Here is a 144,179-nt window from a genome sequence, read left to right on the forward strand (position 1 = left end):
TATGGATTGTATTATAAAAGTGTTCTAATGCAACCAATTCTCCTCTTTCACAATCTGGCTTACACCTCCGTCAGCCTTCAACTGACATCTGTGCATTGCTCCTTCAAATAGCTCAGCTGAAGTTGAGTCAACTGTGATGCTGACCACCCAACTTCCTTTTTTGGCTCCCATGTCATCATCATAGGCGGTCCCTCAAATGAGGATGACTTGCTTCCAGACCAAAAGGGATGAGTTTATAGATGTTTCAATGGAGGACCCGATATTCCAGTCCTGAATTCCAGGGGTGGAAGATGCCTGTGTGTGGATTTTTTTAAATGTGTGGTGACCGTTGCACATCAGCCACCACACGGGCTTGACAGGGCTAGGCCTTTATCCAGTGGCAAGGATTAACCAGAATGACTGGAGGCCTGCTCTGCTGCACGGACTGAGTGCGCACACATATTGCAGTTTCGCCACAAAACATTCGCTGCACTTTCGCCACGATCTCCCACCACACCTCCACACCAAGCATTTGCCGCATCTCCGCCACGATCTCTCCCGCTCATCTCTTATCACATCTCAGCCACGATCTCTTACTGCTCCTCCGCCTCAATCATTCACCACACCTCCGCCACGATCCGTTGCCGCTCAGCCCTCCCGACCTTCCCTGCCGATGTTCCTGTCCATGCTCTAACCGGTGACCTAGGCCTTGATGACGTCACCCAGTTGCCCACTTCAAAGTTGCCGCACGCTTGGGACGACTTGCTCTGGAAGTTGTAGTGGCATGCTCCAGCTCCTATACTCCCGACCTGCGGTGGTGTCCTCTTGCAGGTCGGGGTGGCCCATGATGTTGCAGGGCCTGCGCTCCAGCTTTGGCTCCCATGTTAGCTGACATTGTTAACGGTTCTCTCTCCTCAGGTACTGACTCCTGTCCCTCAAATCTGCCGTCATCATCTCATTCCTCAAAATACCAACCCTCGACCCCTCCGACCTTGCAAACTACCTCCCCATCTCCAACCTCCCTTTCCTCTCCAAAGTCCTTAAGAACCATACCCAAATCTTTCACCTCTACACAGATTAACTTTATGGTCTTGAATAGGCCCTACTCTTTCTATAGTTATCCTCTTGCTCTTAATGTATTCATAAAACATCTTTGGGTTTTCCTTGATTTTACTTGCCAAAATGTTTTCATGCTCTCTATTCGCTTTCCTAATTTCCTTTTTAATTTCACCCTGCATTTTCTACACTCTCTAGAGTTTCTGCAGTATTTAGCCCCCGGTATCTGTGATAAGCCTCCCTTTTTTTCTTTATCCTACCCTATGTCCCTTGACATTCAGGGGGCTCCAGATTTGTTAGTCCCACTATTTTCTTTAAGGGAACATACTTGCTCTGAACCCTTCGGATCTCCTCCTGGAATGCCTCCCACTGCTCTGACACTGATTTACCTTCAAGTTGCTGTTTGCAGTCCACTATGGATACATCACCTATGGCTTATCAAAATAGGCTTTTCCCCAATGAAGAACTTTTCATCCTGGTCTATCTTTGTCCTTTTCCGTAACTACCCGAAATCGAATTGAATTATGATCACTGGCACCAAAATGATGTCCCACTAACACCTGTTCCACCGGCCCAGTTTAATTCCCTAGAACTAAGTCCAGAATCACCCCCTCCCTTCTTGGGCTTGCTACATACTGGCTAAAAATGTTCTCCTGACTGCATTTTAGGAATTCAGCACCCTCTATACCTTTCACACTCATTTTATCCCAGTTAAATCAAAAAAATCAATCCAAAAGCTAAAATGCAAACTTACCTGAAAGCTGTGTGTGTTCCTTTAAGAGGCGCTGACTGCGCCCCTGTCAGTCTGCTGCACCCCGGGTTACTTGGCATGCTTAGGACTCAGCACTGAACTCTGCGCTCGGGTTGAAGTTCGCCGTGGTGACATTAATCGGCGTGCACCACTCCACCATTTCTTTTGTTACTACTTACCGGCAGCGCGACTGGGATGTCAAAAATTGAGGATGCTGCTGGACATGCCACCAGCTGGCAGAGGAGTGGAAGCCATCGCTTTCTTGACATTACGCCACACTAACGGGTGGCACTAAGTTTGGGAATTTCTCCCCCTTAGATTACAAAAGCAAGTAAGTTATGCAAAACTTTATAAAACACTGGTTAGGCCTCAGCTGGAGTCTCTTCTTCTTCTTAGGCAGTCACTCGGAGTTGAGGATGAATTGCTTCCACAGTAAAAATGAGTTCTAAGGTAACTGATGAGTCCGATGCAGGACCTACAGTCTCTGTCACAGACGGTGGTTGAAGGAACGTTGGTTGAAGTGACAGATGTGTGGGGTGCTTGGGTTGTCGTGCGCTCCTTCCGCTGTCTATGCTTGGCTTCAGCTTGCTTTCGGCGAAGAGACTCAAGGTGTTCGGCGCCTTCCCAGCAGCTTCTGCTCCACTTTGAACGGCTTGGGCCAAGGATTCCCAGGTGTCGGGGGGATGTTGCACTTTTTCAAGGAGGCTTTACGGGTGTCATTGAAGTGTTTCCACTGCCCACCTGGGGCTCATTTGCCGTGTCGGAGCTCCGAGTAGAGTGCTTGTTTTGGGAGTTTAATATCGGGCATGCAGACAATGTGGCCCGTTCATCGGAGCTGATGAAGCGTGGTCAATGCTTTGATGCTGTGGATATTGGCTTGAGCGTGAACACTGAAGTTGGTGCTCCTATCCTGCCAATGGATTTGCAGGATCTTGTGGAGACAGCGTTGGTGGTACTTCTCCAGTGCTTTGAGGTGCTTGCTGCACGTAGTCCATGTCTCTGAACCATATAGGAGGATGGGTATCACTACTGCTCTGTAGACCATGAGCTTGATGCCGGGTTTGAGGTCCTGGTCTTCAAATACTCTCTTCCTCAGGCGACTGAAGGCTACAATGGCCTACTGAAGGCAGTGTTGGTCTTCATCATCGACATCTGCCCTTGCTGATAGTAGGCTCCCGAGGTATGGAAAATGATCCACGTTGTCCAAGGCCTCGTCGTGGATTTTGATAATCGGGGGGGGCAGTGCTGTGTGGCGGGGGCAAGTTGGTAGAGGACCTTTGTCTTACAGATGTTTAGTGTAAGGCCCATGTTCTTGTACGCTTCGGTGAAGGTGTTGACGATGGTTTGGATTTCGGCCTCCGAGTGTGTGCAGACGCAAGCATCGTCTGCATACTGTAATTCAATGACAAAAGGATGGGACGACCTTGGATCTGGACTAAAGGGAACAGAGGTTGAACAGTTTCCCGTTTGTTCTGTAGATTAGCTCCACTCCAGCGGGGAGCTTACTGAGGGTGAGATGAGCATTGCAGCAAGGAAGATCGAGAAGAGCGTTAGTGCGATCACACAGCCTTGCTTGACCCTGGTCCGTATGTGAATTGGGTCTGTGGTGGATCCGTTGGTAAAGATCACGGTTTGCATGTCATCGTGAAGCAGGCGGAGAATAGTGACAAACTTTTGAGAGCAGCCGAATTTGAGGAGGACGCTCCATAATCCTTCCCAGTTGATAGTGTCGAAGGCCAAAGATGGCCATGTACAGAGGTTGATGTTGTTCCCTGCATTTCTCTTGTAGTTGTCGCGCAGTGAAGATCATGTCCATTGTGCCCCTTAGTGGGTGGAATCTGCATTGCGATTCTGGGAGGAGCTCTTCAGCTACAGGGAGAAGGCGATTGAGGAGGATTCTTGCGATGACTTTCCCTGTGGCAGACAGCAGGGAAACTCCTCTGTAATTACCGCAATCGGACTTGTCCTCTTTCTTGAAGATGGTCACAATTACGGAGTCTCTGAGATCCCCTGGCATGCTCCCCTCCTTCCAAATAAGAGAAATTAGTTCGCGCCAATAGTGCTTCTCCGCCATGTTTAGTGCTTCGGCGGGGATTCCATCTGCTCCTGAGGCCTTGTTATTCTTCAGTTGTCAGATGGCCTTTTCAACCTCGTGCCAGGCTGGGCTTGTGCTGAGGTGCTGGCAGGTAGCATGCTGTGGGGTGGAGTCGATGACACCCATGTCGAAGACAGAGTCTCGGTTAAGGAGATCTTTGAAGTGCTCCTTCCAGCGGGCACTGACTGCCTCTCTGTCCTTGATGAGTACCTCTCCGTTCTTGGCCCTCAGTGGGGTAGGACCTTGGATGCTTGGGATGTAGGTGGTCTTGACTGCGCTAGTTGCTGGAACTCCAGCGCTTTCTCCACCCACCATCTGTTCTTTAGGTCATGAGTTTTTTGTTGGACCTCAGCCTTCAGATGTCTGTAGAGCTGCTTTCTTGCTCTTGAGTTGTGTTGCTGCTTCCATTCTAAGTATGCCTTGCGCTTGCGGTTTATTAGCCCCTGAATCTCCTCGTCGAACCAATCTTCGTGTTTCCTCGTCGAGTGACCGAGCGTCTCTTCACGGGTGATAATTATGGAGGCCTTGAGGGCAGACCAGACACTGTGGACACGCTGCATCTCTGGATCACTGGGAATCGGCAGGTTGGTAGTGAGGTGCTGGCTGAATAGGGCTTTCTGAGCATGGTCTCTGTTATGTATGGAGAAAGAGTCAGACTGAACACTGTGAGCTCAAAGTAAAGTGTGACCTTAGTCTTTTATTGAAGGTCTCCAGAGTGCCTCTCCAACCTGTGAGGCCTCCTTAAATACTTGTGCTCCCAAGGGATTATGGGGTCCCTTGGGACTCCAGGGGATGAGCCCTCTGGTGGCTGTACAGAGTAAAAACAAGTTTACATATATAACAACACTTTCCCGCCCCCCACCCAAAAGTCAATAGTGTAACTATTTACAATGTGAGTCGATCTGGGGCCCTTCTTGCCTTGGTTGATCGTCTCGGTGTGAAAGCTGGTATTGTAGAATCATTTGTTGGGTCCTCACTGGACTGCTGTGCAGCTGGCCTTGCTGGGCTGCCTGGTGTGTTGGGTCTTGCTGGGCTGCTGTGGATAATGGGTTCTGCTTCGTGGTCAACCGTGGTGCCGGTTGCCACTGGTGTGTATGTTGGGGGATCAAAAAAAGTAGGGTCCAAGGTGGGTTGCTCAGGATAGTCTGTGAATCTGAGTTTGATTTGGTCCAAGTGTTTCCGGTGAATGAGTCCATTTGAAAGTTTGACCCGAAACACCCTGCTCCCCTCTTTGGCCACAACTGTGCCGGGAAGCCACTTGGGACCTTGTCCATAATTCAATACGAGTCTGCAGTGAGCCTTCAGTTACCCTCTTCAAGCCTTGCCTGACAGTTTGCATGGCTCTCTGCCTGACCATTGGACACTGGTTTAAACGGGGCAGATGTGACATGTTTGATCCCGTTACGGGTCATGAATTCTTTGAACTCAGCACTGGTAAAACATGGCCCATTGTCGCTCACCAGGACATTGGATCGACTGTGTGTGGCAAACATGGCCCGCAGGCTTTCAGTAGTGGCAGCGGATGTGCTAGCCGACATTATCTCACATTCAATCCACTTGAATACGCATCTACAACCACAAGGAACATTTTACCCAAGAACGGGCCTGCATAGTCGCCGTGTACCCTAGACCATGGAGGGCCAAGATCATAAACTTAGCAGTGCCTCCCTGAGTACATTGCTTAACTGCGAGCATGTATCACATCTGTGAACGCAGGACTCTAAGTCCGCATCGATACTGGGCCACCACACGTGGGATCTGGCTAGTGCTTTCATCATTAGGATGCCTGGGTAGGTACTATGGAGATCATTGATGAAGGTGTCTCTGCCCTTCTTGGGAACCACTACACGATTGCCCCAAAGAAGGCAGTCTGCCTGTATAGACATTTCATCTTTGCGCAGCTGGAACGGCTTTATCTCTTCCTGCATTTCCACTGGGACACTGGACCAGCTCCCGTGAAGCACACAGCTTTTGACTAGAGATAATAAGGGGTCCTGGCTCGTGCAGGTTTTGATCTGCCGGGCAGTGACGGGTGATTGCTCACTCTCAAATGCTTCCATAACCATGGCTAAATCTGCGGGCTGCGTCATTTCCACCCCCCGCCTGTGGTGGGCAATGGCACCCTACTGAGGGCATCGGCGCAGTTTTCTGTGCCTGGCGGATGGCGTATGGTGTAGTTGTATGCGGACAACGTGAGCGCCCATCTCTGGATGCAGGCTGATGCGTTGATATTTATCCCTTTACTCTCGGAAAACAGGGATATGAGTGGCTTATGGTCAGTTTCCAATTCGAATTTTAACCCAAACAAGTATCGATGCATTTTCTTTACCCCATAGACACACGCTAACGCTTCTTTCTCAATCATGCTGTAGGGTCTCTCATCCTTAGACAGACTTGTGGATGTATAAGCAACCAGTTGCAGTTTCCCGAAATCATTAGCTTGTTGCAATACACACCCGACGCCATATGATGATGCATCATATGCTAGTACCAAACGCTTACATGAATCATACAACACAAGCAATTTGTTTGAGCATAACAATTTTCTTGCTTTTACTTGGCTTTTGCTCCAAACCCATTCGTCCCCTTTTCGTAGTAAGACATGCAGTGGTTCTAACAGTGTGCTGAGACCAGGTAAGAAGTTACCAAAGTAGTTCAGGAGTCCCAGAAACGACCGCAGCTCCATCACGTTCTGTGGCCTTGGTGCGTTCTCGATTGCCTCCGTCTTCGCGTTGGTGGGCCTGATGCCGTCCGCCGCAATCCTCCTTCCCAAGAACTCCACTTCAGGTGCCAGGAAAAAGCACTTTGAGCATTTTAACCTGAGCCCCACACAGTTGAGTCGACTAAGAACCTCCTCCAGGTTCTGCAGATGCTCGGCTGTGTCCCGACCTGTAACTAAGATGTCGTCCTGGAAGACCACGGTGTGCGGGACCAATTTCAGTAAGCTTTCCATGTTTCTTTGGAATATCGCCGTGGCTGATCGAATTCCAAACGGGCATCTGCTTTAAATAAAAAGACCTTTGTGCGTGTTGATGCAGGTGAGGCCCTTCGAGGATTCCTCTAGTTCCTGTGTCATGTAGGCTGAAGTCAAATCCAGCTTCGTGAACGTCTTTCCTCCCACCAGCATTGCAAAGAGATCGCCGGCCTTTGGTAGTGGGTATTGATCCTGCAGGGAGAAACGATTGATAGTTACTTTTCTGACGGTGCCGTCTCCCTTGAGGACTGGGACAATAGGACTGGCCCACTCGTTGAACTCGATCAGTGAAATGATGCGCTCTCGTTGCAGTCGGTCTAGCTCAATCTCTCCCTTTCTCTCATCATGTACGGTACTGCTCTCACCTTGTGATGGATTGGTCGCGCCCCCGAAATTAGATGGATCTTCACTTTTGCTCCTTGGAATTTCCTGATGCCTGGTTCGAACAGCGAAGGGAACTTGTTTAAGACCTGGGCACACTAAGTGTTGTCAGCGGGCGACAGCACTCAGACGTCGCCCCAGTTCCAGCGTATCTTTCCCAGCCAGCTCCTGCTGAGCAGTGTGGGACCATCGGCCAGTACCACCCAGAGTGGTAGCTTGTGCATCGCTCCATCGTAAGAGACTTTTACGGTAGCACTGCCAATTACGGGAATCAGTTCTTTCATATAAGTTCTTAGTTTCGTACGAATTGGAGTTAAGACTGACCTTATTGCCTTGTTGCACCACAGTCTTTCGAAAGTCTTTTTGCCCATGATGGACTGGCTCGCGCCCGTGTCTAGTACCATTGACACCGGGAGTCCATTTAGTTCAACATTCAGCATTATCGGGGGACAATTCGTGGTGAATGTGTGCACCCCATCTACCTCTGCCTCCTCGGTCTGAGGCTCTGGTTCGTCGTGATCCTCCGCGGATCTGTCCTCCTCTGCAACATGGTGGTTTGCAGGTTTAACAGGATTAGCAGTTCGCCTGAACATATGTTGGAGGTGTCCCATTGTTCCACAGCCCTTGCAAACATACCCTTTGAATCAGCATGAATGGAAACGATGATCACCCCTGCAGCGCCAACAACGTGTTAATGGCCTTGTATTCATCACCCTTGATGATGGACTCTGAGACATCCGCAGATGTGCAGCTGCAGGCATGTGTGACCTGCCCTGTATGTTGCGATTCGAAAACAACATCACTTTGTTCACAGTACTTGTAGCAGCACTTGTGTGCTGAGAGATTTGCTTTGTATTGTCACTGGTGGCAATGAACGCCTAGGCTATCGCTATAGTCTTACTCAAGGTTGGGGTCTCTACAGTCAAAAGTTTGTGAAGTATGGTTTCGTGGCCAATGCCAAGTACGAAAAAGTGTCTGAGCATTTGCTCCAAATGTCTTTCAAATTCGCAATGTCCTGCAAGGCGTCTTAGCTCGGTGACATAACTCGCCACTTCCTGGCCTTCATACGTCTTGTAGGTGTAGAACCGGTACCTCGCCATCAGAACACTTTCCTTTGGGTTCAAATGCTCTTGGACCAGTGTGCACAAATCATCATATGATTTCTCTGTTTCGCTGGAGTGAGCAGATTCTTCATGAGGCCATACGTTGGTGCCCCACAGATGGTGAGGAGGATCGCCCTGCATTTGGCAGCGTTCTCTTCCCCATCTAGCTCGTTGGCCACAAAGTATTGGTCTCGTCGCTCCACAAAAGTTTCCCAATCAGCTCCGTCTGAGAATTTCTCCAGGATGCCCACTGTTCTCTGCATCTTTGGGTTCGCTATCTGTATCTCGTCGCCAGGTGTTATGTATGGAAAAAGAGTCAGACTAAACACTGTGAGCTCAAAGTAATGTGTGACTTTAGTCTTTTATTGCAGGTCTCCAGAGTGCCTCTCCAACCTGTGAGGCCTCCTTAAATACCTGTGCTTCCAAGGGATTATGGGATCCCTTGGGACTCCAGGAGATGCGCCTTCTGGTGGCTGTACAGAGTAAATACAAGTTGATTTTCCTGCGGCATTGTTTCTGTTGCCGCTGCTGTTTTGGGGCTACATTGATGGAGATGACAGTGTGGATTAGATGGTGGTCCATGCACAGTCGGCAGCTCCTGTCATGGCACGGGTGATGCGCACGTCCTTGCGGTCCCTCACTTGGACGATGATGTAGACTAGCAGATGCCAGTGCTTGGAGCGAGGGTGTTGCAGTGAAGACTTGTACTTGTCTCTCTGATGGTGTTAGTTATGACAAGACCATGTTCTAAGCATTTCTTCAGAAGGAGGCTACCATTGGAATTGGTTTCCTCTACCCCCTCTCTGCCGATCACACTTCCCCAGAGGTCTGTGTCCTTTCCCAGGCCGTTAAAGTCGCCAAGGAGGATCGGCTTGTCGCCCATTGGGAATCGGGACAGGGATTGTTCAAAGCTGGAGTAGAATTCCTCTTTGGTCTTGCCTGTAGCTTCCAGTTTTTGGGCGTATGCACTGATGACCATAGCACACTGGTTCCAGGCTAGGGTGAGCCGAAGGTTCGTGAGACGTTCGTTTATCCTGCAAGGGAAGTCTCTGGTTCGCCCAACTAGTTCATTTTTTTTGGTGAAGCCTACCCCATGGAAACGGCATTCTTCTTCTGAAGGTGTAACCACCACCTTGTTCCTTGAGTTGGCCTTCCCCTGCCCGCCGGGTCTCGCTTAGGACAGCGATATTTACATCAAAACGTCTGAGTTCCCGGGCAACAATAACCGTGCGGCGTTGGGATTGTCCATGAGGGTCCTAACTTTCCAGGTCCCGAACTTAATTTTGAAGGGTGGAAGATGCCTGTGTGTAGATTCTTTTAATGTGGGGTGGCCGTTGCACACCAGCTACCACACGGGCTTGACAGAGTAAGGTCTTGGTCCAGTGGACTGGAGACCAAGCTTCGCTGCATTAGCCTAGTACATACACACAAACATACTCCTACTGTCCTCCTTCTTCCTTCCTACACGTCCTCTCTCCCTGGGATTCAGAGGACACAGTGTAGGCCTCGTGACCTCGCTGTTGGCCCGTGCTGCTCCTTCCTTTGCCCTCTATCCCACTGCTGATCCGCGCTGCGCCACTCCTGGGCCTCGACCTAGCCGATCCTCCGGATGTCGCTGGTCCCGACTTCCGTCTTTCACCGCTTCTGACCTCTGCTCCTCACCGCTTCCGACCTCTGCTGCTCTCCGCTTCTGACCTCTGCTGCTCTTCGCTTCCTCGCCGGTCCCGACCTCCGCTTCCGACCTCTGCTACTTTTCGCTTCTGACCACCGCTCTTCGCCGCTTTCGACCTCCGCCTCTAGCTGCTTCCGACCTCCGCTCCTTTCCGCTTCTGACCTCTGCTGCTCTTCGCTTTCGACCTCCGCTCCTCTGCTTCCGATCACTGCTCCTCGCCGGCCCCGACCTCCGCTTCCAACCTCCGCTCCTCGTCGCTTCCGACCTCTGCTGCTCTCCGCTTCCGACCCCCGCTCCTCGCCGCTTCCGACCTCCGCTCCTCTCCACTTCCGATCTCTACCCCTCGCCAGTCCTGACCTCCGCTTCCAAACTTGGTTCCTCTCTGCTGCTGATCTCCGCTGCTCGCCGGTCCCGATCTCCGCTTCCAACCTCCGCTCCTCTCCACTTCCGTTCTCTGCCCATCATCGCTTCGTCCCCGCGCTCCTCACCGGTCCTCTCACTCCTGGGTCCCAACCCCTCTGCTGGGCTCGACCTCACTCCAAGATACCCCACCAATCAGCTACCTGGATTCTGGTGATGTCAGTTTTGTCTCCCTCTTTCTTGACATTACGCCAAACTAACGGGTGGCACTGAGTTCGGGAATTTCTCCCCTTTAGACTACAAAAGAAATAAAGTTATGCTGAAGCTTTATAAAATACTGGTTAGGCCTCAGCTGGAGTATTGTGTTCAATTCTGGGCACCACACTTTAGGAAGGATATTAAGGCCTTCGAGAGGGTGCAGAAGTGATGGTAACTAGAATGATGCCAGGGATGAGAGACTTTAACTATGTGGAGAGACTCGAGAAACTGGGGTTTTTCTGTTAACCTTCTCTGCTCTAAGGAGGAGTTTTAATAGAGGCGTCAAAATTATATGGTGTTTTGATAGAGTAAATACGGAGAAACTGCAGAAGGGTCGGTAATCAGAGAGCACATGCTTAATATGATAGGCAAAAGAACATAAGAAATAAGAGCAGGAGCAGGCCATTCGGCCCCTCAACCCTGCTCTGCCATTCAATAAGATCATGGCTGACCTGATCATGGATTCAGCTCCACTTTCCTGCCCGCTGCCCATAGCCCTTCCTCCCTTATCGGTCAAAAATCTGTCTATCTCCGCCTTAAATATATTCAATGACCCAGCCTCCAAAGCTCTCTGGGGCAGAGAATTCCAGATTTACAACCCTCTGAGAGAAGGAATTTCTCCTCATCTCAGTTTTAAATGGGCGGCCTTTTATTCTGAGACATTGGGCTAGAACCCCCACTTTTGTGCTTATCACCCAAAAATGGGCATTATATCTGGCGTGGGTGGTAAAAAAGGGTTTTCAGATTGCCAGCTTCTCGCCCATTCTCAAAACACCAAGTTTACATTTTTGAAAATGGGCGTTACTGCAAGCAATATAAAATGGGCGGTAGTGTTAAATTTTGCTGACCTTCTGCCGTAAAGTGTCGCCGTCTTTAGCAACGGCATGGCAACGCTCGATTCCCGTGATTCAGGAGGTGAAGGGTCATCATGACATGCGCAGAAGAGGAGACAGAAAGAGAGGGAGCTCAGAGGCACTGAAAGCATGTGTGGCTGTGGTGTGCGCTTGTCTGACTGTTGTGGGAGGCCGACGGAGATTCACCAGCAGCAAAAAGCCCACTAAGCACCAAGAACATAGCTGACACCGAGTTTTTGTCCAACAAATAACATATAAAATGAAAGGGATGGAGGAGACCCTGGAGCTGGTAGCCAGGAACACTGGTGGCAGAGGGCTCCCAGTGCTCCCGGATCGCCGTAATGCACCCCAAGGTGATGCACCCCCATTGCCAACCACACGAGAGCAAGCAGCACCATCTTATTTATGGCTCGGAGCACGTTCCCACCTCGGGACCGTCCTCTCCCGTATCCGTCCAAGCAGCGCTTTGACTGTTACCCCCTCCCCCCCAACGAAGCGTCGCCTGGAGTCAGGAGGGTAAGGGAAAGGGGTAGAGGTGGGAAGGAGAAGGGCGGGGGGGTGGAAGGGCTGGTTTGCACAGAAATACTTATGATTTCAGACTAATGTTCAGTTTAAATGTTTTTTATTTTACAAAACCTTGCAGCTCTTTGGCTCACATAGCTGCACCATTACACGCTGGTGATTCCTTAACATCAAAGGGTATAATCACACTTAACTTCAATCACTGTAAACTTTCACTGTCACCAAGGTGATGCCCACCATTGATGTATGACCTGCACACCCAGCAGTGTGTCAGCCTTGTAAATAACACCAACGTTCTTTCAGACAAAGCAATCATTGATGAGTTCCTGACGCAAGGCTCTTGCAGCTATCATGCCACCATAGACCCTTTCATGCGGTCTACAGGGGGGTGGGGGGGTGGGGGCACGCTTCAGCGTCAGCCTGATTGTCTGGGCCGATATCAGTGTCCGCCTCCTCATCCTCCTCGTCCTCTCTCTGGTGAGGTAGACTGTGAGACTCATCAGGCAATTCTTGTCCCCTCCTGATAGTCAAGTTGTGTATCATGGAGCACACCACCACGAATTAAGCTACTTGCTCAGGGTGGTATTGGAGCTCGCCTCCTGAGTGGTCCAGGTATCTGAAGTGCTGCTTCAACACACCAGTGGTTTTCTCCGCGATATTGCGAGTTGCTCTGTGGCTCTCATTGTATTGCCTCTCAGTCTCGGTGTGGGTGTCATGCAGCGGGGTCATCAGCCAGGTGGTGAGGCCATATCCTTTGTCCCCAAGCATCCAGCATTGAGCTTGTGGCTCATTGTTAAACAAGTCAGATACTGTGCTCTCACGCAGGATGTGCGCATCATGGATGCTGCCCAGAAATTGAGCATTCACAGCCAGTATTATTTGCTGGTGGTTGACAACCAGCTGGACATTCAGGGAGTGGAATCCCTTGCAGTTCCTGAAAACCTCAGCATCCTGAAAAAGTGCCCGCATCGCTCCCTGCACCTTGGGGAAGTTTGCAATTCTGGACAAACCTAGAGCCCTCTCACCCTATGCCTCCCTGGTCAGAGGGAAGCTGATTAAGTCCCTCCTGTGTGCGAACAGGGCTTCAGTGACCTGTCTAATGCAGCGATGTGTGGCATGCTGAGAAAGTCCGCAAATGTCGCCAGCTGTGGCCTGAAAAGAACCCGAGGCATAGAGTGACAGTGCCGCAGTGACTTTGACCTCGACGGACAGTGCAGTTCTGATGGTGCTGGCAGGCTGCAGGTCTGCCCTTATCAGCTGGCATACCTCAGTGATAACCTCTTTGTGGCAGCGCAGTCTCCGAAGGCAGGTGGTGTCGGGCAAGTCGAGGTAAGAATGCTTCTCCTTGTACTTGCGGGGAGTGTAACATCTGGTCCTCCTCATCTGTCTGTCACTTCGTTCATTGGGCACATAATGCAGTGCAGTGTTCCGTCGGCGATGTTGACTCTGCTGCATGTATTTGATCACCAATAGAGGGTGAGAAAGGACAGGCCCCATTGCAGTAGCTCTCTATTTGCTGCCGATTGCACACAAACAAGGAATGTCCCGATGAGCAAACCTCTTCAATTCCAATCGGTCACAGTGTGGTCAAGATGTTTTTACAGATGTTCACATCATTATCTTATATGTTTCAATAAGATCACCTCTCATTCTTCTGAACTCCAGTGTGTAAAGGCCCAACTTACTCAACCTATCTTCATACGTCAACCCCCTCATCTCCGAAATCAACCTCGTGAACCAGCCTCCAAGGTGACAAAAAATGAAGCAGCGAGCTGGTGTGCTCTGGAACGCATTACCTGAAACATAGAAATATAGAAACATAGAAAATAGGTGCAGGAGTAGGCCATTTGGCCCTTTGGGCCTGCACCACCATTCGATAAGATCATGGCTGATCATTCCCTCAGTACCCCTTTCCTGCTTTCTCTCCATACCCCTTGATCCTCTTAGCCGTAAGGGCCACATCTAACTCCCTCTTGAATATATCCAATGAACTGGCATCAACAACTCTCTGCGGTAGGGAATTCCACAGGTTAACAACTCTCTGAGTGAAGAAGTTTCTCCTCATCTCAGTCCTAAATGGCCTATCCCTTATCCGAAGACTGTGTCCCCTGGTTCTGGACTTCCACAACATCGGGAACAATCTACCCGCATCTAACCAGTCCCGTCAGAATCTTGTATGTTTGTATGAGATCCCCTCTCATTCTTCTAAACTCCAATGTATAAAGGCCCAGTTGATCCAGTCTCTCCTCATATGTCAGTCCAACCATCCCGGGAATCAGTCTGGTGAACCTTCGCTGCACTCCCTCAATAGCAAGAATGTCCTTCCTCAGATTAGGAGACCAAAACTGAACACAATATCCCAGGTGAGGCCTCACCAAGGCCCTGTACAATTGCAGTAAGACCTCCCTGCTCCTATACTCAAATCCCCTAGCTATGAAGACCAACATACCATTTGCCTTCTGTACTGCCTGCTGTACCTGTATGCCAACTTTCAATGACTGATGAACCATGACACCCAGGTCTCGTTGCACCTTCCCTTTTCCTAATCTGCCACCATTCAGATAATATTCTGTCTTTGTGTTTTTGCTCCCAAACTGGATAATATCACATTTATCCACATTATACTGCATCTGCCATGCATTTGCCCACTCACCTAACCTGTCTAAGTCACCCTGCAGCCTCTTAGCGTCCCCCTCACAGCTCACACCGCCACTCAGTTTAGTGTCATCTGCAAACTTGGAGATATTACACTCAATTCCTTCATCCAAATCATTGATGCATATTGTAAAGAGCTGGGGTCCCAGCACTGAGCCCTGCGGCACTCCACTAGTCACTGCCTGCCATTCTGAAAAGGACCCGTTTATCCCGACTCTCTGCTTCCTGTCTGCCAACCAGTTCTCTATTCACCCCCAATACCATGCACTTTGATTTTGCACACCAATCTCTTGTGTGGGACCTTGGTGTATTTGAAAGTCCAAATACACCTCATCCACTGGTTCTCCCTTGTCCACTCTATTAGTTAAATCCTCAAAAAATTCCAGAAGATTTGTCAAGCATGATTTCCCCTTCATAAATCCAAGCAGACTTGGACTGAACCTATCACTGCTTTCCAAATGCGCTGCTATTTCATCCTTTAATAATTGATTCCAACATTTTCGCCGCCACTGATGTCAGGCTAACCAGTCTATAATTACTCGCTTTCTTTCTCCCTCCCTTTTTAAAAAGTGGTGTTATATTAACTACCCTCCAGTCCATAGGAACTGATCCCAAGTCGATAGACTTTTGGAAAATGATCACCAATGCATCCACTATTTCCAGGGTCACTTCCTTAAGTACTCTGGGATGCAGACTATCAGACCCCGGGGATTTATTTGCCTTCAATCCCATCAATTTCCCTAACTCAATTTCCCGCCTAATAAGGATATCCTTCAGTTCCTCCTTCTCACTAGACCCTCGGTCCCCTAGTACTTCCAGAAGGTTATTTGTGTCTTCTTTCGTGAAGATAGAACCAAAGTATTTGTTCAATTGGTCTGCCATTTCTTTGCTCCCCATTATAAATTCACCTGACAGAATTTGCAGAAAGGCTGGCAGAATTGGATAAATACTTAAAGGGAAATGCATGGGAGTGATCTGTAAAGCATGCACTCCCATGTTCCGCCACCAGGGAGCGCATCCCCTGAAGTCCCAAGGGATCCCAGCATCCCTTGGGAGGACTGTATATAAGCCGGCCCCTAAGACCTGTTACTCACTCTGGGGTGTCTTAATAAAGACTGAGGTCACTGTTACTTGAACCTCCCTGTGTGCAGTTGTGTACAGACCTCCAAACAGTAGTAGTGATGTTGGGGAGGGCATCGAACAGGAAATTAGGGGTGCATGCAATAAAGGTGCAGCAGTTATCATGGGTGACTTTAATATGCATATAGATTGGTCTAACCAAACTGGAAGCAATACGGTGGAGGAGGATTTCCTGGAGTGCATAAGGGATGGTTTTCTAGACCAATATGTCGAGGAACCAACTAGGGGGGAGGCCATCTTAGACTGGGTGTTGTGTAATGAGAGAGGATTAATTAGCAATCTCGTTGTGCGAGGCCTCTTGGGGAAGAGTGGCCATAATATGGTGGAATTCTACATTAGGATGGAGAATGAAACCGTTAATTCAGAGACCATGGTCCAGAACTTAAAGAAGGATAACTTTGAAGGTATAAGGTGTGAATTGGCTAGGATAGATTGGCGAATGATACTTAAGGGGTTGACTGTGGATGGGCAATGGCAGACATTTAGAGACCGCATGGATGAACTACAATAATTGTACATCCCTGTCTGGCATAAAAATAAAAAAGGGAAGGTGGCTCAACCGTGGCTATCAAGGGAAATTAGGGATAGTATTAAAGCCAAGGAAATGGCATACAAATTGGCCAGAAATAGCAGTGAACCTGGGGACTGGGATAAATTTAGAACTCAGCAGAGGAGGACAAAGGGTTTGATTAGGGCAGAGAAAATAGAGTACGAGAGGAAGCTTGCAGGGAACATTAAGACGGACTGCAAAAGTTTCTATAGATATGTAAAGATAAAAAGGTTAGTAAAGACAAACGTAGGTCCCCTGCAGTCAGAATCAGGGGAAGTCATAACGGGGAACAAAGAAATGGCAGATCAATTGAACACGTACTTTGGTTCGGTATTCACTATGGAGGACACAAACAACCTTCCAGATATAAAAGGGGCCAGAGAGTCTAGAAAGAAGGAGGAACTGAGGGAAATCCTTATTAGTCGGGAAATTGTGTTGGGGAAATTGATGGGATTGAAAGCCGATAAATCCCCAGGGCCCGATGGACTGCATCCCAGAGTACTTAAGGAAGTGGCCTTGGAAATAGTGGATGCATTGATAGTCTTATTCCAACATTCCATAGACTCTGGATCAGTTCCTATCGAGTGGAGGGTAGCCAATGTAACCGCACTTTTTAAAAAAGGAGGGAGAGAGAAAACAGGGAATTATAGACCGGTCAGCCTGACATCAGTAGTGGGTAAAATGATGGAATCAATTATTAAGGATGTCATAGCAGCGCATTTGGAAAGAGGTGACATGATAGGTCCAGGTCAGCATGGATTTGTGAAAGGGAAATCATGCTTGACAAATCTTCTGGAATTTTTTGAGGATGTTTCCAGTAGAGTGGACAAGGGAGAACCAGTTGATGTGGTATATTTGGACTTTCACAAGGCTTTCGACAAGGTCCCACACAAGAGATTAATGTGCAAAGTTAAAGCACATGGGATTGGGGGTAGTGTGCTGACATGGATTGAGAACTGGTTGTCAGACAGGAAGCAAAGAGTAGGAGTAAATGGGTACTTTTCAGAATGGCAGGCAGTGACAAGTGGGATACCGCAAGGTTCTGTGCTGGGGCCCCAGCTGTTTACATTGTACATTAATGATTTAGACGAGGGGATTAAATGTAGTATCTCCAAATTTGCGGATGACACTAAGTTGGGTGGCAGTGTGAGCTGCGAGGAGGATGATATGAGGCTGCAGAGTGACTTGGATAGGTTAGGTGAGTGGGCAAATGCATGGCAGATGAAGTATAATGTGGATAAATGTGAGGTTATCCACTTTGGTGGTAAAAACAGAGAGACAGACTATTATCTGAATGGTGACAGATTAGGAAAAGGGAAGGTGCAACGAGACCTGGGTGTCATGGTACATCAGTCATTGAAGGTTGGCATGCAGGTACAGCAGGCGGTTAAGAAAGCAAATGGCATGTTGGCCTTCATAGCAAGGGGATTTGAGTACAGGGGCAGGGAGGCTACAGTTGTACAGGGCCTTGGTGAGGCCACACCTGGAGTATTGTGTACAGTTTTGGTCTCCTAACTTGAGGAAGGACATTCTTGCTATTGAGGGAGTGCAGCGAAGGTTCACCAGACTGATTCCCGGGATGGCGGGACTGACATATCAAGAAAGACTAGATCAACTGGGCTTGTATTCACTGGAGTTCAGAAGAATGAGAGGGGATCTCATAGAAACATTTAAAATTCTGACGGATTTCGACAGGTTAGATGCAGGAAGAATGTTCCCAATGTTGGGGAAGTCCAGAACCAGGGGTCATAGTCTAAGGATAAGGGGTAAGCCATTTAGGACCGAGATGAGGAGAAACTTCTTCACCCAGAGAGTGGTGAACCTGTGGAATTCTCTACCACAGAAAGTTGTTGAGGCCAATTCACTAAATATATTCAAAAAGGAGTTAGATGTAGTCCTTACTACTGGGAGGATCAAGGGGTATGGCGAGAAAGCAGGAATGGGGTACTGAAGTTGCATGTTCAGCCATGAACTCATTGAATGGTGGTGCAGGCTTGAAGGGCTGAATGGCCTATTCTTGCACCTATTTTCTATGTTTCTATCTGTGTTAGGAACACAACAACTGGTGACGCGTATATGAATCCAACGCAAAGATGCAGCAAACTGTGGGCATCCTGGAGAAGTTCCCGGAGGGTGAGGACTGGGAAGCCTATGTCGAACGGTTAGACCAGTACTTTGTAGCCAACAAGCTGGATGGAGAAGGAAGTGCTGCAAAAAGGAGATTGGTCCTCATGGTCTGCGGGGCACCGACCTACAGCCTCATGAAGAATCTTCTGGCTCTGGTGAAACCCACAGATAAGTCATATGAGGAGCTGTGTACACTGGTTCGGGAGCATCTAAACCTGAGGGAGAGCGTGTTGATGGCGATGTATCGGTTCTATATGTACCAGCGATCTGAAGGTCAGGAAGTGCCGAGCTAAGGCAACTTGCAGGACAATGTGACTTTGATGGCTACCTGGAGCAAATGCTCAGAGACTTTTTTGTACTAGGCATTGGCCACGAGACCATCCTACGAAAACGTTTGACTGTAGAGACACCAACCCTCAGCAAGGCCATTGCGATAGCACAGGCATTTATGTCCACCAGTGATAACACCAAACAAATTTCTCAGCACACAAGTGCTAGCAATGTTCATAAATTAACTGGAACTGTATTTGCGAGCAGAAATGTACAGGGGAGAAACCACGAGTTTGCAACTGCCAGCAGGCATCAGGTGACCCAGATGACTCAGAGTCCCCAACAAAGGATGAATGCAAGGCAATTCACACCTTATTGGCGTTGTGGAGGCTTCCATTCAGCTTATTCATGCTGCTTCAAAGGGTATGTTTGCAAGAGCTGTGGAACAATGGGGCACCTCCAACGAGCTTGCAGACGAGCTACAAGCTCTACAAAACCTGCTAACCACCACGTGGCAGAGGAAGATCGGTCCATGGTGGATCAAAGCAATTCTGAGCCTCAGAGAGAGGAGGCAGATGCTGAAGTACATGGGGTGCACACATTTTCGACGAAATGTCGACCTATAATGCTAAACGTAAAATTGAATAGCTTACCCATAGCAATGGAACTCGACACTCACACTAGCCAATCCATCATGAGTAAAAAGATGTTTGAGAGACTGTGATGCAATCAAGCACTCAGACCAGTCCTGAGCCCCATCCACACGAAACTGAGAACGTACACCAAAGAGCTTATCATTGTCCTGTGCAGTGCCATGGTCAAGGTCACCTACGAGGGCATGGTACACGAACTGCCACTCTGGATTGTCCCAGGCGATGGCCCCACACTGCTTGGAAGGAGCTGGCTGTGCAAAATCCGCTGGAACTGGGATGACATCTGAGCGCTATCACATGTCGATGAGACCTCATGTACCCAGATTCTTAACAAATTTCCTTCCCTTTTTGAGCCAGGCATTGGAAACTTTTCCGGGGCGAAGGTCCCAGAGGCATGACCCATTCACCACAAGGCGCGAGCAGTACCTCACATGATGAGGGAGAGAGTGGAAATCGAGCTGGACAGGCTGCAACGTAAGGGCATCATCTCCCCAGTGGAATTCAGTGAGTGGGCCAGCCCAATTGTTCCAGTTCTCAAAAGTGATGGCACGGTCAGGATTTGCAGCGATTATAAAATAACTATTAATCATTTCTCGCTACAGAACCAATACCCGCTACCTAAGGTAGACAACCTATTTGCGATGCTGGCAGGAGGCAAGACGTTCACCAAGCTCGACCTGACTTCGGCCTACATGACGCAGGAGCTGGAGGAGTCTTCGAAGGGCCTCACTTGCATCAACACGCACAAGGGACTGTTCATCTACAACAGATGCCCATTTGGAATTCGGTCGGCTGCAGCGATGTTCCAGAGAAACATGGAGAGCCTACTCAAGTCGGTACCACGCATGGTGGTTTTTCAGGACGGCATATTGGTCATGGGTGAAGACACAGTCAAGCACCTACAAAACCTGGAGGAGGTCCTCCAGCGACTGGATTGCATAGGGCTGCGGTTGAAGAGGTTGAAATGCGTCTTCATGGCAGCAGAAGTGGAGTTTTTGGGGAGAAAGATCACAGCGGACGGCATTTGGCCCACAGACGCCAAGACAGAGGCTATCAGGAACGCGCCCAGGCCACAGAATGTCACAGAGCTGCGGTCATTCCTGGGATTCCTCAACTGTTTTGGTAACTTCCTACCGGGGTTAAGCACCCTCTTAGAACCCCTACATGTGTTATTGCATAAAGGTGAGAACTGGGTATGGGAAAAAAACTAGTAATTGCTTTTGAGAAAGCCAGAAACATTTTATGCTCCAACAAGCGGCTTGTATTGTATAACCCATGTAAAAGACTCGTGGTAGCATGTGATTCGTCATCGTACGGAGTCGGGTGTGTATTACAACAAGCTAACGTTGCGGGGAAGTTGCAACTTGTCGCCTATGCTTCCAGGAGCTTGTCTAAGGCCGAGAGGGCCTACAGCATGATTGAGAAAGAGGCATTAGCGTGTGTGTTCGGGGTAAAGAAAATGCATCAGTACCTGTTTGGACTCAAATTTGAGCTGGAAACCGATCACAAGCCCTCATATCCCTGTTCGCTGAAAACAAGGGAATAAATACTAATGCCTCAGCCCGCATACAAAGGTGGGCACTCACGCTATCAGCTTATAACTATACCATCCGCCACAGGCCAGACACCGAGAACTGTGCGGATGCTCTCAGTCGGCTACCACGGGGGTGGAAATGGCACAGCCTGCAAACTTGTTGATGGTGGCGCAGCCCGCAGACTTGTTGATGGTCATGGAAGTTTTTGAAAATGATTAATCCCCTGTCACTGCCCGCCAGATTAGGACTTAGACCAGCCAAGATCCTCTGCTGTCCCTAGTAAAAAACTGTGTACTGCATGGGAGCTGGGCCAGCATCCCCGTTGAAATGCAAGAGCTAATCAAGCTGTTCCCGCGGCGAAAGGACGAGGTGTCCATTCAGGCAGACTGCCTGTTGTGGGGTAACCACGTAGTGCTACCAAAAAAGGGCAGGGATCATCTCGAATCTCCACAGCACACACCCGGGTATAATAATGATGAAAGCAATAGCCAGATCCCACGTGTGGTGGCCCGGTCTCGACTCTGACTTAAGAGTTCTGTGTGCGGCAATGCAGCGTGTGTGCTCAGTTGAGCAACGCGCCCAGAGAGGCACCACTAAGTTTGTGGTCCTGGCCCTCCAGACCATGGTTGAGGACCCATGTCGACTATGCGGGCCCGTTTCTCTCGGTAAAATGTTCCTGGTGGTGGTGGATGCTTTTTCAAAATGGATTGAATGTGACATAATGTCGGGAAGCACTGCCACCGCCACCATTGAAAGCCTGAGGGCCATGTTTGCCACCCACGGCCTGCCTGACAAACTGGTCAGTGACAATAGGCCATGTTTTACCAGTGTCGAATGTAAAGAATTCATGACCCGTAATGGGATCAAACATGTCATCTTGGCCCCGTTTCAACCAGCCTCCAATGGGCAGGTGGAGCGGGCAGTACAAACCATCAAACAGAGCCTTAAACGAGTCACAGAAAGCTCACTCCAAACCCGCCTGTCCCGAGTACTGCTCAGCTACCGCACGAGACCCCACTCACTCACAGGGGTGCCCCCGGCTGAGCTACTCATGAAAAATACACTTCAAACCAGACTCTTGCTGGTTCACCCCAACCTGCATGATCAGGTAGAGAGCAGGCGGCAGCATCAAAATGTAAACGATGGTCGCGCCACTGTGTCACGGGAAATTGATCTGAATGACCCTGTGTATATGCTAAACTATGGACATGGTCCCAAGTGGATCGCGGGCACGGTGATAGCTAAAGAAGGGAGTAGGGTGTTTGTAGTCAAACTAGACAATGGACAAATTTGCAGAAAGCACCTGGACCAAACGAGGCTCCGGTTCACAGACTGCCCTGAACAACACACAGCAGACACCACCTTTTTCGAGCCCACAACACACACCCAAAGGATCAATGACACCACCCTGGACCAGGAAATCGAACCCATCATGCCCAACAGCCCAGCAAGGCCAGGTTCACCCAGCAGCCCTGCAAGGCCAACAACACGCCGGCCCAGCGAGGGCACAGCCAACACACCAGAACAGACATTTGTAGAGTGGCGGTCCACAAGGGAAAGAAAGGCTCCCGACCGCCTCACCTTGTAAATCGTTTTCACTTTTGACATTGGGGGAGGGGAGGGGCAGTGATGTTGTGTATCTGTAAAGCATGCACTCCCATGTTCTGCCACCAGGGAGCGCATCTCCTGAAGTCCCAAAGGATCCCAGCATCCTTTGGGAGCACTGTATATAAGCCGGCCCCTAAGGCCTGTTCCTCACTCTGGAATGAATTCATAAAGACTGAGGTCACTGTTACTTTAACCTTCCTGTGTGCAGTCTCGTCTGTGTTTGGAACATGACAGGAACAATGTACAGGGCTATGAGGACAGACTTGGGGAATGGCATTAATTGGATAGCTCTTGCAAGGAGGCGATGGGCTGGATGGCCTCCTTCTGCGCTGTATTCTATGATTCTATATAGGCAAGTTGTTGTTGTATGGTCACAGTTTTGTCCCACCCTATCTCTTCAACCCTCTGCAGACATGTCCTCTCTTATACTGCAAAGTTCTCGGATTCTGGCCTTTTATGTACCCCTCGCTCCCACTACCTAAAACCATTGAATCCAGAGCCTTCAGTACCTCTTCTCTACTCTCTGGAATTCTTCCCTGAAACCATCCTCTCTTCTCTCCAACTGCACAAACCTTCTTTAACCCCATCTTTTCGATCAAGCTTTAGGTCCCACTCCCATTTCTGGCTCGGCTCTGTGCCTTCACCCTAATTTAGTTTTTTTTTGTGTTGAAGGCTTGTTAATAAATGCAGGTTGGCGTTCAGATTTGTGATGAGGCACAAAACAACTGAAACAGATGAATGCCATTAATAAAGAGTAAACCGTGATAATCTTTTATTATCCCGTTCAGTCAAAGACATCAGGATCGTTTTTAAATAGTAAAATCCGCTTTCCAGCCGCAAGACGTACACATTGTGGCTTTGAGCAGCTGCAGGAGCTCCGCCCCACGCTGCCTCCGGGCTGTCTCCAGTCGGTGGATGTGCAGACTCGCACGCAGCCAATGGAAGCCGCACTCTGCCAGGCGATTGGATGAAGGTGAACCCACGCCACTTCTGATTGGTCGAGAACCTGGTCTCTTATTGTCTCAGAGGCGAATCACACGCCACTTGTTGGTTGGTAAATATCGGACACCGTTCATTGATTGGGCGCGGGCGAACTGACCGAATTCCCATTGGTCTGTTGATGGCGAAGAAGCTAATTGGTTGAAAATAAAATGTCGCCGCTTATGGCGATCGGTGTGTTTGTTTGCCTTTTAAGGATATCGGTCATGGAAGCCGAATGGTTGCTGATCGACTTCGTACTCAAGAAGAAACAGAAAATCTTGTCAGATTTCATATCAATGTAATATGGTAATCGAGGAATATTTCTACAAACGTACTCATTGGTTACTACCGGAGAAAATAGTTATTGATTGGTTGGTGACAATGTAACTTGTTTATTGTTGAGCGGTGCTCTAGGATGACGCTGATTGGTCAGCTGGGGGAGACTAACTCTCCAATTGGACAAACAACGAATCGATGGGGCGAGACGAGGTGATGATTGGCTGATAGTGGATGGTATGGTGCTGATTGGCTAGTAGTGGAGGCATGATGCTGATTGGCTGGTATTGGGATATGAAGCGCTGATTGGCTGGTGGTGGTTGGAAGAAAAGAAGGGTGGAAGTGTCAGATTTTTTTTAAACAGATGCGGCCTGGAGCACGATCGAGAAACGGGCGACGCTAGGTCTTCACGGACGTAAGTTTCCACCGATGTCATATGAAGGAATTAATTTTCTTTTTTTCTAAAAAAAACTTATGAAGCTCGATTCCCCGCGACCATCCAAATGTTTTTTTCCTGAAAATATTAATACTAATTTCCGGTTGTCACCGCTCAACTGGCTGAACAATGGCGTGAGTGACAGGAGGAACGGCCAATCGGATGGAGGCCGGGCGCCGAGCTCGCGCTGTTACTGATGCGAACGGCATCGGACGGTCCAATCAGCGCAGGGCTGAGGGGGCGGGACGGGTTGCCTGGCAGGGCAGAGAAGAAACGGCCGCTGTGTGTGTGTGTGTGTGTGTGAGAGGAGGGCCTGCATCTCACCCGTAACCAGCTCGCCCCAACTGTCGTGGCGGCTTCAGCCTCGGCAGTCAGAGCGGCTGAGCGAGGTGACGGCTTGTGAACAACAGAAGAAAAGGGAGGCCCGGCCCTCGGTGGCTCAGCACCGCAGCCACAAAGGAGGAGACATTTGAAGAGCGCAGGCGGCCGCTCCGAGAGGAGGAGGAGGAGGAGAAGAAGGAGGAGGGGGGGGAGAGCGCTGATGGTGTGTTTGGGGCCGTCAGGCGGTGGGTGGGCAAGAAAAGGGAGATGTGAGGGGTGGGTAATCCGGACCCAGCCAAAAGTGAAAGTGAAAGCGGGGCCTGCGTTCACGGAAGGGACGGGCGGCTCACCCCGCAGCGGACAAAGGGAGAAGCCGAGTCCCCCCCCCCCCCCCCCGGACAGGGCTCCTCTCTCCCTCCCTCTCGGGTTGCATCAATCTCTAGGCCCGCTTTGCCCTCCGCAGGCCACCAACAGCCTCCTTTGTTGACAGCGGCCGCGGCCCGCCTCCTCAGCCCTGAAACCGAAACTTGCCCCTCGCGGCTTAACAACCTGCGTTTGCTTTTAATTGTTTATGTTTGTGCTTTACAAATCGGTGCAAAGATTCATTTCCCTAAATTGGGACTATTGGGTCATAACGGCCCTTTTGTACAGTGCAGTGAATATACTTTGACTCCAATCTCTGGCCTATTGATCGTCACCGAAGGGTTCCCGAGCGCTATATTCATCCATTATTTATTTTGTAAATTTAATCTGATATATTTTTCATGCGGGTATGTGTGTGTTATTTATGGCTTCCCTCCTGGAGAACGATCAGTAATCCAATCATATAAGATCTACTTATCTTATTTCTAGCTTTATAATGGTGCTGGAAAATTTGAATATTGTACTGTGTTTCGCCATCTATTTGATATCAGAATTACACAATAGATTTTGTTTTTGGAGTTTCAGTGTTGTAAATCCAGTGTCTTGATATAATTCTATATTTCTGGATATACTAGAGCAATTTCTGGTCATGTGTTTTAATATTTGTAAAAATACATTTTATTACCTTGGGTTGCAAAATCTCAACTTGGGTACATTTTTGCATTGCAGGTGATTGAATTTAACAACCATGGCGTCGGAGTGTGGACTACCCAATCCAAGCTCTCGGATAATGACCTTTTATCCTACGATGGAGGAATTCAAAAATTTCAACCGTTACATTGTATATATAGAGTCACAAGGAGCCCACCGTGCTGGACTTGCAAAGGTAGCCTGACAAATGTACATAATTATGTTGTATTTTCCTTTTTAGCGAATGACTTGTACTGAATTTCCAATTCCTAAAGATGATTATGTCAAGTTGAAGTAGAGGTTGCGATTGTGCCACTGTGGAGGCAGATTTAAATCTTGACACTTGCTGGCTGCAAGGGCTGTGTAATCCGTGCAATTACACAAGGCCCCGAGCCAGTCAGGGGTTTCTTGGCATAACTTTGTTATTCTAGGAACTCGAATTGTTTCCAATTTGCTGATATCAAAACAGCCAGATTGACAAAAAAAAAATGTCCAAAGCAGAAATTGATCTGAATGACAATGTCTGTCCCAATACTCCATCTCCTTTTGCCAAAGCACTGTCACTTTTATTGAGAGTAAAAGTGATAATCAGCTGGGTGTGAGGAGAAGATCCGTTGACATTTTATTACATCGGCAGCTCAAACATCCAATTCATTGTAGCAATGTGCTGACTTGCTCTGATTGAACACAGAACTTGTCAATCATGAGTCGGTGACTGTGTGGTAACATTTCAGAAAGAAACCTCGAGAGCAGAGAAAGGACAGAGGGTCCGTGGGGGACAGGGCCTGGGCAGGGTTTGCAGGATTTGTGTGGAAGGCTGTACAGGTCTTTTACAAAAAACTGATGGGATCTCCCCATGCAGTGGCTGAGTCTTCAGTGGTTGCAATCTGACACTAAATGCTTCAATTTATTCAGAAAACAAAATGGAGGTTAGAATAAAGGTGTTCCAAATTTGATAATCCTGATCTAGGCATAAAACCCATCACTATTTCCTACTATTAATGAAAATACGCAACCCATATATTCGGTCAACATTTGACCTAACACAGTGAAGACCAAGTGCTGAAATGCACTCGCTGTTCAAAACTCTTCAACATCCCTCTTTTTCCATAAAGTACAGTTTTTGTTAGTAAATCTCTCTCATTCTCACTTTCAAGACCTTTATAATCATTCAATCCCATTTATCTTGTGTTTTATATTGTTTATTATTTTGTCAACTATTTTTATATTACAGCTTGCAAACAATTGTACATGTGCAGATTTGGCACCAGAGTAAATGGTAGTATTGTTGTCCAGTAAAATGTAGGGGCCCCAAAGCGAACCTCGGTGTGGGGCCCCTGCAAGGCAAACACCTGGTGGCACTTGTTACAACTGCATCTTGGATGTTTTGTATCACTGTTACCATTACCCCCTGTTCAATGGGTCTTTAAATGGTGTAGTTTTGTAATGCACACTCAAATGAATGGTAGTTTTACTTAGCAACACCAACAAACCTACAATGCAAAACTATTTTTAAATGAAATGTTAACATTTTCCATTTTGCAACAGCAAGGCCTCCTCTTCCATTTTCTCAAATCATGTACCAAGATAGATTTTCAAAATGGGTACCATCACTATAATATTGCAGTAATCTTATTGTTTGATATTTTAAAGACTGAAATATTTGGTGAATTAAGGATTTGTGAAAATTGAACTCAAAACGTTCATCAGATGCTGATGACCTCAATTAGCTTAGATTGAAGTTGTAATTTCAACTACTATGATAATGCATAAAAAGGGTATAAAAGACTAAATTGCTGCCATTAAACCAGATATTTAGTGATGAGCTCTTGGTATTAGTTGTGTTTTTTGAATGTCTTGTCTTTAGTGTTCTCTCTTGTTTATTCGCCTTGTCTCTTTGTAAGGTGATGACTAGTGCTAATCATTGACCAGAAAATTAACTGGACCAGCCATATAAATATAGTGGCTACAAGAGCAGGTCATGAGGCTGGCTATTCTGTGGCAAGTGACTTATCTCCTCCTAACTCCTAAAAACCTTTCCACCGCCTACAAGGAACAAGTCAGGAGTGATGGAATACTGTTCGCTTGTCTGGATGACTACAACTCCCAACAACACTCAAAGCCCGACACCATCCCGGATAAAGTAATTACGGATAAAGTAGTTACAACTGCCCCCTGGCTGATCTCGGCAGTTTATAAGTAGCTACAGTTACCTGGAGTTGCCTATTTGGACTTTAAAGACACAGGTGAAGTTAGTTAGCAGCTCCACACCATAACCATCTTTGGTCACGGGTACAGTAAACAAAGCCACAGGAGATCTGCTAGAATATTGCAATACTGTTGACGCACATGACCTAGTTGTTTTTTTTGTTTCGAACACACATTTAGAAATTTGGAACTTCAAGTTGAGTCGACCCAGCTAATTATTCTTGTCTCCAACAGGTGGTCCCTCCAAAAGAATGGAAGCCTTGTAGCAGCTATGATAACATTGATGATCTGGTGATTCCAGCCCCTATTCAGCAAGTGGTGACAGGCCAGTCAGGCCTCTTCACACAGTACAACATCCAGAAGAAGCCAATCACTGTGCGCGAATTCCGAAAAATTGCGAACAGTGACAAGTAAGAAAGCTTCTCTCGGTTATCCTTTTTTATAGTGGATTGTTAGTAAAACCAATTTGTTAGCCAAATGGTATGGTATTAAACCAGAAGCCAACAAATACGTTTTCTTAAAAGTTTACAAAATGTGTTCTTGAAGTTTGCTCAAGTATCATAACATAAGAAATAGGAACAGTAGTAGGACATACGGTCCCTCGAGCCTGTTCCGCCATTCAATAAAATCATGGCTGATCTGATCATGGACTCGGCTCCACTTCCCTGTCCACTCCCCATATCCCCTTATCGTTTAAGAAACCGTCTATTTCTGTCTTAAATTTATTTAATGTCCCAGCTTCCATAGCTTTCTGAGGCAGCAGTGAATTCCACAGATTTGCAACCCACTCAGAAGAAATTTCTTCTCATCTCTGTTTTAAATGGGCGGCCCCTTCTAAGATCATGCCCTCTAGTTCTAGTCTCCCCCCATCAGTGGAAACATTCTCTCTGCATCCACCTTGTTAAACCCCCTCATAATCTTATACGTTTCTATAAGATCACCTCTCATTCTTCTGAATTCCAACGAGTAGAGGCCCAACCTACTCAACCTTTCCTCATAAGTCAACTCCCTCATCTCCGGAATCAACCTAGTGAACCTTCTTTGAACTGCCTCCAAAGCAAGTATATCCTTTCGTAAATATGGAAACCAAAACTGCATGCAGTATCCCAGGTGTGGCCTTGCCAGTACTCTGTATAGCTGTAGCAAGGCTTCCCTGCTTTTATATGCCATCCCCTTTGCAATAAAGGCCAAGATTCCATTGGCCTTCCTGATCACTTGCTGTACCTGCATACTATCCTTTTGTGTTTCATGCACAAGTACCCCTAGGTCCTGCTGTACTGCGGCACTTTGTAATCTTTCTCCATTTAAATAATAACTTGCTCTTTGATTTTTTTTCTGCCAAAGTGCATGACCTCACGCTTTCCAAGATTATACTCCATCTGCCAAATGGCGTATAACAGTCTTAACAATTTTTCCAGTAAATCATACTTCCATCCTGACATATTCCATTCAGTTTCTGGCTTAGAGCTGAAGTTGGAATTGTGGGGCTTCAGCATCCAGCAGACCCATAGTGTTTGCTTAACATTTGAGTGCTCTGGCATTTCAGTAGTGGACATAAAAAATAGGAGCAGGCCTCTCGAGTCTGCTTTGCCATTCAGTAAGATCATGGCTGATCTTCTACCTCAACACTTTCCTGCATGATCCCCATATCCCTTAATAGCCAAACTTCTATCAATCTCTGCCTTGAGTACACTCAACGACTGAGCCTCCACAGCCCTCTGGGATAGAGAATTCCAAAGATTCACCACTCTGAGTGAAGAAATTTCTCCTCATCTCAGTCCTAAATGGCCAATCCCTTATTCTGAGTTGGTGACCCCTGGTTCTAGACTCCTCAGCCAGAGGAAACATCCTCCCTGCATCTACCCTGTCAAGCCCTGTAAGAATTTTGTATGTTTCAATGAGATCACCTCTCATTCTTCTAAACGGCAGAGAATATAGGCCTAGTCTATTCAATCTCTTATGTGACAATTCTGAGGCCTTATTGTGAGGTGTAATGTGACCATGTAAAAATACATGTGGAGAACAGGTCTATGACATGTTTTATGGAAGGGATGAAAGATGTATGATGCATTATTTTACCTAATAATGTAAAAGTAAAGTTTAAAAACAAAGGAAAAAGAGAATTGGGAATGAAAAACATGACAAACAGAAGTGTTTCAATTTTACTTTAATATTTAAATGTAGTTGTATTGGGTTGCTAATATTAAAGCTATTATTGACATTCTCTGGTTTTATTGCTCCTAATGCAAATTTCTTGTAATATTGGTATGTGAGCTGAAAACGTGGGAGGGGAGAGTTTATCTGGACTTGCTAGCGCAGTAAGGATTGAAGGTACATTTTTGAAATGTGCTATCCCTGCACTACAATCTAGCTGATGAACTCTAGAAGCCAAGCTTATTGCATTTCAGATCTGAACTGGTTAAAATTATTCACTTTTTTTGGGGGGGCTGTTAAATGTTTATGTACTTTTTTCAGATACTGCACCCCTCGCTACACAGACTTTGATGATCTGGAGCGCAAGTATTGGAAAAATCTCACGTTTAATGCACCAATCTATGGTGCAGATGTCAATGGTACATTGTACAATCAGGTGAGGCATAAATAAGTTCCAAGTTTTTGATTACCATTGTGGTTCCCAGATACAGTCAATTCAGTTCCCCCCCCACCCCCCCCCCCCTTCCTGCTCCTGAAAATGCTTTTCTAAACTGAATTCTGAACACTACATACTGTGTATTTTTGTAATATAACCAAAGCTGATGAGAACTGTCGTCTCCTAAGTCAGACTTGGTGATTGAGGATGAGGGGCTTTGAGTTTGTGCCTGTACCAACTCTCTAAAAGAACTACTAATTAATCCCACTCCACTGCTCTTTCCCCATAGCCCTGAAAATGTTTCCGTTTTTAAGTAGAGTTCCAATTCCTTTTTGATAGCTACTATTGGATCTGCTTCCACCACCCTTTCAGCCAATGCATTCCAGATCATAACAACTTGCTGAGTAAAATGATTTCTCCTCATCTACACCCTGACTTTATTGCCAATTTATTTTAAATGAGTATTCTCTGGTTACTGACCCTCCTGCCACTGGAAACTGCTTCTCCCTATCTACTCTATCAAAAACCGTCATAATTTTGAATACCTCTATTAAATCTCCCCTTAACTGTCTCTGCTCGAAGAAGAACAATTGCAGTTACTCTGAGCTCTTCAGATAACTGAAATCCCTCATCCCTAGCACCAGTCTAGTAAATCTAGCTGGAACCAGTTTTACTCCTGGTACAGGTTGAATGTCCGAAATCCAGAGTTCTGAAACTCTGAATGTTCCGGAATCTGGACCCTCTGCCGCCACCAGGACTTGTCCCGCTCTCGGCAATTTCATCACAATGAATACAAAGTTAATATGGGAACGGAGAGATTTTCCACTGGGGGAGGGGGTGGAATTCAGTGTCAGTTACCTGTACAGATCCTTCCATCCCCCAGTACGTCCAGCCCTACACACACATTGGAAAGAGCCGGGGCAGTTGAAACAGGCGTTTCTGGATTCAGGACGTCGGAAAGACGTTCCGAAATCTGGAACGGCCTCGGTCCCGACGTTTCCAGATTTTGGATGCTCTACTTGTACCATTCTGTTAAATCTAGTGGGAGACGGTTTGACTGCTGAGCCCTGCCTTGTTACTTTACAAATCTACAGGAGAAAATTGCAGAATGTATTTTCATGATTCAAGTTAAATCAACATAAAAATGCTGGATGGGTTGCAGTATTTGAATATTCCCACTTCTTTAATTCTTCAAGGAGAGCATGTACATAGTTCAAATTGACAATGTCATTCTTTGCTATCTACGCTCAATGCCTTTTATTCTCTTCTTCCCCCTGCTAATTGAGATCTGAAGCTCTCTATGTGTGGAGTGTTGCTGGTACCTAGTTTCAGAAATATTATCTCGAGAGAGAGAGAGAGAGAGAGAGAGAGAGAGAGAGCAAGGTGGTGTGGGTGCTATCTCAATGTGAATTAGCATAAGTGCATGGCTTGTAGAGTAGAAGTAGCATTTGTGAGGGTATTGTAAATAAAAACACTGCTTAGGACTCTGTCCTTTGACAAAAAGTTACTATTTAACTAGTTTGGTTTTTTTCTCATGGTGAACCTACTCTTCCAGGGCATTTTGTGGTGGTGGGGAGTGAATGGGGTATAATAATCTCTTTTTTTGTATAGGAAGGAAAAGTTGGATTGTCTCTGGACTCTTTCATATTCCCACAGGATTCAAACAGTGTGCACCTTTAGTTAATTTCTTTGTAGTTAAAACCATTTTAGTTTTGCGCATTTTCCAAGTTTATTTTATTTTTTTCCCCAACAAAATATTTTGCTTACAGATATAATTTCCTGTTTGTTCAGGGTGTGAATGAATGGAACATAGGGCACTTGAACACCATCTTGGATGTGGTAGAAAAAGAAGGTGGCATCACAATTGAAGGAGTCAATACTCCGTACCTCTATTTTGGAATGTGGAAAACGACCTTTGCGTGGCACACTGAGGACATGGATCTCTACAGCATTAACTACCTGCACTTTGGCGAACCCAAGTCCTGGTAACCAGCTCAGATTTAGCTTGCACTCCATATTTGTTTCTAAACACTGGCTGAAAAATTGCAGTCGGAGGTGTACCTCCGGAGCACGTCTGACCTGCGAAACATTTACGAAATGACCTTCTGGCGCCCAGGCTGCAAAGAGTTGCGGTCTTGGGCCTTGAGGCAGAGGGCAGCGTAGTGGTTTGTGGATCCCAGGGACGCAGGTTGTTTAGATGCGTCTCTGGGATCAAGTGGGCCCAATCTACCGACAAAGGAGAATTCCATTGCAATCATTTAGAAAGGGAATCTCCTAATATGCAACGGAATGCCGAAATGTAAAAATTATACAATTAACAGAATTTTAATTTTAATCATAAGTTCCTTCATTCCACCAAACTCGATAACAAATGTTAATTTCACACATTAACATTATTAATCTGGGGCAATATTTGCATAAACTCATTTAATAAAGTGTAAAAACATAAGTTTGGATTTTAAATGTTTTACTTGAGCCTTATGTATACCCTCATGCTGATGCAAGCAGGCCCTATGCCTGCTTTTATCAGCTGTAAGAGTTGCGTGCAAATAGCCCAATTCTATGCCAGCAACACTCAGTTTACAGGTGGTTCAGATGATCTGTCAAGGCGTAACTTGACCGATAGCAAGTTCTGGATTTCGCGCATGCACAAATCCGGAACTTGCGGGGTATTTCAAAGGGAGTACGACGGTGTACTTTTGAAAGTACGGCGTCGCAGACACCATAATTTCAAAGCTTGTATCTTGGATTTAAAATGTGCTTTTATAGTGACATAGCTCAATCAGTTTAATGCTTTACTTCAAATACTAAAATGATTTGTCAACAACTCCATTATTGTAGCAAGGAGGGAGAAGGAATTGACTGATACACAGTCACTGTTGCTGATTAATTATACGATGTTCATACAGATGTGGAAAAGATTGTGATCAGACCTAGTACTAGGGCTTGCAGCACTATTAAAAGTTTTTTAAAAAATGCGTTTTTTAACTCCGATCACATCATCATGTTCCAAAGTGCTTCAGTCAGTTAACTACATTTGAAGCGTCGTCACTGTTATGTAGCCAAACGCAGCAGTCAAATTGTGTGCAGCAATGAGCTAAATAACCAGTTCATCTGTTTTTGGTGGTGTTGGTTAAGGGATAAATGTTGACCAACACTGTGACCACTTCTACTAGCAAAACTGTCCCTGACCCAGATGTTGTCTGCAGCCTGCCTTGTGAAATGGAGTAGTAAAGCCATGTCTCCTCTGACATATTCAGCTACATGTGGAGGGTCCCATGGGTCTTGAAATTTGAATAGAATACTTTGCATTTGGCCTATCACAAATTGACCTTCATAATCTAAAGCATCCAACCTATTAGAATAGGCAAGGAATGCCCATGCAAACCACTTCTACAGTACCATTTAAATGCTCACAGCAACTAAGATTATTGAAGAAAAGCATTGTTTTTTTTTTAAGCAGCAAAATGCATAAATCACAAGAGTTTCCAGTAAAAATAATACACATGGAAATTGCAGCAATGTTTACTGGAAATTGCAGCAATGTTTACTGAAAAATTGCCGGGATATGGAGAAAGAGTGGGACTTACTGGATTGCTCTTTGAAAGAACAGACGCAGACTCGGTGGGCCAAATGGCCTCCTGTGCAGTACTATTTTCTAATTCTATGTGGTGGCAAAGGGAGCATTTCTGTAGATGATCACAACACCTACCTACCTTTTTTAAGTGGTCTGCTTGAGCAGGGCAGTCCCCATTATCCCTGGTGCCCCCATTTCAACTGGGTGAGGAGCACACTGGGCACTCCCTTGGTGACTTGAAATTCAGGTGACAGATCTATATAGTTAACACGAGACTTGCACATACGGTTAACATGGGCTCCTTTTCAGCACCAAAATCACCTGTTGGGACATTTGGCAACCACGGGTCTGATTTCCCATGGCCTGCCTGCAAAGCTCCATTCCCTGTCCAGATCATGAATCGTTTACCTGTGTGTTGAGCCTGGTTTGAGAAGTGCACAAAGTTCAAAGATGGAGTTGTCAGAGTGGAAATGAGAAGTGAAGTTAAAGGAGCTTGGGGTCACTGTTGTAGCGAGAACAGAGATTTTTGGCAAAGCAGTCACCGGTTATGTTAATGTTCTGCCCAATGTAGAGGAGAATGTACCATGATGGTTGAAGGTTACATATTGACTGTACTATAACCCGCTTGCGACTACTTGATACTGACATGGGATACAAAGTGAAACTACTTTATTTCCTAGCACTGACATCACTTATGTTGTGCTGACTTTCATACAAAAAACATAGCTGTACAAATAATAATTAAAACAAATCAGTTATTCCAACAGAATATATCTGGTTTGCCAATTTAAAATGCATGCTGAATCGATCATTATTTGAGGGCATGTTTTATTGCTCTTTCACCTGGAATAAGGCAGCATAATTTGATGGTGATCTATATTATAGACAACTTGTGCTCTGGTGTGTTCCATGGAAAGTCAGGACAAAGAGAATTTCCCCCAGTGTTTTAGTAATGGTATAGATATGCCTGTCCTTACCGCACAGCACTATCCCCCGGTCATCAAGATCCACGGCGCGGCCCTGGATAATGTGGACCACTTCCCATATTTCTGGAGCCTCCTATCAACAAGAGCAGGCATTGACGATGAGATCCAACACTGCCTCCAGTGTGCCGGTGCAGCCTTCGGCTGCCTGAGGAAGTGTTTGAAGACCAGGCCCTCAAAACTTCCACCAAGCTCATGGTCTACAGGGCTGTAATAATACCCGCCCTCCTGTATGGCTCAGAAACGTGGACCATGTACAGTAGACACCAAGTCGCTGGAGAAATACCACCAACGATGTCTCCAAGATCCTACAAATCCCCATGGAGGATAGACGCACTAACATTAGGGTCCTCGACCAGGCCAACATCCCTAGCATCGAAGCACTGACCACACTTGATCAGCTCCGCTGGGCAGACCACATAGTTTGCATGCCAGACATGAGACTCCCAAAGCAAGCGCTCTATTCGGAAGTCCTTCGGCAAATGAGCCAAAGGTGGGCAGTGGAAACGTTCCAAGGATCCTAACACAGACTCCCCGATAAAGTGCATCATCCCTACTGACACCTGGGAGACCCTGGCCAAAGACCACCCTAAGTGGAGGAAGCGCATCCGGGAGGTCGTTGAGCACCTCTAGTTTCGTCGCCGAGAACATGCAGAAATCAAGCGCAGGCAGCGGAAAGAGTGTGCGGCAAACCAGTCCCACCCATCCCTTCCGCCAACGACTATCTGCCCCACCTGTGACAGAGACTGGTTCTCGTATTGGACTGTACAGCCACCTAAGAACTCATGTTAAGAGTGGAAGCAAGTCTTCCTAGATTCCGAGGGACTGCCTATGATGATGATGCATGGGGATCTGCAGCTTCTTGAACTTGAAGCTCCAACTAGTGGTAGAATTGTGCAGCTGCAGGTGTGCTTGGTGTGCACAATATGGTGGCGCCAAAATAAGGAATTTGCAACATGCACAGCAAGTTTAAAATATATATAGCTAACTATATTATATTCTTGTAGGTACACTATTCCTCCAGAGCATGGAAAGCGACTGGAACGCCTGGCTAAAGGTAAAAATGTTTACTGAAATCTGTTTTGTGTTGGTCTGAATTTTTGCTTTGAAATAACTTAATTTGGAAGGTTAAGTCTAGGAGAAAATTTTCTATTGAATGTATGCCCCTATTTTATAATTGGTTGGGAGGATGGTGAAGGGTGGATATATTACAGGTTTTGTTTGATTTTTTTTTTAAGGAACTATCAACTTTCTCACTGTTACAAACATTTCCGTCTTTGCTGGACACTTTGTGACATCACTCTGGAATGTCCTCCTTGGATACAATAGTGGTTGTGACCTGCAACAATTCTGAGATCTATATCAAGCTGCATGGCCCCAAGAAACCACTGTTTGGATTATGGTTACAGATTGGAATTGTCCTTCTCACTCGCCTTTCTCCAACCATCATCCCCACACCCCACCATTGTCATCTAATACAGTCACTCCAATATCCTTCCTGTTCGTGATCTCCTGGTAAAGGCTTGTGGTTTTAAAGAAATCAAATCAAATTCTCTCTTCAGTATATAAAATGGAGGGTGGGTGGTGGTGCCTTGTTGAATTAAAAAAAAATGTACTCTTTCTTTACCGCTCCTCTTCCCCCGCCCCCCCCCCACCCCGGCCCTGATTTTCCTTCTCCTTAAAGCGACAACTTTTTGGGACCTTACCAAAAAAGTATTTTCAAGGGTGTAGAAACCTGCCATTTGGAGTTCTTGTATTCCTGGATGAGTATCCCTGGTTGCAAAAGCTATAGGGACATGTTCTGGAGTGGTTCCAGTGTGAGTGCTTCCTATTGGCCTGGAGTCTGTCTAGCTGCCCAATGTTTTTTGAGGGAGGCACAGGGAAGGAGCATTAAAGCCCAGACTTTTGAAATGTGATTGAAGGTTTTAAAAACATAAAAATTCTTAACATACTATTGTGAAATATGTAATTCACACCTTATTTTGAACATTATAATTTCTGTTACTGAGGAAAGGGGTGTGGAAATTTTTTTATAAAGTATTTTGATTCGATTTATTTCTCTCTTGCGTATTCGTATGTTCTTCTCGCCAGTCATTCAGGATTAGTTGTTTCCTCTTGGACTCTATAGATTCTGCCATAGTTTTATGGCAGTTTTTCTTACTTTTGCTTCCTCTTCTGTTCCCTGCCTCTTCAGTTCTTATTTTCTACTGTTTTACTTTGAGACACAAACGTATGATTGACTACAAACACCTAATAGGAAATGCAAACAACTCAGACTTTCAATATTTGAAAAAGTCAATTTAATTTCATTACACTTTACTGATGCTCATCTAAGTCATTTTAATTCTTGTTCACTGAAGTGCAACAAAAACACTTTATTTATATAACTGCATTATGTGGAAATACAACTACCAATAATGAGGGTCAACATTTATTGTGTGTTTTAAACAATTTTATCCTTGAGCAATGCCACTGGAGAACAATTTCAAATTATGATTGCACTTTACTACCCAACACCATTGTGGGAGCACTATTACCACAAGGCAGGAGCAGCTCATGAAAAACACCAGCATTTTGGTTCAAGTTAATGCAACATTGCCAACATCATCCATGTCCCATAAACAATTGTTACTCTAACTTATTAAAATTTTACTGCTTCATTGTTGAAAAACTGCATTCATATAAAACGGTGACGAATCTCAACTGAATCCACAGATGCTGTACCAGTCAAGTAGCAAGCCACCAAAGAATAGCCGCAAATCAAAAATGAGTGAACCTTTAGTTCATTTTTTTCCCCTCCACAACCTCAAATATCCAATATTTAAAATATCAAATTATGTGCTACATAATAACACAATTAAACTTGCCCATAATGTTCGCTTTGTTTGCCATTATAAACATTGGGCTAGAAATTGCGGTCGGAGGTGTACCAAGCGCATGCGGACATCCTGAACTTGCGGTGCATTTCAAAGGGAATACAACGTCGTACTCGGAGTTCGCCTTCATACACACCGCAATTTCAGGGCCTTATTACTTGGAGGTCTGAGCCTCTCAAAGACCTGCGGCAATAAGTTTTCCTTTAAGCTTGGGCTCCAATTCCTTTCCAGGGTTTTCTTTTCATCAGTGGTTCGGACTTTTAACAGCCAGAGTAGACATTAAACAGTTTTTAAAAAAAAATGTTTAAAATGTGAACAGCAGCATTGCCATACTATCTGATTTATAGTTGTGTTTAAACACACTTATTTCCTTGAGTAAGTAGAAAAGAACAAGGTATAAGTGCCACGTAAAACAACACTATATTCTTGCATAAGAATCCTCCTCCCACCCCCACCCCACACTGTTCATGGGAACATTAAAGTTTAAAATTATTGAAAAGCAATTTTGATACCAGCAGTAGAAAATGTTTCTTTTGGAGGATAATAAATCATTCCAAAACATTTATCAGGTGAAGTATTTGAATCAGGTGATGGGGAGTTCAAGGTACAATTGGATACTAGGCTGGGAAAAACTGGAAAGATGAGCCAAATAGCCTTTCCTTCTTGACTTTGTCTTGTTTTGTGGATTGGTTTATAATTTTTTTTTCACTGTTCTCTTTAAATAGGCTTTTTCCCAGGTAGCGCTCAGAGCTGTGAAGCTTTTCTGCGCCATAAGATGACCCTGATATCGCCTTCTATTCTCAAGAAATATGGAATCCCGTTTGACAGGGTATGTACATGATATTGGGCTGTTGTACATTATACTGCAGTAATGAGAGTTAAATAGTCTTGACTAAATGATTCATTGGGTGATAGGTTTGTTTTTGTTAGCGGGCGGGCGGTGTGGGGGGGTGGGTGGTGGGGTGTCTGTGCTACTGTTGCATTCTATTTCATGGCTGACTTCATTTCAACTAGTTTGCTGTTGGAGCTTGTTGATCAAAATACACTAGTGAAGTATGTTTAAAACCAATGCTGAATATGATGACTATAATAAGTTACAATGCCATAAACCTGCATTTTATTGATTTCTTAAGGCATTAAAAACTATTGAATGTATAAAACAGACAGCTGTGTCCAGTGCAGCAAAATCATCAACATAAACATATGATTCTGTACAAAATGGCACTTGGGGGAATTGCAAGGCTGTGGTCGAAATGTCAAACAGTTGAGGTTTGACAACTTCAGAGCAGTTCAAATGAAACTAACATTATAGAATTGTTCCCCGAGATATGTTATCTACTCCTTCCAGTTGTTGGATAGTGAAACTTAGTTACAAAATAATTATGCTCTAATGATATTCATTCCTAAAGTGCTTGTCTCAGGCCACCAGCAATTTCTGTGTTATATTGAATAAGGAAATAATTGTTCTTTTAAAATAAGCTGCTCTGTTTTGAACAAGAAACTAATATTGGGAAGATGCATTTATTACCCTCTTGGTGCTCTGTTGTCTAGATTCCACTTTTTAAAAAAAAAAAATTAAATTTTAAAAATTCTTAACTCCATACTGAATTACTGATGCAGCTTTCTCCTTTAATTCTTCAAGCCAGCTATTTGCCTGAAGTGCTTATAGGTTACTTGTATTTTATGTGCCTGCTTCACCAGCAGAGCAGTGAAATGCTTGCACATCAGTATTGTTCACAAGTAGAATATATCTGGAATATTTAATGTTTCTGCTTGCATTGACTTCAACTGTATTTATACTGCGTTCGTAATCTGAGGATGATAGCTGCAGAATTGATGCAACAGTTTGGCATTATAGGCCCCTAATTTATGCTGCCCAGTTGTTATTGCACTCCAGGATAGGAAAGAGCATGGTTATATGCTTGTGCAAGGTGCTGTTCCTCTCAGTACATTTTAAATGTTTTGAGAGCAGGAGTGACCGTTTTATTAGAACACCTTACAAAAGAAAAACTCTGCTTAAGTTTATAAAGTGCTCAAAGTCCAACAGACCCACTGAGCTTCTTTAACTAGTCTTGCCGCAACACTGGCTACTGTGGTCTTGTCGCTACTGTAGCTCAAGCGACCAATCAATATAGAAGTATTTCTGAAATGCCTGTTCATCTATTTTAATTCTTTCTGACCGGGTACTCTGTTATCAGAAACTGTATTTAAAGATTGTGCGCTGTGCACTCCAGATTGGTCACACCTTAATCATTACTAATCTCTATGCTTTGATAGGGGGAGAGCAGTGGACAAAGATTTCCCCTAGCAGTTAATTCTCAAACTTATCCATTTGTGTCCAATTGATTGCTTAATATTTTAACTTTTTTGTTTTTGCTGTGATAATTAATTGATGGAATTTGTCTTGTAGTTGTTTGTATTAGAGATATATTAATTCTAAGAAAATATTCACCTTTTCACCCAGCATTTTCATTAATTCCTAGGTAACCCAAGAGGCAGGGGAGTTTATGATCACATTCCCCTATGGTTATCATGCTGGCTTTAACCATGGCTTTAACTGTGCTGAATCAACAAACTTTGCCACACTTAGATGGGTAGAGTATGGGAAACATGCTGTTCTGGTATGTACTGTTTCTTGTATTTTATTATTAACCTCTGGAGGTGACCATTAAAGGTTTTTATGATACCTATTGAGTTATGTGAGCCATTTGAAACAGATTTAACATTATATGTCATGACTGTTTTAGAATTATTATTAATATGCACAGTTTTCCACATTTTAATTTAAAAAATCTGTAGCAGAGTTTGAAAGTAATCACTTTTATCTGACGAATTGAACATTTTTTGATAGAAGAGCAGTATCTCATTTAGCATTTGAATTGGAAAGAAAAACTCCCCTAATTTTTAATTGACTTAACATTGCCAGTGTTATTGCTCGTGGGTAGTCTTTTATTTGTGACGTTTAGCTGCTAACCTGGCCTATGCCTTTAAGGCCGCAATGATCAAAATCCTGGTAACGCAACTAATTACAAACTGTTGAAATAAGAGAGGTAGTTGTAACTGCTTCTAAATTTCCTGGGCTAGAGGTTATTTTAAAATATATATTTTTTTGCATCAGTAACAAAGTGTGGCTGTTGGTGTGAAGCAGACATGTGCATGTTTAGAAAAAAAACCGTTGCAAAGGCATAAGAGGAGGTAGGTGTTAGTCAAATGGTGTAACCAATTGGTATGGGAAGTGTACTGTTTATAGCTAAGGTAGGACAATGTATCAAAGAAAATAAGAGCAAGAAAAAAGGCAAAAAATTGATTACAGTATCTGGACTATTGGATGGATTTACATGGAGCAGCATTGATGGGAAGTGAATTTGTAGAATGGAACAAATTCACTCTGGAAATGAATTGTGTTTTTTTCACTGTCTGCTTTTGTACTGTTGTTAAATATTATATTTCCAAAAGTGGGTGTACAATATAAAACTCTTCAAAGCTGGTGATATTCTGACTTTTTGTGGGGGATTTTGATGAAAGTGAACAAGTTCTCCAGAGGCTACCTAAATCTCATGTTGCCAATTTTGATCTGCATTTTTGAACCCAGTACTTCAGCCATTTACAAATCTGTATGCTGACTTGTGGGCAGTGCAACATTTTCCTGCTGCATTTGACAAGAAAACTTAGGTTATTACCAGTTTTGGTATAGAACTAATTACAGTAGAAACTCCATTATAAGCAGATCTATCTACCAGAAATGTTTTTGTATTGTACTTGCTTTTGTTCCCATTTATAGTGTATTGTTGAACCATGAATACAAGACTAAAATTTGTGGACTTTATTTACTTGCCAATTTTTGTTATCTACGTGATTTTTACTACATTATGGTAATCATTACAACTTCAGTGAAACCACCATTAATAAGTCCAGTTCCAGAAATATACAATATATGCAAATGTATATTTTTAATCCATACATTGTACTGAAATATAGTGCCTTCTACCGTGAAGACCGATATAAAATATTTATTCAGCGTCCCTGCCATTTCCCTGTTCTCCATTATTAATTCCCCAGTCTCATCCTCCAGAGGACCAACGTTTACTTTAGCTACTCTTTTTTCCTTTTTTATGACCTATAAAAACAGATAGTCAGAGTTTCTATATTTCGTGCTAGTTTACTCTCCCAATAAACTGTCTCGCCCCCCTCCCAACAATCTCTCTCGTCCCCCTCCCCCCAATAATTTCTCTTGCCCCCCTCATTATCATTTTTTTTTTAGTCGTTCTTTGCTGGCTTTTAAAAGTTTCCCAATCCTCTGGCCTCGCACTAGTCTTGGCTGCATTGTATGCCCTTGTTTTCAATTTGATACCCTCCCTTATTTCCTTAGTTAGCCACGGATGGTTATCTCTTCTCTTCCAGTCTTCTCATTGGGATATATTTTTGTTGCGAGTTATGGAATAGCTCCTTAAATATCTGCCACTGCTCTTCAACCGTCCCATACTTTAATCTATTTTCCCAGTCCACTTTAGTCTCCTTTATTTAAGGATCCTGGTTTGAGAACCAATTTTCTCACCCTCCAACTGAATTTGAAATTCAACCATGTTATGGTCACTCATTCCTACGAGATAATTTATTCATCCTGTCTCATTACACAGTACCAGATCTAAGATAGCCTGCTCCCTGGTTAGTTCTGCAACGTACTGCTTAAGGAAACAATCCCGGATACACTCTATGAACTCTTCCTCAAGGCTGCTCTGGCCTATTTGCTTTGTCCAATCAATAATGGATAATCCCAATAGTGGATAATCAAGGGGCTATCGGGAGGGAGGAATTTAATACAATCACTATCACTAATGAAGTAATACTTGGTAAAATAATGGGACTAAAGGCAGACAAGTCCCCTGGACCTGATGGCTTACATCCTAGGGTCTTAAAAGAAGTGGCTGCAGAGATAATGGATCCATTGGTTGTAATCTATCGAAATTCCCTGGATTCTGGGGCGGTCCCAGCGGATTGGAAAACCGCAAATGTAACGCCCCTATTTAAAGGCAGACAAAAGCAGGAAACTATAGACCAGTTAGCTGAACATCTGTCATTGGGAAAATGCTGGAGTCTATTAAAGAAGCAGTAGTGGGACATTTGGAAAAGCATAATTCAATCAAGCAGAGCCAGCATGGTTTTATGAAAGGGAAATCATCTTTGACAAATTTGTTGGGAGTTCTTTAAGGATGTAACGAGCAGGATGGATAAGGGAGAACCAGTGGATAATGGTGTATTTGGATTTCCAGAAGGCATTCGATAAGGTGCCACAAAATAAAAGTTCACGGGGTTGGGGATAATATATTGGCATGGATAGAGGATTAGCTAACTAACAGAAAACCGAGAGTCTGGATAAATGGGTCATTTTCCAGTTGGCAAAAACAGTGACTAGTGGGGTGCCGCAGGGATCTGTGCTGGGTCCTCAACTATTTACAATCTATATTAGCCACTTGGATGAAGGGACCGAGTGTAATGTTGCCAAGTTTACTGATGATACAAAGATGGGTGGGAAAGCAAACTGAGGAGGACACACAAAATCTGCAGACGTATATAGACAGGTTAAGTGAATGGGCAAAAATTTGGCAGATTGAGTATAATGTGGGAAAATGTGAGGTTATCCACTTTGGCAGAAAAAATAGAAAAGAACATTTACAAATTAAATGGAGAAAAATTGCAAAGTGTTGCAGTACAGAGGGACCTGGGTGTCCTTGTGCATGAAACACAAAAAGTGAGTATGCAGGTACAGCAAGTAATCAGGAAGGCAAATGGAATGTTGGCCTTTATTGCAAGGGGGATAGAGTATAAAAGCAGAGCAGTCCTGCTACAACTGTACAAGGTATTGGTGAGGCCACATTCTGTATTTAAGGAATGATATATTTGCACTGGAGGCTGCTCAGAGAAGGTTCACTCGGTTAATTCTGGAGATGAAGGGGTTGACTTATGAAGATAGGTTGAGTAGGTTGGGCCTATACTCTTTGGAGTTCAGAAGAATGAGATGTGATCTTATTGAAACATAAGATAATGAGGGAGCTTGACAAGGTGGATGCAGAGAGGATATTTGCACTCAAAGGGGAAACTAAAATTCTGGGACATGGTCTCAGAATAAGGGGCTGCCCATTTAAAACTGAGATGAGGAGGAATTTCTTCTGAGGGTGGTAAATCTATGGAATTCTCTGCCCCAGTGCGCTGTGCAGGCTGGGTCATTGAATATATTTAAGATGGAGACAGATTTTTGAGCGATAAGGGAGTAAAGGGTTATGGGGAGTGGGCAGGGAAGTGGAACGGAGTCCATGATCAGATCAGCCATGATCTTATTGAATGGCGGAGCGGGCTCGAGGGGCCAGTGGCTTAATCCTGCTCCTATTATGTTCTTATGAAACATTAAGAACCATGCTGAAAGTTTTGATATTGCTGCACAACTCCATCTATCTGTTTATTCACCCCATCTTTTCTCTCCTTTCCAGTGCTCATGCAGGAAGGATATGGTAAAAATTTCAATGGATGTTTTTGTGCGCAAGTTTCAGCCTGATCGTTACAAATTGTGGAAAGTAGGGAAAGATACAACTGTTATTGACCACATACGAACCACTCCACAAGCAGTTGAATTTCTTGGTGAAGGATTAAACTCTGCAAAGCAATTGGTGGACCAGGATAGTGATGCAGTTGAAATGGAATTAGACAACAAAGCTGAGAATAACGTGTCCATTGAACAGGAAGACACTGGTGAAATAAAAAGGTAGAATTCTTCCACTGCATCTACCTTTTTTAAATGCTGAACTGGTTAAATCTAGTATTATGATGAGAAATGTTACTTATTTAAAAAAAAATACAAGGCACATTGGGGCAGTAACTATATATGATCCTGCCTATTCTTGAAGGAAGAAAAGTTGGATGAGAATTGGTCTGTAGCATATAGACAATGTTAGTTTGTAACTTTATGCCCATAAAGATGGTAGCCGGATGTACATATGAGACCTCTTCTCTGCAGCGATAATATTTGGTGCAAAATTGGTAACGTTTTATCACTGCAGCCTAGAACCATTGCAGAAATATGCTAGGTAGTGTGTCAAGTAAGAAATTCCATTTTCATTTAGATTCCTGAATACTTGAAGTACGTCAACATTTTATGTATTTTAAAAACTTAATTTGGAGTGATTTCATGTGGCTGCTTGTACAGCTGCTAAGTGATACTTCCCCCAAGGTAGTATTTTTCTTTAAAGTAATGCATGTTAAAAATGTATTTAAATATGGTACTACTTTTCCTGTTTTTAATAAATTATCATAGGGAAAATCTCACTGATGGTCTACAAATTATCTGTCCACTCCATTGGATCTGTCAGTGCAGACAAGGAAATGCAGACTTGGCAATAACCATAAATTGTCAATTCAGAATTTTTGGCGTTGGGCTTGCTGGTAGGTAAAGTCACTGATTTGTACAGCACTGAACCATACAGACCATAAAGTCTCTGGCTCTGCTGTATTACACTCTACAGAGGTAGAGCCTGGCAACACATAAAGATAGGCTACCAGAATCCAGAAAGAATGAGCAGCTTGTGGAAAGTAGGGGAGAAAATTGGGTGAACTGACTTTTGCATTTGTGGATATCTAACAGAGTACATGTCCACAATTGTGTTTTTATAATTTGCTAATAAATACTTTTTTCCATTACTCAGTCCAATAACCCATCGAATAGGAGGAACAAAGAGACACAAGGTTTGTCTGGAGCTGCCACAGGAGGTGAGTGAAAATACTGCAATCCTGAAAGAGAGTGATGAAAGTAATCCTGTTCTACCAACTGAGTGTGAAGACGCTAAGGGAAAACTGAAAAAGGAAGAGGAGGGATGCTATAAAGTGGTAGCAGACACTGCTGATCTGATCGTTCCAGGTAGGACTTTGTGGAAATAATCTCAATCATATTTTTTTTTCTTGTTTTCTTTCCTGAATGCTGTGAGTTTTAAGGTGGTATGGTTGCTGGCTGCTGTTCAGTATCTTGCTGAAGTGGCTATTTTTGTGTGTGAACTTGGAGTTACATGCAGCTGTTTTACTCGGGAGATGGGGGAGGTTGGAACCTTGGTTCAATCCCATGTCCTAGCGTGGATATACTCAGAGCTTTGTAAAGCCCTTGATTTTTGAAACAACAAAAATGTTGTGAAATTCTGCTAACGCCTTTTGAAGTACAGGAGGTTTGCTTTTGCAGTCGAACGCAATTGCACGAATTCTACAACTGTAATTATGCATATACTTTTTAATAAGATGCAGGAAACTGTTTAGTGAAGTCAAAAATGTTTTTGGTGTTTCTAATGCAGTTTTTTTTTTGCAGAACTTGCTCCAGTAAAGGTGGAGACACACTCTGAAAATGCTCCACTAGAAGAGAAGCTTACATTGAAGCCAACCATGTCCAGTTCAGCAGACACAGCAGTTACTGTGTTAAACTTCTCTGTGGCCACTCCTTCCCAAAATACTCCCACCCCATCCATGAAATCATCTGATTCCAGCTCGTCTAATTCAGAGACTTCAAGCACTCAAAGTTCAAGCCAAGAGAGTGCTTCAGAAGACTCTGACAATAGTCCAGATTGGAGTGAAACAATTCAAACAAATGTTGCGACTAGCCTCAATGAACAGGACCTTGCAGAGGTATTTATTAATCACGTAACTTCCTATTGCTTGAATGCACTACCTTTTTCTGTGTGATGTCACGAGCAGTCTCCCATTCTACTCTTTATATAAAAACAAATATATGTATATCAGTATGTGTGGAAATATAGTCAAGAAATCACACTAACTAAACTGGGGTAAGTACCTCCAAACTAATCACCTTGTAAACTGTTAATCTACAGGTTGAAGGAGTCTTTTGAAAGTCAGCAAGTTTAAAATCTGGATAAATTTGCATTGTATTTGTTCCAGCTGACGAGTAGTGTGTTGTTCATGGCATTTTCATTAGGGCATGCATTCTAATATATTGATGGTTTTTCGCGGATCATATATTCATATCCACAAGAGTACACCTGGAATCATTCCATTTTTACAGCTCATTACAGCCATTTGACCCGTTATTACTGCGCTGGCTCTTTCAAAAAGTTATCTACAAGGCCTTTGATAAGGTACCGCAAAACAGGTTCGTGATTACGGTCAGAATATGTGGAGGTGGGGGACAAGTAGCGGAATGGATAGAAGGCTGGCTACAAAACAAAAAAACTGAGTAGGGGTTAAAAGTAGTTACTCAGACTGGCAAATGGTGGGGAGTTGTGTTCCATAAGGATCAGTTCTGTTCATCATTTGCATAAATGATTCCAAATCGGAAGTACAATTTCAGAATTTGCAAATGACATCACATTGGGGTGGTATAGGTAATACAGGGGAGGACTGTGACAAAATACAGGAAGACATTAATAAACTTGCAGAATAGGTGTGTAATTGGCAAATTAATAAGTGGCTCAATGTTAAAATTCTCAGCCTTGTTTTCAAACCTCTCTGGCCTTGCCTCCCTATCTCTGTAAATTCCTCCAGCCCTACAACCCCCCGAGATCTCTGCACTCCTCCAATACTGGCCTCTTGTACATTTCCCAACTTGATGTGCTTTCAGCTGTTGAGGTCCTAAACTCTGGAATTTCCTCCCTAAACCACTCCACCTCTACCTCTCTCGCCTCCTTTAAGATGTTCCTTAAAACCTACCTCTTTGACCAAGCTTTTTGGTCACCTGTTCTAATATCTCCTTGTGTGGTTTGGTGGCAAATTGTTTGATAAGTGTCAGCTGTGGCTTAATGGTAGCACACTCGCCTGAGTCAAGGTTGTGGGTTCAAGTCCCACGCCAGGGACTTGAGCACAAAAAATCTAGGCTGACACTCCAACGCTGAGGGAGTGCTGCACTGTTGGAGGTGCCGTCTTTCGGATGAGACATTAAACCGAGGCCCTCTCTGCTCTCTCGTGGACGTAAAAGATCCCATGGCACTATTTCGAAGAAGAACAGGGGAGTTATGCCTGGTGTCCTGGCCAATATTTATCCCTCAATTAACATACCAAAAAAAAAGTATCTGGTCATGATCACATTGCTGTTTGTGGAGCTTGCTTGCTTGTGTGCTAATTGGCTGCCGCGTTTCCCACATTACAACAGTGATTCCACTCCAAAAGTTCTTCATTGGCTGTAAAGCGCTTTGAGACGTCCGGTAGTCGTGAAAGGTGCTATATAAATCTAAGTCTTTTTAATAAGAATTAGGAGCAGGAATAGGCCATACAGCCCTTAGAACCTGCTCTGCCATTCAATAAGATCATGGCTGATCTTTGACCTCACTTCCACTTTCCTGCCCGATCCCCATATTCCTTGATTCCAATATCCAAAAATCTATCCTGCCTCAAATTTGAATATACTCATCGACTCTGCATCCGCATCCATTTCAGTAGAGGATTCCAAAGATTTGCAACCCTCCTGAGTGAAGAAATTCCTCCTCATGGTCAGTCTTAAATGGCCGACCCCTTATCCTGAAACTGTGCCCCCTAGTTCTAGACTCTTCAGCCAGGGGAAACAATCTCTCGGCATCTACTCTGTTAATCCCCCTCAATCTTGTATGTTTCAATGCGATCACCTCTCATTCTTCTAAACTCCAGAGTATAGGCCCAATCTACTCAATCTCTCCCCATAGGACTACCCTCATCCCAGGGATCAATCCAGTGAACCTTAATTGCACTGCCTCAAGGCAAGTACATCTTTCCTCTGATAAGGAGACCAAAACTGTGCACAGTACTCCAGGTGTGGTCTCACCAAGACCTTGTACAATTGCAGCAAGATTACCTTACTCTTGTACTCCAGCCCCCAATAAAGGCCAACATGCCATTTGCCTTGCTAATTGATTGCTGTACCTGCATGCTAACATTCTGTTTTTCCTGTACGAGGGCACCTAAATCTCTACGAACACCAACATTTAATAGTTTCTCGCCATTTTAAAAAATAATTCTGTTTTTCTATTCTGACCAAAGTTAAGAATCTCACATTCCCCCACATTATACTTCATCTGCCACCTTATTGCCCACTCACTTAACCTGTCTATATCTCTTTGCAGGCTATTTGTGTCCTCACAGCTTACTTTTCCACCTAGCTTTGTATCGTCAGTAAACTTGGATATATTGTGCTTGCTCTCCATCTCTTAAGTCATCAATCTAGATTGTAAATAGCTGAGGCCCAAGTATTGATCGTTGCAGCATCCTACTAGTTACATCCTGGCATCCAGAAAATGACCTGTTTATCCCTACTCTATTTCTGTCCATTAGCCAATCGTCAAACCATGCTCTTAAGAACATAAGAACTAGGAGAAGGAGTAGGCCATTTGGCCCCTCGAGCCTGCTCTGCCATTCAATAAAGATCATGGCTGATCTGATCATGGAATCAGCTCCACTTCCCTCCCTGCTCCCCATAACCCTGTACACCCTTATTGCTCAAAAATCTGTATCTCCACCTTAAATATATTCACTGACCTAGCCTCCACTATGTCCCCTAGTTTTAGTTTCTCCTATGAGTGAAAATATCCTCTCTGCATTCACCTTGTCGAGCCTCCTCATTATCTTGTTTCAATAAGATCATCTCTCTCTGTTCTGAACTCCAATGAGTATAGGTCCAACCTACTCAACCTATCTTTATAAGTCAACCCCCTCATCTCTGGAATCAACCTAGTGAGCCTTCTCTGAACAGTCTCCAATGCAAATATATCCTTCCTTTAAATACGGAGGCCAAAACTGTATGCAGTACTCAAGGCGTGGCCTTACCAATACCCTCTACAGTTGAAGCAGGACTTCTCTGCCTTTATACAATCAATGCATCCACTATCTCTGCAGCCACTTCTTTTAAGACCCTAGGATGTAAGCCATCAGGTCCAGGGGATTTGGCCACCTTTAGTCCCATTATTTTACCGAGTACTACCTCATTAGTGATTGTATTAAGTTCCTCCCTCCCTATTGCCCCTTGATTATCCACTTTTGGGATGTTTTTAGTATCTTCTTCCCTGAAAACCGATACAAAATATTTGTTCAACGTCTCTGCCATTTCCCTGTTCTCCACTATTAATTCCCCAGTCTCGTCTTCTGGGGGACCAACATTTACTTTAGCCATTTTTTTCCTTTTTATGTACCTATAGAAACTCTTACTGTCTGTTTTTATATTTTGTGCTAGTTTACTTTCATAATCTATCTTGCCTCTCTTTTTTAGTTCTTTGCTGGCTTTTAAAAGTTTCCCAATCCTCCTGGCCTCCCATTAGTCTTGGCCACATTGTATGCCCTTGTTTTCAATTTGATACCATTCCTTATTTCTTTCGTTAGCCACAGATGGTTATCCCTTCTCTTACAGTCTTTCCTTTTCATTGGGATATATTTTTGTTGCGAGTTATGAAATAGCTCCTTAAATGTCTGCCACTGCTCATCAACCGTCCTATACTTTAATCTATTGTCCAGTCCACTTTAGCCAACTCTGCCCTTTGTAGTCTGCTTTCTTTAAGGTTTGGACCCTGGTTTGAGAACCAACTTTCTCACCCTCCAACTGAATTTGAAATTCAACCATGTTATGGTCACTCATTCCTAGAGGATCATTTAATAATCCTGTCTCATTACACCAGTACCAGATCTAAGATAGCCTGCTCCCTGGTTGGTTCCACAACGTACTGTTCAAGGAAACTATCCCGGATACACTATGAACTCTTCCTCAAGGCTACACTGGCCAATTGCTTTGTCCATTCAATATGAAAGTTAAAATTGCCCATGATTATTGCCGTTCCTTTATTAAAAGCCTCCATTATTTCTTGATTAATACTCCATCTAACAGTGTAGCTACTGTTAGGGGGCCAATAGGCTATGCCCACCAGTGACTTTTTCCCCTTATTATTCATTATCTCCACCTAAACTTAATCAACTACTTGATCCTCTGAGCCAATATTGTTTCTCACCAACACCAATATATTAGCCCCAGCCACATGAGCCCTTACCATGCATAGCAATCTTTTATGTGGCACCTTATTGAATGCCTTTTGGAAATTCAAATATACTATATCCACTAGTTCTCCTTTATCTACCCTGCTAGTTGTATCCTCATAAGTCTCAATATATTTGTCAAAGACGATTTCCCTCTCGTAAAACCATGTTGACTCTGCCCAATCATATTATGACTTTCTAAGTATCCTGTTACCACATCCTTAATAATCGATTCCACCATTTTCCCAATGACTGATGTCAGGCTAACTGGCCTGTAGATCCCTGTTTTCTCAATCACTCCTTTCTTGAATAGCGGTGTTACATTTGCTACCTTCCAATCCGCTGGGACCGTTCTAGAATTTTGGAAGACCATGTTCCTGTGAACTGCTTTAGGACATTTTACAATGTTAAAGGTGCTATAATAAATGCTGTTGTTGCAAAACTCTGCTTTGAAATGAGTGAATAGAGCGTTGAAGTTTTGATGCTTGGGGAGGTTTTTTTTTGTCTTTACAATGAGTTCAAGTCGTGTCTGAAGGAAGCCTTGCTTCCTAAATGATTCCTTCAATGTGTTTTTGGCTAATTTGATTATTGCCGTAGCTTATCCTACACTCACTGCCTGCATTACCTCTCTTAGAAATCCAATTCCAGAATACTTTCGTGCTTTTAAAAAAAACATTAGTTCTTGGGACATGGGTATCGCTGGCAAGACCAGCATTTATTGCCCATTACTAATTGTGCTTGGGAAGGTGATGGAGAGCTGCCTTCTTGAACCGCTGCAGTCTGTGAAGCTATTCTCATACTGCTGTTCGGGAGGGAGTTCCAGGATTTTGGTCCAGAGACGATGAAGGAAAGGTGATATCTTTCTAAGTAAGGATGGTGTGGAACTTGCAGGTGATGGTGTTCCCATGTGCCTGCTGCCCTTGTCCTTATAAGTGGTAGAGGAAGTGGGTTAGGGAGGTGCTGCCGAAGAATCCTTGCCGTGTTGCTGCAGTGCATCTTGTAGATAGTACACACTACAGCCATGGTGCACTGGTGGTGGAGGGAGTGAATGTTTAAGGTGGTGGGTGAGATGCCAATCAAGCGGGCTGCTTTGTTGTGGATGGTGTCGAGCTTCTTGTGTTGTGGAGCGGCACTCATCCAGGCAAGTGGATAGTATTCCATCATACTCTTGACTTGTGCCTTGTAGATGGTGGGAAGGTTTTGGGGAGTCGGGAGGTGAGACACTCTCCGCAGAATACCCAGCCTTTGACCTCTTGTGGTCCCAGTATTTGTGTCTGTTCCAGTTATGTTCCTGATCAATGGTGAACCTTATGGATGATGATGGTTGGTAATTCGGCGATGTTAATGCCGTTGAATGTCGTGGGGCGGTGGTTGGATTCTCACTTGTTGGAGATGGTCATTGCCTGGCACTTGTGTGGTGTGAATGTTACTTGCCACTTATCAGTCCAAACCTTAATATTGTCCAGGTCTTGCTGCATGCGGGCATGGACTGTTTCATTATCTGGAGTTGCGAATGGAACTGAACACTGTGCAAACATCAGCAAATATTCCCACTTCTGACCTTATGATGGAGGGAAGGTCATTGAGGAAGCAGCTGAAGATGGTTGGGCTTAGGACACTGCCCTAAGGAACTCCTGCAGCGATGTCCTGAGGCTGAGATGATCGACCTCCAACAAACACAACCATCTTCCTTTGTGCGAGGTATGACTCCAGCCAGTGGAAAGTTTTCCCTCTGATTCTCATTGACTTCAATTTTACTAGGGCTCCTTGATGCCACATTCGGTCAAATGCTGCCTTGATGTCAAGGGCAGTCACTTTCCCCTCACCGCTGGAATTCAGCTCTTTTGTCCATGTTTGGACTAAGGCTGTAATGAGGTCTGGAGTCGAGTGGTCCTGGCGGAACCCAAACTGAGCATCGCTGAGCAGGTTGTTGGTGTGAGTAAGTGCCGTTTGATAGCACTGTCGACGACACCTTCCATCATTTTGCTGATGGAGCGGTAATTGGCCGGATTGGATTGTCCTTTTTTTTTGTGGACAGGACATACTTGGGCTGTTTCCCCATTGTTGGGTATCTCTTTTGTAGCTGTACTGAAACAGCTTGGCTAGAAGTGCAGCTAACTCTGGAGCACAAGTCTTCAGCACTACAGCCGGGAAGTTGTCGGGGCCCATAGCCTTTGCTGTATCCAGTGCGCTCAGCTGTTTCTTGATATCGCGTGGAGTGAATCGAATTGGCTGAAGACTTCTGTGATGGTGGGGACCTCAGGAGGAGGCTGATATGCATCATCCATTTGGCACCTGGCTGAAGATGGTTGCAAATGCTTCAGCCTTGTCTTTTGCACTCGCTGGGCTCTGCCATTATTGGGGATATTCATGGAGCTGCCTCCTCCCATTAGTTTAGTTGTCCACCACCATTCACGACTGGATATGGCAGGACTGCAGAGCTTTGATTTGATCCGTTGGTTGTAGGATCGCTTAACTCTGTCCATAGCGTGCTGCTTCCGATGTTCAGCATGCTTGTAGTCCTGTGTTGCAACTTCCCCAGGTTTGCACCTCCTTTTTTTTAAGGCATGTCTGGCACTGTTCCTGACATGCTCTTCTGCACTCCTCATTGAACGAGGGTTGGTCCTGCTGATAACTATTCTAGTTCTAGTGGCTGCACCTGCAGTACAGACACGAGCTTCTACAGTGTGGGAGAACTTTAGCAGGACAGTACCTCCAGGCCTCGCTTTTACCAACTTAACCTATTGCTAATTCTTCAGTGTGCTCAATGTGGAAACCAAGAAAAAAAGTTGCATGAACAAGGAAAAGCTCCAGTCCCAGGAAGAAGCTAAACAATTTAATATCTGTGAAGGAAACTGTATGCAGTGTATTCCGCAGACAAAGATAATGCCATACCAGACTCACCAGAAGTAGTTCATGCAAAATAAAGAACCTATCTTTGGTGCTTGTGCACTTGCCAGTGGTCTAAGGGAAAGTGGTGGTGAAGATGGTCAAAATTGCACTACAGGTATTAGCAATGAGCATCAGAAGCCCATTTTAAAAAAAATATTAAAACAATCGGCAATATAGCAGCTATTCAGTTTCTAATGATTGAGAATGGCTGACTCGCCTATTAGTTCTTCTTGGTCACTACAAAGTTCAGCAATGGTTGTAGACTGGTAGTCTTTGTCCTGTGTATGTGTATTAGTACAGGTGTAGGGGTAGTATTTCTGATGTGTACAGCCATGTCCTTTAAGCCATTTACTGAGCCACATACTGCACTGAGCTCACTGGTGACAGAGTGCAGTTGTATGTGCCTGTCCCCAACCCCAAACAGCAATGGGACTAGATGGTATAACTAAAGATACCTATTGGCATTGCTGCAGTTATACTACCAGTAGGGGCATTAGATTCTCTACTATGGGTATAATCTTACAAAAGCAAAATACTGCAGATGCTGGAAATCTGAAATGCAAACAGAAAATGCTGGAAATACGCAGCAGGTCAGGCAGCAATTGTGGAGAGAGAAACAGTTAATGTTTCAGGTCGATTACTTTTTGTCTCAACAATTTTATGGGTGTAGTCTACCTTGTTATTTTGAAAGTAATGCAAGCTCAACATATAAAACTCACCGCTTTCCCCTCACTTCTCTCTCTGACTTGGTGCTACTTGAAGTTGTTTTCGCTTGTATACATTTATATTTGTGTATGTCTTACTACCATGTCTTTGCTGTTGCTTTTGGTTAAAGACCCAAGGGTGAGTTTAATACTCGGCTTTGTGCACAACAGTGGGACATGATCACGTGAAATAAAGGGTCGTGTTCAGTTACAAATCTAGGCAAGGAAGAGTGAGAAAATGCCATGAAACTCTCCTTATCTGTTAGGTGGCGGAAACTCACGCATCACCCTCCCGAATCATTAAAAATTCTGACTGGCCAATTTCAGAAAATTCCTCTAATTTTCCCCAAGCAAGCTGCAGGGAACCATGGTTACAAATTTTAACCCATTTACCTCCAACCCCAAATGTATCCCAGTGTTTTTAAGAACACATTTTTTAGTTGAAAAATTATCCTGGATTGATGAGGATCACCATTAACTTTTTTGTAGTAATTATGCTAGCATTATTTTGGATACATTATTTGCCAAATTGAAACTTGCAAAAACGACTGCTGTTGCCAAGTGCAAGTTTCACTAATGCTAAAATGTCACCCTGTGAGAGAATGTTACAGTTCTACTGTTTTGTATCTCACAGATGGCCGAGCAATACATGAAGGAGATGAAATCCAAGAAGAAAGCAAAGAGTCGGCGCCAGCCTCTGAGTAAACCTCCACGACACCATCCTCTTTCTGTGGTAAAGGACTGCGTTAGTGATGAAGGTTTGTAACCACAGAAGGACTTAACATGCAGCCATGTTCAAGAGGCTTTACTGTAGAAACTTACCTTTTTAGGGACTGGATTCTACATTAGAGTAGTTTATGTTCTGGGGTCATGTATGTAGCAGATAAATTTTTTTTTAAGCTCGACTACCACAATTTGCAGGCAACAAATTCTCTTGCAGTTATTTGCTCTTCTCCAATATTACCTTTATTAATATACATTTAATACTAAATCTATGTCATAGGTAAAATGTGTGTCTTTATTGTAGGAAAACTGATCTAAAAGCTTGTCTTGTTTCACCAGTTTTAGGTGTTTCCTATAGATTTATACCCTGCAAATGTAACCTGTCCATGTCTTGGCTATTCTGTGACTCTTGGTTAGATTTGAGCTCATTTCATGTGTCCCGCTAGTATTGTGCAATACCCTGTACCCATTGTTTATGGTATGATAAAGATTGAGACTTCAAGCAGGCAATGCGAATCTATAATTTATTTGTTAAAAGAATAACATTTACAATGAAACGGTCTGTCAGCATGCTGTGCCACAGATCAGTAGTATGTAGTGTTGTTAAGGGAGTTCTATAGCAGTTGGGAGAGAGAAAGAGGGTCCTGCCATGGCATACTTGTTGGCAGCTAGCTTGAGTACTATTGCAGTAGGTATGTCATTGATTGCTGATTGGGGAAGGAATGAGAGGAAGATCGGAAATAGTTCTGCTTGAAAGCAGCAAGTAAACTCCGAAGACATGATGGCAAGAGCATCGCCAATCAGAAGTCACTAGAAAAGTGTGTCTGACTGTACCATTTACTTTCATTTAATAATCCATTCAGTGGATCGTCACTAATTCTTATTAAATCTGAACTTTTTGTGACAGAAATGCCAGACTTGTTGTCAGTAGAAGATGACCCAATGGAGTCCGAACCATGGGCAAAGCCACTTGCTCACCTGTGGCAGAACCGGCCCCAGAACTTTCTTGCAGAACGAGAATACAATAGCACAATGGCACAACTGACACCTTACTGCTCCATTTGTGCACTCTTCCAGTCATACCAGGTTAGAATATTTTTCAGTTTCCTCTCCAGTGTTTGAACTTGGACTAAAGCTTTCCTCCAGATAGCAGCAGATCATAAATTGTACAAGGAAAAATGCAAACAGAATTCTTCAAATTTAAGAGAATTTTTATAGAATGACAATGGATTGTGCAAAATGAAACAACAATTTTTTTATTCTAAATTAACTTGTGAAGATGTTTTGGTGTCGTCGTCGCCGGCAGTCCCTCGGAATCTAGGAAGACTTGCTTCCACTCTGAGTCCTTAGATGGCTGAACAGTCCAATGCGAGAGCCACAGTCCCTGCCACAGGTGGGACAGACAGTCGTTGAGGGTAAGAGAGGGTGGGACAGGTTTGCCGCACGTTCCTTCCTCAGCCTGCGCTTGTCTTCCGCATGCACTCACCGATGAGTTTCGAGGCGCTTAGCACCCTCCCGGATCCTCCACTTCCACCAAGGGCGGTCTTCGGCCAGGGACAACCAGGAGTCGATGGGGATGCTGCACTTTACCAGGGAGGCTTTGAGGGTGTCCTTATAACGTTTCCTCTCTCCATTTTTGGCTCGTTTGCCATAAAGGAGTTCCGAGTAGAGCGCTTGTTTTGGGAGTGTCGTGCCTGGCATGCGGCTGACGTGGCCCGCTCAGCGGAGCTGATCAAGTGTAGTCAGTGCTTCAATGCTGGCAATGTTAGCCTGGTCAAGGACGCTAATGTTAGTACGTCTGTGCTGCCAGCGAATTTGTAGGATCTTGCGGAGGCATCATTGGTGATATTTCTCCAGCGCCTTGAGGTGTCTACTATATATGGCCCATGTCTCTGAGCCATACAGGAGGGCAGGTATTACTACAGCCCTGTACGCCATGAGCTTGGTGGTAAATTTGAGGCCCTCGTCTTCGAACGCTCTTTTCCGAAGGCTGCGCTGGTGCACTGGAGGCGGTGTTGACTCTCCTCATCAATGTCTACTTTTGTTAAGAGGCTCCTGTGGTATGAGAAATGGTGCACGTTGTCCAGGGCCGCGCCGTGGATCTTGATGACTGGGGGGCAGTGCTCTGCGGCAAGGACAGGCTGGTGGAGGACCTTTGTCTTACGGATGTTTAGCGTAAGACCCATGCTTTCGTACACTTCGGTAAATACGTCAACAATGTCCTGGAGTTCAGCCTCTGAGTTTGCGCAGACGCAGGCGTCATCTGCATACTGTAGCTCGACGACAGAGGTAGGGGTGGTCTTGGACCTGGCCCAGAGATGGCGAAGGTTGAACAGCTTCCCACTGGTTCTGTAGTTTAGTTCCATTCCAGTGGGGAGCTTGTTGACTGTGAGTTGGAGCATTGCAGCGAGGAAGATTGAGAAGAGGGTTGGGGTGATGACACAGCCCTGTTTGACCCCGGTCCGGACGTGAATTGGGTCTGAAATAGATCTGTTGGTAAGGATCACGGCCTGCATGTCGTCGTGGAGCAGGCGGAGCATGTTGATGAACTTTTGGAGGCATCCGAAATGGAGGAGGACACACCATAGAGCCTTGCGGTTGACTGCCAAAGGCCTTTGTAAGGTCGAAGAAGGCCATGTATAAGGGCTGGCGCTGCTCCCTGCATTTTTCCTGCAGCTGTCGTGCTGCAAAAATCATGGTCCGTTGTGCCCCGTAGGGGACGGGATCTGCACTGTGACTCTGGGAGGAGCTCCTCGGCCACAGGGAGAAGGCGGTTGAGGAGGACTCTAGCGACAACTTTCCTAGTGGCTGATGGCAGTGAGATTCCTCTGTAGTTGCCGCAGTCGGACGTCCCCTTTTTTTTGAAGATGGTCACAATCACTGCATCTCTCAGATCTCCCGGCATACTTTCTTCCCTCCAGATGAGAGAGATGAGGTCATGTATCCGCGCCAACAGTGCCTCTCCGCCATATTTTAGTGCCTCATCAGGGATTCCATCTGCTCCTGTAGCCTTGTTTTTGAGCTGTCTTATAGCGCTTCCTACCTTGTGCAACGTTGGGGTTTCACCTAGGTGGTGGGTCGCATGCTGCGGGATAGCGTTGAGAACACTAGTCAAAGGCAGAGTCTCGATTGAGGAGATCTTCAAAGTGCTCTTTCCAGTGGGTCCTGATTGCCTTGGTGTCCTTGAGTGTTTCCCGGTTCTTGGCCAGTAGTGGGATGGGGCCTTGGGAGTTTGGACCGTAGGTGGCCTTGACTGCGGTGAAGAATCCTCGCACATCATGGCTGTCGGCAAGTTGTTGTATCTCTGACGCTTTCTCCATCCACCACCTGTTCTTTAGGTCCCGGGTTTTTTGTTGGACCTCCGCCTTGAGCCGCCTGTAATGTTTTGCAGCTCCCGAGTTGGGTTGCTGCTTAAGGCTCAAATGCTCTGCGCTTGTGATCTATTAGTTCTTGGATCTCCTGATCATTCTCATCAAACCAGTCCTGGTGTTTTCTGGTTGTCATTGCAATCCACTTTGTAAATAGAGACCACTATGTTGCAACACAATACAGGTACCTGAATTGTAGAGTGCAATTGGTTTTCAGCAGTTGCGGTCGCTGATTGAAATTCTATTTACAGTAATGCATATTTATTGTGGAATATCATGAATACAGGATACTCTGAAGTGAAAGTTTCTTAAATGAAGAAATACGCTCCAACATCCTCCATGCATCAATTGGTTTAGTAGATTTTAAGATGTTGGGAGTTGCTCGTGTGACACTTTTTCCTCCAATGGCTATAGAGAGTGTGCCCCATCCAGACCACCAGTTCATTTTTTTTTCCCTAAATGGTAGAAAAGTTCCTATTTATGCTTCATTCTTGAGGTAAATCACTTTCAGACTAAGGTTCAATTTTCAGTTTTTTGAAGTTTCTGATTTTTTTTTTTGTCCGTGCCCTCAACAGTTGCAACACTGACTAGTACCAACAGGTACTAACACGTACTGAGTAATAGTTTCCTACCCTAATGGGTTCAAACATCATAAGAATAGGCTGCCACTGAAGGAATGCTGCAATGTTGGAGATGCCATCTTTTCAGCTGAGACATTAGACTGTGGCTACATCAGCCCTCTTTGGGTGAATGTAAAAGACCCCATAGCACTTTTTGATGAAGAGCAGGGGATTTCTCCCAGTAATTACTCAAACAGCACCATCAAAAACAGATATTTTCCTAGCGGCTGGACGACGAGGAATCTTCATCCAGATCTCTCTCCCCTTCCGTGCAGCTGCCTTAATTTTTAGTACCCAGGGAAGAGTATGCTGCAAGTTGATTTTAGTTATCCCTTGAGTACAGGTTGTATCTACTTTATTCTTTCATGAACATCCAAATATTTTGCAAGTGTAGGTACTTCACATACCAAACTCTCACCCTGTTTTGGTTGACATTGTGTGATTTTTCTTTCTCTGGAATCGGATCAAAGGGATCTGGTATTCTGCTGGTGGGATGAATAATGTGGACAATATCAGTATCAAAACATTTTGATGGGGCACCTGTATTTTCTTCCCGTTTTGAAATGTTTGCATTCTAAGGAGTCTCGTATGGAGGATATCGAATTAAGTTTCATGAGCTTTTTAGACTGGCACTTTGCTTGGGTTTCCTTAAAGCTGTACTGTGCACATGTATAGTAAGTGACTTTCTAAAATATTTGTGGAATGAGGTTCAGCGACTTTGAGGTGTGTGCATTTGTTTTTATCATGGTACAGTGCGATACTGAAACCAAATCTCTCAGGTTCTTACAATCATTTCCTATTAATTTCTGCTCCTCCAGCTACACTATTGTTGATGAGTTGGGTTGTTCTAGCCTGTGGCTGGATCTTTACTGCCTTTTTTTTAAGCTGCTGCAGACCATACACACTTGCTTAATGTTTATCTGCTCTGCCAGTATTTCTAAAAGGCAGTGTTGCTATCAGTTTTATTTGGTGAGTTTTAACCTGAGCTGCAGTGAGCTAAATATTTTTCTTGATAGATTATCTCTGATTGATTCCAAGAACATAGTGGCTTAACTGAAAATCAAAACACTTGCCAGAAATTTGTCCTCTGCTCCTGGGTGGTTTGCTATATCCTTATCTATCATGCCTAGTAAAAATCTGCTTTGGATTCTTAATTACATGAAAACATTTATATTAAGCAATGTGCTTTTCTTCCCTAATTTACCCCCTCCCCCTTCTATTTTTATAGTTAGATTGTCAGGAGGGTCATGGTTCCAGAAGCAAAAGCCAACCTTTGGATGCAGGCAAACCCAGAAACCAAATGAAAAGCAAGCCATTGGTCCCAGAGATGTGCTTCACATCTGGAAGTGACCATGTAGATCTGAGTCTTCCCACCTCTTATATGGAAGAAGATGGAACGAGCATCCTTGTCACATGTGCAAAGTGCTGTGTATGTGTTCATGCAAGTAAGTTTTATAGTAGAAGTTGGAGGAAGCTCAGTTTGTAGAAGAGCTCTCCCCAATGTTCTGGCCAATATTTATGCCTCAACGAACATCACTAAAAAATCAAACTATCTGATTATTTTCTCATTGCTGTTTGTGGAACCTTGCTGTGTGCAAATTGGCTGCTATCTTTCCTACATTACAACAGTTCCAAGTATTTGATTGTCTGTAAAGTGTTTGGCACATCCTGAGGACATGTAAGGCACCATATTAATGCAAGTTTTTTCTTTGTTCTGGTCAATTGGTGGCTGGTTGTGCTGTGCATTGAACTTGGAACTTCTGCATATTCAAAATCTTAATCTTTACAGTTGACCCAAGCTTTAGATTCCCCTATAATTGAAGCCTCTGGTTGTTGGTTCTTTGCTATGGAACTGCAGTGACTTATGGAGGAGACTTCCTCGAATAGTAATTCAAAGACCTAAAGCAGTTTTAAAATGTCATAAGAAGAAGCCTGTGTCGAAATCTCGACTCTCAATTTAACTAAAAAAGTGAAACTCCGACATAAACAGCTCGGTAGATGTCCCTTTAATAGATTTACTTGCATACAAGGAAAAGTCCTGCACAGTCAAAAGCTCCGCAAAGACTTCTACAGTAATACAAAAACACACTATCTTTATACAGAAGAACTATGGTTCCATCACGTGTATCAGTTCTGCCCTTGCGGTCAGCAAATACAGATAAGGAGTTCTTCAATCACTTGATTAACATTACATTCTTCTTTTAATTTCCTACTTATCTATACAGCCTTTATATAATACTTTTAAGATTTAGCACAGCGACAGCTATTTAGCAGGGAGTATAGTTCTGACAAGACGGAGGGTAAATTCAAGGTTCCCTCGCTCACACAGATGGCTTCTGCTTTTCTAAATTAGTTGGCTTATCAGTCAAGGTTAATGTGTTTATGCAGAAACAGGCTGTCTGCTTCAGGGGCTTCTGGGAGAACTGAGACTTCATTTTGTTTTATTACAAAAGGGTACATTTAACAGAAAATGTAACTTTAAAAGTAAATTTCCACACCTGTGGTCGCAACCTAAGGTGTTAACATCATGAAGTTTTGGTCAAGCAATTTTCACTTGGTCAATGAAGAAGCAAATTTTATTTGGTTCCCTAAAAGTAAGAGAAGATGTGCGAAAGGTGAGGATGGAGGTTCATTTCACATGGTTGCCATTAGCAACTGTCAAAATTCACACGGTTTCAGACCCGCAGCACAAATGAGGATAACTTTCCACCCACTTTACGGCGCCTGGATGCCCCAGGCCTCACTCACCTGCCGACAAATCTTCGATGCACTTGAAGGTGATCTCAAACTGTAGAAAAATGGTGCCGGGTTGTCCATCACTGTCGTGTTGTTCACCTGCAACTTTGCCATGGCTTCTATGGAGTAATTTTGTGTCCCCCCCCCCCCCCCCAACCTCAGGCCCACCTGTGCTGATTTAAAACAGACTGAGGCCCCAGACTGACTTGGCAGAGTGTGACGGCCCAAGTCTTTGCTTTCCCACAGAAGCTCTGGCCCATCCTCCTCCTCCCACCTGCCACCCTTGTGGAGCACCCGAAGGCAGTGTGCCTCCACTACCACCGAATGTCCGGGGAGCACAAGCCCGACTGCTGTCCTCTCCGCAGGGCACCACCTGCGTAGCAGCAGTGAGGCTGGTCTACCCAAAGCCACCTGCTTAAAATTAGTCTATCTCCCGTGGCGTGTGCCCTTTGAAATCTTATCGCAGACCCCAGGTTAAGAACTGCTGACCTATACAATTGTAGTTTTTTTTTCTTATTTTTTAAATTAGAATCTTGTTACAGGAGTGGTTAGTTTTATATGTGAACATATATGGTATTGTATAGATTTGATATTTGTCCAGGTTTGTATATACAGTTCAGACTCGCAGGACAGAGAGTGGAAAGCTCCAGTGCAAACAATTGCAGGACGGAGGGGTAGAGCACCAGTTCAAACAAACTAAGGGCAGAGGGGTATACTGAAAACTTTAGTTAATTAATCTAATAACTAGAGACTGGGCAGCTCAGTCCTGTGGAGTGCGCATCCTGTGCCAAGTGGGAAGTCCTGAAAGCTTTGCATAGCTTGGACAACCACATGTGCAGGAAGTGTCACCAGCTACATCAACTTGAACTCCGGGTTTCAGAGCTTGAGCGACAGCTGGAGTCACTGCGGTGCAATCGCGAGGCTGAACTTCGTGGACAGCACATTTCTAGAGGTGGCCACCCCGCAGCTTAAGAGTGTGCAGGCAGAGAGGGAATGGGTGACCGCCAGACAGAAGAGGAGGACCAGGCAGTTAGTGTAAGAGTCCCCTGAGTGCATTTTGCTCTCCAACCAGTATTCTGTACTGAGTACTGGTGGTGGTGATGGTTCCTCTGGAGAGTACAGCCAGAGCCAAGTCCATGGCAACATGGATGGCTCAGCTGCACAGCGGGGTAGGAAGAGGAGTGGAAGAGCAGTTGTGATAGGGGATTCAATAGTTAGGGGACAGGCGTTTCTGCGGCTGCAGACGTGACTCCAGAATGATATGTTGCCTTCCTGGTGCCAAGGTCCAGGATGTCACCAAGCAGCTGCAGGGCATTCTGGGGGGAGTGTGTGAACAGCCAGAGGTCGTGATGCATAATCTGTACCAATGACATAGAGGGATGAGGTCCGGCAGGCATAATTTAGGGAGAACATCAGAAATAGGAGCAGGAGTAGGCCACCTGGCCTCTTGATCCTGCTCCCCCATTTAATAAGATCATGGCTGATCTGATCATGGACTCAGCTCCACTTCCCTGCCCACTCCCCATAACCCTTTACTCCCTTATCGCTCAAAAATCTATCTATCTCTGCCTTAAATATATTCAATGACCCAGCCTCCACAGCTCTCTGGGGCAGAGAATTCCATAGCTTTACAACTCTGAGAAGAAATTTCTCCTCATCTCAGTTTTAAATGGACGGCCCCTTATTCTGAGACTATGTCCCCTAGTTTTAGTTTCCCCTATGAGTGGAAATATCCTCTCCATCCACCTTGTTGAGCCCCTCATTATCTTATGTTTCGATAAGATCACCTCTCATTCTTCTGAACTCCAATGAGTATAGGCCCAACCTACTCAACCTATCTTCATAAGTCAACCCCCTCATCTCCGGAATCAACCTAGTGAACCTTCCTTGAACAGCTTCCAATGCAAGTATAACCTACCTTAAATATGGAGACCAGAACTGTATGAGGTACTCTAGGTGTGGCTGCACCAATACCCTGTACAGTTGAAGCAGGACTTCTCTGCCTTTATACTCTATCCCCTTTGCAATAAAGGCCACCATTCCATTTGCCTTCCTTATTACTTGCTGTACCTGCATACTAACTTTGTGTTTCATGCATAAGGACACCCAAGTCCCTCTACTGCAGCACTTTGCAATTTTTCTCCATTTAAATTTATAACTTGCTTTTCTATTTTTTCTGCCAAAGTGGTAACCTCACATTTTCCCACATTATATTCCATCTGCCAAATTTTTGCCCACTCACTTAGCCTGTCTATATCCCTTTGCAGATTTTTTGTGTCCTCCTCACAATTTGCTTTCCCACCCATCTTTGTATCATCAGCAAACTTGGCTGCATAACACATGGTCCCTTCCTCCAAGGCATTAATATAGATTGTAAATAGTTGAGGCCCCAGCACCGATCCCTGTGACACCGCACTAGTTACTGTTTGCCAACCAGAAAATGACCGACCCATTTATCCCAACTCTCTGCTTTCTGTTAGTTAGCCAATCCTCTCTCCATGCTAATATATTACCCCCAACCCTGTGAAGTTTTATCTTGTGCAGTAATCTTTTATGTGGCACTTTATCGAATATCTTCTAGAAATCCAAATACACCACAACTCTTTTGATTGGAGAACAAAAACAGTTAAATCAAGTGCCCCCCGAACACTTATAACTGCCCTCTTTTTTTTCTTTCTTTTTTTTTTGTTTTTTTTGGGCACTAAAATCAAATTTTTTTTTTCCAAGTGCCCCCTATAAAAGGGGAGCGGGACACTAAAAACACCGGCAATTAAAACAAATTAAACTTTAAAACATAAAATCAAATTAAAATTTGGTTGCCGAGGGTGATGATGCACTCCAGTCCCTCCGGCGCCCACCTCTCGCGGAAGGCCGCGAGCGTACCGGTGGACACCGCGTGCTCCATCTCCAAGGACACCCTGGCCCGGATGTACGCGCGGAAGAGAGGCAGGCAGTTAGGCTGAACGACCCCCTCGACCGCCCGTTGCCTGGACTGGCTGATGGCACCCTTGGCCCTCTGACCTACCCGCTCCCCTCCGCACAGGGTGCCCAAAGATCAGGAGTGTGGGACTGAAGTGCAGTCAGAATTTCAGGAGCAGCCCCTTTAAATATTGGAACAGGGGCTGCAACCTCGTACATTCAATAAAAACGTGGAACACGGACTCTTCCAGACCGCAGAAATTGGAGGCGGCCTGGGAGCCCGTGAACCGGCTTAAAAAATTTGTTGCACTGGACTGCTCCGTGCATCACCCTCCAGGCCAAGTCCCCGATAAATAATGGGAGGACTCCCGCGTAGAGTGCCCTCCATCGGGGACCCCCGCCTCCTCCGGACGGCAAGATGGTATGCCATGGCGTGTCCGGACAGCAGGCGAGGATGGCAAAGTTGAGAGTGTGTAGGAGCAGCCCGTACAGGAAACCGCTCCGCACAGAACTGAAAGGCACGGAGGGGATTTCCCCGAGGCGGCTCAAGTTGTGAGGCGCCGGCTCCCGAGGGAGGTTCCGGGGTTTGGCGCCAATGAGGAATTTCGTCCGGACGGGGGTCAGTTCGGACAGGATCTCCCCACGTGCTTGAGCTTCCTCGACACACCTAACAGAGTCGGGGCCCAGAGCTGTTTTTAGCGACTCGATGGCATCGGGCGGACGTCGGACGAATTTAGGCGCCGCGCCAGCGTGTCTGGCGCCATCCAGCCCGCTCCTCCGCCATCGAGCAGGTCCCTGACCCTGCCAAAATACACCACACCCACTGGTTCCCCCTTCTCCACCCTGCTCGTTACATCCTCAAAGAACTCCAGCAAATTTGTCAAACATGATTTCCCTTTCATAAAACCATTTTAACTCTGCTTCATTGAATTACACTTTTTCAAATGTCCCGCTACTGCTTCCTTAATAATGGACTTCAGCATTTTTCCCAATGACAGATGTTCGGCTAACTGGTCTATAGTTTCCTGCTTTTTGTCTGCCTCCTTTTTTTGTTGCGTGTATCCTACCAATGGATTTGCAAGATCTTGCAGCGGCAGCCCTGATGGTACTTCACCAGCATTTTGAGGTGTCTGCTGTATGTAGTCTTGTCTCTAAGCCATATAGGAGGGCGGGTATCACTACTGCCTTGTAGACCATAAGCTTGGTGCTGGATTTGAGGTCCTGGTCTTCAAACAGAATCTTCCTATTGTGAGTTCCTGTTATCCATATGTCTGGGGAGGTAGTAAACAGAGGCAGCCACTGCTTTCAATATTGGTAGAGGAAGTAAACTCTTGATTTTGTACCTGGTAGCAGAAAGTTGGCTTCCCTAAAAGTGAGCAACTGGCATGTCTGAGTGGCAGAATAACTTCAGTTGCAGGTTAGTCAAGACATAGTACACTTTGAATGAAAGAAAGAAGTTGCATTTATACGACTTGAGGATGTCCTAAAGCGCTTTACAGCTTTTTAAAATAATGTATGATCAGTGTTGTGTTGTAATGTAAGAAATATGGAAGCCAATTTTTGAACAGCAAGGTTCCACATACATGATGAATGAAATAAATGGCCAGATCATCTGAGTGAGGTGTTGGTTGAGGGTTAAATCTTGGCCAGATCACAGAGGGGACTCGGCTGCTCTCTTTTTTGAGCAGTGCCATGGGATATTTTACATTCACCTGAGAGCTTGGTTTAATGTCTCAACCGAAAGTCGGCACTTCTGACTGTGCAGCATGCCATCGCTGCCAACCTAGATTATGTGCTCAAGTTGCTGGAGTGGGCTTGAGCTTACAACCTTCAGCGAGAGAGCTCCCACTGAACCAGGGCTCATCCTCAAAAAAATTTGTCAACACTGATGGGATCATGAAACTAATCTACTGATTAATTGAATTACCATAAAGTATTTAGTTAATAGAATGCTTAAATTAGGTGCTAAATCCAAGCATCCATCTCTTCCTCTCCCCTACCCTTATTTTGAGGGATGATTTAAAAAATGTAATTAGTTTCATATTCAATTAAACATTTACCTTTTTTTAAAAAAAAAGCAGAATACAATTTCAAGAAGCTGGATTAATTGAAAAGCTTGTTATGTCATAAATTAAAGAATTCTTGAATTTTGTGTCTTCTATAGGTTGTTACGGAGTGGCTCCTGAGAAAGTAGCTGATGATTGGATCTGTGCAAGGTGTTCAGCTAATGCTTTAGCAGAAGTAAGTATTTTCTTCATTGGCCTTGCTGCTATATGGCAAGACATTACCCTTTTTAGTAGGAGACCTGAGGATTGAGTCCTATGTGAAGTGATCGTTGCATTATTTTTCTTTTATATTAAAAAAAATTGTACTACAGTCCATATTGATAACTTAATTATCTAATTTCCGTTGTTCCATGTTTTGAGACAGTTGTGCAGGGATCAAAGGGAAATGCTTATTATTTTCAGTTGTGAATTCTAACAGTAAAATCTGTTTTGCACTGGAGCTCTTATAGTCAGATTCATGGACACTGCGGGCTGGATTTTTGGCGCTTAAGATTTCAGGGTGTTAATGGCAGTAGGGCGGTCCTGATACCGCCTGGAAAAAGTTTGCGCCTCAGTCAGCAAAATTGGGCAGCTGGGCCCAGAAGCTGGGCCCAGAGTGTGGGGTGGAGCACTAAGGGAGGGTGTTGTACAGCTCTCTTAGGGCACTCCAATGCAAGTATATCCTTAAATACGGAGACCAAAACTACGCAGTGTCCTAGGCGTGGCCTCACCAATACCTTGTACAGTTGTAGCAGGACTTCTCTGCTTTTATACTCTCTCTCGCCTTGCACTAAAGGCCAACATTCCATTTGCCTTCCTGATTACTTGCACTACCTGAATACTAACTACGTTTCATGCACAAGGACCCCCAGGTCCCTCTGTACTGCAGCACTTTGCTTTTTTCTCCATTTAAATTAGAATTTGCTTTCCTATTATTTCTGCCAAAGTGGAAAATCTCACCTTTTCCCACATTATACTCCATCTGCCAAATTTTTGCCCACTCACTTAGCCTGTCTATATCCCTTTGCAGATTTTTTGTGCCCTCACAATTTGCTTTCCCAACCATCTTTGTATCATCAGCAAATTTGGCAACATTACACTTGGTCCCTTTCTCCAAGTCATTAATATAGATTGTAAATAATTGAGGCCCCAGTACCAATCACTGTGGCACCCCACTCGTCACTGTTTGCCAACCGGAAAATGACCTGTTTATCCTGGCTCTCTGTTTTCTGTTAGTTAGCCAATCCTCTATCTGTGATAATATATTGCCCCCAACCCCATGAAATTTTATCTTATGCAGTAACCTTTTATGTGGCACCTTATCGAATGCCTTCTGGAAATCCAAATGGTTCCCCCTTATTCACCCTGCTTGTTACAACCTCATAGAACTCCAGCAAATTTGTCAAACATGATTTCCCTTTCATAAAACTATTCTGACTCTGCTTGATTGATATGTGCTTTTCCAAATGTCCCGTTACTGCTTCCTTAATAATTGACTCCAGCATTTTCCCCAACGACAGATGTTGGGCTAACTGGTCTATAGATTCCTGCTTTTTGTCTGCCTCCTTTTTTAAATAGGACGTTACATTTGTGGTTTTCCAATCCGCTGGGACCGCCCCAGAATCCAGGGAATTTTGGTAGATTACAACCAATACATCCACTATCTTTGCAGCCACTTCTTTTAAGACCCTCGTATGTAAGCCATCAGGTCCAGGGGACTTGTCTGCCTTTAGTCCCATTATTTTACCGAGTACTACTTCATTAGTGATAGTGATTGTATTAAGTTCCTCCCTCCCTTTTGCCCCTTGATTATCCACTTTTGGGATGTTTTTAGTGTCTTCTACTGTGAAAACCGATATAAAATATTTGTTCAACGTCTCTGCCATTTCCCTGTTCTCCATTATTAATTCCCGAGTCTCATCCTCTAGGGGACCAACATTTACTTTAGCCATGGTTTTCCTTTTTATGTACCTGTAGAAACTCTTACTATCTGTTTTTATATTTCGTGCTAGTTTACTGTCATCATCTATCTTCCCTCTCTCTCATTTTTTTAAGTTGTTCTTTGCTGGCTATTAAAAGTTTCCCAATCCTCTGGCCTCTCACTAGTCTTGGCCACATTGTATGCCCTTTTTTTTCAATTTGATACCATCCCTTATTTCCTTAGTTAGCCATGGATGGTTATTCCTTCTTAGTCTTTCCCTCTCATTGGGATATATTTTTGTTGCGAGTTATTAAGGGCCCAAGTTTCCACATGATTTGCGCCTGATTTTTAGGAGCAACTGGTGGAGAACAGACTATCTTAGAAATCGCAATTCTCCACATTTTTTTTTCTGTAGTTCTAGTCAGGTAGAACAGTTCCACTTTGGAATATAATTTTTTCTTCAAAAGGGGGCGTGTCTGGCCACTGACGCCTGATTTCAAAGTTTCCACAGTGAAAACTTACTCCAAACTAACTTAGAATGGAGCAAGTGAAGATTTTTGTAGAACTGAAAAAACCTGTTCTACACATTAAAAAATCAGGCGCAGGTTACAAATTGGGCGTCCAGAACGAGGTTGGGGGGTGGGGGGGAAGGGAAGTCATTAAATTCTACAATAAATCCTTATTTATACTTATACAAATATTATACAAATAAATCCAACCTGAATAAACATGTATAAGCAAAGAAAAGATTAAATAAACCATCTTCCTACCTGTGTGAAAGTGCTTCAGCCAGGGAGAATGCTGCAGCAAGCCTCACAAAACGAGGCAGCCGTTCCCGAACGTGGGGGGGGGTGGGGGGGAAGGAAGCCATTCCAGATGGCGGGAGGGAGGGAACCGACCGACCGAACACAGGGGAGGAAGCCGTTCCAGACGGCGGGGAGGGACCGAACGCAGGGGGGGGGGCCGTTCCAGGCGGGGGGAGGGGGGAATGCGCGATCGACCGACCGACCGAACGCAGCGAGGGCGGGGGGGGGGCGTTCCAGACGGCGGGAGGGAGGGAAGGAGACAGAAGGCTGCAGGAAGCCTCAGAAATTGAGGAGCCATTTCCCAACGGCAAAAGAGGGAGGTCGTCGGGAAACGACTGCCTCAACTTTCTGAAGCTTCCTGCACCCTTCTCAGTGCTGATGTGCTGATGGCAATGTGCTTTTATTAAAAAATGTTGAAAAACTAAACAGCTACAAAGAACTACAAAAATGGCCGAGTGCCAATGTTTCCTTCACACTGCGCGTGCGCGAACGCTCCAACGCGCACGCGCAGCATTGCCGGCAGGAAAAAAACGAATTTAAATAGTACCCTCCCACTTACAAAATCGGCGTGAGTGTAGGCTCCGCCCACCTGGGCGCCACGCCAAACAGACCAGGAGCTGCAGGGCTCTCCAGAATCGCGAGTTTTTTTTCCGGCTCCGTTTTAGGCGCGAAAAACGGGCGCCCAGCTCGGAGGGGCGCCCGTTTTTTATCGTGTGGAAACTTGGGCCTTAAATGTCTGCCACTGCTCATCAACCATCCCATACTTTAATCTATTTTCCCAGTCCACTTTAGCCAACTCTGCCCTCTTAAGCTCCTCAAAAGATTCAATCAAATTAGTCAGACATGACCTACCCTTAACAAATCCATGCTTACTGTCCTTGATTAATTCATGCCTTTCTAAATAACGATTAATTGTTTTTCAGGAATTTTTTCCAACTATTTTCCCACCACCAAGGTTAGGCTGACTGGCCTGTAATTACTCAGTCTTTCCCTTTTTCCCTTTTAAACAATGGCACAATGTTAGCAGTCCTCCAGTCCTCTGGCACCACACCTGCAGCCTGAGATGATTGGAAAATGATGGTCAAAGCCTCCGCTATTTCCTCCTTTGCATTTCTTAATAGCCTTCGATACATTTCATATGGGCCTAGCGATTTATCTTCTTTCAAAGATGCCAAACCTCTTTCACTGTTAATCTCATCTAATATTTCACACTCCTCCTCCTCCTCCTCCTCCTTAACTACAATGTCTGCATCATCACTCCCTGTTAAGACAGACGCAAAGTATTCATTAAGAACCATGCCTACGTCTTCTGCCTCCACGCACAAGCTTCCTTTTTGGTCCCTAACAGGCCCTTTTCTTTAGTTATCCTCTTGTCATTATGTATTTATAAAACATCCTTGGGTTTTCTTTGAATCCTGGATCTCTACATACAGCAGTAGCAAGCCAACTTTTCCAAGTCTGAAACAAATGTTTTGTAGAGAATCAGTGAAGCTATTTTGACACTATATAAAAACATTAAAAATGTCAGGGATGAGAAGAAGTCATTTGCTTTACAGCTGCTCATTCCTCCAGCATATTAACTCTCCCATCAAGGCATCCATTTGTATTTTGAATATAAAAATGCCTAATGTTTTTGCTTCTGTTACTTTGCTTAGTAAACCTATTCTAAACATTTCACTTGCTCTTTTTCGAGTAAAGGCATTTTTCTTGATCTGTTGTAAACTTGTTTTTTATACTGTCTGTTCCTCTTTCAATGGTGTACTTTGAAGTAGATCTTGTTTTACCTTGCCATTTAGTTGTTGCCTTGTTGAGAGAAAAATTTAATATAATATTTTAATGTGCATTGTAAAACCTTGGCATGACTTGAGTGGACTTGTACTGGTCATATATCCTAGCATTGTATATCTGGACATGAAAGCGTTGTCTGATTACTAGCGGGTTCCTTTCTAATATTTCTGTGCTAATTGAACTCCATTCTTTTACTTATGTCCCACAATTGTTGGCCTGTATATAATACTTTTCCCTTGAATCTGTACAGGATTGTTGTTTGTGTACCCTTCGGGGAGGAGCACTTCAGAAAACCACCGACAGCAGGTTAGACTAACCAAAAGTCCAGCACATTGTGCTTTTTTAATTTTGTAAATGAAGCTAAATCCTAATGCACAACTTAGTTGCAGTGAAATGTTCTCTAGAAATCTGAGCAAAAATGTATTTTTTATTAAGTTAGAGAAGTAACACTTTTATTTTAAATGGAAGGCTAATGGGACTGAGTGTATGTTGGCAGATACACTGGCGGCTGTTCTGAAAAGAGCTGCACTGTTTGTTTGCAACTTCTGTTCAGGTCTCACACAGTTTATTTTCAGCTGGGTCATTGGTGTATGGCAATGACAAAAGTTGCTAAAACTAATTTCTTAGCAACCCCCACTCCCTAATTGGTGAAAGACTTTCTGCCATGCTGCTATATGCCCAGCACTGGTACCATACTCATCTTGGGGCATATTGTCTTAATTACTAAGTGTACTGATATGAAACAATTTTTATTTATCTAGGATACGGTACATAATTGCATGCTAACTTTTTAAAGACTAATTAGCCTGCAACTGCATGGGGGGGGGTTCTGATAACAGGGTAGAAGGCAAGCTTGGGGATTCAGGACAAAGCACTCCCACTCCTACTCCTCTTAACCTGTGCTGTAAAGGCACTTGCCTTTTCCACAAAGCACTCCTTACACCTCTTTATCTGCTGGGTTTCCTGAGGCCTGAGAAATGCAGCCGGGCAGGGTTAAACCTGGAAGATGGGTTAACTGAGGCACGCAGCCTCATTATGATATTTAAGTTGTCACCCGCCTCCTGTCCTTCCTCCGTTAAACCCGAAAGTGGCCGGGCTGGAGGGAAGTTGTGGTTGGGTTTGAGATATCTAAAAATTTATGCACCTTACCCGGCCCCAACCACTTTTCCCTCTAAGGTGCGCAGCTGCCCAGTTAATTGAAATACCGCGCAGAGCCGGATAGCTGCTGGAGCGGGGTGAGCGACCAGATTTAAAAACACCAACGACATTGCAGTCCTCAGCGATTTATCGCAGAGCCACATATGCACACCTGATCCCCTTCTGTGCGTGCGTGGTTTAGCCGAAGCCGTGCATGCGTAGTACCCCACCATTGCAGCCTACAATACAGGCCACGCTTTGCAACAAGATGACTGGATCCCTTGGGGTGGGGAAGAGTGAGGAGAGAGAGCGAGAGAAAGAGAAGCAAGACTGGGTGGGGTGGGGGAGAGAGACTGGTGGGTGGGGGGGCGGAGAGAAGCGAGGCTGCTGGAGGTGGGGGCGGGGGGAGAAGCCGGGTGGCGGGGAGAGAGATTACCTGTGCTTATAATAGTGGTAACAAAAGTCTAACATCCACTGCCTCATTTAATCGTCTCTCCGAAAACCTGCAGGCAGTTATCGCTCAGGATTATAATGAGCTGAAACACTAAAGGCATTCAATTAATTGCAAACAGGTTAGTGGAGCCTGATGTCTGATATGCACACCTTCATTACCACAACAGCACAAATAGGAAACCATTGTCAAAAATAGTTTCCCCAAGAGGGAAAGAATTCTGCTCATTTTTCTTGACAGGATTTCAAATGGGGAGAGAGAGAGAGAGAGAGAGAGAGAGAGAGAGACTGGGTGGAAGAGGGAGAGAGACGGAGGGGGGGTGGAGGGATGGAGAGAGACGGGGGTGGGGGGGGGAGAGGGAGGGAGAGAGGCGGGGGGGTGGGGGGGGGGGGAGAGGGAGGGAGAGAGGCGGGGGGGATGGAGGGAGGGAGAGAGACGGGGTGGGGGGAGGTGGAGGGAGAGAGACTGGAGAGAGATACCTGTGTTATTTTTTTTAAGTTCTAACATCCACTGTTTAATCGTCTCCTAAAACCTGCAGGCAGCTATCGCTCAGGATTGTACTGAGTTGGGACACTAAAGGCATTCAATTATTGCAAACGGGTTAGTGAAGCCTGATGTCTGATGTGCACACTTTCATTACCACAAGAGCACAAATAGGAAAGCATTGTCAAGAATAGTTTCCCCAAGAGGAAAAGAATTCTACTCATTTTTCAACATTGACTCGATTTTAAATGGGAGGAAAGGTCTCTCCTGAATCGACACTGATTCTCTGCTTCTCCTTTTGCTCTGATGTTCTTTGCAATGAGAAACAGCAAGACAGAGACATATATGAGAGAGAAGGGGAGAGAGAAAAGGGGACATGGTTGAGGGTCCACTCCAGGCGCGTGTAGTAGGGCACTGAGTAGCGGCTGCACTTTGAAACAACACAGATGGAGGGGCAGCATGTGTACAATGGCCGCTGGAAGGAGGCTAAAATCAAACCAATTTCAGGCCCCCGGTGACAAATGTTTTTAAAATTCAGAAACTTGTTTGAGGCCAGAAAAGAAATATAGGAAAGTGATGCTTAATGTCCCGTGATAAGTTCCAGTACAGAGTTTATCAAGGTTATTTAAATCATTTGAGGGGAAAAAGTTTCTGCCTCCATTTGTACCTCAAAGTCTGAGAGACGGAGGGAACGGCAGCAGAAAAAGAAGAAACAACTTCTCCAAAACTGATCCCAATGCATCACCAAGGCTGGGGATAGAAAACCTCACTGCCTTCTTAGGAAGTTTAACCATTTTATTCACTTTCTTCTTTGAGCTCCATTTGAATTAAGAGTTTATTTTACTTTTTGTTGTATGTTTAATGACTGCATTGAAGAGGGAAATAAAAGCTTGGAGTAACTTCTTCTGTCAAAGCTGCATTTTTAGTGAACCTTTCATAAAAAATGAGTGATAAAAAACACACTTTCTCTCGAGTTTCATATGATTTTGGAAGAAACAAGCAAATGTCATATTTTCCCTCCTCTCAACAAGTTTCAACCAGGTCTTGAAGTCCAAACACTTTTTTAAAAGAGGCTGAATTGCTTAAAACATTTTAAAATTTAAATTTCTCTGTGATTTTGAACAGTCGAGTGAAGTGAGTAGCTTTACACAAACATGCAACTGTGCTGAAAATGGGGAGGGCAGGGTAGGATTTGTAGGAGTTACAAATGACTTTTTATTGACTTTAAAAAATATATATCATTAAGATGTTGGCCTTCATAGCAAGGGGATTTGAGTACAGGGGCAGGGAGGTGTTGCTACAGTTGTACAGGGCATTGGTGAGGCCACACCTGGAGTATTGTGTACAGTTTTGGTCTCCTAACCTGAGGAAGGACATTCTTGCTATTGAGGGAGTGCAGCGAAGGTTCACCAGACTGATTCCCGGGATGGCGGGACTGACCTATCAAGAAAGACTGGATCAACTGGGCTTGTATTCACTGGAGTTCAGAAGAATGAGAGGGGACCTCATAGAAACATTTAAAATTCTGACGGGGTTAGACAGGTTAAATGCAGGAAGAATGTTCCCAATGTTGGGGAAGTCCAGAACCAGAGGTCACAGTCTAAGGATAAGGGGTAAGCCATTTAGGACCGAGATGCGGAGGAACTTCTTCACCCAGAGAGTGGTGAACCTGTGGAATTCTCTACCACAGAAAGTTGTTGAGGCCAATTCACTAAATATATTCAAAAAGGAGTTAGATGAGGTCCTTACTACTAGGGGGATCAAGGGGTATGGCGAGAAAGCAGGAATGGGGTACTGAAGTTGAATGTTCAGCCATGAACTCATTGAATGGCGGTGCAGGCTAGAAGGGCCGAATGGCCTACTCCTGCACCTATTTTCTATGTTTCTATGAAGAGAACCAAAAAAGGGGTTTAAACAAAAAACATCTTATTTTGTCTGAACAAGTCCCAGGAATAATGTAAATATTGATTTCCTCTCAAATGTTTAGTGGAGTGTTAATAGAAACAAGAGTTATGTAATAATATAGTAAAAATTGCAAGAAGCTACTTTAGAATAAACCACTATTTGTTTATTGAAAAACACTGATTAAACTGGTGATGCATAATTTCGTTTTGGTATAAATGTTTAAAATACGAGTTTAAAAATTGAAAGTACAATAAAGTTTGTTTCCTGTTACTTAGTTGTGAAGTACCTAAAAATAATTCAACACTTTGTGATAAGAACAGGGATTAACATTGTGGAGAATGTTTGAGAGAAAAACATTAGAAGTGAAATTTGTAAACTAAAATCTTTACATCACCATATTAATTTCCAAGTCAATCTGATTGGTTCTTCTGTCCAGGAAGAAAGTTGAATGTTTATTTCTGTTAAATCAAAGCTTTTCCTGCTTTTTGTTTTTAATTTAATGACTCAAATTGTGTGTATTTTTCTGCACATGTCAGAAATGCAGCACTTATTCACATGTTACATGGGGTGTGTGCTGGTTCAAGAAGACGATGTTTATTAATGGAAGTGATTGAAGTTGAAAATACGGATACGTGTTTTTGTTCAATTCTTTTTAATACTGTGAACTAAAGAGCTGCAGCGCTTTAATATTTGTTGGTTGTCTGGTTGCATTGTGATTAATATTCTAATTACTTATGTGGACGTACAGAATGTCAGCGCCATCGGAAAGCCGCTGCTTGTGCTGCCATTGCTATAGTGACATGACTAATACATTGAATACTTTAAAATTGATATTAATTGCATGAATAGATATGCCTCTTTCAGTTCACCTTTGGCTTTTGTATAATAGAAACGCAGCACAGAAGGAGGCCATTCGGCCTGTCGTGCATGTACTGGCTCTTTGAAAGAGCAGTTGTGTTTAGTCCCACAACACTGCTTTTTGTTGTAACCCTGTAAGTTCCTCATCCTCAAGTAACTATCCAACTCGCTTTTAAAATTTATTCATGGAATCACCTTCCATTACCTTTTCAGATCCCGACAACTGAGTGAAAACATTTCTCCTCATCTCCCCTTCTCAATCTTTTGCCAGTGATTTTAAATCTTTGGCCTCTGGTTATTGACCAGAGGGAATAGTTTTCTCATCAACTCTATCAAAACCTCTCATCATCTTGAAGCTGTCTGCCGGTCCTGCACGGCCCGAGACCAGCTTTTCCAGTGTAAAATTTTGCGCATCTGTGAAACTTTGAATGGGTTGCGCAGCCCATTAAACGGGTAGAAAGCACAAATTTATAATTGGGGGAACATTGATAGGGTCACCTCTTAACTTTCTCTGTTCCAAGAACAGTCCAACCTTTTCCACCTTCTCCTCATAACATGACCAGAAACTTAACTGGACCAGCCACATAAATACTGTGGCAACAAGAGCAGGTCAGAGGCTGGGTATTCTATGGTGAGTGTCTCACTTCCTGACTCCCCAAAGCCTTTCCACCATCTACAAGCCACAAGTCAGGAGTGTGATGGATACTCTCCACTTGCCTGGATGAGTGCACCTCCAACAACACAAGAAGCTTGACACCATCCAGGACAAAGCAGCTTGATTGGCACCCCATCCACCACCTTAAACATTAATTCCCTCCACCACCGGCATACCGTGGCTGCAGTGTGTACCATCTACAAGTTGCACTGCAGCAACACGCCAAGACTTCTTTGAGAACGCCTTCCAAACCCGCAGCCTCTACCACCTAGAAGGACAAGGACAGCTGGCGTATGGGAACACCATCGCCTGCAAGTTACACACCATCCTGACTTGGAAGTATATCATTGTTCCTTCAGCATCGGGTCAAAATCCTGGAATTCCCTCTAACAGCACTGCGGGAGTACTTTCACCACACAGACTACAGTAGTTCAAGAAAGCTGCTCACCACCACCTTCTCGAGGGCAATTAAGGATGGGCAATAAATACTGGCTTTGCCAGCGATGCCCACATCCCATGAATGAATTTTTTTTAAGTCCTCTTTCTCCGCCCCCCCCCCCCCCCAATCCCTGGTAAATCTCTTCTGTACCCTTTCTTAGGCCTCTTTACATCTTTCCTGAAGTGTGGTGCCCAGAATTGTCCATAATACTTCAACTGAGGCCTAGCCAGTACTTTATAAAAATCTAGCATGATCTCTTTTTGTTTTTATATTCTGTTCCTTTATTTATAAACCCAAGTAACCCATATGCTTTTTGAACCACCTTATCAACTTGCCCTGCCACTTTTAAGGATTTGTGTGCATGGACACCAAAGTCTATCTGCTCATCTACACTTCAAAATCGAGCCATTTATAGTTTACTGTCTTTCCATATTAGCCCTTATTGGAGAATGAAAGTAATGTGTTATGCAACAATGCGGTGACTTGCATTTCTTACAGCAAAATTCTTAAAGTATTCTACAGAGTATAAAAACTAAAGTGTGTGTGTTAAGGAACTTGTTTGAATTCATTTAGTCACTGGATCTATCCATTTCAATCATTTTTTAATCTTGTACAGGTGGGTTCATCTAATGTGCGCTGTTGCAGTGCAGGAGGTGCGGTTTGTGAATGTTGCAGAACGCAGCCCTGTGGATGTCAGCCCAATACCACCACTACGCTGGAAACTGGTATGGAATAATGTAGTTAGTGATTTAGTAAAATGCAAATGTAAAATTGACATTGGCACATGATTGCGCGAGCCACCAAGCTTCCTGTACTGTATAGTCTACTTTGGTCACCTGCTCCAGACAATTTGCATCTAATCTGCACTACCATAAGTGAAATAATGGGTCATTGCTAGCTGGCTAACTCCAGGCTCTACTGTTTAAATGCATTTTCAGTTTTGTTGGGGATTGGATGGTGGTGCAGGTGAAGACCCTATTACTCTGTCAAATCCAGCCCAGGATTTGGGAGAAAGCTTGTCCTCTCCATTGGCCATGGGTCCATAGCAAAAAATTTCTGTTTTAGGAAATGGACCTTAGAGCAGCAGCCCTATTTCATGGCATGAGGACAGAATGTGATTGAGGTCCGAGACTGAATTTCTCAAATAGTTTTCCATATGTATCTTGAGGGATAAGTTATTGAATTGTTTTTCCACACTGCCGAGATGTGGTGTTGGATGTTGTTTTAATTGTGGATTTTCTTTTACAATGTATACATTTGGTTTGCCCATCACTAAACTGACATGCAAATTGACTGGTGACCTGCATTTTCAACTTTGATTAATTGGAGAGAGTATATCCCCGACCAGTTAAGTCACGCTCTCTCCACTAAAATAACTTTTTGGTGGCATTTATTGTTGAGATGCACTTAAAAAAAAACTGGTTATATGTTGGTAGCAGATTATTTTAAAAGAACAAAAATACACAACGGTAAATGGCAACTCATAAATATCTTTAACTCCATGTTTCACCACACTTGCTAGCAGTGTTCTCAGAAGTGAGAAAACTACAGAGGCAAGCTTTTATTCAACTATTTAACTGCAGTCCTCTGGGTCAATTTTGACCCTGCCTACAAAAGTGTGCGACATGGAGTTTTTAAACTTAAAATGTTTTAATTCCCTATGAGCATCACTTAAGCAGTAAGCATGTTTTCCACTTAAAGAATATCCTGTAGGTTACATTTTTGTTCCCCCACCCTATCTTTTTGTTACTTATGTTACAAATCGCTTTGGGTTGTATAAATGTAAAGTGCTACAGCATCATAAGCTAGCTGAATTTCAGGGCTTTTCCCACCTGTTTTAGATGTTCTTTTACAGGAAAGGAGGAGAGCAGCCTTCAGTTGTTAGGAATGTGATAAGATTTCAGAAGCCACAAATGTGAAACAAAGAAACTGAAATATAAAAAGAACAATGTTCATTTTCTTTCCAATGCCGAAAGAGATCCTGGAACAAAATCAAATTAGTGCTGAGAAAGGATTTGAGGGGGGAAAAAAGGAGAAAGTTGAATGTAAAAGTATCCATCTTTTGGCAGCTAATTGATTTGTCAATTAATTTCAGTTTCCATAAGTTGACCTGTTTAATAGAGCTGATGCAGGTATGAATTTGTTCGATAGATCAAAATAGAAGCTGCAGGTGTATAAATTTCAATATGTGGTAGAACACTTCCTTAGTGTGATGTATATTAAAGCAAATCAGCCAGTATTACCTAAATATTGCAACCATAGTACTGTTCTTACAATTGCGGGTCATTTGTCAATGATGTAACTTTTTTTACCATTACAGAAATGCTTCTACTGTAAGAAACGAATGAAAAAGACTGGTGGTTGTTGCGTGCAGTGCTCCCACGGCCGTTGTCCCACTTCCTTTCATGTGACGTGCGCCCAAGCCGCAGGAGTGGTCATGCAACCTGATGACTGGCCATTTGTGGTCTTCATCACCTGCTGTAGGCACAAGACACCCAGCCAAGCAGAGGTTAGGCTACAGTTAAGAATAGCAACAATGGTTGCTGCCAAATTGATTGCCCCACACCCACTTCACGTGAATTTGTTCGCTCTCTTTCTCGCTACAGTTAAAGGCAAAGTGTCTTATTAGAGGCATAGGTATCTTGCTAATGTAATTTTTAGTTTTGAAGATGGTTATGTTTTAGTAGTGGTGATTGCTAATTAGAAACCTGTTTTTTGGTTTGGTTTAAACCCTTGAGCTGCCAAAAAAATTTTTTTTTAAACTTTTCCCTTCTGGCTCTCTTTTCCCCACCGCCCCCCCCCCCCCCAAACCCCGCGTATTTCAATTTTTCCCCTTTTATTTCTCTCTCAGTCCAAGATTTGACATTGAATTCAGCCCCTTTAATTCATCCTCCTGGCCCTTCCCAATCCTTGAATCTCATTGGTTTACGAGATACGCTGTTGGTTGTCCTGCTCACTCAGGTCTCTGATGTCCTGCTTCCCTCGCTGCATTGTTATCAGCTCGCTCTTTCAGCAACTTTGAGCAACTTTTTTTTTAGCTGAAGGATGTAGGGGCAAGTCCTGGCAGGTGCTGTTAAGTGCCCTGCTACAGCAAATTCTGGCCCATGGTCGTCTTGTCCCAATTATTACATAGAAACATAGAAAATAGGTGCAGGAGCAGGCCATTCAGCCCTTCTAGCCTGCACCGCCATTCAATGAGTTCATGGCTGAACATGAAACTTCAGTACCCCCATCCTGCTTTCACGCCATACCCCTTGATCCCCCGAGTAGTAAGGACTTCATCTAACTCCCTTTTGAATTGGCCTCAACTACTTTCTGTGGTAGAGAATTCCACAGGTTCACCACTCTCTGGATGAAGAAGTTTCTCCTTATCTCGGTCCTGAATGGCTTACCCCTTATCCTTAGACTGTGACCCCTGGTTCTGGACTTCCCTAACATTGGGAACATTCTTCCTGCATCCAACCTGTCCAAACCCGTCAGAATTTTAAACGTTTCTATGAGGTCCCCTCTCACTCTTCTGAACTCCAGTGAATACAAGCCCAGTTGATCCAGTCTTTCTTGATAGGTCAGTCCCACCATCCCGGGAATCAGTCTGGTGAATCTTCGCTGCACTCCCTCAATAGCAAGAATGTCCTTCCTCAAGTTAGGAGACCAAAACTGTACACAATACTCCAGGTGTGGCCTCACCAAGGCCCTGTACAACTGTAGCAACACCTCCCTGCCCCTGTACTCAAATCCCCTCGCTATGAAGGCCAACATGCCATTTGCTTTCTTAACCGCCTGCTGTACCTGCATGCCAACCTTCAATGACTGATGTACCATGACACCCAGGTCTCGTTGCACCTTCCCTTTTCCTAATCTGTCACCATTTAGATAATAGTCTGTCTCTCTGTTTTTTACCACCAAAGTGGATAACCTCACATTTATCCACATTATACTTCATCTGCCACGCATTTGCCCACTCACCTAACCTATCCAAGTCACTCTGCAGCCTCATAGCATCCTCCTCGCAGCTCACACTGCCACCCAACTTAGTGTCATCCGCAAATTTGGAGATACTACATTTAATCCCCTCGTCTAAATCATTAATGTACAATGTAAACAGCTGGGGCCCCAGCACAGAACCCTGCGGTACCCCACTAGTCACTGCCTGCTATTCCGAAAAGTACCCATTTACTCCTACTCTTTGCTTCCTGTCTGACAACCAGTTCTCAATCCACGTCAGCAAACTACCCCCAATCCCATGTGCTTTAACTTTGCACATTAATCTCCTGTGTGGAACCTTGTCGAAAGCCTTCTGAAAGTCCAAATATACCACATCAACTGGTACTCCTTTGTCCACTTTATTGGAAACATCCTCAAAAAATTCCAAAAGATTTGTCAAGCATGATCTCCCTTTCACACATCCATGCTGACTTGGACCTATCATGTCACCATTTTCCAAATGCGCTGCTATGACATCCTTAATAATTGATTCCATCATTTTACCCACTACTGAGGTCAGGCTGACCGGTCTATAATTCCCTGTTTTCTCTCCCTCCTTTTTTTTAAAAAATGGGGTTACATTGGCTACCCTCCACTCGATAGGAACTGATCCAGAGTCAATGGAATGTTGGAAAATGACTGTCAATGCATCCGCTATTTCCAAGGCCACCTCCTTAAGTACTCTGAGATGCAGTCCATCAGGCCCTGGGGATTTATCGGCCTTCAATCCCATCAATTTCCCCAACACAATTTCCCGACTAATAAAGATTTCCTTCAGTTCCTCCTCCTTACTAGACCCTCTGACCACTTTTATATCCGGAAGGTTGTTTGTGTCCTCCTTAGTGAATACTGAACCAAAGTACTTGTTCAATTGGTCTGCCATTTCTTTGTTCCCCGTTATGACTTCCCCTGATTCTGACTGCAGGGGACCTACGTTTGTCTTTACTAACCTTTTTCTCTTTACATACCTATAGAAACTTTTGCAATCCGCCTTAATGTTCCCTGCAAGCTTCTTCTCGTACTCCATTTTCCCTGCCCTAAGCAAGCCCTTTGTCCTCCTCTGCTGAGTTCTAAATTTCTCCCAGTCCCCAGGTTCGCTGCTATTTCTGGCCAATTTGTATGCCATTTCCTTGGCTTTAATACTATCCCTGATTTCCCTTGATAGCCACGGTTGAGCCACCTTCCCTTTTTTATTTTTACGCCAGACAGGAATGTACAATTGTTGTAATTCATCCATGCGGTCTCTAAATGTCTGCCATTGCCCATCCACAGTCAACCCCTTAAGTATCATTAGCCAATCTATCTTAGCCAATTCATGCCTCATACCTTCAAAGTTACCCTTTTTTAAGTTCTGGACCATGGTCTCTGAATTAACTGTTTCATTCTCCATCCTAATGCAGAATTCCACCATATTATGGTCACTCTTCCCCAAGGGGCCTCGCATAACGAGATTGCTAATTAATCCTCTCTCATTACACAACACCCAGTCTAAGATGGCCTCCCCCCTAGTTGGTTCCTCGACATATTGGTCTAGAAAACCATCCCTTATGCACTCTAGGAAATCCTCCTCCACTGTATTGCTTCCAGTTTGGCTAGCCCAATCTATGTGCATATTAAAGTCACCCATTATAACTGCTACACCTTTATTGCATGCACTCCTAATTTCCTGTTTGCTGCCCTCCCCAACATCACTACTACTGTTTGGAGGTCTGTACACAACTCCCACTAACGATTTTTGCCCTTTAGTGTTCTGCAGCTCTACCCATATAGATTCCACATCATCCAAGCTAATGTCTTTCCTAACTATTGCATTAATCTCCTCTTTAACCAGCAATGCTACCCCACCTCCTTTTCCTTTTATTCTATCCTTCCTGAATGTTGAATACCCCTGGATGTTGAGTTCCCAGCCCTGATCATCCTGGAGCCACGTCTCCGTAACCCCAATCATATCATATTTGTTAACATCTATTTGCACAGTTAATTCATCCACCTTATTGCGGATACTCCTTGCATTAAGACACAAAGCCTTCAGGCTTGCTTTTTTAACACCCTTTGTCCTTCTAGAATTTTGCTGTACAGTGGCCCTTTTTGTTCTTTGCCTTGGGTTTCTCTGCCCTCCACTTTTCCTCATCTCCTTTCTGTCTTTTGCTTTTGCCTCATTTTTGTCTCCCTCTGTCTCCCTGCATAGGTTCCCATCCCCCTGCAATATTAGTTTAACTCCTCCCCAACAGCACTAGCAAACACTCCCCCTAGGACATTGGTTCCGGTCCTGCCCAGGTGCAGACCGTCCGGATTGTACTGGTCCCACCTCCCCCAGAACCGGTTCCAATGCCCCAAGAATTTGAATCCCTCCCTGCTGCACCACTGCTCAAGCCACGTATTCATCTGCGCTATCCTGCGATTCCTACTCTGATTAGCACGTGGCACTGGTAGCAATCCCGAGATTACTACTTTTGAGGTCCTACTTTTTAATTTAGCTCCTTAAATTCTTTTCGTAGGACCTCATCCCTTTTTTTACTTATGTCGTTGGTACCAATGTGCACCACGACAACTGGCTGTTCTCCCTCCCATTTCAGAATGTCCTGCACCCGCTCCGAGACATCCTTGACCCTTGCACCAGGGAGGCAACATACCATCCTGGAGTCTCGGTTGCGTCCGCAGAAACGCCTATCTATTCCCCTCACCATCGAATCCCCTATCACTATCGCGCTCCCAATCTTTTTCCTGCCCTCCTTTGCAGCAGAGCCACCTATGGTGCCATGAACTTGGCTGCTGCTGCCCTCCCCTGATGAGTCATCCTCCCCAACAGTACTCAAAGCAGTGTATCTGTTTTGCAGGGGGATGACCACAGGGGACCCCTGCACTATCTTTCTTGCACTGCTCTTCCTGCTGGTCTTCCATTCCCTATCTGGCTGTGGACCCTTCTCCTGCGGTAAGACCAACTCACTACACGTGATACTCACGTCATTCTCAGCATCGTGGATGCTCCAGAGTGAATCCACCCTCAGCTCCAATTCCGCAACGCGGACCGTCAAGAGCTCGAGGCGGATACACTTCCCACACACGTAGCGCCCAGAGACACCGGAAGTGTCCCCGAGTTCCCACATGGTACAGGAGGAGCATATCACGTGACCGAGCTCTCCTGCCATGTCTTAACCTTGGATACCCTTAAATTGGTAATAACAATGTTACAGTTCACTTACTGATATAAAAAATAAAAGAAAAGCTACTCACCAATCACCAGCCAATCACTTACCCCATTGGCTGTGACGTCACTTTTTGATTACTTTCTACTTCTATTTTGCTTTCTCTCCCGCTGTAGCTGCACCGGTATGCTTTTGACAGGTCGCTCCCCTCTCACCAACTGCCGCTGGCTCTCGATCTCCCGCTGGGCTTTTGATAGGTCGCTCCCCTCTCCAACTGCCGCTGGCTCTCGATCTCCCGCTGGGCTTTTGATAGGTCACTCCCCTCTCACCAACTGCCGCTGGCTCTCGATCTCCCGCTGGGCCTTTTATAGGCCGCTCCCCTCTGACCAACTGCCGCTGGCTCTCGATCTCCCGCTGGGCCTTTTATAGGTCGCTCCCCTCTCACCAACTGCCACTGGCTCTCGATCTCCCGCTGGGCATTGTATGCAAAGTAGGTGTATCTGATTTTGGGTGTGTGTTTTTTCTGAACAGTTACTATCAATGGAGTTCTTATAAAAGATTCTGATTTAACTTTTCACAGCGTGCCAAATCAGCTTTGAATGATATTGAAATTGGGCAGAAGGTCATCTCCAAGCACAAGAATGGACGCTTTTACCAGTGTGACGTGGTTGGATTGAGTAAAGAAACATTCTATGAAGTGAATTTTGATGATGGTTCCTTCAGTGACAACTTGTATCCAGAGGACATTGTGGTAGGTGGAGATTTTGTTTTCTTACAAAAAACAACTTGTGACTGAAATAATAGTGCATAGTATCTTGTAGCTAATGCAGATAAAGTTTTCAAGCAATCCTCAGCACAATTCTCAGATCTTCACTTTAGTAAATCTGGATCTAGAACTGGCTACTGAAAACTTGCCTGCTATCACCGATGAATATTGGAGTTTTTTGAACTTGGTTCTGTTCAACAATTTGTGGTTCTTCCATCCTATTTTTGTTACGGGCGTAAGACTACTGCACGAGCAGACGAAGGTGGATGTGCAATCCACCCTTTTCATCTACATGAAAGTGATCTTGGTTGGTGTTTCTGTTAGCCAATAATGAACATAACACTTGTGAATTAAATACACTTGTCTGTTTTTCAAAGTCTTTTTTGTGGTGATGCCATTGGAATGGAAATTTTCGAATGGTTTTCCCACTGAAGAATGTCTTGTATTGAATGTGTTACATTAGTGTTCCAGGCAATTGGAATCCTTTACCTGTTGTCAGTATATTACCTTTCTTCTAAAGATGAACCATTATTGCTTAGCTCACGTGAGTAGAAATTTCTGATTATTCTATTTACTGATCATTTTCAGAGTCGTGACTGTCTTCGTTTGGGACCCCCTGCAGGTGGGGAGGTGGTACAAGTCAGATGGACTGATGGACTAGTATATGGAGCCCAATTTGTAGCATCACATGTTATACAGCTCTACCAGGTAAGAAATAAATCACCTTAATGTATTGTGGATATTTTAAGCCAGTAGTCTTAATATAGCTGTCTCTGTGTAGAACATTTGGGGCTTAGGATGGTTATTATAGAATACTTGATGGGCTAGAAATTGCAGTGGCTCACCCCCCAGTTTCTCACCGGTATTGGGCGATAACTGGGTCAGCGAGAAATTGTCTAGCTGAGTTACGCTGGCGGTTTCGAGGTCTTATTGGAGGCATAGGTATCTTGCTAATGTAATTTTTAGTTTTGAAGATGGTTATGTTTTGGTAGTGGTGATTGCTAATTAGAAACCTGTTTTTTGGTTTGGTTTAAACCCTTGAGCTGCCCCCAAAAAATTTTTTTAAACTGGCGAGGGGATTGCCGGCGTGCACCGTCCACCGATCGCCATGATGCGATATTTGGCTCAGCGGTGACCCGTAGGTAAGTATAAAAAAAAAAATGCCCATGCGAATCAGCAGAGCTGGGCGGTAGGTGAGTAGCTCCAAGAAAAAGCGAAGTAATTGGTTTTTTACTCATTATTTTAAAATTCTGTTGTGGTGATTTAAGTTAAGGTCCTGAGAATGTTTCTTTTTATGATTTTTTTTTTAATGTTCTGTTTTTTGAAAAAATATTTTGTTCTCCTAGGCCCAACCTGCAGCCTTGGGGTAAATTTTTAGTGAATTTTTAAATTATCGCCCATTTTCTTTAAGAACCACCCAATCGACCCTAAATTCCATCTTATCACTGAGAATCAGGGTGCAACCCCCACTTTTTTCGCTGGGCGGATTTATTTCTTTTTTGGTGAAAGTTTTTGCCGCCGATAATCTTGAATCTTGGTGATCTTTTGGTCGGCAATCGGGTGCTGGTAGGTGGTTAGGAAATTTTAGCCTGATGTTTCGAATCCAAATGAGCCATTTGGATCAGAATTACGCTTTAAGCTATTTGGCTTAGTTGCAAATCTGCATTTTGGGTAATCATTTGAAGCAGTTGATGCGCAACCTGGATATTGTGTTTAGATAGGTGACAGTCATAGAAAATATTTTATCTGCTTGTCAATGTTAAATAGTTGCCAATCTAGTATGCTAAAGCTTCCTACACTACACACATCTACAAGCAATGGTTTAGAAATTCCAGACCTATTTTATATAAGGTTTGTACTTGGTGTTGAATTTGGAATAATTGACGAGTTAATTTAAAATCTTGACCAAAGTGAATGAGATCTCTTTAAAACATAGGTTTTCTATAGCTTTAAAAAAAAAATCTGACCTTGGTACAGAAAACACACACACAATTGCATGTCCTATAAAGCAAGCTTTCAAAAGTCAACATGTTAAATGTCTGTGTCTTTCTATCTTATCACTCCTGAGGCTAAAGTTTTAACTAAATTGTCCGTCCTTCATTATCCGTGGCATACCTGACTGCTTCGCTTATTTGTTCAGGTGGAGTTTGAAGATGGTTCTCAATTGATGGTGAAGAGGGAGGACGTGTACACTCTTAATGAAGAACTCCCCAAAAAAGTCAAGTCCAGGCTGGTTAGTATGTCATCATTGTTAGTGCTGCAATGTGTAATTTCAGGAGCTATTCCTGTGAAGTTTGTATGAATTTAGACCCAGCAGAGAGAGATCAGAGATTGGTTTGTTTCAAGACCCCTTCCATGCCAGCCACCAAAGTACAGTTTACACTATTGTGGATCCCTTTATTTAGTCCCTTGCAGGAAGTGAATAACCATATTCAATATTTTCCACAAGAAATGTCCACATCTATTGTTTATAGAAAATACATGTCTCTATTTTATAACCTTCAATCAAGAAACTTCATTTTTGTTTTTTGTTTTAGATTGATTAAATAGGTAACAATGCAGAAAATAGCTGATTTGAATCTATTCCAAATATCCAATACTTTAGGGAGGAATTTGTTTGTATCTCTAGTTTTGCTTCAGCCTGGCTGGCACTTAATGTGCCGTCATGGATTTCACTCAACCTTGGGGATCCCTTTTCTTTTCAAACTTGAGACAAATATCAGCCATTTGGATATCAAACTTCCAAGAATGCCAAATGAGGAGGTAGACGGTATGAAAGTAATGTTCCAATGTATAAAATACAGCAGCTGATTTGTGAACAGCAAGGTCCCACAAACAGCAGTGAGATAAGTGACCAGATAAGCTGTCTTTGGTGTTGATTGAGAGCTAAATGTTGGCCAGATACAGAGAAGTCCCTTGCTCTTCGAATAGTACCAACACCATTTTTAAAAAAAAACAATTATTTGTTCAAGATCACATTGCTGTTTGTGGGACCTTGCTGTGCACAAATTGGCTGCCGCGTTTACATTACAACAGCGCGTACACTTCAAAAAAAAAAAAGTGCTTAATTGGCTGTAAAGCACTTTGGGACGTCCTAAGTTTGTGACGGGAGCTCTCCCCGCTTGACATTTTTGGCTTTTTTTTTTACATAGAATTAAGATTCCAGTATGAACATTTGGAAAAGTTTATACCTGTACATTTTAAAACTTGAAAACTCTTGTTTGTGTGGTCACAAGCAAAAATATTTTATTGTCACTGCCAGTGTGGCACCATCTGTTCTGTGCTATTCTTTTTCTTGTCACAGCATGGAAACGTGCTGGATTAAAGCACTTTGTCTTCTTGCTCCCTACTCCAAATTAAGAATTTCTCCGCTTCTGTCCTTATTGTCCTCAGTCTCCTAATTATAGTTCTGCAAAAAGGACCTATGCAGAAAGAAATTTGGGTTTAACCATTTTAAAGTGTATTTTGTTCATAAATATTGGAAATAGATTTAGATCAAATGTCTGGATTATTCATAAAGCCTTTTACTTTTTAAAGTTTTAAAAACATTTCTTGTGTGTTTTGCAGTCTATTGCATCAGACATGCGCTTCACTGGGATTTTTGCAGAAGAGGATGTTGCCCATGTGTCAAAGCGACAGCGAGTTTTGAATTCCAGGTATCGCGGGGACTATGTTGAGCCATCTCTGTACCGTGCAATTATGGAATAAATGACGGTCATTGCAGAAACTGTTCAGAACTTCATCTATGGAAGCCATTGGGACGGATTGGTTTTCATATATGGTTGTATTGTAGATACGTGAAAGCAATTGCGATGCAGCTGAGTTCTAATCCCACCGGCAACAAAACTACTCTTCTTCAACAGAGTACATCATTAACAACACTACTATGGAACTTAAATATCGAATATCTTGGGATTTCAGCAAAGCTGTTTTCGAGCATTCTTTGGTCTTGTTTCAGACTCTTGCTGCATTGTACACTGCAGACTAATTTGAATCTAGGAATGCCTTTAATGGAGTCTTCAGTGGGCTAGGAATAGGATTGCAAAAAATGTCCTTGGGTTAGATTTCAACACCAACATCCATGTTCTGAATGGGAAATGCATTTACATTTTAATATTGCCAGTCACTGTTGCTGAATTTTGTTAACATCCACATTAGACTATCGAATGGAACCTATTGCATACCTGGTCTGTGGTACACATGTACTAACTTATTATACAGTAAGATTGATTGACGCATGCCTGTTTCACCATAGGACCCTCTGTATACCAGCTGTGAAGAGTTCTGAAAGATGTGAATGGATTTTCACGATATTCAGTCTTTAGCCTAAAACCAGGGGCATCACCGGTGCTTAGAGTTAAAACTCTTATCTATTTATAGGGGAAGTCTAAGACTATAAGTTGATTAGATGCAAGGTTTTTAAAAGTCCCCCCCCCACCCCCCCCTAACTGTAACCATACATTCCGTGTTCACAATGGAAGTAAATGGAAAATTGAGTCCTTGAATGGAAAAGTATTGGTGATGAAGTAGTACAAGATTTATTGTTGGCCAAATGTATATTTAAAAAGAAAATTAAATTGGTTCCATCCACCCATTTCCACACCCTTCCAAAAGCGTGCTCATCTTATGTGAACCTCTCGTGTACTGGACTTCTGTGCAGTTTAACCTGTGCCACAAATTATATTTGTTTATTCAATGAATTATTAATTTTATTGCCGTACTCAACTTAATTTCAGTGCAAAATGTTCAATTGTTTAATTGGTTTGGTGTAGACTGTAGAAATGGATGTTGGATAACACACACCACAAAAGATTACTAATTTAGAATGAAAGCATGGTGGACTTTTAATCTGGGCAAGATTAATTGTAGTTGGTTCAACTTTTGATAACTTTTCATTATGCAATGGCTTCATATGCAATAGACCATTTGAGAGTTGACTTGTTCTGGATATTTATTGGGTTATATTCATGCCATCTGCTGCGGTTGAGATAGCTTGGAAGAACAATAGAACTGAATAGTTTGATAAAGCCGGTCGTGAATTTAAGAGCAAGGTGCAAAGAACTACAAAAAAAACTCATTTGCTCAGTGACAGCATTATATTGATGTATGCATTCTGAAACAGTCGTGTTGCCTCTCTGACTGAACATAACATAAGAATTAGGAACAGGAGTGGGTCATCTAGCCCCTTGAGCCTGCTCCGCCATTCAATAAGATCATGGCTGATCTGGCCGTGGACTCAGCTCCACTTACCCGCCCTCTCCCCGTAACCCTTAATTCCCTTATTGGTTAAAAATCTATCTATCTTTGACTTGAAAACATTCAATGAGCTAGCCTCAACTGCTTCCTTGGGCAGAGAATGCCACAGATTCACAACCCTCTGGGAGAAGAAATTCCTTCTCAACTCGGTTTTAAATTGGCTCCTCCATATTTTGAGGCTGTGCCCCCTAGTTCTAGTCTCCCCTACCAGTGGAAACAACCTCTCTGCCTCTATCTTGTCTATCCCTTTCATGATTTTAAATGTTTCTATAAGATCACCCCTCATCCTTCTGAACTCCGAGGAGTAAAGACCCAGTCTACTCAATCTATCATCATAAGGTAACCCCCTCATTTCTGGAATCCGCCTAGTGAATCGTCTCTGTACCCTTTCCAAAGCTAGTATATCCTTCCTTAAGTAAGGTGACCAAAACTGCACGCAGTACTCCAGGTGTGGCCTTACCAATACCTTATACAGTTGCAGCAGGACCTCCCTGCTTTTGTACTCCATCCCTCTCGCAATGAAGGCCAACATTCCATTCGCCTTACTGATTACCTGCGGCACCTGAAAACTAATCTTTTGGGATTCATGCACAAGGACCCCCAGGTCCCTCTGCACCACAGCATGTTGTAATTTCTCCCCATTCAAATAATATTCCCTTTTACTGTTTTTTTTTTTTTTTCCCCAAGGTGGATGACCTCACACTTTCTGACATTGTATTCCATCTGCCAAACCTTAGCCCATTCGCTTAACCTATCCAAATCTGCTTGCAGCCTCTCTCAGTCCTCTACACAACCCGCTTTCCCACTAATCTTAGTGTCATCTGCAAATTTTGTTGCACTACACTCTGTCCCCTCTTCCAAGTCATCTATGTATATTGTAAACAGTTGAGGTCCCAGCACTGATCCCTGTGGCACACCACTAACCACCGATTTCCAACCAGAAAAGGACCCATTTATCCCGACTCTCTGCTTTCTGTTCGCCAGCCAATTCTCTATCCATGCTAATACATTTTCTCCGACGCCGCGTACCTCTATCTTCTGCAGTAACCTTTTGTGTGGCACCTTATCGAATAACTTTTGGAAATCTAAATACACCACATCCATCGGTACACCTCTATCCACCATGCTCGTTATATCCTCAAAGAATTCCAGTAAGTTAGTTAAACATGATTTCCCCTTCATGAATCCATGCTGCGTCTGCTTGATTGCACTATTCCAATCTAGATGTCCCGCTATTTCTTCCTTAATGATCGTTTCAAGCATTTTCCCCACTACAGATGTTAAACTAACCAGCCTATAGTTACCTGCCTTTTGTCTGCCCCATTTTTTTAAACAGAGACGTTACATTAGTTGCTTTCCAATCCGCTGGTACCTCCCCAGAGTCTAGAGAATTTTGGTAGATTATAACGAATGCATCTGCTATAACTTCCGCCATCTCTTTTAATACCCTGGGATGCATTTCATCAGGACCAGGGGACTTGTCTACCTTCAGTCCCATTAGTCTGTCCAGCACTACCCCCCTAGTGATAGTGATTATCTCAAGGTCCTCCCTTCCCACATTCCTGTGGCCTGCAAATTCTGGCATGGTTTTTGTGTCTTACACTGTGAAGACGGAAGCAAAATAATTGTTTAAGGTCTCAGCCATTTCCACATTTCCCATTATTAAATCCCCCTTCTCATCTTCTAAGGGACCAACATTTACTTTAGTCACTCTTTTCCGTTTTATATGTCTGTAAAAGCTTTTACTATCTTTTTATGTTTTGCGCAAGTTTACCTTCGTAATCTATCTTCCCTTTATTGCTTTTTTAGTCAGTCTTTGCTGTTGCTTAAAATTTTCCCAATCCTCTAGTTTCCCACTAACATTGGCCATCTTATACGCATTGGTCTTTGATTTGATACTTTCCTTTATTTCCTTGGTTATCCACGGCTGGTTATCCCTTCTCTTGCCGCCCTTCTTTTTCACTGGAATATATTTTTGTTGCGCACTATGAAAGAGCTCCTTAAAAGTCCTCCACTGTTCCTCAATTGTGCCACCGTTTAGTCTGTGTTTCCAGTCTACTTCAGCCAACTCTGCCCTCATCCCACTGTAGTCCCCTTTGTTTAAGCATAGTACGCTCGTTTCTGACACAACCTCCTCACCCTCAATCTGTATTACAAATTCAACCATACTGTGATCACTCATTCCGAGAGGATCTTTTACTAGGAGATCGTTTATTTTTCCTGACTGAAAAGAGAGTGCAACAGGAACCTAAAAAGAAAGGGAGTAGCTTGGAGTATTGGTCAGAAACTCTTAACAATAGGGAAATGTCTATATTTGCATCTAAATTTAATTAACTCGGGAAAAGTAACTGCAATGGTGATTATAGCTGTATAAAGTAGATAGCAAGTATAAATCAGATATTCCCCTTTCCCTCCCCAGAGAACAGTGAACTGAAAAACCTTTTAAACTACTTTAATTCATCTTGTTTCTTTATTATTCTATTAATGTCGTATTTGTGGTTTGACTCTTCCTCTTGATTTCTCAATTTTAGAAAAATCATTTTTTCCCGTCCAAGAATGTCTCCAGTCTAACTGGAGGGATGTGAATTGCCCCTTGTATTCCAATTTTGAAGATGCTCTAAAGTGACAGTCATTCACGTTATGTAGGTTGACTTCACGAGCCACCGCGGTTTCTTGTTCCTGTTTACGCAACTTGTTTGGGAATCTTGTTTTAAATACGGGTTTCAATGGGGGAAATGCTTTAATGTTTTCCACTATGTCGTGAGCTGTTTCTGCATACTTTCTAAATGTATGTTTATCTTGGTGAATTTCACATGATCACACTGTCTGTGTTTAAGAGTTGTGTTGCTCCATTGTGCGCGGCTATGTTGAATATCCCATTGGCAGGGTATCGCCCACAGGGGGTTACCATAGTGAACATAAGAAATAGGAGAAGGAGTAGGCCATTTAGTCCCTCGAGCCTGCTCTGCTATTTAATAAAAACATGGCTGATCTGATCATGGACTCGGCTCCACTTCCCTGCCCACTCCCCATAACCCTTTACTCCCTTAACGCTCAAAAATCTGTCTACTTCTGCCTTAAATACATTCAATGACCCGCCTCCACAGTGACCGTTGTATAGCTGTGTTTATTGTATCTCGATTCCATTCTGGTTCCACTCCGTTTAATTGGACATTCTTGTTTGAAATTTGATCCTGAAAATCCACTAAACTGGGATTGGACGTTTAAACTCGTGTACCCAAATGTTGTTCATCATTTGCATCAATGCATGCTCGACATTTTAGTTTTAACTTGAGCAAATTTGCTGCTGTCCAAACTTTAATTTCCAGTGGTGATTGGTGTGCAACGGCCACCACATGTTTAAAAATATCCACACACAGGCATCTTCCACCCTTCAATATGTAGCTCAGGACCTGGAATGTCAGGTCCTTCAGTGAAACACCTGGGAACTCATCCTTTTTTGGTGTGGAAGCAAGTCATCCTCGAATTGAGACTGCCTAAGAAGAAGAATTTCTTCTGATGGCCTGTAGATGGCATTACTACTGAGCCACCAATTCACTGTTGGGACTGGAAAAAGTAATTGCATCTGATAAACCTTGATGTCTCTTGGATCTTTCTCAAAACGGCAGTGGTTGGTAAGATTTTTTTGGATAAGCAAGTTTATTTGCAATAGTTTCTCACCAAAGAAATCAAACTTGGTTGCACCTTGTTTTCAGGGCTTGATCAACAGCCAGAGTGTGAAAAGCCCATCAAGACCTCAGCATCCCAAGCCCTTGTACAATTTACTCCATTCTAGACTTTCCTGTCGTACCACCTATTGATCCTACTTTAGGGACATTAAGTTCCTTCCTTTGTCTCCTTTTGGGTGGGTGGGGGGAGCAGGGTTGATATCTCTAACCTTAAATCCTTCTTAACTTTTTTAACGGTGCTAATTGACCCCAAAACAACCAATCTTGGGAGTCTGTTCTAAAAATCCACTATCTTATATGAAAAAATCTAATCTCGAACCTGTCTTCATTCTCATGAGCTTTATAATTGTGTCCTCCGAATCCTATGCTCACTGTCAATGGCTTGTTTACTTCAATCTCCAATACATCTTTCATTATATATTTTTAAAGACCTATTCCAATGCATCTCTTTCCCTCCTCCTGCCCCCCTCCCCAATGAAATTACTTAATCTCCCTTGAGACTGTCTTTTATAGTTCAGAATAGATGGGAGTTAACTGTTTAAGGCAAGTTCTAGATTATTCCCAGAATGCTGTCTTTTATGTTCCAAATATGGAGTCCATGAGTCACAGCCTTGTTGTCTTAAATTAATTTGGAGACAAGAAAAATGTTATATATTGGCTTGTATATTTTTCACGTCAGCTGTTTTTATTCTTCAACCCCTGCTTTATAAATGATCATCATCCTCTGAATAATTCTTCCTTCAGCGATAGTGAAAGAGTAGCACATCCGTATGATGGTGCTGCAACTATGTGGAAGAGAACCAATGCAACAACTATAAAAGTTGTTTGGGGGGGTGGATAAATAAACAATTTCTCAAGTCCAATTTAACAGCTCCAGCAGATTTTTGGAATATATGCATTATTGTCTTTGAATTTAAAAATTACTATTTCACTAGTCTGGTTATGCATTGCATCTCCCGAAGGAAAAAAGATTATCCATCTAAAACCTCACGTGGGACTGCTTCTCATCCTCACTCCAATAATTGAACAGCTCTTTAAACCATTATGTCTAACCGAAGAGACCTACAGTCTACACTGCAACCACCTCAGGAGTCTGTACAGTAATCGATTGTATTGATCTATGAAAATGACTGTATTAGTTCAAGCAAACATGAAGTTTAAATGGCTTGCTGTGATTGTTTAGGAAAATAAGACGCATTGAAATGATTTATTACAGTCAATAAATGTCTTTTTTGTCTTTGATTCTGCTTTGTTCCAATTAGCATAAATCGAGACCTGAAGGTGGTGAAATGCCACTCCTATAACATAACTTTCCAACTGCACTAAAAAGCAAAGAGGCTTGACTGCTTTTTTGCTTTTTTTCTGTTTTTTCAAGAATCATGGCAACATTCGGGTTTTCCTGCTAGGGAGGGGGACAAAGAGGAGAGAAAAAGATTCCTTCAATGAATTGTACAACCGAGACTGCAGCTTCTGACACGAGCATACCAGCAGCCTCACTTTCCAATGGTTGGCCCCTTTGTGGAAATGAAAGACCAGAAGCTAGAACTGAGTGCGAGGGAACCAAGGAATTCCATTGCAGCTTCTTTCATGTCTCGTGAAATAGCCAGCAACTTTGTTACTAGTAAATATTCCATGTCCTGAGTAGATTCTTCTCTGACAACATTAACTTGTCGGTGAGGGAGAAGATGTGATTTGCTTAGCTGCCCCTCTTTAGTAACCTGAATCTAAGTGAAGAAAGAACAATTTTTTTTTTTTTATATAGGCACTTGTCCCATCCTTGAAACATCCCAAAGTGTTTCATATTGGAAATCTAGTTGCAGTTCTAATGTAGTAAGACAATGGCACATAGACACTAGTATGTATTATCACTAACACTTTTATAACCGATGGTAACATCCCACAAACAGTGAATGAGACGAATTGGTGTTGTGCCAGATGATTTATTGGGGAGGGCTTAAAGCTACTTCCCTGCTGTCTTGTCAAACAATTAAGGGATCGGGTACAGATTAACCCTCAGTTCAATTGAGGCAAACTTTGCTCTTCTTACATTATTAATTGTACACTGTTTAGTTATGGAGCATGGAACTATAGAATTAAGCCTGCTTCTCTCGTAGCTCCCAAAGCATTGTAAGCCAATCTTCACTATCTTGTTTTTGCAAGAACGTGAAATTGAGCAAGTTGAGACCCTTGGCGTAATGGACAACCTTATTCATTGTTGGCTGAGGATTCTGGCAATGAGGATATTGTTTATCGTGATTGACACTACAACTCCCTGCCCTCTTTGAGGCTGAACTATCCAGAAGTAAATAAACATGTCTCATTCTGTGCTGAAAACACTGATAAATGGGAAAACCACAAGCTAACCCTACTGTGGCTGAGGGAGCATTATACTCGAGGCTCCTTAAAATCCACCTCTCTGATCATTTAGTCTTCCCTCCTATGGCTTGGTGCCCAGTTTTCCTTGTGTCTCTGAAGTACCTTGGGATGTTTTCCTATAGTAAAAGGTGCTATAGAAATGATTCTAGTAGGAGTATCTGCATGCTTACAACCATCCATACTTTCCAGATGACCACTATTTGTAAAGTGAGTCACAGGGTTGGTGAATCACTTGTCAAAACTGAAATGTATAACAAACATTTTGAAAAAGAATATCCAGCAAGGAAACCATAACTTACCATGAGTGAAAGTGTAGATTATCTTCCAGTTATACACCATGGCCCAAAAATTCCGGTTGGAAGCTTCCTGCAGGTGGATGCCTCCGTCCTGAAAAAAAATTTACAAACTTGCCTGATGGTCCGGGAGGTTTGGAGACTTGCGATCCTGGGCCGGCACAACCAATCAGCATAGGGTTATTCCCATTCATACTTGAGTTCCCCACACACACTCTTTCACAATTACAATATCACAGGATACAGAATCACTAAGTATGAAGGGGAATACCCAAAAAAATACACAAACTCTTAAAATATATATATTTTTAAACACCCAATTAAAATTAATCAAAATGGAATTTCATTATTTAAAACAATTTAATTTTGACAAATTTACATATTTAAAAGGGTCTAAAAATAATACACAGGTTTTGAATGTTTCAGTTGAGAAAAAATTTATTTTTCTGTCCTTGAAAAGTCTTGGGCTGATAAAAGTAGGCCTTACGCCTGGGCCTGCTTTTATCAGTTGCAAGAATTTCGCTGGGCAGAGGTTGGGGCAAATAGCCCAGCACCACCCGCGGAGGCACTTTTCTTCCAGATGCATGCGATCTGTCCAGCAGATTCTGTCCTCATAACTAAGATTCTCCATTCCAGGCAGCATCCTAGTAAATCTCTGCACGACAGAGGGTGCAATCATGTCCTCCTTATAATAGTGACCAGAACTGCATGCAGTACTCCAGCTGTGGCCTAACCAAAGTATTATACAATTGAAGCATAACCTCCCTGCTCTTATATTCTATGCCTCAGCCAATAAAGGCATGCATGCCATATGTCTTTTTAACCACCTTATCCACCTGGCCTGCTACTTTCAGGGGATCTGTGGACCAATGGTGGAGCTTTAGAGGCGTGGCCTGATCATTTGGAGCCTGGAGCAGTGAGAGAAGGAGCTACCTGCTGTTGCTCCTGCCTGGGAGGCCTTGAGTGAGCCCTGTGAAAAAGAGGAGGAAGAGGCTTTCTACAATTCCAATTCATCCAGAGGGAGAGGAGGAGAGCAGAAAATTCAATACTTTTACAAAGAGTTGGAGAGAGGGGGAAAAAAGAACAACTATCCAGTGTGGAAGGAGGGAGAAACTTCATCAACCAAAGGTGGGTGTGTTTTGGTGCATTCCCCTAAAGACTTTGTTGTATCGGTGGGGGGAGGAAAGAAGACCATTTCGAGGGCCGGAACATCGCGGGGGGGGAGGTGTGTGTGTGTGGGGGTCTTGCTAAATAACTAGGCCCCACACATCACTGAAGCACCCCTCCGGGAGCTGCCTGTCTTTTACAAGGAACTCATCAGGGTCTGGAACAAAGTCTCCACCAAGCGCAGCTCTCCACCAAGTGCAGCTCTCCACCGGCTGGAGTGGCGGCTGTCCTGCAGGAGCCGCTGCTCGGGAATCCGTACCTCCACGACCGAGGTTTTAGGTGGCGGTCGGACGAGAGGGCTGTGGCTGGTGAGGTGACCATGGTCAGGGACCTGCTCGATGGCGGCGGAGCGGGCTGGATGGCGCCAGACACGCTGGCGCGGCGCCTAAATTCTGCCAACGTCCGCCGCGCGGCCGATGCCATCGAGTCGCTAAAAACAGCTCTGGGCCCCGACTCCGTTAGATGTGTCGAGGAGGCTCAAGTACGTGGAGAAATCCCGTCCGAACAGACCCCCGTCCGGACAGAATTCCTCATTGGCGCCAAACCCCGGAACCTCACTCGGGAGCCGGCGCCTCACAACTTGAGCCGCCTCAAGGAAATCCCCTCCGTGCCTTTCAGTTCCGCGCGAGGGGTTTCCTGTACGGGCTGCTCCTGCACACACTCAACTTTGCCATCCTCGCCTGCCGTCCGGACATGCCATGGCGTACCATCTTGCTCTCCGGAGGAGGCGGGGGTCCCCGATGGAGGGCACTCTACGCGAGAGTCCTCCCACTATTTATCGGGGACTTGGCCTGGAGGATGGTGCACGGAGCAGTCCCTTGCAATAAATTTTTAAGCTGGTTCACGGGCTCCCAGGCCGCCTGCAATTTCTGCAGTCTGGAAGAGTCCGTGTTCCATGTTTTTATTGAATGCACGAGGTTGCAGCCCCTGTTTTATTATTTAAAGGGGCTACTCCTGAAATTCTGGCTGCACTTCAGTCCCACACTCCTGATCTTTGGGCACCCTGTGCGGAGGGGAGCGGGTAGGTCCGAGGGCCTCCTCGTAAGACTGCTCCTGGGCACGGCCAAGGGTGCCATCAGCCGGTCCAGGCAGCGGGCGGTCGAGGGGGTCGTTCAATCTGACTGCCTGCCTCTCTTCCGCGCCAGGGTGTCCTTGGAGATGGAGCACGCGGTGTCCACCGGTACGCTCGCGGCCTTCCGCGAGAGGTGGGCACCTGAGGGACTGGAGTGCATCATCATGCCCGGCAATCAAATTTTAATTTGATTTTATGTTTTAAAGTTTAATTTGTTTTAATTGCCGGTGTTTTTAGTGTCCTCCTCCCCTTTTATAGGGGGCACTTGGAGGAAAAAATATGATTTTAGTGCCCAAAAAAAACTTTTAAAAAAAACAAAAAAAAACACAAAAAAAGGGCCTTGGAAATGTTTGGTGTGCCCCCCAGATCGGGGGGACACGATTTAATGATTTAATGTTTTAGTTTCCTCCCAAAAGAGTTCTATGGACAAGCACTCCAAGGTCCCTTTGTTCATCTACACTATTAAGTGGCCTACTGCTTAATGTGTATACCCTTATTAGCCCTCCCAAAATGCATCACCTCACACTTCTCTGAATTAAATTCCATTTGCCACTGCTCTGCCCACCTGACTAGCAGATTGATATCCTCCTGCAGCCCATGACTTTCCTCTTCATTATCAACCACACAGCCAATTTTAATGTTGACTGCAAACTTCTTAATCATACTTCCTATATTTAAATCTAAATTGTTGATATATACCCAGTACTGAGCCCTGCGGAACCCCACTGGAAACATCCTTCCAGTCACAAAAACATTCATCAATCATTACCCTTTGCTTCCTATCTGCAAGCCAATTTTGGATCCAACTTGCCACTTTGCCCTGGATCCCATGGGCTTTAACCTTCATAATCAGTCTACCATGTGGGACCTTATCAAAAGCCTTGCTAAAGTCCATATATACTACATTGAGGGTAGTGCGTACATCGACCGTCTTGGGTACCACCTCAAAATTCAGTCCGGTTAGTCAAACACGATTTTCCCTTAACAAATCCGTGCTGATTGTCCCTAATTAATCCTTGCCTTTCCAAATGCAGATTTATCCTGTCTTTCAGGATTTTTTTCCAATAATTTTCCCACCACTGAGGTTAGGCTGACAGGCCTATAATTACTCGGCATATCCTTTTTCCCTTTTTAAACAAGGGTACTACATTAGCAGTCTTCCAATCCTCCGGCACTATGCCCAGATCCAAAGAGGACTGGGAAATGATGGTCAAGGTTTCTGCTATTTCCTCTTTTATTTTGCTCAACAGCCTGGAATGCATTTCATCCGGGCCTGGGGACTTACCTACTTTCAAAGCTGCTAAACCCCTTAATACTTCCTCTCTCACTATATTTATTTCATGCAGAATATCACACTGCTCCTCGATAGCAATATCTGCATTGCCCCTTTCCTTTGTGAAAACCGATGCAAAGTATTCGTTAAGAACCCTACCAACATCTTCCGCCTCCATACAAAGATTACCCTGATGGTCTCTAATAGGCCCTACCCTTTTACACTCTTACTCTTAATATATTTATAGAACATCGTCGGGTTTTCCTTAATTTTACTGGCCAAGAATTTCTCGTGCTCTCTCTCTTAGCATTCCTAATATCCTTTGCCCTCTGGAAGTCCAAATACATCACATCCACTGGTTCCCCTTTATCCACCCTGTTTGTTACATCCTCAAAGAATTCCAGCAAATTTGACACACATTACTTCCCTTTCATAAATCCATGCTGACTGCCTGACCGAATTATGCTTTTCCAAATGTCCTGCTACTGCTTTAATAATGGACTCCAACATTTTCCCAACTACAGATGTTAGGTTAACTGGTCTATAGTTTGCTGCTTTTTGTCTGCCTACTTTTTTAAATAGGAGCATTACATTTGCAGTTTTCCAATCTGCTGGGATCTCTCCAGAGCCCAGGGAATTTTGGTAAACTACAACCAATGCATCCACTATCCCTGCCGCTACTTGTCTTAAGACCCTAGGAGGTTCAGGGGATTTATCTGACTTTAGTTCCATTACCTTAATGAGTACCACTCCTTAGTGATTGTGATTGTGTTAAGTTACTCCCTCCCCCGCCCCCATAGCCCCTAGACTATCCACTGTTGGAATATTGTTAGTGTCCTCGACCGTAAAGACTGATAGAAAATATTTGTTCAAAGTTTCTGCCATCTCCATGTTCCCCATTACTAGTTCCCCGGTCTCGTCCTCGAAGGGACCAACATTTACTTTGGCCACTCTCTTCCTTTTTATATACCTATAGAAACTCTTGCTATCTGTTTTTATATTTCGTGCTAGTTTACTTTCATAGTCTATCTTCCCTTTCTTAATCATTTTTTTAGTTCTTTGGTTTTTAAAAGCTTCCCAATCTTCTGTCCTCCCACTAGTTTTGGCCACTTTGTATGCCCTTGTTTTTAATTGGATACTGTCCTTTATTTCTTTAGTTAGCCACGGATGGCTATCCTTTCTCTTACACCCTTTCCTCCTCACTGGAATATATTTTTCTTGAGAGTTGTGAAATATCTACTTAAATGCACACCACTGTTCATCAATCGTCCTACACTTTAATCTATTTTCCTAGTCCACTTTAGCCAACTCTGCCCTCATACCTTCATAGTCTCCTTTTATTTAAGCTTAGTACGCTGGTTTGGGATCCAACTTTCTCACCCTCCATCTGAATTTGAAATTCAACCATGCTATGATCAAGGGGATCCTTTACTAGGAGATTGTTTGTTTATTAATCCTGTCTTATTACACAGGACCAGATCCAAGAAAGCCTGCCCCCTGGTTGGTTCCGTTACATGCTGCTCAAGCAACCCGTTCCTTGTGCACTCTATGAACTCTTCCTCAAGGCTACCCTGGCCAATTTGATTTGTCCAATCAATATGGAGGTTAAAATCACCCATGATTATTGCTGTTCCCTTTTTAAAAGCCCTCACTACTTCCTGGTTTATACTCCGACCAACAGAATTGCTACTGTTAGGGGGCCGAAAGACTACGCCCGCCAGTGACTTTTTCCCCTTATTATTCCTTATCTCCACCCAAACTGTTTCATTTGAGCCAATATTGTTTCTCACTTTTGCAGTGATTCCATCCTTTATCAATAGAGCTACCGCACCTCCTTTTCCTTTCTGTCTGCCCTTCCAGATTGTCTCATACCCCTGAATATTTAATTCCCAGTCCTGCAACCACGTCTCTAATGGCTATCAGATCATACCCATTTGTGCCGTTAACTCATGTATTTTGTTACGACTGCTACGTGCATTTAGACAAAGTGCTTTTTAATTTTTTTTACCCTTTTTTCCTACTTGTTTCATCTCTCCTTCAAACTCACTTTCTTTATTTTTGCTTTCTAATTCCAGCTTTACTCCCCTCCCTACTGAATCTATTTTCAGGTTCTCATCCCCCTGCCAAACTAGTTGAAACCCTCCCCAACAGCACTAGCAAACCCACGCCCCCCCCCCCAGGATGTTGGTCCCGGCTCTGTTGAGGTGCAACCCGTCCGGCTTGTACAGGTCCTACAGTAAGGCCAATGGAATCTTGGCCTTTATTGCAAAGGAGATGGAGTATAAAAACAGGGAAGTCTTGCTACAGCTATACAGGGTATTGGTGAGGCCACACCTGGAATACTGCGTGCAGTTTTGGTTTCCATATTTACAAAAGGATATACTTGCTTTGGAAGCAGTTAAGAGAAGGTTCAGTAAGTTGATTCCGGGGATGAGGGGATTGACTTATGAGGAAAGGTTGAGTAGGTTGGGCCTCTACTCATTGGAATTCAGAAGAATGAGAGGTGATCTTATCGAAACGTATAAGATTATGAGGGGGCTTGACAAGGTGGATGCAGAGAGGATGTTTCCACTGATTGGGGAGACTAGAACTAGAGGGCATGATCTTAGAATAAGGGGCCGCCCATTTAAAACAGAGATAAGGCAAAATTTCTTCTGAGGTTTGTAAACCTCTGGAATTCACTGCCTCAGAGAGCAGTGGAAGCTGGGACACTGAATAAATTTAAAACAGAAATAGACAGTTTCTTAAATGATAAGGGGTTAAGGGGGGCGGGCAGGGAAATGGAGCTGAGTCCATGATCAGATCAGCCATGATCTTATTGAATGATGGAGCAGGCTCGAGGGGTCGTATGGCCTACTCCTGTTCCTATTTCTTATGTTCTTATTACCTCCCCCAGAAGCGGTCCCAATGCCTCAGGAAACTAAAGCCCTCCTGCCTGCACCATCTCTCCAACCACATATTCATCTGCTCGATCCTCCTATTTCTGTACTCACCAGCTCGTGACACCGGGAATAATCCAGAGATTACTACCTTTTGAGGTCCTGCTTTTTAATCTCTCCTATCTCTGCTTGCAGGACCTCATCCCTCTTTCTACCTATGTCATTGTCCCGATATAGGTCACGACCTCTGGCATTTCACCCTCTCCCCCCAGAATGCCCTACAGCCGCTCTGACATCCTAGACCCTGGCACCAGGGAGGCAACATACCATCCTGGAGTCACGTCTGCGGCTGCAGAAACACCTGTCTGCTCTCCTGACTATTGAATCCCCTACCACTATAGCTCTTCCATTCTTCTTCCTCCCCCCTGTGCAGCTGAACCACCCGTGGTGCCGTGGATTTGGCTCTGGCTGCACTCCCCAGAGCCACCATCGCCCTCACCGGTACTCAGAACAGAATACCGGCTGGAGAGCGAGATGGACTTGGGACTCCTACACTACCTGCCTAGTGATTTTCTGTGATTTGTGTACACGTACACACCGGTTCCTTTGAATACCAACATTTCCCAGTCTCTCACCATTTAAAAAATATTCTGCTGTTCTATTTTTCCTACCAAAGTGGATAACTTCACATTTCACCACATTATATTCTATCTGCATGTTCTTGCCCACTTGCTTAACCTGTCTATATCCTTCAGCAGCCTCTTTGCATCCTTCTCACAACTTACTTTCCCATCTAGCTTTGTATTGTCAGCAAACTGGGATATATTACACTCGGTCTCCTCATCTGGGTCATTGATATAGATTGTAAATAACTACGGCAGAAGCACTAATCCTTGTACCATACGAATTACAGTCTGCCAACCTGAAAATGACCCGCTTATTTCTTTCTGTTTCGTGTCCCTTAACCAACCTTTCTTTCCTGTTTTCTGTCTACACAATCTCGAGGCCAGAAATTCTGAATGTTGCAGGAGACTGTAAGATAAATTGTAACGCTTTTACAAAGCAGTGCACTTTCTGCAGTGATATTTCTGCATGCAGGTTTCCTATTCATCGTCTTTGGTTTTCAAATACTTTTCCAACAACTTGATCTTGTGCTTTTTTTAAAAAATTATTAGGGGCTGCATATGCTTCTGTGCTTGTCTTTGTGAACCTTTTTTTATATTAAAATGTTTTGGCTCTCTGGTCAGAGGTGGTTGTGCTGAGACAAAACATATTGCCATGCTGTAACCAAGCATTGCTGAACACTAGAGGGAGCCAAGTAACAGCAGGAATACAGACCAGCTGGTAAAAGTGAATCTTTTTAAATGCTGGGGTCTTGGGTTTCAAAGCTTGCATGTTAACATATGATTCAGCAAATGATATGCATAGTTGGGGCACATTGTGACTGCGAATTGGTGCCAAGTGCTTAATGTACAATGCTGTGAGTGGAGTAGCAGGATGCTAATTACATTTAAGCTGAATTCTTTATACAGTAATAGAATCTTCAGCTCATCCACACCTGAAGAACAACCTTGCAGATTCCCACAGTTAAAGAAATAAACTTGCATTTACACAGCACCTAATATCCTTGAGTCATCCCAAAGCACTTCTCAACCAACAGATTATTTTTGAAGTGAAGTCACTTGTGATCTGAGCAAACACAGCAGCCAGCTTGCACATTTCAATGTCTCACAAATGGCAAATGTCTTGAGTGATCAGATAATCTGTTTTTTGGTGGTGATGGTTGAGGGAGGAATGTTGGCCAAGATAGCTGGAGAAATCCTTGCTTTTGAATACAGGTTGGACCCCGCTTAACGAGAACCTTATCCAGAACCACCCCTCGCCTGGCACCATTCCCAGCCACCGGGTGGCGCATGTGCAGAACTCTGACATGAACAAATTGAAGTCCTTCCTCGCTGCTGACTCCCGCAATCGCTGGCCTGACCGATTTCTCTGCCGTACTCCCAGCCCCAATATTCACTTGCTCAGTACCTGTACCATCCAATTTAACGTGACCTCCCCTCGTCCGGAAAAATCCCTTATCTGGCACAGGCCGGGTGCCGGATAAGAGAGGTTCAACCTGTATTGCCATGGGATCTTTTACAACCATTCAATTCAAGCTTTGTCTTGCTTTTCTTAGTTTGTTTTTTCTTCTTCCTATGGTTTTCCTACATATTCTTTCCAAGGTGAGAAGTTGAGCTGCACACATGTCAGCAGCCTTCCACCGATTCCATTCTTTTTTCTTTCTCTGCCTGAGTGGCCCAAGCATTGTCAGAAAGCAATCTGAGACCTCTGTCTGGGAAAGTAGAGCGTGATCCTGCTAGAAAGTGTCAAGAATGAATTTATAGTGCTGTCCAAGTCTTCTGTCTTCGATCATTATCTGTCTGAGAACATATTTGAGTAAAAAGACTTGCAGATGCTCAAAAATGTTTTTGCAAATGGCAGTCTTGTTTATTCAGATAGGATCTGCTGTTGAATAATGGCATAAGTGATACTTCAACTCAATATGTAGTGATCCATGACTATTGTGTTTAATCTTTTTGTGAAAAATAGTAAAGTAATTACTCTAAAAATAATAATCCACTGATGCCAGTTTAAGTAAGCCTGAAAAATCAGCCCACATTACTGATAGTGAATTTAAAACCTTAGCAGAGAACCAAAATAGCTGTCCCCAATAATCAGATCCTTAATATATTTGCGAATGGTTTTCTCATGGTGATTGTGTAGCACTTCTGGTTACTATCTTCTATTAGACATCTGAGAATTCCCAGTGCTGCTCAACAGCAGAGATCTCTTTCAGATAATGCTCTGTACCAAACAAGGCACTCCTCTTTTGATATTGTGTGAATTCTTGCTGACTTATTCTGTTCAGAATTTCAGGAGGAGAGCTCTCCAATGGACTGATGGGTAATGGCACTGTACAGTTTTGTACTTCACCTCGAAGGTTACAAGTTTAATTTGTAATATGCACTGTCTCAAATTACTATGTAACCCATATAATTTTGTGAAAGAAATCTATGTCATTTGCATTTGAATTAATCAATACTAACTGCTTCCACCATCTCCCTAAGGTGCCTGTTCTATAGATTGACCACATGGTCACTGAAACATTGGCCGCGATTTCCCCTACCTCAGCGGGTTCAGTGCGGTGGCGGGTCCCGACCTCGCTGCTGACTCCATCCCGCTGTGTAGAATGATTTTATGCTGATTGGGCTTGTTAAGCCCACCCAGCGTGTTTCCCGGCCAATTGAAGGAAGCTGATCTGATGATGTCATTTGATGAAGCGTCATCAGCTGGTTTTCTTAAAGGGTCCAAGTCCAAATTTACTTTGACAGTTGTGCTGTCAGTGTTCTACAGCAAGGTACTTCAAGCACAGCTGCACCCAGGCTCTCCCGTGGCACGCGGGGAGGTTCTCTTCCCTTCCAATGGGCGGAAGAGACCTCCCCAGGAGATCAATGCAGCCCGGTTGCATATTGCACAGGAGGACACAAACAAGGATGTCGTCAGGCGGACCAGGCTGTCGTGGTGCAAAAACTTTGTGATCTCAGTACTGCAAAGCCGCACTGAACCTTATCTTGCTGTGCCACAAATCACATCCCCATCACTCTGCCTTCCCTACCCTACCCTACTCCTGCACATCCTTACACCAACTTACCTTGCACCTCCACCCATCCCTCTCTCTACATTATCACTTTCCCATTTCAGTAGTCACTCCTCACAGTCTCCCTCATCTTAGTCCAATGATACCAACTAACAACACACAAAGGTAGGCACTTGGGTGTTTTAGCCAATGTTCAGCGAAAGTTTCTGTTAATGTGTTGTCAAACATTTAAGTCTTTATTTTCAACACTTTGCATTCTTGGACAGATTTGTGTGCACCTTTGGAAGTGGCTTTGTTTCAAGGGCGCCGATACTGATGTAATAGATGGCAGGTGAACTTGAGATGACAAGTGATCTGTCAATGGTAAGAGAGGTTGTTCCAATGAGGTGACGCTGGATAGAGAAATTGCTCCAAGCACTTGCAACCTACATAAACCTCAATGTGCCTTCCAAATGCAGTAAGCACCAGCTTTTGATCTTGGAAAGTGAACAGCTGTGAGATGGGAGCTTTTATAGTACAGTTACAGCTGTCAAGTAAATAAATGAATTCATGGTCACACAACTCTCAACGTCTTTACCTGACATGATCCACGAGCAGTGTAAACCCCGTGGACAACCTGGCAAAATGGTAAGTTCAGCTCAATGTTCTTTTTAATAGACTCTTAACAAGATCATAATGACCTAAATTGCCACCCCCGTCGCTGCGTGTCGGGTCTATTCAGCGTAGACAGACCCGACATCTGGGAACGTAGCATAGCGGCGAGTTGACAGCGGGGTCCTGAACCGCTGTCAATCATTGTAAATTTAACAGCTGGCCTGTCACCCATTCCATCCACTGAGCGCCAACATTTCCGTAGATTAGTTTTGAATTTACCATCCTTCAAGCACAGGCCATGTCCTCTGGTTCTCATCATCATAGGCTGTCCCTCGGAATCGAGGAAGACTTGCTTCCACTCTTAACATGATTTCTTAGGTGGCTGTGCAGTCCAATACGAGAACCACCGTCTCTGTCACAGATGGGATAGATAGTCGTTGAGAGAAGCGGTGGGTGGGACTGGTTTGCCGCATGCTCTTTCTGCTGCCTGCGCTTGATTTCTGGATGCTCTTGGCGACGAGACTCGAGGTGCTCAGTGCCCTTCCGGATGCACTTCCTCCACTTAGGGTGGTCTTTGGCCAGGGTCTCCCAGGTGTCAGTGGGGATGTTGCACTTTATCAGGGAGGCGTTGAGGGTGTCCTTATAACGTTTCCACTGCCCACCTTTGCCTCGTTTGCCGTGAAGGAGTTCCGAGAAGAGCGCTTGCTTTGGGAGTCTTGTGTCTGGCATGGGAACTTGTGGCCTGCCCAGCGAAGCTGATCAAATGTGATCAGTGCTTCGATGCTGGGGATGTTGGCCTGGTCGAGGACGCTAATGTTGGTGCGTCTGTCCTCCCAGGGGATTTGTAGAATCTTGCGGAGACATCGTTGGTGGTATTTCTCCAGCGACTTGAGGTGTCTACTGTACATGGTCCATGTTTCTGAGCCATACAGGAGGGCGGGTATTACTACAGCCCTGTAGACCATGAGCTTGGTGACAGTTTTGCAGGCCAGGTCTTCAAACACTCTTTTCCTCAGGCAGCCGAAGGCTGCACTGGCGTACTGGAGGCGGTGTTGGATCTCGTCGTCAATACCTGCTCTTGTTGATAGGAGGCTCCCGAGATATGGGAAGTGGTCCACCTTGTCCAGGGCTGCGCCATGGATCTTGATGACTGGGGGGCAGTGCTGTGAGATAAGGACATGCTGGTGGAGGACCTTTTTGTCTTGCTGATGTTTAGCGTAAGGCCCATGCTTTCGTATTCCTCAGTAAACACGTCGTCTATGTCCTGGAGTTCAGTCTCTGTATGTGCGCAGACGCAGGCGCCGTCCGCGCACTGTAGCTCGATGATAGAGATTGGGGTGGTCTTGGACCTGGCCCGGAGATGGCGAAGGTTGAACAAGTTCCCATTGGTTCTGTAGTTTAGTTCCACTCCAGCGGGGAGCTTGTCGAATGTGAGGTGGAGCATTGCAGCGAGGAAGATTGAGAAGAGGGTTGGTGCGATGACGCAGCCCCGCTTGACCCCGGTCCTGACGTGGATTGGGTCTATGATGGATCCGTTGGTAAGGATCACGGCCAGCATGTCGTAGTGGTGCAGGCGGAGGATAGTGCCGAACTTTTGGGGGCATCCGAAACGGAGGACGTCACGGTTCTACTGTTCTGGTTAAGGCAAAACAGCTTGTCATGGTCTACATTGTATAGACCCTTTAAAATTGTAAAATCTGCAATCATATCACCTCATCACCTTTTTTCCAAAGAGAACATGCCCAATTTAATAATCACTTCTCGTAATCCAATCCTTCCATTTGTACTACGGCGACCAGAACTGTGCACCGTATTCTAAGCGTGGTTGCATCAATGATTTATAAAATCGCAGGATTGCCTCACTATTTTGGTTCAATATTGACCTTTCAATATATCCCAATATCGGATTTCCTTTATTCAACGAGTATTGCTATGATGGCTTAAATTTATTGTTGGTCAGGACACCCCAGATTTCTTTCATATTTCATGCACATAAGCCCAGATTTTGTGGTTGGAATGATGGTGTACTCTGAGTTCGCCGTCAGGCCGCCTTTGAAATGGCCAGCAAGTTCGGGATTTCTGCATGCATTCAATCCCAAACTTGCAATCTGTCAAGTTCTGACTTGACAGATGACCTGCACTGACATGGAAATCCTAATTGCTACTGTAGAGTTGGGCTAACTGCTCAATAACTGCCCAGCAATTATGGCTGAAAAATTTTATGGCTAGTGCAAACACAGAATGAGCAGATACCTGCCAATAAAAAAAACTTCATTTTGGTGAAAATCCTTTTCTTTTAATGGTTATAAGCTGCCTGCAGACTTTGACATTTAGCAAGATTTAGAGAAAAAAATCAGTTCATCAATGAATATTACATTATATGAATTGTTTTATTGTGAGGGCTCCGCAGCAATCTTACTTTCTCCCGTTTTCCAAACTGGAACCAGCTGGCCATGAACCTCCTACAGCCAAGAGGGTTGACAAGTGACCTGCTCCCTGGCCTTTCTCCAAAGCCACTCCTTTTGAGAGACCGAAATGTATACAATCTGATTGGAGCACCGGCCTACGTGATCCCAGGTATGCTTCCGCACACGGTGCTCCCCTGGGATCTGTGGGCCACTGCGCTGCCCCCCCCCCCCCCGCAGCATCTGAGAGGAACTTTTCGTTTGGGGCCTCGCAACAGGTAAGTGCGGGTTCGGTTCGGATGCCGGCAGCGTAATCTTTCATAAATGGAAAGAAAATAAAGTAATACCTGTAGTCCCCCTTCCTGGATTTTTTTTGTCCCCAAATGAAGCACTTCGAATGGAAGGAACTGATGAAATGCCATCAACCTGAAACGTTAACTCTGTTTCTTTCCACAGACGCTGCCTGACCTGCTGAGTATTTCCAGCATTTTCTGTTTTTATTTCAAATTTGCAGCATCTGCAGTATTTTGTTTTTGTATTCGTGCTCTCTGCTGATGGACACCAGAAATCCACCAGCCAGTCAAACCTTGCATTCCAACCCCAGTGTGGCAAACCTCAGGTTTGCATTCCACAGTGTTACTAACCTCCAGCCTCCCTTTCTACAGTGATACCAGATCAAAAGATACCTATGCTGTCAAATTCTAACAGCCCCACTACAGTGGCTTCAAAGTCTCAGACCCCTTCCCCAGTTCTACCAAAGTCTAGAACCATTCTTCATTGCTACCAAAGTCTAGAACCATTCTTCATTGCTACCAAAGTCTAGAACCATTCTTCATTGCTACCAAAGCCCAGAACCATCTCCTATTGCTATCAGAGCTGCCTCCAAATGTAGCTCAAAACCATTCCATCTTCCCACTACTGCTTCCGACCTCCAATTGGTGCATCTGGCATATCATATTGCTCAGGATAAAACTTAATTACATAGGGACAGATATATGTACAGATATTATCTATGAATGTGGAAAATGGCTTCTCGTTTACAGTTTAAACAAAATTAATTGTGGAATTCAACCCCAAAGCAACAGGGCAAATCTCAGAAGACCATTTAGTAAAAATTGAATTTGCCTAATCGGTCACTAAATCAGAGACATTAATGGCATAAGTACCATTATTATTATAAAATGGTGAATCATTTGACACTGTGCAATGCAAAAAGTGATCAACTGATAACAAGATATTTGAAAACTGGAAGAAAGCCAATTTCAGTGATTTGAGACAGATAGATTGGCCAAGAAAATGGTAAATGAGCAATGGCAGGCCTTCAGGGTGAAGATAGTTTGGGTACGAGTCATGCTTTGATCCCAAGAGGTGGAAAGGTAGGGCATCCAAAGCTCGAGCTCCCTGGTGACAAAGGAAATATAGATTAAAATTAAAGAGAAAAGGGAGATTTATGATGCATGTCAGATATAGAATACAGTCAAAAAGCAAACACATTCGAGATCGCAGAGGGAACTTGAAAAAGGATATAAGGACAGAGAGAACCCATAAATCTTTTATAAGTATTAAAAAGTAAAAGGATAGTTAAAGGAAAGGTTGGGCTGCTTAGAAACAAAAAAGGAAATCTGCTTGTGGATGCAGAGGGCCTGATTGAAGTACTGAATGAGTGCTTTGAATCTGGCTTCACAAAAGAAGAGGATGGAGTTCATGTCGCAGTAGAGGAGGAAGGAGTAGAGATATTGGATAGGATAAAAATAGATAGAAAGGAGATGCTAACTAGGTTGGCATCACTTAAAGTTAACAAGGCACTCGGTCCAGATTGGATACATGCTTGGTTGCTGAGGGAAGCAAGGGTGGAGATAGCAGAGGCTCTGACCACAATCTTTCAATCCTCCTTGGATATGGGAGTGGTGCCAGAGGACTGGAGGATTGCAGATGTTACACCCATTTCCAAAAAAGGGGAGAGAGATAAACCTGGTAGCTACAGGCCAGCTTGGCAGTCTAACACTTTTTAAAATAGGAGGGAGAGAGAAAACGGGTAATTATAGACCGGTTAGCCTGACATCAGCAGTGGGGAAAATGTTGGAATCAATCATTAAGTGTCATGTATTTAACCATCTTGCAATGACATAGTCATGTAACTGTAACTCATGTACACTGTACCTGTACCCTAGAAATGCACACCCTGACTACAGGGGGTGAACTTGCGGGAGACACTCCTCACCTGGATTTCCAGGCATAAAAAGGGAGGTCCCACCCAGGGTCAGCACTCCTTGGTCCTGGCAATAAAGGTGAAGGTCACAGAGTGACTGTGTCTGATATATCTATGCCTCGTGTGAGTTTGTAGTAGAGGTGCAGGGACACCACAATTGGCGACGAGAAAAGGGAATCACCGAACCAAGAGGATGGCCACCGGTGGCACAGGGGAACGTTACTGTGTGGGTAAAGACTGGGACGACTTCGTGGAAAAACTCCAGCAGAGCTTTGTCACAAAGGACTGGCTGGAAGAGACAGTGGCTGACAAGCGGAGGGCGCATCTACTGACCAGCTGCGGACCACAGACATTTGCGCTGATGAAAGACCTGCTCGCACCCTAAAAGCCAGCGGACAAGTCTTTTGAAGAGCTCAGCCAGTTGATCAGTGAGCATCTTAAGCCGGCGAGTAGCATACACATGGCCCGGCACCGGTTCTACTCTCACCGGCATCGGGAGGGACACAACGTCTCGGACTTCATGGCGGAACTGTGGCACTTGGCCAGTCTCTGTAAGTTCTCCGATGCCTGCAGTGGGGAGATGTTAAGGGTTTTTCATCGAGGGCATTAATCATGCCAGCATTTTCAGGAAGCTCATAAAGACTAAGGACTTGACTTTAGAAGGGGCAGCGTTGATAGCTCAGACCTTTATGGCCGGGGAAGAGGGGACCAAGCTAATTTACGCACACAGCCCTGGTCCAAACGTGGCGACGGACCAGGGAGTTAACATGGTGAACGCAGCTCGGGACCCCGCTGGCAGGCAAGGGCATTTCGAAACCGCCCAGGCAGCAACAGGCTCGAGGGTGGGCCCGCAACAAGCACAATGGAAAGGGGATCGGCAATTCACGCCATCTCGAGGAACAATGCGTCCCACGATGGGACCATTAACACCCACCATCAGAGTGCTTAGAAACAGCCAAATGGACAATCAGAGAGGAATGCCTGATAATAGTCCTTTTGTTAACAGCATGCTCAATCTCAGCTCATGCTGGAGGTGCGGGGGTAGACACACTGCGAAAAGCTGCAGGTTCCAGCAATATACCTGTAGGATTTGTAATGTCAGTGGACACTTGGCCAGGATGTGCAAAAAGGCAGTAGCGAGGCTAATCTGTGAGACAGAGGAACCAGACGAGGGGTCTGCAATGCAGGGTGAGGCCTGGGGGTAAAGCCATAGATGCTGAAGTTCAGCGGGTTCATGTGGCTGACGTCCACAGCTCATACACTAAAACGCCACCCATGATGATGAAAGTCTTACTGAATGGCATCCCGGTGCACATGAAGCTGGATACGGGAGCTAGCCAGTCACTCATGAGCGCCCAACAATTTGAGAGACTATGGCCACACAGAGCTAGCAGGCCCAAACTGGAACGTATTGAGACGCAGCTACGGACGTACACCAAAGAGATCATTCCAGTGCTGGGCAGTACAAACTTGGTGGTAACACATAATGGATCACAGAACCGGCTGCCACTCTGGATCGTTCCGGGGAATGGCCCCGCGCTTTTGGGGAGGAGTTGGCTAGCTGAGATGAATTGGAAATGGGAGGACGTGCACGCCATTTTATCCGTGGAGCGAAGTTCATGCTCACAGGTCCTGCAAAATTTCAGGTCACTGTTTCAACCTGGTGTCGGTACGTTCAAGGGCACTAAAGTAGTGATACGCATCACTCCGGACGCCAGACCACTGCACCACACTGCTGTACGTGATGCGTGAGAAAATTGAATGTGAACTGGACAGGCTGCTCAGAGAGGCATAATTTTGACTGTTGAATTCAGCGACTGGACAAGTCCCATCGTTCCCGTCCTCAAAGCAGATGGCTCGGTTAGGATTTGTGACGACTAAAAAGCCACCATCAACCGAGTGTCGCTGCAAGACCAATACCCGCTTCCGAGAGCGAAGGACCTTTTTGCTGGCAGGTGAAAAGCTGTTAACGAAGTTGGACCTCACTTCGGCCTACATGACTCAGGAACTGACTGAAGAATCTAAGCTTCTGACCACCATCACGACGCACAAGGGATTATTTGTCTACAACAGGTGTCCGTTTGGCATTCGTTCGGCAGCAGCCATCTTTCAGAGAAACATGGAAAGCTTGCTCAAATCCATTCCTGGAACGATCGTATTCCAAGACGACATCCTCATAACGGGTCGAGACACCGAAGAACACCTCCACAACCTGGTGGAGGTGCTACGCGGATTGGATCACGTAGGCTTGCGGCTGAAAAAGGCCAAGTATGTGTTTTTGGCCCCAGAGGCCGAGTTTTTGGGTAGGAGGGTTGCCGCAGACGGGATCCGGCCCACTGAATAAAAACGGAGGCAATCCGCCGGGTGCCCAGGCCCGGCAACACACGGAGTTGAGATCATTCCTGGGACTTTTGAACTATTTTGGGAACTTTCTGCTGAACTTAAGCACATTGTTGGAGCCGTTACACATGCTCCTGCGTAAAGGTCGTGAATGGTTTTGGGGGGACTGTCAAGAACGGGCTTTCAATAAAGCGAGGAACCTGCTGTGTTCCAACAAACTGTTGACTTTGTATGACCCCTGTAAAAAAACTGGTCTTAACATGCGATGCATCATCCTACGGGATTGGGTGTGTGTTGCAGCAGGTTAACGATGACTGTTGACTCCAACCGGTGGCTTACGTCTCCAGGTCGCTCTCCCAGGCAGAGCGTGGATACGGCATGGTCGAGAAGGAAGCACTCGCGTGTGTTTACGGTGTGAAAAAGATGCACCAGTACCTTTTTGGTAGACAGTTCGAGCTAGAGATGGACCACAAGCCGTTAACATCCTTGTTGTCTGACAGCAAGGCTGTCAACGCCAATGCGTCAGCTCGCATACAGCGCTGGGCCCTCACGCTGGCTGCATATGACTACACCATACGGCACCGGCCAGGCACCGAAAATGATGCCGACGCGCTCAGCAGGCTCCCACTGGCCACCACCGAGGGGGCGTCGGATCAGAGCGCCGAGATGGTCATGGCCGTTGAGGCTTTTGACACTGCGGGCTCCCCCATCACAGCCCGCCAGATCAAACTCTGAACCAACAGGGAACCCCTCCTATCCATGATAAAGAAATGTGTCCTAACTGGGGATTGGGCGCCCGCACACACGGCATGCCCCGAGGAAGTCAGACTGTTTCAAAGACGGATGGATGAGCTCTCCATCCAAACCAACTGCCTGCTATGGAGCAGCTGGGTAGTCTTGCCCCAGAAAGGAAGGGAAACGTTCATCACTCCACAGGGGAACTCCACAGCGAGCATCCTGGCATCGTGTTAATGAAGGCCATTGCCCGGTCACATGTATGGTGGCTGGGGATTGACTCAGACCTGGAACACTGGGTTCGCAGGTGCACGACGTGTGCCCAGCTGGGCAATGCCCCCAGGGAGGCCCCACTCAGCCCATGGCCCTGACCCACCAGACCATGGTCACGTATTCACGTAGACTATGCGGGCCCGTACATGGGGAAAATGTTCCTGATCGTTGTCGATGCATACTCGAAGTGGATCGAGTGCATCATATTGAACTTGTACACGACATCAATCACCGTGGAGAGTCTGCGTACAGTTTTCATGACCCACGGCTTGACGGACATCCTGGTCAGCGACAATGACCCGTGTTTCACCAGCCATGAATTCCAGGAGTTTATGTCGGGCAATGGTATCAAGCACGTCCGGACAGCGCCCTTCAAGCCGGCTTCCAATGGCCAGGCGGAACGGGCGGTCCAAGTCATAAAATAGGGCATGCTACGCATCCAAGGACCCTCCCTTCAGTACCGCCTATTGCGCCTCCTGCTGGCCTCAGGTCCCGCCCGCACTCCTCACGGGAGTCCCGCCAGCGGAACTCCTCATGAAACGCATGCTCAAGACGCGGCTGTCCCTCATTCACCCAGCCCTGGCAGACATTGTTGAGGGCAAGCGCCAGTCCCAAACCGAGCTCCATGATCGAAACTCAAGGGGGAAGTGTATAGAAATAGATGACCCGGTATTTGTTCTTAACCATGCTTTGGGACCCAAGTGGCTTGAGGGCACCGTAATTGGCAAAGAAGGAAATAGAGTCATGGTGGTCTGACTAAACAATGGGCAGATATACCGCAAACACTTGGACCAAGTAAAGAAAAGGTTCAGCGTAGACACGGAGGAACCGGAAGAAGAGCATGAGATGGCACCCACACCACTGCCAGCGGACGAGCAACAAAGACAGTCCTCAGCATGCACAGTCCCTGCGGCCAGCCCAGAATCACCTCAAGTGACAGAGACGTGTGCCGAGGCTCAGCCACCAGAGCCACAACTGCGGCGCTCCACGAGAGAGCGTCGGCCACCTGACAGACTCAACTTCTAAAACAAAAAGACTTAAGGGGGGAGGTGATGTCATGTATTTAACCATCTTGCAATGACTTAATCATGTAACTGTAACTCATGTACACTGTACCTGTACCCTAGAAATGCACACCCTGACCACGGGGTGAACTTGGGGGAGACACTCCTCACCTGGATTTCCAGGCATAAAAGGGCAGGTTCCACCCAGGGTCAGCACTCCTTGGTCTTGGCAATAAAGGTGAAGGTCACAGAGTGACCGTGTCTGATATATCTATGCCTCGTGTGAGTTTGTATTAGAGGTGCAGGGACACCACATTAAGGATGAAATAGCAGCGCATTTGGAAAGCAGTCACAGGATCGGTCCAAGTAAGCATGGATTTCTGAAAGGGAAATCATGCTTGACGAATCTTCTGGAATTTTTTGAGGATGTAACTAGTAGGGTGGACAAGGGAGAACCAGTGGATGTGGTGTATGGACTTTCAAAAGGCTTTTGACAAGGTCCCGCACAAGAGATTGGTGTCCAAAATCAAAGCGCATGGTATTGGGGGTAATGTACTGACGTGGATAGAGAACTGGTTGGCAGACAGGAAGCAGAGAGTTGGGATCAACAGGTCCTTTTCAGAATGGCAGGCAGTGACCAGTGGAGTGCCGCAGGGCTCAGTGCTGGGACCCCAGCTATTTACAATACATGTTAACGATTTGGATGAAGGAATTGAGTGTAATATCTCCAAGTTTGCAGATGACACTAAACTGGGTGGCGGTGTGAGCTATGAGGGGACGCTAAGAGGCTGCAGGGTGACTTAGACAGGTTAGGTGACTGGGCAAATGCATGGCAGATGCAGTATAATGTGGATAAATGTGAGGTTATCCATTTTGGGGGCAAAAACACGAAGGCAGAATATTATTGGAATGGCGACAGAGGAGGTGCAACGAGGCCTGGGTGTCATGGTTCATCAGTCATTGAAGGTTGACATGCAGGTACAGCAGACGGTGAAGAAGGCAAATGGTGTGTTGGCCTTCATAGCTAGGGGATTTGAATATAGGAGCAGGGAGGTCTTACTGCAGTTGTACAGGGCCTTAGTGAGGCCTCACCTGGAATATTGTGTTCAGTTTTGGTCTCCTAATCTGAGGAAGGACATTCTTGCTATTGAGAGAGTGCAGCGAAGGTTCACCAGACTAATTCCAGGGATGGCTGGACTGTCATATCAGGAGAGACTGGATCAACTGGGTCTGTATTCACTGGAGTTTAGAAGGATGAGAGGGGATCTCATAGAAACGTATAAGATTCTGACGGGACTGGACAGGTTAGATGCGGGAAGAATGTTCCCGATGTTGGGGAAGTCCAGAACCTGGGGTCACGGTCTTAGGATAAGGGGTAGGCCATTTAGGACTGAGATGAGGAGAAACTTTTACACTCAGAGAGTTGTTAACCTGTGGAATTCCCTGCCGCAGAGAGTTATTGATGCCAGTTCATTGGATATATTCAAGAGGGAGTTAGATATGGCCCTTACGGCTAAGGGGATCAAGGGATATGGAGAGAAAGCAGGAAAGGGGTACTGAGGGAATGATCAGCCATGATCTTATTGAATGGCGGTACAGGCTTGAAGGGCCGAATGGCCTACCCCTGCACCTATTTTCTATGTCTATGTAATATCAGTGGTTGGAAAACTACTAGCTACCATTGTCGAGCACAACGTTAATTCTCACTTGGAAAAGCAAGGGTTAATAATGGACAGCCAGCATGGGATTTGCTAAAGGAAGATTGCGTCTGACTAACCTGATTGAATTCTTAACTGACTTGTTTGTAAAATAGAAATGAGATTAAATGGACAGTGATAACCTGGGTATGTAATTGACTACGGGAGAGGAGGCAGAGAGAAATGGTGAATGGATATTTTTCTGACTGAAGAGAAGGGTCCCAGTGGGGTTATATATAAATGACCTGAACTTGGGTGTAGGGAGTACAATTTTGAAGTTTGCGGATGATGCAAAACTTGGCAACGTAGTAAATAGTGAGGAGGATAGTGGTAGACTTCAGGAGGACATAGACAGACTAGTGAAATGGGCAGGCACATGGCAGATGCAATTTAATGCAGATAAGTGTGAAGTGATGCGCTCTGGAAAGAACCTGGAGAGGCAGTATAATCTAAACCTATTGAGGGCGGGGGTGCAAGAGCAGAGAGACCTTTGAAGGTGGCAGTGCAAATTGGTAAGGATGTTAAGAAAGCATATGGGATACTTGGCTTTATAAATAAAGGCATTGATTTCAAAAACAAGGAAGTCATGCTAAACCTATACAAATCACAGGTTAGACCTCAGCTGGAGTATTGTGTCGTCGTCGTCATCATCATCATCATCATCATAGGCAGTCCCTCAGAATCGAGGAAGATTTGCTTCCATTCTTAAAATGAGTCCTTAGGTGGCTGAACAGTCCAATACGAGAACCGCAGTCCATGTCACAGGTGGGACAGATAGTCGTTGAGGGAAAGGGTGGGTGGGACTGGTTTGCCGCACGCTCTTTCTGCTGCCTGCGCTTGATTTCTGCATGCTCTCGGCAATGAAACTTGAGGTGCTCAGCGCCCTCCCGGATGCACTTCCTCCACTTAGGGCGGTCTTTGGCCAGGGACTCCCAGGTGTCAGTGGGGATGTTGCACTTTATCAGGGAAGCTTTGAGGGTGTCCTTGTAATGTTTCCTCCCGTGTCTGGCATGCGAACTATGTGGCCTGCCCAGCGGAGCTGATCAAGTGTGGTCAGTGCTTCAATGCTGGGGATGTTGGCCTGGGCGAGGACGCTAATGTTGATGCGTCTGTCCTCCCAGGGGATTTGTAGGATTTTGCGAAGACATCGTTGGCGGTATTTCTCCAGTGTCTACTGTACATGGTTCATGTCTCTGAGCTATACAGGAGCATACAGCCTTGTAGACCATGAGCTTGGTGGCAGATTTGAGGGTCTGGTCTTCGAACACTCTTTTCCTCAGGCGGCCGAAGGCTGCATGGTGCACTGGAGGCGCTGTTGAATCTCATTGTTAATGTCTGCTCTTGTTGATAAGAGGCTCCCAAGATATGGGAAATGGTCCACATTGTCTAGGGCCGCGCTGTGGATCTTGATGACTGGGGGGTAGTGCTGTGCCGCGAGGACAGGCTGGTGGAGGACCTTTGTCATGGATGTTTAGCGTAAGGCCCATACTTTCGTATGCCTCAGTAAATACGTCGACTGAGTCCTGGAGTTCAGCCTCTGTATGTCGGCAGGCGTCGTCCACATATTGTAGCTCGACGACAGAGGTTGGGGTGGTCTTGGACCTGACCTGGAGACGGCAAAGGTTGAACAGCTTCCCACTGGTTCTGTCGTTTAGTTCCACTCCAGCAGGGAGCTTGTTGACTGTGAGGTAAAGCATGGCAGCAAGGAAGATTGAGAAGAGGGTTGGGGCGATGACGCAGCCCTGTTTGACCCCGGTCCGGACGTGGATTGGGTCTGTAATGGATCCGTTGGTAAGGATCACGGCCTGCATGTTGTCGTGGAGCAGGCGGAGGATGGTGATGATCTTTTGGGGGGCATCCGAAACGGAGGAGGACATTCCATAGATCCTCGCAGTTGACAGTGTCAAAGGCCTTTGTAAGGTCGAAGAAGGCCATGTATAAGGGCTGGCACTGTTCCCTGCATTTTTCCTGCAGCTGTCGCGCTGCAAAAATCATGTCCGTTATGCCCCGTAGGGGACGAAATCCGCACTGTGACTCTGGGAGGAGCTCCTCAGCCACGGGGAGAAGATGGTTGAGAAGGACTCTAGCGACAACTTTCCCAGTGGCAGATAACAGGGAGATTCCTCTGTAGTTGCCGCAGTCGGACTTGTCCCCTTTTGTAAAGATGGTCACGATCCCTGCAATTCTGGGCACCACACTTTTGGAAAGATGTCAAAGCCTTGGAGAGGGGCCAGAGAAGGTTTACCAGGATGATACCAAGAATGAGCAACTTCAGTTATGTGGAGAGATTGGAGAAGCTGGAATTGTTCTCCATAGAGCAGAGAAGGTTAAGGGAAGACCTAATAGAGGTATTCAAAATTGTGGGGAGTTTTGATGGAGCAAGTAGAGAGAAACTGTTTCCTCTGGTAAGTGGGTCGGTAACCAGAGGTCATAGTTTTAAAATAATTGGCAAAAGAACTAGCGGGTAAATGAGAATTTTTTTTTCAGACACAGATTTGTTAAGATCTGGAACGCGCTACCCGAAAGGGTGGTGGAAGCAGAATGCATAGGAACTTTCAAAAGGCAACAACATGTACTTGAAGAGAACTCATTTACAGGGTTGTGGGTGAAAAAGCTGGGATGTGGGACTAAATTGGACAGCTGTTTCAAAGAGCCGGCATAGTGAGTTAAAGGTTGGGATGCCATGAATAAAGTTTGAACTTCGGGAATTTAAGGGGAGGTTTGTATGTTTTTATTTATACTGAGTGGTTAGAATGTGGAATTCTCTGCCACAAACCACTGCTTAATTAGAGTCCATAAAAAGGAATTCATTGCTTGGCAAAGAAGATTATTAAAGGGTATACTGTATTGGGAGCAAGCAGGAGAGCGGGATTACTCTCAGAAAGTAGGTGGGTTGCAAACAAAAATTCATGATGGGCAGATTTAAGAGCTGAATGACCTGTTTCTGTGCTGTAACATTATATGATCTAGTTTTGAGTGAAACTGCTGATTCTGTAAAAACTGAATTGATTTTGGCTGTGCATCTAGAGCTGGTGTCATTGCTTAATCACATGAATAGACTTTATAGTGTAGAAATAACATGAAAGAATACTATTATAGCAGAAATTTCCCCCACAAATCATTCAGTAACTCCTTGCTTACTGTGTTACTTTATATGGTTCCCTACTCGCTGTTTGTAATCATTTGCTCTGTTCCTATTGGTCAATCATTTGAAATAATTGATCAATTATTTTTAAACAAAATTCTTTATAACCTGTGCAGAATTTACAATATACACAGAATGCAAGTACTAATGTAAAAAATGTGAATTTCTTTAACAGTGGAGTGTGTCCTTGGACCTGGAGATTAGAAATGTTTAGTAATAATAGTGTAGTTCAATAGTAGCAATAGCTAGCCTCTGTCCTTTGTGCAATCTCATTGTTTACTATAAACTTGTTTGAGTTCCAGCTTGAAATCTTCAGTGAATTGTGCTGCAGAATAGTGCAGTCGGATAGTAGGATTGCTGTCATTGTCCTTCATTGTGGAATTGAGCAAAGCAGAAATGTTGTCATTTTGTGTAGAGCAGTGCCAAATACATAATGACTGTCCCACAACAATTGAACATTTTGTCAGACAATCACAGAGTGGTTTCTAAAGTCATTTCGTGATCTGAATTGAAATAATTTGGATCTAATTTGATAATTTAATCTTCCCATCGAGGTACAGTCACAGTCTGCAGATTTCAGCCAAATTGAAACTTATTCGTATGGTTTGACATAAGTTTTGGAAAAATGTAATTGCTTGGATTACCCTTCTCTTCCAGCTGGTTGAAGACCACCAATATTTAATATTTAAAAGCTTATTCAGCCACATCACTTTTTTTTTAATCAATGTAATTTCTGTTTTGCGTTACCTATCAATGTTTTATGTTTTGTGGGTGAGGCGAAGATATACAGCATTGGCTGTGGAGCCATTGCCACAATAGAAGAAGGTATTGGAGGAGACATGTACATTTTATTTAATCCTGGTATATTTAGCAATGATCTTCTTATGTTCTTATACACATCTGATCATTTGCTGAATGGACTTTGAGAAGATGTCCAAATTTCTTTAAAATCTGCTTTCATTTTAAGAATTGCCACAATTAAGAAGGATTGACATCAAAATATTTTGCAATTATTAAGATCTCTATTGAAAGAAAAAAAGTAGAAAAGGCACAAGAGAGACTAAATAAGTTATGAAGATTGGTGGAGGTGAATTATGAAACAGCATGAAGTTGTGCCAAACGAACATATTTCAACTTTACATAGATCAAATTACTGTTTGTATGTCTACAAAATGATCCTCATTAGTCTCTAAACATCATTCTTCTGAGTTTCAACAAAAAAAGAATAAAACATTCTGTTTCTATAGAAAGAAAAGACTTGCATTTATATAGCACCTTTCATGATTACCGGACGTCCCAAAACGCTTTACAGCCAATGAAATAATTTTTTGAAGTGTAGTCACTGTGGTACTGTGGGAACCATGACAGCCAATTTGCGCTCAGCAAGCTCCCACAAACAGCAATGTGATAATGACCAGATAATCAGTTCTTGTTATGTTGACCGAGGGATAAATATTGACCAGGACACCAAGAATAAATCCTCTGCTCTTCTTCGAAATAGTGGCATGGGATCTTTTACACAAGTGAGAGAGCGGACAGCAGACGGTTTAATGTCTCATCCAAAAGACGGTACCTCCAACAGTGCAGCACTCCCTCAGTACTGTACTACAACCTAGATTTTTGTGCTCGAATCTCTGGCATGGGACTTGAACCTACAACCTTCTGACTCAGAGGTGAGGCACAACTGACGTATATGATTGTTATAACAGAATGACTGAAAGGTGGTACATTAAGATATGAATTCCATAACCATCCGATTCAAGCTACCCTTCTTCCCACTCTGCCTCGGATGACCCTCAGTCTTGATATCCTGTAAAGAAATGGAATTGAACAGTGAATGTGAGGAGATGGCAAGGAAATGGAGGAGGGGAAAGATAGTAGAAGTTGGTTGTGTAATCGTCTGTGACGTGGGTTTCTCACTCAGCCACGGTACCACTAAAATGGCAATCTGCACTTTCAAACAGGATGTTAAAGAGAAGCTCTCATAGAGATGAAGGAAAAGTAATAGTTGAGTTCACTCATGATACCCTTGCACATCTACGAGTTTTATTTGCTGCTGCCAAAGATATTCCTGTCTACATTAAAGTGTTTCTCTTTCCAACACCTCTCTTAGCCCCATTATTGCCTAAGTGCTGTCAGACTACTTATCCAACATCCAGTCTGGGATGATCTACAATTCCTTCCAGCTACAAACTCCATCGCCCTTCGCAGCCATTGTCTTGGGCTGAAACAGACTGTTCACAACCTCCCCATCCCATTCCACCCAGAAATGAGCTTCCCACTCCACATCATGAGTATTTTCAAGAATGAGATCGATAGATTTTTGGACATTAAGGGATATGTGGAAAGAATGGGAAAGTGGATTTGAGGTAGAAGATTAGCCATGATCTCATTGACTGGTGGAGCAGGCTCGAGGTGCTGTATGTCCTACTCCTGTTTTATTTCTTAAGTTCTTATGTTTATCCTCTCGATCACAAAGACTGTCTACTTCTACCTTTGTGATACCACCTGATTCCATTCCTAGATCAGCTCATCTGCCACTGAAACCCTCATCCAGGCTTTTGTCACCACCAGTCTTGACTATTTCAATGCTTTCCTGGCCAGTCTCCCTCTTCAACTCTGCAAACTTCAGCTCATCTAGAACTTACCCATCATCATCATCATAGGCAGTCCCTCGAAAACTCCAAAAGTGAGTTCTCAGGTGAATGAACAGTCCTATACGGGAATTACAGTCTCTGTCACAGGTGGGACAGATAGTCGTTGAAGGAAAGGGTGGGCGGAGAGTCTGGTTTGCCGCACGTTCCTTCCGCTGCCTGCGCTTGTTTTCTGCATGCTCTCGGCGACAAGACTAGAAGTGCTCAGCGCCCTCCTGGATGTTCTTCCTCCATTTAGGGCAGTCTTTGGCCAGGGATTCCCAGGTGCCAGTGGGGATGTTGTATTTTATCAAGGAGGCTTTGAGGGTGTCTTTGAAACATTTCCTCTGCCCACCTGGGGCTCGCTTGCCGTATAGGAGTTCCGAGTAGAGCACTTGCTTTGGGAGTCTTGTGTCGGGCATGCGGACAATGTGGTCCGCCCAACGGAGCTGGTCAAGTGTGGTCAGTGCTTCGATGCTGGGGATGTTGGCAAGAACACCGACGTTGGTATGTCTGTCTTCCCAGGGGGTTTGCAGGATCTTGCGGAGGCATTGTTGGTGGTATTTCTCCAGCGATTTGAGGTGTCTACTATATATGGTCCACGTCTCTGAGCCATACAGGAAGGTGGGTATCACTTGCCCATCACTCCTGTCCTCACTGACCTATTATTAGTTTCTGGTCCCCGAACACCTCAGATTTAATATTCCCATTTTCGTGATTAATTTCCTTTGTGACCTCGCCCCTCTGTAACCTCTTCCAGCCTTACAAGACTCCATGACCTTTCTGTTTCTCTGACTCTAACTAGTTGTGCCTTCCCTCTCTGATTAGTCAACATCTGTAAGGAGAAAAGACAGATTATGATATGTTGGGTAGATATACTTCATTAGAACTGAAGATTGAAGGATAGGTGTTTTAGAAATTTGAAGAAAAAAATGAAGAGAAAAAGGAGGGAGGGAGGGAGCGAGAGAGAAAAAAACAAATACACCAGCTCCAGAGAAGGGGTGAGTTAAATTGTAAAGTCCTGACTCTACAGCATGAAACAACACGAGGCACATTCTGGGAACAAGGTCGCTCTGTGACCTTAACTCTTTATTCACAGGACTCCAAGTGGTGACCCTGCATGGGACCTCCCTTTATATACCTGTGTGATCAGGTAAGGAGTGTCTCCCACAAGTTCATCCCTTGTGGTCAAGGTGTGCATCTAGGTTGAGTGTATACAGTAATAAAGTGGTGTTACATTGAGGTTACTTACATGACATCACCTTCCCCCCCAAAGTCTTATTGGGATCATAGGTTTAGTCTTTCAGGTGGTCTACGCTCCCTCGTGGAGCGCCGCAGTTGGGGCTCTGGTTGTTGGACACTGACGTGAGTGTCTGTCACCTATGGTGATTCCGGCCTGTCCAGGCTGACCGATCATTCCAGGAATGGATTTAAGCAGGCTTTCCATGTTTCATTGAAAAATCGCGGCCGCTGATCGAATGCCAAATGGGCACCTGTTATAAACGAACAGTCCCTTGTGCGTGGTGATGGTGGTCAGTAGTTTGGATTCGTCGGCCAGTTCCTGGGTCATATAGGCTGAGGTGAGGTCCAACTTGGTGAACAGCTTGCCGCCTGCCAGCCTGGCGCAAAGGTCCTCCACTCTCGGGAGTGGGTATTGGTCTTGTAGGGACACCCGATTGATGGTGGCCTTATAGTCGCCACAGATCCTGACAGAGCCATCCGTTTTTAGAATGGGAACGATGGTGCTCGCCCAGTTGCTGAATTCAACAGGCGAGATGATGCCCTCTCTCAACAGCCGGTCAAATTCGCTCTCGATCTTTTCCTGCATAACATACGGCACTGCTCTGGCTTTGTGGTGCACTGGTCTGATGTCTGGGGTGATGTATATCACTACTTTAGTGCCTTTGAAAGTCCCGACGCCAGGTTGGAATAGTGAGTCGAATTGTTGCAGAACTTGTGAGCACAAATGACATTGCGTGAACATCCCCCCCATTTCCAGTTCATCTCGACTAACCAGCTCCACCCCAACAGTGCGGGACCATTGCCCGGGACAATCCAGAGTGGCAGCCGATTCACTAACCCGTTGTGTGTGACAGCCAACATTGCACTGCCGAGCACCGGAATGATTTCTTTAGTGTAAGTCCGTAATAGTGTCTCAACACGTGCTAATTTTGGTCTACTGGCTTTAAATGGCCATAGCTTCTCAAATTGCTGAATGCCCATGAGTGACTGGCAGGCCCCAGTGTCCAGCTCCATGCGTATAGGGATACCATTTAACAAAACCTTCATCATCATGGGTGGCGTTTTGGTGTATGAACTGTGAATATTCGCCACATGGACCCGCTGAACCTCGGCATCCATCGATTCGCCCCAAAAGTCATCCTGCCTCAGAGGACCCTCTTCTGGTCCATCCGCCTCATATATTAGTCTGGTTGCAGGCTTCCTGCACATTCGAGCTAAATGGCCACTGAGATTGCAGTTCGTTCAGATAAACTGTTGAAATCTGCAAGATCTGGCTGGGTGTTTCCCCCACACCTCCAGGATGAGTTAAAGTTTCCATTGCTGGGAACAAAGGGACTATGGCTAGGCATTCCGCATTGACTGTCCCTTGGACTGCTCTTAAGTACCCTATTGGTGGGTGTCAATAGTCCCATCCCGGGCCATGCTGTCCGCTGTGATGGCGTGAATGTCCATTCAGCCTGCCATTGTCTCTGTTGAAGTCCTACTCTGGGGTCTATTGCTGCCTGGGGGGTGTCGAACTGCCCCTGCCTGCCTGCAGGGCTCTGAGCTGCATTGATGATGTTGACTCCCTGATCCCTCACCGCGTTCGGAGCAGAATTGCACGTGTATATTATTTTTGTCTCTTCCTCCCCCGCCATGAAAGTTTGAGCCATCAACGCCGCCGCTTCCGAGGTCAAATCCTTGGTCTCAATTAACTTGCAGAAAATCCACGCATGACCGATGCCCTCGATAAAGAAGTCCCTTAACATCTCCCCCCTGCAGGCATCTGTGAACTTACAGAGGCTGGCCAAACGCCGGAAGTCCGCTATGAAGTCCGGTATGCTCTGTCCTTCCTGATGTCGGTGGGTGTAGAATCTGTGTTGGGCCATATGTCAGCTACTCGCCGGTTTGAGATGCTCCCAGATCAGTTTGTTATGTTCTTCAAAGGTTTTGTCCGCCGGCTTTTCAGGTGCTAGTAAGTCCTTCATGAGCGCGTAAGTCTTTGGTCCGCAGCTGGTCAAAAGATGAGCCCTTCGCTTGTCTGCCGCTGCATCCCCCAGCCATTCTTTCGTAACGAAGCTTTACTGAAGCCTCTCGACAAAATCATCCCAGTCGTCCCCAACACAGTACCGTTCCTCTGTGCCACCGGTGGCCATTCTCGTGGATCGTGAATTCCCGTTTCTCGTCGCCAATGTAAAGTCCTTACTCTACAGCATGAAACCACACGAGGCACATTCTGGGAACAAGGTCGCTCTGTGACCTTAACTCTTTATTCACAGGACTCCAAGTGATGACCCTGCATGGGACCTCCCTTTATATACCTGTGTGATCAGGTAAGGAGTGTCTCCCACAAGTTCACCCCTTGTGGTCAAGGTGTGCATCTAGGTTGAGTGTGTACAGTAATACAGTGGTGTTATATTGAGGTTACATACATGACATAAATGACCTGTAAACTGCTTAATAGAAAACAATTAGATGATAGAAAAGAGTTAGCAGTAAGAATGCAGATATAAAAAAGGACAAAAGAATGTGCAAGTGGGAGGGAGAAAGCAAGGAAAGGTTCATATTAAAAAATGAATAAGTAGGGAAAATAAAGGTTAAAAAAACAAACTGCGATTGCAGCAGATATGGAATTAAAACAAATTACAAGCAAATCATGAAGGCTACCTCTGGCCATTTTAATAATCAGATTCTTTGTAAACCAATCTGGTAGGTATGTTGTGTTTAATCAGTGTTTAACACGGAATACAACACATGAGTTATACAGCAAAAAGATACGACCATGACGAGTAGTTGATACCCAATCCTGATTGGGTAAACAGCCGACGTGCGTGAGCAGTTCTCTGGCTTGTGGACTCTCTTTCTTTTGGAGCCTTCTTTGGTAAAGCCATCATCATCATAGGCAGTCTCTCGAAATCGAGGAAGACTTGCTTCCACTCTAAAAATGAGTTCTTAGGTGACTGAACAGTCCAATACAGAAATTACAGTCTCTGTCACAGGTGGGACAGACAGTCGTTGAAGGAAAGGGTGGGCGGGGAGTCTGGTTTGTCGCACGCTCTTTCCGCTGTCTGCACTTGGTTTCTGTATACTCTCGGCGATGAGACTTGAGGTACTCAGCGCCCTCCCAGATGCTCTTCCTCCACTTAGGGTGGTCTTTGGCCAGGAACTCCCAGGTGTCGATGGGAATGTTGCATTTTATCAAGGAGGCTTTGAGGGTGTCCTTGAAATGTTTCTTCCCACCTGGGGCTCACTTGCCGTGCAGGAGTTCCGAGTAGAGCGCTTGCTTTGGGAGTCTTGTGTCAGGCATGCGAATAATGTGGCCCGCCCAACTGTAAGGTTCGAAAATCCATGGCCGCATTTGAAACACCGTAAGGACAAGAAAACTAACATGGGATCGTTCCATACACTAAATGAACATTTTTTGTCCAAGTAAAAGCAGGCTGGGAAAACGTGTGGGCGGATACAGACATTGTGGAGTCTGGCTCACAAGCGAGACAGAGGCACTGGCCTGCCAGAATGTACTTTTCCCCCATTGGCCAATCAGGGGTCGAGTCAGGCCTGAAGTGGGGAAATCTTCAACCAATAAGGACTCCCCGGCCCAGTTTGAAAATGACTTCCCCCCCAAATCAAACTACGAATGTGACCATTATCTACCTAATTAATATGGACAATAACTCTGAATCAAAACTATGAATCACTGCAGGAATGGCCCACTGACTCCCAGGACTATAACAAAGGACCCACAGACTTTTGGGCACCTATGTGCACTGAAACAATACCCTGGTCCTCACACCTGCGTGTACCTGTGACGTCTTCTGATTAAATATTCAAAGCTATCTCCGCGCCCAAAACTTACACAATGGACCACCCACTGGGTTTGAGCGTGAAAAGACCAGAACTGAATTAAATACAAATATAGGACACAGAACCACCAGAAAAGGAGTTGGAGAAAAACCGTTGTGGAGAAAAGGAGTTGTGGAGAAAAACAGTTGTGGAGAAAAGGAGTTGTGGAAAAAGGGAGTTGTGGACCAAAAAGGAGCTGAGAGAGTTTTGCAAACTTTGATTTTGGTCGAGACTAAAAACCCACGAGCCAACCTCCTGGTTAGTAAGTGGCAGCAGGTGCTGCTGTTAGCCCTGAACACACTGGACAGGGTGAGAATAGCCAAAGCATCAGGCTGGGGCACGCAGACCTGGACACCTGGTTCAATAACCTGCATTCACAGCTGTAGTCTGACGATAACCGAGAGGCAGATAGAAGAAACTGCGCAACTTCGAAGAGGAAAACCGAACAACAACATAAAACCCACCCCAGAGGGACCCTGAGCTGAACTAAGTGCCACAGAACCCCGGAGTTGATAGGATTGTGAGTGTAGCTCAAACCCCCTCACAGACACAATTTAGGATAGGAATTGGTAGGAAGGGTGGGACTGGGAGGTGTGGTTGCGTGTGAGTGGGATGTTTTAACCTCCTTGTTTTCCCCTTCCCTGTTGCGAGATTTTTCGGGTTGTTGAATGAGATTTTGCTATCACTGCTATTTTATGACCTCTTCCTATGCTCTCTATCTTTGTGTTTGCTATTCTAGATAAACAACATTAGCCATTTTGTTCTCTTACCCACTGTGTCTGGTGCCTCATTACTCACCCACCCTCATAAATCGCACGTACAGAACCCAAGGGGAGTGTGGATTCGAACCCACACCCCAAGCTCCCCTTACAGAATGGCGACCACGAAGGGACGTGCGTTGAGTGAGGATGAAGAGACAGTCAGTCTTGGTGAAGAGGAGTATAAAATGGAGGGTAGGCTTGCTAGGTATGTAACAGCAAGGATAAACTGCTCAAGGAAATAGGTGCAGGCGCTGCTGAAGGCTGAACGGCCTGAGAATGCAGCAGCCAGGTGGACCCAGAGTAAAGATCATAAAAGATCAGTGGAAAAGGCAGTGTGGCTGACTTGCTTTGAGAAGCAAATACAGGTTTTGGACAGGCAGGTCGACGTCTTGCAGACAGAGTTAGCTGAGCAGAGAGAGGAGCTAGTAAAGACCAGCAAAGAAAGGGAAAAGCTGGATCAGGATTTAAAGTGGGAGAGGCAGGAAAGAGAGAGAGATAGAGAAAGCTATCGCAACCACAGGGAGTACCTTCAGTCCCAGGTAACTGAGGGAAAAGGTCACATCAGGGGATTGCAGGAGGAACTTGCCCAGGATCAGAACCAGGGAATGTTGGAGGAGGGTAAGAGTCTCCAGCTACAGGCTGCGCTTCAGGCGTGCCACAGCAGGGCAGAGGTGGATCATCGTTCCTTTCAGGAACAAATTGATCGGCTCACCCTGGCTCTGGCTGAAGCCAAAGCAGCCCTTGTTCTAGCCGGAGCAAAAGCTCTGGAAGTGCCCGAGACTCGAATCCCCACCTGGCCCGACACCAAAGCTCTGGCCCTAGCTGAGGCAAAAGCCCTTGGCTGGGCTGAAAGCAAGGCACCCAGTAAAGGAGTGCTGTGCCTTATCAGCCCAGCTGAGGTACGGAAGGGGGAGCATAGTGAAACAGGCTGTAGGGAGGAAGAATCCTACAGGCCCTCTCCCACAGCTCTATTGGGGATACCGGAGGAGAGGCAGGGTGAAATGCTGGAATCTAAACCTCTGGGACCAGCCCCAATATGCCCCATCAGGCAGAGTAGATTCGGACCACCCACAGTGAGTCAGTGAGGGTCCCCTACAGAACCAGTATGTGGTTCCCCACAGTGCGACCCAGCTGCGGCAGATGGTGGCCCATGTGAATAAACTTACCTGAAAAGGAGACCCCTCTGTCCACTTTATGGAAGTAGAGCAGGTAGGAGACATAAATGACTGCGATGAGGCTGAATGGAGCAAACTGCTCCTGTTCTCACTGGACCCAGCCCTGTGTCAGGCTCTCTCTGCTGAGAGTAAGAGGGGTCAGCGAACAGTGGCCGCTCTCCAGGAGGATATCCTGGAGGCCATGGGGTTGAACGACGGCTGTCCGTTCGACCGGGTACAGGCCACTGTCCAGAGACCCGGGGAGACCCCTCAGGCGTTCACTGATCGACTGTGGCCAGTGTATGAGGAAGCCAGTGGGGGGAATTTGGGCCGAACCCAGCTGGATGCACATCAACATGGTCACTGGCTGCGTGCACTGGTGGCAAACAGCCTACCGGAGTTGCGTGCCCAGGCCAACCTGTGGTTCGATTTCAGAGACCCCCAAGCCACAGAGGTGATGGTGCTGAGGCAGCTGACCTGCTCTTTTCGCAATGGCAGAATCAGGGGGGAGAAACCCACCAAGGGGAAGGTGTGTGAGATCCGCCCCGGCTCTGATAAGAGAGAGTGGAGGCAAGAAGGGAATTGGCAGGCAGGCAGAGAGGTGGTTTGCTACGGGTGCGGGAAGACAGGGCACATGAGGAGGGAATGCTGGGATCCGAGGCAGGAAAAGAGAGGTCCACAGGTCCCAACCTCAGCCCCAGTCCCCGCGGCCGCAAGCCCTCCCAAGCCAGCTGTGCCCAGCCCTGCCACCCCACTCGAGGGTCTCCTCGCGGCTCTGTAGGCACTCCTTACCCAGACTGGGAAGGTCGCAGCCGTGACCGGGGGAGAAGTCTCTCCGGCCCAGACCAACACCCCTCAATGACTAGACCCCGAGGAACCCGTGTACCTCTGCCCGGTCACCTATGATGCGTGGAACAGACCACGTGTCATGATGGGGGTTGAGGGGGTCCGGGGGGAGTATCTGTTGGACACAGGGGCCTCGTGCACCCTGGTTCATGTAGACGACCCGACCACCTCACCCCTATCCAGTGGAATCCCCTACTGCCTAACCAGCTTTACTGGAGAAGAACGCAAGGACTTCTTCTCCAGACCACTGCAGATACACATAGGCACCCTCCACACCATGTGGAAGTGTGTCCTTCTGCCGTGGGAAGGAGTGGGTAAAGGCATCCTAGGGGCAGATTTCCTCAGCGGCCAGAAAATTCTGGTCGACCTGAGGAACCACTGTCTGTGGGGCACAGCTGACACTGGGGAGGGGGAAGGTACAGGAGTCATGCAGAGGAGGGTTCCCTCTGCACTATAAAGCCGAAGGAGGGATATGACCTCGGCTCTCTGGTAGACGGCACCCCGATGATCTATCAGGCTTTTGTGCGGGCCAACCTGGCGGCATTTGCCAGGCTTAAGCACGACTGTGGACGGGCAAATGGGGTCGAGGTCAGAATAGATGGGGACCCCATGTCTCAGCCCCAAAAGCAGTATCATTTTCCCAGGGAGGCTGAGGCAGACCTAGAGGTCGCATTGAGATCTCTAGTAAGACAGGGAGTGTTGAGACCAATAGCCACACATGTGAACTCTCCACTTTGGCCGGTTAGAAACCGGACAATTCTTGGAGGGCCACAGTGGACTACCGAGTCCTCAATAAAAATATCCCTGCCTGTGCGGCCACAGTGGCAGCCGTAGCCGACCTAGTCACAGCCATCCCCGCGTCTGCAGCCGTCTTTACGGTGCTGGACATCTTGAATGGGTTCTGGTCCATCCCGCTGTGGCGGGAGGACCAGTATAAATTCGCCTTTACATTCAAAGGACAGCAGTATACCTGGAACTGTCTTCCCCAGTGCTTCCACAACAGTCCGAGCATTTTTCATCAGTGTATGGCCAACTGCCTGAAAGAGTTCAGCAGACCCAGACAACTAGTCCAGTACGTGGACGACCTCCTGCTATTCTCCGATTCGGAGGAAGAGCACGGTCCCCTGCTGGCAGAGCTGTTGGGACTGCTGCACGAGGAGGGTTTTAAAGTAAACCCTAAGAAGGCACAGATCGGCCAGACAGAGGTAAAATTCCTGGGGCTGACTGTGCGGGCAGGGGAGAGAGCCATTGATGAGGCTAAGAGGAGGGCAGTTCAGGAGTTACTGGCTCCGACTACAGTTACAGGGGTGAGGTCGTTCCTGGGTCTGACCGGTTACTGCAGGGACTTCATTGAGAATTACGCAGCCATTGTAGCCCCCCTACTCCGGCTCCTGCGCAAAGGCGTGGAGTGGGAGTGGGATGATGACTGTGATGCAGCATTTACCCGCCTCAAGGGAGACCTGCAGAAAGCTCCGGCCCTGGGAGCGGTAGATGAGGGCGAGGAATTTTTCCTGGAGGTAGCAGCCAGCGGGGATCGCTTAAGTGCTGATGCAACAGCGGCACGGCCAGCTGAGGCCGGTGGTCCACTCCTCCAGGGTCCTCACTGAGGGTTAGAGGGGTTACTCAAACTGTGAAAGGCATCTGCTGGCCACCCACTGGGCTGTGAAGCGGTCGCAGGTGTTTACAGGAGTGTCCCCAATCACCCTCCTCACTGATCACATCCCCACTCAGATGCTGCTGGATGGGAGAATTAAGGATGGGACAGTGAGCAGCGTACGCATTGCTCGCTGGACCCTCCTGCTCTCACAGATGGATTTGAGAGTAAAAGGGATATGTGAGCCCCGACTGGCAGCCAACATGCTGTGCCCCGGGAAAGCCCACCGTTGCTCCGTTGAGGGGGTCTGGGACGTGGACATAGAGCTCCGGGCGGGGATCCATCCCCACGGCCGGGAGATCTATGCTGACGGGTCCAGCACGGTGGTGGTGGGGGAAAGGCTCACAGGGTGCGGGATTTATGATCCCCGGGCAGGCATTGCCAGGGCCATAAAGCTCCCAAACACCATGAGCGCCCAGCATGCTGAACTGTCGGCAGTCATGTATGTAGTCACCCACCCCGATGAATTCCCACGGCCCTATACTATCTTTTCAGATAGTATGTTCACCTGCAATGCCTGCACGGAGTACCTAGCCATCTGGTCCTGTCGCGGGTATACATCTGCAGACGGTAAGCCCCTGGCCATAAAACCCCTACTGCAGCACATCATGCAGGCAATAGGGACCGGGGCAGACATTTGCATTCACAAAGTAAAGGCCCATAACAAACATGAGCCCAGGGCTGCGGGGAACCAAAAGGCAGATCAGCTGGCCAAAAAGAGAGCCTGAACGGGAACCAAGTGGAACCCGCTCGAGGCAGGCCCCATAGCTGCTATCCGGGGCGGACAGGGGACACAAGGGAGCACAGGGGTGGCTTTGGCCCCGGACCTCCAACAGGTACAGGCACGAGATCCCATCCTCAAGTCCGTCATGGACAAGCTGACTGCGGGAGAAAATGTCGAAGGACCGTACGGAGGCACAGGCATCCGTGTTAGGGAGAAGATGTTGTTTAAAGGAGAGCAGCGGATAGTGCCCCAGCAGCACCAGAGGGGGTTCCTTCAGCTGACCCACGCAGGCCCTGGAGCTGAACACCCGGGACCGGAGGTCCCCTGGCAACGGGTGGAACAGGTCGGGTGGTGGCCCCAGCTCCGGGAAGACACTCGTGAATTTTGCGCGAACTGTCTTGTCTGTGCAATCAATAATCCAGATTCCCAGAAAAGAAAGGTGTCTCTAGGACACGCAAGGAGGGTAGAGGGACCATGGCAATCGATTCAAATCGATTACATAGGGCCCCTACATGTGGCTAAGGGAGGGTACTGGTACTGCCTGGTTTTGGTGGACACTTTCACAAAGTGGGTTGAAGCCTTCCCTTGCCAAACAGCCACAGCAGCGGGGACCGCCAGGATATTGGTTAGGGAGGTGTTCTCCAGGTGGGGACTTCCACAGTACGTGGAGTCCGACCAGGGGAGCCACTTCACGGGACAGGTCATGCAGGCAACCCTTAAGGTGCTGGGGATTGAGGGGAAGTGGCACGTCACCGACAACCCCCCGTCCTCGGGGCTAGTGGAGTGTATAAATAGGACCTTGAAAGAAAAGCTCAGGAAGGAGACTGGGGACTCCCCGCAGAGGTGGGTGGAGAGGTTGCCCCTGGTTTTGATGGGGATCCGGGCCAGCCAGTCGAAAATCACGGGGTATTCCCCATACGAGCTCATGACTGGAAGAGCCATGCGAACCCCCACCCATGTACTTGCCCCGGTCCTGACGGAAGCTCAGGTAATCGAGGTGAATAGGGACCGTTTTACCAAGAGTCTGTTGGAGCACCTCAAGCAGATTCACTGGCAGGCGGCCACTAACATGGGGAAGCAGCATCAGACCAACTGATTGCTGCTGGAACCGAGCAAACAGCACGAGTGGCAGGTGGGGAACCAGGTCATGGTCCACAACTTTGCCAGGGTGGGAGTCTTTGAGCCACTATACATGGGGCCTTACAGCATTGTCGACAAGGCAAGCCCTATGGTATACGCGGTCGAGATGCCCCGCCGGGTTAAATGGTTTCACATTAACCAATGTAAACTGTTTAACCCCAACAAGGCAAAACCTCGTGGGATAGGACAGCCCGGAGGGATAATCCCAACGGGAAGCCCAGGCCCCCAGCCCACCACTGCAGCCCCACCGATCCCAGCACAAGAAGCAGTGAGTTGCTTCACAGGTACAAACTACCCACAGATTTGGGACCCACAGGAAGGGGGATTCCCACCCTACATATGGGACGAGAACTCACCTCCACCCGTTCGGAGATCCGCTCGGACTCCGCAGCCAAGGGTGCCACCGTCCCTAGCAGCCTGTTTTACTTTCCCGAGAGGCACTAGGGGGAAAGGGCCGCGCAGGGCAGGCAGCCAGTCACTGGACGTGACCCCGCAGCCAAGGTCTCCTAACGGGGAAGGGGTTGTACCGGAGGAAGGGGCCGCCGACAGTGAGGAGCCTGTCGGGACTAGCCTAGCCTTCGGTGCAGACAGCTCAGAGCATGCAGGAGAGAGGGTGGTGGCGGGTCCCAGTCGTGAGTGGTCCCTAGAAGAACAGAGAAAACGCTGTGAGAGTATCAGCTGCAAGTGGTTTTGGGTGGAACCCTTGTATAACCCAAAGCCCCCAGAGGATACGGGAGTCCCTGGCAGTGAGGAGCCTGCTGGGGGAATTTTTGTTGCTCCCGAGGGCAGTGAGCCATCCCTGGAGGGGGTAAGGGGCTGTACCAGCCCAGTAAGCACCACCCGAAGCTCGAGGGACACCTTGGCAGGGGAGACAGAGGGGCCGCGGAGGTCGGACCGGCCCAAGAGGCCAAAGGAGAGGTGGTCTCCCCCCTACATTCCTCCGCATAAAAGGAAAACCAAGGAGCGTCCCAGGGATTAGCACAGCCACCCGGGAAAGGTGGCAAGCAGGTTAAAAAGGAGAGCAGTAGGTGTGTACAGAATGATATAAAGTTTTCTCTAGTGTAGTGGGGCTCCGGTGGCCTCTGCAATATAAGGAGTATAACAGTGAGGCTTTTGAGCCAATAGGATGGGGGAGCCTGGAACCTCTTGACTCTTTCTCACTTCCTCTTTTTGTGTAAGGTTGTTTGTTTTTTTAAGGGTTTGTTGCGGTTTGCGGTTAGACCAATTAGTTGAAATGCCTTGACTTCCACAGCAAAAATAAGTACACACAGTTTAAACCGTGCAAGGAACTGTGAGGTACAGACAGAGGGGAAAATGGGGGAGGGACGAGCCAGGGGGCTCAGGGTCTTTAAACCAAATGAGATTTTGTCTTTCAGAAGAGGAACCGTAGATGAGGAAAATCCGGCTCATGTGCACTTACATCAGAATGTGCATCGGCTACCGGGGAAGAGACTGAAGAAGCCATTATTTTTGGGTGCTCAGGGGGGCAGGCACCGACCATCACCCACAGGGGAAGGTGGCCAGGGTGGGTGGGTGGATTTAAGCGCACACCCCAGACAGCCCCTGCCCACAGCCCTGACCGAACCAACTGACATGGACAGATGCCTTACCACCACCCAAGGACCAGAGAACGGTTTGGTTTTGGTTCCCACGGAGAAGCTGCTATACCGGGGGGTCGATTACACCATGGCCTTCGTCATCCTAAACCTTACCGAGGTGCACCTACCTGACTGGTGCCCAAAAGAGACAGAACGCCTCTACCAGGCTCTCCTTCGAGAAATGTTCAGGACATTCTACGAGCTCGATTTTGGCTATTTTAAATAAGACTTTGCTGTACAGTCTACAACCCAGAGACAACATTAAACCGAAAAGACACAGAAGAGGGATCTGGAATGATGTTTTTACTGGTTTCAACACCGGGGCATCAATGATTAATAGCATGGACAATTATGTAGCACATTTCGGATACCATATTCCATTTTTTTTTTACCAGAGTACCTGACAGATCTGTTCAAAGCAGTACAAAATCCCAGAAACATTACTTCACCCTACAACAACAAAAAACCAGTGTAATACTATGATGTGTGATATTATGTGCTATTATGATTTTGGTGAAGAGTATTGGTTGAGATTTTACATTTTCAGTATTGTATTGATTCCAAATGTATGAATACCATTGGTGTATTTTAATGTTTATCGTGGGTTTAGGTAAAATTTGGGGAAGGTTGGCTCTGTGAGAGGGAAAAGGTTTTGCTCCACATTCTGAAAAAACCCTGAGACAGAATGTTTTAATGAGAGAGTGTAAGGTTCGAAAATCCACGGCCGCATTTGAAACACCCTAAGGACAAGAAAACTAACATGGTATCGTTCCATAGACTAAATGAACATTTTTTGGCCCAGTAAAAGCAGGCTGAGAAAACGTGTGGGCAGATACAGACATTGTGGAGTCTGGCTCACAAGCGAGACAGAGGCACTGGCCAATGGGGGAAAAGTGCATTCTGGCAGGTCAATCAGGGGTCGAGTCGGGCCTGAAGTGGGGAAATCTTCAACCAATAAGGACTCCCCGGCCCAGTTTGAAAATGACTTCCCCCCCCCAAATCAAACTACAAATGTGGGCCATTATCTACCTAATTAATATGGACAATAGCTCTGAATCAAAACTATGAATCACTGCAGGAATGGCCCACTGACTCCCAGGACTATAACAAAGGACCCACAGACTTTTGGGCACCTATGTGCACTGAAACAATACCCTGGTCCTCACACCTGCATGTACCTGTGACATCTTCTGATTAAATATTCAAAGCTATCTCCCCGCCCAAACTTACACAATGGACCACCCACTGGGTTTGAGCGTGAAAAGACTAGAACTGAATTAAATACAAATATAGGACACAGAACCACCAGAAAAGGAGTTGGAGAAAAGTCGTTGTGGAGAAAAACAGTTTTGGAGAAAAGGAGTTGTGGAAAAAGGGAGTTGTGGAAAAAGGGAGTTGTGGAAAAAGGGAGTTGTGGAGAAAAGGGAGTTGTGGACCAAAAAGGAGCTGAGAGAGTTTTGCAAACTTTGATTTTGGTCGAGACTAAAAACCCACGAGCCAACCTCCTGGTTAGTAAGTGGCAGCAGGTGCTGCTGTTAGCCCTGAACACACTGGACAGGGTGAGAATAGCCGAAGCATCAGGCTGGGGCACGCAGAGCTGTGCAGACCTGGACACCTGGTTCAATAACCTGCATTCACAGCTGTAGTCTGAAGATAACCGACAGGCAGATAGAAGAAACCGCGCAACATCGAAGAGGAAAACTGAACAACAACATAAAACCCACCCCAGAGGGACCCTGAGCTGAAATAAGTGCCACAGAACCCCGGAGTTGATAGGATTGTGAGTGTAGCTCAAACCCCCTCACAGACTCAATTTAGGCTAGGAATTGGTAGGAAGGGTGGGAGTGGGAGGTGTGGTTGTGTGTGAGTGGGATGTTTTAACCTCCTTGTTTTCCCCTTCCCTGTTGCGAGATTTTTCGGGTTGTTGAATGAGATTTTGCCATCACTGCCATTTTATGATCTCTTCCTATGCCCTCTATCTTTGTGTTTGCTATTCTAGATAAACAACATTAGCCATTTTGTACTCTTACCCACTGTGTCTGGTGTCTCATTACTCACCCCCCTCATAAATCGCACATACAGAACCCAAGGGGAGTGTGGATTCGAACCCACACCCCAAGCTCCCCTTACACAATGGAGCTGGTCGAGTGTGGTCAGTTCTTCGATGCTGGGGATGTTGCATGGGACTGCCAAAGAGCAATCGACTAGCACAGCTCCCTGTAATTTCCTTCCCACTATTTTGCGAAGATGGGCTTACTGGGTGTTACTTTTATTACATTCTTAGGGGTGGACCTGGAGTAGGATATTGTCAACACCTTTTGGCCTATTGGAGTTCTCTTTAAAACTCTATACCCAATCCTGCCTCAAGTTCTTTGTCTACACTTGCTGATGAAGACCCACCTTGTAGGAGGGGTCTTTACAACCATTACGCATCTTTCTTGTTTATGGTTTTGAAGGCCAATCCATCCATCTGGACTCCCCCTTATCTTGTCAGGCCCTGTTCCCTCATAGCTGTAGTCTTTTATCTCATCCTACCTTGTCTTCCCATTGCATTCTCAAATACAACCATGAGCCATTAAAAGAGAGGTCCTTTGTTAGGACCGCCTTACTCCAGTCAGTTTTACTAAGGCTGATGGTTAGGCCAAACAATTCTGTTGCCTCAGCAAATTTGTGGAGTATGAATTGTAGGTCACTCTCGTTGTGTGCCATAAGGGCGCAGTCATCAGCAAAGAGTGCCTCTAGGATGAGTCGTTTCCATACATTGGTCTTTGCAGCAAGGTGGCGGAGGTCGAACTGAACCATCTAATCGATATTTCAGGTAGACCCCAAACTCCAAGTCTTTTATGGCATAGTTCAAGACGCAGGTAAAGAATAGGTTGAACAGAACTGGAGCGAGTACACAACCTTGTTTCACTCCATTTGAGATGGCAAATGGGGCTGTGGTTGTGCCGTCTGAGAGCACTTCACCTGTCATGTTGTCATGAAACAGCTCAATGAGGTGGACAAACTTCCTTGGGCACCCAAGTTTCGTCAAGATTGACCACAGCGCTGCTCTGTTGACAGTATCAAAGGCCTTGGTGAGGTCAATAAATACAGCGTACAGGTCCATGTTCTGTTCAATGCACTTCTCCTGCACTTGTCTGAGTGCAAAGATCATGTCCGCTGTGCTCCGACCAGGTCGAAAGCCACATTATGTTTCTGGAAGATTTACTTCTGAGACACTAGCTATGAGTTGGTTCAATACTATGCGGGAGATGATCTTCCCAGCAATGGACAGAAGTGATATTCCCCTGTAGTTGCCACAGTCTGCTTTGTTGCCCTTGTTCTTGTAGAGGGAAACTATCATAGCATCACGGAAGTCCTGTGGCATGTCTTCATCTTCCCAGATGCTAGTTATTATGTCATGAAAGGCCTCGAGAGTTGCTGGGCCTACTGCCCATCGGCAGTATACAACTAAAGTCAGTGGACAGCTTCAAGTACCTTGGCAGCACCATATCAAGTGATGGGTCCTTGGACAAGGAGATTGATGCAAGGATCTGTAAAGCCAGCCAGGCACTTGGTTGCTTGCGCACTAAGGTGTTGAGTCACCACCACGTCCGACTGTCAACTAAACTGTTGGTGTATAGAGCAGTCGTTCTCTCATCTCTCCTTTATGGATGTGAGACCTGGACACCCTACAGGCGTCACATCAAAAAGTTGGAAGCTTTCCATATGCGCAGTCTCAGATCTATACTCCCCATACACTGGCAAGACCGGGTGTCAAACTTTGAGGTTCTGGAGAGAGCACAATCAACTAGCATCGAGGTGATGATCATGCGAGCCCAGTTCCGGTGGGCTGGACATGTCATCCGCATGGATGAGTCAAGGATCCCTTGTCAGCTTCTTCACGGCGAGCTCTGTGAAGGTCAAAGACACCAGGGGCGCCCCCGCAAGCGCTACAAAGATTGCATCAAGGCTAACCTCCAGTACTGTGGCATCCGACCAAAGGACCTCGAGAATACAGCAGCTAATAAAATCCAGTGGCGAACCCTCATGAGGACTGCCTGCCAGACCTTCGAAGAAAGCTGATGTCAACGCCTGTGGGACATTAGAGATAGACGACATCAGGTGGCAGTACTGTCAGCATCAGGCACATCGAACTTCCCTTGCCCGACGTGCAAGAGACTATGTGCATCCAGAATTGGCCTATACAGCCACTTGAAGACACATGCCATTGATGATTAGCACATCAACGTCTTTGTTGGATTCGACAGACTACCAAGGACTCCAGCTGGTTGCCATGGAAATTCTTAACTCCCATCTCTAATACATGTCTTTTATACTAATTCACTTTTAAAGTTAAACAAACTCCAAATTTTACTGGAGCATTATAATTGGTTATTAGTAATAATAGAAGAAACATAGGTCGGGTCTTCATTGGCCAAATTAAACGAATCTAACTAATTAAAAACACTATGAGGAAAGCTAAACTTAAGCAATCTCAGGTAAAACATAACTTATACATTAACCTTTTACTTGTCTCGAGCAGAAATATACAATCATTTAAACACAGTATCATTTTCAGGTAACCCTAATTACTAACAGGATCCACCAGTCACTAGAAAAGAAAAAGGAAAGCTGTATCAATGGCACAGTGTTCTGGAAAAGGGTCTCTAAACCAAAGTGGCAAGATATCTCTCCTCCTTCCCCCGCCCCCCCCCCCCCACCCACATCACAGGTACCCACTTCTGTGAAGAAAACAGAGGATATAATTATGGAATTTATTGTCAATATTCAGACCAGAGGACTGCAGGCAAGGTTATAAAAACACTCTTCTGAAATCGTCCTATAATCTGCATTTTATAATCCATCCATCCATATTTGAGTGGATGTACTCTATACCTAACATCACTTCCAGTGGATAATCCCAGAAGTGACGGTGGGTGGCAGGTAGCAGGGACCCAGCGGAACAGCTTCCTGCCAAATTTTCCCCACCTCCACACCCAGGTTACACCAGTGTACTCGCACAACTGAAGAAGAAAATATCTTCCAATTTAAAGGTGGAAATACAAGTAGAAAAAGCCATAAAAAGTCAGATAGGATTCTGGGATTTATTCCTCGGGCATTAAAAATAAAAGCAAGGAAATTATGTTGAATTTGTGTAAAACAAAGTTGGAGTGCTGTGTACAGTTTTAGGCATCTATCACTGAAAGGATATTAGAGCAATGGAAAGAGCAAATGGTAAATTTATTTGGATTATACCAAGAATAAGAGATTATAGTTGTGAAGAAATGCTCAGACAATGTATCTTTTCACAGAAACAGAAAGAAGTGATAGGGAAATCTATGAGATTTTCAAAATTATGAAAGGTTTTGAGAAGGTAAATAGTAAAAGTTTGTTTCCGGGGATTCAGGGTTTTTACTAGGAGAACAAAGGGGAACATTAAGAGAAATGTTTCCACAGAGAATTATTAGAACATGAAGTACTTTGCCATAAGAGGCAGAGACGAGAACATAATTTTAAAAATAATTGGATAAGTGTTTTAAAAAGGATGTGAGGAAAGGACATGGAATTGTTGAAGAAAAGCTCTGAACATCCTGTCCTTAACCTCTTATATTCTCCTTTAGTTTTTTTCATTATTTAGTTTTACCACACAAAAATAAAACCGACGTCTGCTGAGAAATTTGGACCTCGAGAGAAAGAGATAGAGACATTAAAAAGAGAGAATGAGAAATGGAAAGGAACATAATCTAAAGAAAAAGTGTGGATTCTGGCAAGAAACAGAAAAATAATTTGTTGAAAACGGCGGTTTTTATGGGTCACTCTTTATTATAGTGGTTGGTGAGGAGGCCCTGCAGCAGCACCAATGAAGTTTATGAATTCAGCCACTCTTGGCGATTTATTGGCTTAACGGTGGTAGTGCTGTCTCCTTCCTCTCATTGGCTGGCTTCAGCGCTATGGAGATCGTTGTATGAAAACACTTCGATACTCAGTCTGCAGAAGGGGACTCATACATATTGATGCTCAGTGCCCTCTCGGCCAGGCTCAGTGCAGCTGGCATTTTTGGAGCTCGTAATCCATGAGCAAAACATCAGAGGGCTGGAAACCCAGCACTGCTCTCGGGACTGTTTGAGTAGCTGCATGGAGCAAGCAAGGTGTGCGAGTGCGTGTCTGTGCGCACCAGAGATAACATGAGGGTACAAGACAGAGGAGATTTCAGCGCCGCATTAGCTGGATTTTATCTTCAAAGTCTTTGAAGAGCTCAGTGTCAGGGCTGTGAAGTGTGAGGCAGATGTGAGTACTTCAGGCGGTCCTGTCACTTGTTTTTTGTCCTTGCCTTGCAGCTCAGTCGAAGCGACAACTGCTAAATGCCAAGAAGCTCAGATCACATTAACCCGTTGAGGACTGCAGAGCCAAACTATGCTAAATATTGGGGCAATAGAGCATCCCAGAGCGAGGTGCAGCCTGGGCACAGATCCACTTCCTGTTTAAAAATTGGGAAAATATATTTAGATATAAAACAATTTTCAATATTAGGACAAAAGCAAAATACTGCTGATGCTGGAATATTAGAATCTTCAATATTAGGATCTTGTTCGCTCTGGACTGTAACAACGATTTGGATCAAGTTAATGTGAACTCTGATGAAACAATGTTAGGAGTGGATGGGGTCATGTGATCAACGGTTTTTGTAAACTGCAAATAAATGAAATACTCAAGAGTTAACTTGGATGGGACCTAAGGACAAAGGGTTTGATAGATGTGTTTCTTGAATTTCCCAACAATTTCTCCTACATTTTAGTACATTTTGTGTGAAAGCTTTTCAAATATGTTGCGAATTTCTAAAAGCGAATGGAGCATGTTGAAAATTTATGAATGAATCTAGAAATGTAATACACAACAACATTATTTTGTGCATGCTCTCGGCGAGAGCATGCAGAAACCAAACGCAGACAGCGGAAGGAGCGTGCGGCAAACCAGACTCCCCACCCATCCTTTCCCTCAACCACTGTCTGTCCCACCTGTGACAGAGACTGTAATTCCCGCATTGGACTGTACAGTCACCTGAGAACTTACTTTTAGAGTGGAAGCAAGTCTTCCTCGATTTCGAGGGACTGCCTATGATAATGGTGAGTTTGTGCCTAATCTTAGGCACTCTAGAATCATTAGCCATCATATCGATAAGTGAGAAAGATGGCTTTTCAACAGTTCCAAGCTCTGCAGGTTCTGTAAGATGATCAACAGTACATGAAACCTTTACCAAAGCAAGGCTTCATGATGGCTACAAATATCACTGTCCTTCCAATACCTCACAATCTCTACAACATTTCTTTGCATATTTAGATGCCTGTCTCTACTGTGGTCGGATTGAGTTAGGTAATTGGTGCTGATAATCTATGATTGGCAAATGGCCAGACCC

The 144,179-nt window shown here is 45.1% G+C and overlaps 1 protein-coding gene across 3 annotated transcripts; it reads left to right on the forward strand.

Moving 5' to 3' along the window:
- The first annotated feature begins 24,128 nt into the window (after positions 1-24,128).
- kdm4aa (lysine (K)-specific demethylase 4A, genome duplicate a) lies at positions 24,129-95,346 on the forward strand. 3 transcript variants are annotated; one of them, XM_070886694.1, is made up of 22 exons: positions 24,129-24,215; positions 25,650-25,806; positions 28,053-28,228; positions 30,294-30,408; positions 32,200-32,393; positions 35,976-36,025; positions 38,570-38,673; positions 40,328-40,465; positions 44,330-44,601; positions 45,539-45,750; positions 46,186-46,499; positions 55,044-55,167; positions 56,040-56,218; positions 60,349-60,565; positions 66,940-67,016; positions 71,586-71,641; positions 77,880-77,988; positions 79,584-79,772; positions 84,974-85,144; positions 85,748-85,867; positions 87,300-87,392; positions 88,727-95,346. In XM_070886694.1, the coding sequence occupies exons 2-22, from the start codon at positions 25,669-25,671 to the stop codon at positions 88,865-88,867; spliced, it is 3,189 nt and encodes a 1,062-aa protein (XP_070742795.1). In that variant the 5' UTR covers positions 24,129-24,215; positions 25,650-25,668; the 3' UTR covers positions 88,868-95,346. The 3 variants fall into 3 exon arrangements, with proteins under 3 accessions (XP_070742795.1, XP_070742797.1, XP_070742796.1); XM_070886695.1 differs by lacking the exon at positions 24,129-24,215 and adding an exon at positions 24,510-24,780; XM_070886696.1 differs by lacking the exons at positions 77,880-77,988; positions 79,584-79,772; positions 84,974-85,144; ... (1 more) ...; positions 87,300-87,392; positions 88,727-95,346 and adding an exon at positions 72,982-73,025.
- The last annotated feature ends 48,833 nt before the right edge of the window (positions 95,347-144,179 follow it).

This window comes from Pristiophorus japonicus, chromosome 8, assembly GCF_044704955.1.
Source record: "Pristiophorus japonicus isolate sPriJap1 chromosome 8, sPriJap1.hap1, whole genome shotgun sequence".
Lineage (NCBI taxonomy): Eukaryota > Metazoa > Chordata > Chondrichthyes > Pristiophoridae > Pristiophorus > Pristiophorus japonicus.

Bases quoted from the DNA above. Each gene is read 5' to 3' on its own strand.
- kdm4aa (XM_070886694.1), top strand. From the start codon at position 25,669: ATGGCGTCGGAGTGTGGACTACCCAATCCAAGCTCTCGGATAATGACC. The intron at 60,566-66,939 runs GTAAGTTTTATA...TGTCTTCTATAG, and splicing joins CTGTGTATGTGTTCATGCAA to GTTGTTACGGAGTGGCTCCT. The intron at 77,989-79,583 runs GTATGGAATAAT...TTACCATTACAG, and splicing joins CACCACTACGCTGGAAACTG to AAATGCTTCTACTGTAAGAA.